A 112,940-nucleotide genomic window follows, 5' to 3' on the forward strand; every position below is an offset into this window, starting at 1 on the left:
AAGCTCCTCAGAGCCCGGAAGACAGCTAACATCTCTAGGCTATAGAATGCCAGGAACAATGATGGTCTTCCCACAGACCTTGAGATGAGCGACCCTCAGGATCGCTCCCCAACCCGTGAGGGAAGCATCCGTCGTTAGCAGTTTGCGACGACAAGGAGCTCCCAGCACTGGGCCCTGGGACAGGAACCAAGGTTTCTTCCACATAACCAAGGCACGTAGGCATCGCCGCGTGACCTTGATTGTGCGAAATGGGTTGCCCCTCGGGGAAAAACCCTCTGGTCCTGAGCCACCACTGCAGGGGTCTCATGTGCAGTAGTCCAAAAGGTATCACGTTGGAAGCTGCTGCCATGAGACCCAACAGTCTCTGGAACTGTTTGACAGTGAGTAGCTGGCCTAGCTTTACACTTTTCACAGCTGCAAGGATGGAATCTATGCGTGGCGGTGACAGGCGCGCCTGCATCGACACTGAATCCCAAACCACGCCTAAAAAAGTGGTCCTCTAAAATGGAGAAAGCACACTCTTCTCGGCGTTCAGCCGTAACCCCAACTCTTTCATATGGGCGAGAACAACATCTCGATGTTGAACCGCCATCTGATGCGACTGAGCTAAAATCAACCAATTGTCGATGTAGTTCATGATGCGAACACCCTGGAGGCGCAGAGGCGCCAGAGCTGCATCCACGCATTTGGTGAAAGTGCGGGGTGATAAAGCCAGGCCGAATGGAAGAACTCGATATTGGTATGCTTTGCCCCCGAAAGCAAACCTCAGGAACTTCCAATGACAAGGACGGATGGAAATATGGAAATATGCGTCCTTGAGGTCTATCGTGACAAACCAGTCCTCGGACCTGATCTGTGACACGATTTGTCTCAATGTTAACATTTTGAACTTGAGCTGAATGAAAGACTCGTTCAGAACTCGAAGATCTAAAATGGGACGCAATCCCCCGTTCTTCTTTGGAACTATGAAGTACCGGCTGTAAAACCCGGTTTCCCTGTCTGAGGGAGGTACATATTCTATGGCCCCTTTCTCTAACAGAGTGTTTACTTCCTGTTCCATAACCAGAACCTGCTCGGGGCCCACCACTGTGGGCAGGACCCCCATAAACCGAGTTGGGCGTTTCTAGAATTGTATCTGATACCCTTTTGCCACGGTCTGCAGGACCCAACGAGAAACATTTGACAGTAGCTTCCACGCTGTCAAAGATTCTACTAGAGGTACCAGCCTCTCGAGACTGGTTTCTGGATTGTGTTGCTGTTGAGTAGTCAGTTCGTCGCCCTGTAACGGCGCACCGGCAGGGAACGACCGAAGACTGCTCTAGCACCCTCCTCAGAGGGGGCGGGCATCCCGAGGCCACTACGTTTCCGGGTGGACCTTGAGATATGTGCTCGCCGGAGACCGCTGCGCCCTGTAACACCGGAGGCGGCAGGGTTGGCAGAACGGTCCCCTGAGGACACCGAAGAGAGACGGCACCGTATTTTTCTCCTGCTGTTGAGTAGTCGGTTCGTCGCCCTGTAACGGCGCACCAGCAGGGAACGACCGAACAGACTGCTCTAGCACCCTCCTCAGAGGGGGCGGGCACCCCGAGGCCACTACGTTTCCGGGTGGACCTTGAGATATGTGCTCGCCGGAGACCGCTGCGCCCTGTAACACCGGAGGCGGCAGGGTTGGCAGAACGGTCCCCTGAGGGCACCGAAGAGAGACGGGCACCGTGAAAAGAGGTGTTAACCGCTCTGCTTCGGGGGGGGGGGACTACCCTCATTTGTCCTGAGCCCTCAGACATCAGGACTTTTTCCCAGCAGCCTTCTTGGTGATAATAACGGTCCGCAGATCCGTTTTACCCCTCGAAGACTGCTGGGTTTGAGAGCGCCCTCCGTGTCCCCGAGATTTTTGTGGGGGAGCACGGGAGGAAACGCTCTGTTTCTGAGTGGCGCGCTGCTCAGCGCTCTTTTTAGAGGAGTGAGGCTGCTCCCGCTCAGCAGCCTCATAGAAAGAACGGCGGGGGAGAAGTTTCTGAAGTGCAGCTGCCTGTTTTGAAGCTTCTTGTGACTTCGCTACAGCACTATTAACTGCGTCTCCAAATAACCCTTGCGTGGATACTGGTGCATCTAAAAGAACATGTTTTTCTTTGTCCTTTATGTCACTTAAGTTGAGCCACAGATGCCTCTCAGTGGCCACCAGGGCTGCCATAGAGCGGCCGATGGATTTAGCCGTCTCCTTGGTGGCCCTGAGAGACAAATCTGTGGCTCTACGCAGTTCAGACACCGTATCAGCACTAATACCCCCGCCATCCTCAGAATCACCCAATAACTCAGCCTGGTAAGCCTGCATTATGGACATTGTATGTAAACACGCTGCAGCTTGACCGGCGGCGGCATAAGCTTTATGAACCAGGGAAGATGTAACTTTTACTGGCTTGGATGGAAGTGCAGGAGCCTTCAGAGAAGATGCCGTTGCTGGAGAGAGATAGCTCGCGAGCGTCTCTTCCACCTTCGGCATCTCCCCATAACCATGCTCTTTATAATTGTGAATGGATGAATAGTGTGATGTTTGTGCAGTATACACTCGATATGACACTGGTTTCCCCCACGATCTCGACACCTCGGTGTGGAGATCGGGGAAAAACGGAAGGCTTCTGCACTGAGGCTGTGCATGAGATGGCAGGAAACGTTCGTCGAGCTTGCTTTTCGAACGAGCGCCCTGCCTATCTTCTGGCCACTCAATAGATAATCGCTCGACAGCTCTAGTGATAACATCAAGCAATTCTTCAAACGCATGAGACTGAGGTGGCGAATCCTCAGACTCAGCGTCAATACTAACAACGTCCAACTCCTCAGAGCTGGACAATTGCAGTATTGGTGCCTCCATCGGGGGGGAAGAAACCGCAACGCGTGCTTCCACACCCTGATGAGAGGCACTGGATCTATCAGAAGGAGGCTGAGATAAGGCAGAGCCCGTCTCAACATCCACTGATAGATCCATTTGCGAACCCCAGGTCTGTGATTGCCGCCGTGCCTCGGCAGCGGCGGGACCAGAGCCCTGGGGAACGCGATCGGGATTGAACCGAGCCAAGCGGGATCGGAGCGAACGCAATGGAAGCGCGTCGCAATGCACACAGTCACCACCCTCGAGTGCTGACTGGGCATGCTCCTCACCCAAACAAACAACACAAAGAGCGTGAGTATCACCTCCCGTTAAATAACGCCGGCAGGGATGGACACACACTCTAAACTGCTGCTTGCTCGCCATACTGAATATATATATATATATGATATAGACAGACAACACCAAATATACAGACAGATTTCACACAGAGCGCAACTGAAGACTCATAAAGCTTTCGTTTTCTGTTTCGGGCCGGCTTTTATAGCTTCCTGGTACGTGACGTCACCCGCCTCTGACGTTCCGCCACACCATTGGACTGATTTTACATGTGCTTCAAGACGTCATCACGCAAAGCGTTCCCCATAGCGTCAATTCGACGCAACGCGAGTTCCCTTGAAAGGGAACTCAGTGAGTGAGAGAATCGTGCCAAAACTGGAAACGCAGGAAAAAGAAAGACGTAACTGTACAAATCGGGCTATTTCAGGAACTTTGTTGCCCCATGCACACATTTACACCTTTACAAATCTTCTCTTGCGCATGCAAATTTAATTTACGCTTGCAATCTTATGTACACTTTCACAAATCTTACCCTGTGCATGCAATACTTTATGGCATCATTTTACCTTCATAAAAATTACTCTGAGACTTCTTTAAAAATTTTATGAATCACCACAACATGATTTTGTAAAAAAAAAATAAAAAAAAAATCGGAATAATAATACAAAAACAAAAATTCCAAAGGCAAAAATAACATAAACACATAAAAGTCTTCACCCGAGATGCGGCCCGAAAAAAAATCACTCCAAGGCTTTTTATACTAATCCTGTTCTAGGTCTGGGCCACCCTATAACTATGGGATGTCATTCTAATACAGCTAATTCCATTATAAGGTCAAACTTTGTACATATCCTAGTCCTTCATTAACATAGGCTTGTGTAGCGCACGCGTTCCACGGTCTAAGCATAAACCACTTTTTAATGTATTGGACCAGATCAGAAGACGACGCTCGCTCTTGAGCCAGTGTTGCAGCAAGACAAAGGAAATAACCACAGAGACAGGTATAGTTGAAAAGGTAAGTATTTTTTATTTTATACTTCTTTGTATGAATTTGTTTCAGTAAAAAAAAAAAAAAGAAGTTAACAGCTTCAATGAAACAATTCACAAACCCATTTAAATTAACTTCTTGAAATAAACCAATTTGATTCAAATAATTGACCTCTTGTGCTCAATAGTTCTGCAGTTAACTCTTTGGTTTGTCTGTTAGGTTTGTTTACTTAGTTATGAGATTCCTTGTTTATTTGGTTTAACTAAATTAGTTTGTAGCTTGTTTTAGTTATAGCCTGTTTACTCTTAATTTCCTTAGTTTTTCTTTCCTTTTCATGTAAATGATATACCCAGTTCACATTCACAACCCAAATTACAATTATTTAACTCAATAACCTCTGTATTCACCCTTTTTCAGGAAAATTTCAATAAAAGATGGAAAATAAAATAAAAACAACAACAATGGGGACAATCAATTTCAGGCAAAATGTCCAATGACACACCAAATCGGAGTCAGGATCAGAAATGACCCAAGCGAGTTTAACCAGTGTTCAAATTGTGTCAAAGGAAATCATTAAAAGTAGGAATTTTTTTAAGAAACCTTTGCTTGTGAAAGTAAAATTTTGCCACAAGGATAAGGAAGTTAACAGTAGATTCTAAAGATTTGTTTGGGTTTTCAAAAAGACAAATTACATCCTTTATGCATAGATTACTGATCATATTAACTTTAGAAAAACAATAAGAACTTAAATCATTCCAGAAAATTGAAGAAACATTACAAGAAAAAAAGAAATGACAGACGTCTTCAACTTCATTATTACAGAAGGTGCATACCTCAGCTAAATCACAGTATTTGGACAAAAGTGCATTACAAGGGTATATATTATGCAAAATTTTAAAATGCACTTCTCTCATTTATACAAAATTGAAATGGTAGTAACCATGTTTTCTTCCACTGAATGTTATCTATTATAGAATTCCAAAAGAATTTTCCTTTTGGAGTACATAGATTTCTAGATTGAGAGAGTTGACGAATAAATGTATTATTACAATCTTTACTTAAAAGCGAAACACCATCCAAACATAACAAAGATAATTGTTTAGAACATGCCTCATGGGTAAGGGAAGCTTTCATCAGACATATTAAACCACTTGGAATAGCCTTTATAACAGAGTTAAATTCTTTAAACGGAACAGGATATTGGTAGATATTCATAAAACTCTCATAGGATAACAAATCACCATTAGAGTTGAATAGATCTGCAATAAAAATTATGTTTTTATTAAACCATTTCTCAAGAAAGAATGATCTATTTCTAATTTTAATATCTGAGTTATTCACTAAAAGATGGTTTTATGGGGGGAAAAGTTGTGGTTGTAAACCAATTTCCAGGCTAACAGAGCTTGTTGATGAAAACTAGCCAATTTAATGGGTAATTTACCAGTGGAGTAATTACATTTAATCAAAAAAGAAAGGCCACCTACCCTTTTAAATATGTTATTTGGGATAAAATACCACATAGTGTCTGACCCAAGCAAGCATCTCTTCAACCAATTCATTTTGAATGTGTTGTTGGTATCATCAAAGTTCAGGACTTCAAGACCACCCTCACTTCTTTTGTTTGCTAAAATATATTTCTTCAATTTGTGAGATTTATTATTCCAAATAAAATCAAGAAAAATCTTATCAATATTTTTGGAGGTGTGATTATCTACAGCTAAAGACAGGGAAGGGTACACAAATCTGGATAATCCCTCTGCTTTGGATAAGAAGACTCTGCCTAAAATTGACAGATCTCTTTGTAGCCAACTAGTAAAAATAAATTTTGTTTTGGATAGACGTGAAGAAAAATTTAGAAACTGTCTACTGTACTAATTACATTTTTCGTTATATGAATCCCCAAATATTTCACTTCATTTTTAACTGGTATATTTTCAATTTCAGATTCTACATTGTCAAATAAGAAAATAATTTCACACTTGGATAAATTAAGTTTGAGTCCAGAAGCATTAGAGAAGGCATTAATTGTAGTTAAGACTGGAGAAACTTGCTCTTTATCTTTTAAGAATAAAGTGGTATCATCTGCTAATTGTGAGATACGAATCTCTCTGTTAAAGACACTAAGACCAACAAAATTCTCATTACGCAATATATCAATGGATAATGTTTCTACAACCACTAAAAATAACAAAGGGCTTAAAGGGCAACCCTGTCTTATTCCTCGAAGAATAGGAAATCTTGGTGATGTTCGTGAATTTAAAATTTAAAATTATACAGCTATCAATATCTTTGTACAACATTTGGACAACATTAATGAAACTGGATGGGAATCCAAAAGCCCTTAAAGAGCTTATAAGGAACTGATGCTCTACAGTGTCGAAGGCCTTGTAAAAGTCAAGGAATAAGATGATAGCATCAGACTCAATTTCTTCTTTATAATCAATAAGATCCAGAACATGACGAGTATTACAGCTAATATGACATCCTTTCATAAAGCCGGTCTGTGTTTCATTAATGATATGATGTAAATGTTGTTTTAATCTCTTGGCAAATATAGAAGCAGATAATTTATAATCAAAATTTAGAGGTGTGATAGGGCGCCAATTATCAATTAAAGTTACATCATTGTCTGGTTTGGGAATAAGAGATATCACTCCTTGGTTCATAGTGGGAATCATCGTTCCAGTTTTTATACATTCTTGAAGCATTAATAAAAAGGGTTGCTCTAAAATTTCCCAGAAGTGTATAAAGAATTCTAAAGAGAGGCCATCGCATCCAGGCGACTTCCCTTTTTTCATCGATTTCATTGCATCCCTAATTTCAGTTAATGAAACAGGAGCCTCACATAATAACTTAAATTCATCACTAATTTGCGGTATATAGTTAATCTATATATATGTAGGTATGAATCACTTTGGTTTGCCTGAAAATCAGAGGAGTATAATTTCCTATAAAAAATTGTGACAAAATTCTCTATTTCTTCAGGGTGTTTTGAAACAGAATTGTTCATTTGCAAAGCAGAAATGCATTTCCTTTTAAAATTCCTTTTCTCAAGTAAAAAAAAAAAAAAAAAGTATTTTTCTCTCCCTCCTCAATCCATCTCGCCCTGGACCTAACAAAGGAACCTTTAACTATTTGAATATATAGCTGGTCTAATTCTAATTGCAAGGTTTTTAACTGACTAATTTCTGTAACAGAGAGATTCTCTTTTTTGATTAAGTTATTAATGTTGCTTAACAAGTTAGCTTCTCTGTCAGCATTAACTACTTTAAGGGCCTTAGCTCTATTGATAGCTAGTGATCAAGCTTTAAATTTAAAAAAATCCCAATTAGCATCATGTGACTCAAGCTAATTTTTTGAAAATATTTGTTTTGATCTGATCATTAAATATTTTATCTTTTAGCAGAGTATTGTTCATCTTCCAATAACCATGCAAGGTATTCTTCTTTTGTTTTGTCTGCAAATTCAACTTAATTACTAAGTGGTCCGAGAATGGAGCATACTGGTGCACTGTAAAAAAAAAAAAAAAAAAAGTTGAGAAAACTTAAAAGTTTAAGGCAACCATGCAGGACATTTTTTAGTTTTCTCAACTTTTCTCAACTTTTTTCATGTTAAATAGTTGAATAAACTTTAAAAACTGAATTTGTCATTCAAGTTGGATTTTTTACAGTGTGACTAACATCAAACACATATTGCAGTATCTGTTGAAAAAAATAAAAAAATAATCTATTTTAGATTTAGAACTTAGCAACTTATTACTCCATGTAAATTCCTTAACATCTGGATGATAGTAGCGCCATGCATCTGCAATATGGAGATGATCACACAAGGTACAAATCATGTTATGAGGCCCATTTTAGGAGGAAATCTGTCAGCTGAATTATCTAAAACAACATTAAAATCTCCAGCAATAATAATAAATGCCTGTTGATATTTATTTTTTTTTACTTCAATTTTACCCTGTAATGAAGAAATAAGACTCTTGTTGGCAGAACTTAAATTGTGGCCATAAATATTATAAAAGTAGCATTATTAAGTTTAGAGACAAGAATAACCCATCTTCCTTCCATAGAAACCAAAGACTCAACAATATCTCCATTAAACTTGTTAATCAAAATGAGAACACCAGCGGAATGGTTAGATCCAAGACTAAAGTAAACCTTATCCCCCCATTGTGATTTCCAGAATCGAACATCACTCTCACATGAATGAGTTTCTAAGGGTATTAAGACAGCATTTGTTCTTCTACAGTATAAGAAAAGAGCCTTTCTTTTAGTGAGATCTCTCAAGCCACGAGTGTTTAACGAAATAATACTCAAATAATTAAATTCCAAGTCTTGCATTTACATAAAAGAAAAAAAAGAAAAGAGATAGAAAAAGACAAGAAAGAATATTACTTGGATAATAAGAATAAAACCCAGAACAATAACAAGAACACAGAAAGGTTTTGCTTACCGCTGTGAACGCGAGCTAACACGGAGGTAGTTAAAGCTAACATATACCTTGAAACTTAGGCAAAAGTGCAACTGTAAGGGAGGAGAAAAACTTACTTATGCTGTAGGAACCACAGCAGAGTGCAAAAAACTTTAACGTTGCTCCCTAAAGGCAGACCGCAAATAACGAATGTCCATGCGCAAATCAAGAGTCAAGTTCGATTGCAGGTGCTTCATGTAGTCTGTGAATTAAAGAAATCAGTCCACACACAACTCAGGAGTTAAATTTGAATGCTGTTACACCTCGAAGTTGCATCTCAGGGGTTCATTTCAAGTCTTTTTCCAGCAACAAAAGCATGGGAACCCTTCCATGAAACCACCTTTCCATCCTCACGAGCCTTCTTGACAAGCGGACATAATTTGGCTCTAGCATCCACATCCTGCTTGATCAACGCCTCCTTGATGCGAAACTTGTTTTCCTTTAGAAAGCGAGAGTCTTTTGCTGCCCGCCATAGCAAGTCTCTGTAGGTTCGTATGGTAAAACGCATGATGATATTTCGGGGTGCTCCGTCGGATCTCCTTGGCCCCAGGCGGTGTACAACATCAATTACATCATCCATTTTGTTTTGGATACTAGGGATCATCTTTCTTAGGATGTCGATTGTCACGCTTCTCACATCTTCTCCATAGCGTTCAGGGACCCCCTGTAGTTTTGAGATTCCATCTACGCGAGTACCGTTGCATTTCATCCAGGTTTTCTTTTAGACAGACGTTTTCAGCTCGCAGATCCTTATTCTCCTTTTCAAGTTGAACGATCTTGATTTCGTGCCTCTTGACTTCTTCACTAATTTGGGAGACCTTTTCAGATAGTTTGTCGAGTTTTTCACAAGAAACGGCAACCTTACCGTGTGTTTCATCCACTTTAGTAGTTAGCTTCTGGATCGCGTCAAGGATTGTAGACAAAGAAACTTCATCCTTGCCTTTTGCATTCGCAAGATTCTTGGATGGAGTAGAGGAAACAGGCCTTGCAAAAACCTCTTCAAAGGCACCGACATCTGTCTCAATATTAATATTCTCCAGGTCGGCCGATTCCATGCAGCTGTCTTCCACGAGGTGTCCACCTAATATAGCGCTTTCTTGAAAGGACTGATTCTTCCTTTTTTTGCCCATTGCAACAAGTCAAAAGTAAAGTATTGCCAAAAATAATCGATGGAAATAATCATAAACTGATCATTACATACTCAAAACTCAAATCTCATCTTGTTAACTTTAAACTCCTCAAAACTACTTGGACGCTTAAATAACGTGACTATTCACACCGCTGCCATCTTGGCTCCCCCCGTGACGAGAGACTCTTCTCTAACCCGCGCTAGTAATGATGCAACCCACTGAGGGCGGAGCAAATCCGAATTGTTCAAATGATTTATTTTTCTAGTTTGTTACATTTACTGTTATTTCTTCAGCAATATTTAATATCTTAAACATTAAAATAAAGTAATGAAATATTTATATGTAAATCTTACTTTTGTCTTTTTTTTCCCCATAGGTTTGATATGAGCATTAGTAACCTTGGTTACACTTGCAGAAGCACATATTCAAAATATCTGTTTTCTTTTCACACCTATTTTATGCAGCACACACACAAAAGCTTTCCTTTTGACCTTTCTCTAGTTTCACACATTTTCTAAGTCTAGGGCGAACAATTCACAGTTCCCTTTAAAAATACATGTGGTCCTAACAACCTAAACATATTTGAGTCCACATACACCCTCACACATAACACCTCTAACAATGACCCTTAAGTGCGCAGGCCAAGCTCCAGTTATTAGGCTTTAAGTAATTTGAGCTTGTCCTGCAAATTCAACACATCCTCATTTGCTCCATCTATTTCATTTTCAATCATAAAACTGTTTGCTATAAGATCGTCCATAAAAATCTCAACCATGTCTGTTACATTGACATTTCTTATTTCCGGGTCATCTCCATCCTTTACATTCAAAGCATGCAGATGGTCATTAATATATACCATTTTCTCAGAAGAATATTTTTCAGGGAATTTATCAGAAGAAGATTTATCGGAAAAAATCACAATCAATTGCTCTCCAATATTTATTATAGTGTGGAAAATGAGGAAATATAAAGAGAAGAGCATGTGAAGGGGAATGCCGTAAATGCCACAAAAAGGGACATTTTGCAAAGCAGTGTTTTTCAGCTGGAACAGTTAATGGCATCACTCAGGATCGAGAAGAGCAGAGCATGAAAGACTTTGCTTTCCTGGGAGAAGTGAGTTCAAAGAGTGAGTGGATTGAACTAGTCAGATTGAATGGTCAAAATACTGAGTTCAAGCTGGACACTGGCGCAGCAGTTACTGCAATCCCAGAAAGCTTTTCAGCAGCCATTCATGGCAAACTCCAGCCACCCTGCAAAGCCCTGTATGGGCCCGGTAACCAGGCCCTCGATGTTCAGGGACTATTCACACACAACGTAATGATGAACGCGGTTGCCCAGCCCTGTTTATTTGAACCGCGAGAGGCGTCAATTGCCGTCATTATGTTGTGCATCAAGTTCAACTGTTACTCTTTTGTACACTTATAACTCGGAAACTAGTTATTTTAGTCTATAAAGTTTTAAAATATTGATATTTTTCTTACACGAACGCATCGCTTCACTTCAGAAGGCCTTTATTAACCCCCCAGAGACACGTGGAGCACTTTAATGATGGATGGATGCACTTTGGTGGATTTCCAAAAACAAACGGCCATTCACTGCCATTATCAAGCTTGGAAGAGCCAGGATATTTTTTATATAACTCCGATTGTATTCATCTGAAAGAAGAAAGTACACCTAGGATGGCTTCAGGGTGAGTAAATCATGGGATAATTTTCATTTTTGGGTGAACTATCCCTTTCAGTTTAGTTTTGCATATCATATTTCTCCATTCCCATCTAGAAAACCGTCAGGAATGCTCAGCAAGTGTGTTTTACGACATGAAAGTGTTTACGCTTCTAAAAATCAATCACTTTAATTCCCAATTCTACCCCATTCTGTACCTAAGCAAGCCTTCTAACTCCATGAGTTAAGGGTCATCACGTACGGTATTAATGCACATCAGACTTACGTGACTCACTCCAAACCTTAAAACTTAACCACATTACACATTACTTGCATCCTCTTTTGCTAACGCTAAAGATAACTTTGTTACTAACAAGCGTCAAGAAAGCTTCAGCATATCATAAACCTTGCATATTAAATCTCCTGAGGTAAGCATACTATCTATACAAACTTCTGGTTGTGGTGGCAGTTTCCCTTATTTATTAATTTATTTCCTAGCCAACCCAGCTTTTTCCATTCGGCCTATCGAGGCTAACTCACTAACTCAAGCGGTCTTCTCCTCTTACTTGGCATTACTCACTGTAGGCAACGGCCTAACGGTTAGCTCTGTTTAAAGATTATTACACCTATGTCAATGTCTGTATTTTTCAATAATATAATCTATTTTCTTTGCCTAAATATCTTAGGTTCTTCATTCAGGGAATCCTCCAACTGGTGGGTATCGATTTCCTTTCTCAGTTATTTTGGGGTTAGGCTCCGATCCTGCCTTCATCTTCAGGCGGGAACTGAGAGTGTCTTTACGGATTCGGATTACGGACGGAGCCTACGCCAAAGAATTTTAACATTGCATTTTGCATACAACTGTTAAATAAATCTTATTCAGACGTTATCTTGCCTCCTGAGTCTTTCTGGTAGAAATAAAGTCAGTCTGGTTAGTAATAAGTGAAGCTGGTAATGCTGTTTGTGGAGTTGTTTAATCCTTCTCTGCTGAGATCTTCACAGATTTAATGTCTTCTTTTCTCTTCAGTGGATTTCATCTATGGCTGTGGCTGAAGTCAGTTGTAGTTCTTGTGTTTCTCTTTTCTTCAGAAACCCACTTTAAGAAAGAAGAGAAACTGTTTTCTAAATGTGTGAGAATTCACACCGGTCCGCCTAAACTGGGTTCAGAGATGATCACAGTTGTGTGTGGGTTAAACCAGTGCGGTCAAACTAACTGAGTTCTCAACGCCAGCTGTGACATGCTTCTGAAAACACTAGAGCTCAAAGCCACAACACAAAGAGACTGTCACGCAGGTGTAGAAACACACACGAAGATGAAGATGAATATAACATGCATGAGTAACATGCAACACACCCACTAAAGACGACACTGACTGAACCAGAACTGAACACAAATACAGGTGATGATGATGGTGATTGATGAGTGTAAAGCTGAAAATCATTAGTGTCCATGACAACAAAAGAGTGATTAAGGCAGACGATGATGAAACACAACGAGTCCAAACAAACCTGACTGTGACCGACACAAAAGACAACCATTACTGTGGACAGCAAGTTCGGCCTGCCTACGGCATGATTGGTGTCATTGTTCTCGGTGTGACTCAAGAAATCTGTCAAGACCTGTTTCATTAAAAAAAAAAAGGAAAAAAAAAAGACATTATCTTTTTTATTTATTTTTATTATATTTTTACAAGGAAGAAATATCTTGAGTATCTTCAGAGCATGGTGCCGATGACACATACTGACTAATGACACACCAAGGTATTCATAAAATATATACACTAGCTCGTTGGAAAAAAACGTTGCAAAATGCAAAATACGTACCAATATGTACTTATTACTGCAGTTTCTAAAAGAAATGAAGACTAGAGGCAGTAAAACAGCAAGCACTTTTAATCGTTTTCACACACATTTATGATAACTTATTAAGCTTGCTCAGTAGTTCAGCTAGAAGACCTCGGGTTCGAATCCTGTGAAAGACGAGTCATGATATAAGAGCTCAAAGTTCATTAATAATCTTAAATACCATGGATACGATTACGTTTTCATGTCGCATTTACTATTGTTAACACTATCGGGTAGGTTTAGGGTATAGTGTAGGTGTACGTTATTTTAAAGCGTGATGGTTAATCTTTTAGCGGCACTCACCGGACATTTCAACTCAGAACTGCGATGATACGTACAAACTTCGACGTAATAAAACGTTGCCATATTCACGTTCATCTGTTCCGGAAAAAAGACTAAACACACTTTTAGCGCCACTCACTGGTCATTTCACTTTGAAACTGTTGTGAAACATGCACAACGCAACGTATTTTATTGTCTTGCAAAAATGTTGCCACAGGTTTGTTTTTCACAAGAGCCAGGTTTGTAACATCGCATTTTACAGAAAATTTTATTCAAAATAGACTTTAAAGCATCTCTGAATTGCTTTAAACAGCTCCGTCTGTGTCACAGCACATAAAACCAGCTGACCGAGAATTATCCCCATCGTCTCGTGCCACTGCCAAATCCACCGGCCAAATGGAAAATGTCTGGCATTTGGTGTTTGTAGTGTTAATAAAGGAGTCTGGATCTGATATATTTTCTCAGAGCTGGAGAGAGTAAAGCAGAACATTATAATCCATATGTAGAAACTCTTCCTGAAGACATTTAATAGGCTATCTGCTTTACAGATGCTCATGAAGTGTGTGCAAATACTTTCTGTTTCACCAAACTGGAGCTGACGTTAATCATTTCAAAATACTTTAAAAACTGTTTTAGAATTCCTTTTCTACAAGTGAGTCATGGATAGTGGAAACCTTTTCAGTAGTAAAACAATTTTATTACTAATAATGTAATAATCGTATTTCTAGATTTTAATGTCATGTGGGAAACTACTCAAATAAAGAAGTGAGACTAACAGTAATTCTCTCGTGTGCAATCTGTTCAGAGCAGATGTGTGAGACAGTGTGGTTCACAGTATGCACTTCTCACACGTTTAACACACACTTAAAGCAACACTTCACTGTGGCATCGTGTCACTAAACAGCTCTCTACAGCTCTCTCTCAACTCTAGCAGAATTTAAACACTCATTTGATCAGATGAGAGGAAGTTACACAACCAGAGGAGGAGATGATGATGTTTAAAGGAAGAGCTGTAACTATGAAGAGAAAGAGCTGTAACTATATATAATGAAGAGGAAGACTGACAGAAACAGAAGATGGCTGATAAGTGTGATCTGTGTCTGCTGGGACTGATCATTCTCTCTTCACTTCTCACAGGTAAAGAAATCTGTATTTGCTCTAAAGACATTTATTAGTCTGCTCAGTTTATTCTTGCACACATTCACATTGTGATCTCAGAGTTGTGTATTGATACACACAGATCATACTGTATTATTCCTGATACTGGACATAGTGTCACTCAAACATCTGATGATGAAGAATTATCTTCATATTAAGAGTGTGTCAGTGATTTGAACAGCTCTCTGATAAAGACTAATAGTTTATTCTGGAGAGTGTGTTGTTTGCTTTAAGTGAGGATAAAGATTATGATTTAAAACTTCTGCTTTTTATGCTGGTATGTTTTATGTTTCATTTATTAACATATATCATAATTATCACTGATAATTGTATACTGTGTTTCAGGAACCAGTGGAGTGTCTGTGTTCATCAGTTCTGGTGAAAATGTGCGTCTGCCCTGTAATAAAGCTCTTTCTGACAGCAAATTAACTACATGGACCAATAACAGACATTCAGGAACAGTTGAACTGATTGCTCGAGGGATAAAGAAGAACGACACAGAGAGACATGAGAGACTGAGTCTGGAGTCTGACTGCTTTCTGAACATCAAGAACGTCACAGTAGAAGATTATGGATTATACATCTGCCGACAATATGTGAATAACACACAACAAGGACCTGATGCACTTGTTTATCTGCATGTTCTTCATGGTAAGTTTATGATTATGTGGTCAATTTAAAAAGGGCAGATTATCTGATTCTCAACTCAGATGATGATTGAAGAGTCTGTGATTTGTGTCTTGTTTTCAGTTTCAGTGTCTCCATCATCTTCATCATCTTCATCATCATCATCATCTTCATCATCATCATCATCATCATCATCATCATCATCATCATATTCATCTTCATCCTCACAGACTGAGATCAGTCCAGGCCGCTCTGTGACTCTCTCCTGTCAGTTGTATTCATATACTGATTACTCCTGTGATTATTGGGTTCATTCTGTGGGAATTGAGCTGTTGTGGGTGAATCAGGCTGGTGTTGATCTGAAGACAGACTCCAGATATCAGATATCATCATCAGATCAATATCACTGTATCATCATCACTCTGACTACAACACTCCTGAATGAAGATAACAACAGAGAGTGGAGATGTCAGCTTACTCACAAAAATCAAGTCAAGACCTCAGTCAGATACACTGTCAAGTATTCAGGTGAGAAAACAGTGTTAGAAGACCCTCATAATGTCAGTAACAATAAGCTCTGTAGCAAAACAGCTTAAATGAGGGTAATGAATAATGAATAATTCATAATTCATAATAAATAATTAATCGTACTGGTCATAAGCCATTACCTAAATCGCCCAAAAAGGGAATACAAAGCCCACATATTTGTATCTCTATATATAAATAATTAACCACAACGAATTACAATTAATTATGAATATACAGAAAGGCCATATATCAAATTTGTGAATGCCAACAAAATTAATGTCACATCGAATTATTCGTTTGTCCGCCAAACGAATCATGAGATTTTCTTATCAACTCTCAAGGAGGATTCTTCTTATAAACTCTCAAGAAAGGATATTCCTCTGGCCATGAGGAATAACTTTCTTGTTTTATAAGATTATTCATTTGTAGGTTGATCACACTTTATAAAGCTTAGCTAAGATCACACATTTAAGAGGCTTTTGTTCTGTGAGCAGCAAACAGAGGCAATCAAGCATATAATGGGTTTTTAATAAATTAAACTATAAACATACTACATAACAAAGAATACATATATGAACAGTATAATTAAATTAAATAGAGAAAGACAGAAAGAGCAGATCACAGAATGGCAAACATATCACTAACAATGAACCGAGAACCAGCAAAGAAAATCAAAACCACCTTAAGCAGGGGTATATAACCTTAATGCATTTGAACCTTGAAAAAGGTAATACTTGCATTGATCTTTTGTTGCTGAGCAGGAATGCGTGTGTGTGAGTGTTCTCGGTGTGTCCGTTAGTTGGACGCGTTCTTTCAGTTTTTCCAGAGCTCGTGTAGTTTGCGGGAAGTTCAAACGGTCTACTTGTAAAAGTTGCCAGAAACTTAGTTTAAAGTCCGTTTCGCTGGTAGGTAGAGATGAGTGAACATGAGACTAAAACAAGGCAAGGACATAAAACAAAACGGAGAGAGAACAAACTTTAGATACACAAAACCAACTTGAAGAAAACAAAAGCTTGAAGAAGTAAAACGAAGAGCGACGAAAACATGAAGAGACAAAACAATAGAGAAGACAAAACGTGAAGAAGAGACGCTGATCTTGTGATCAGTAAGCTTTAAAGTGTGAAGAGGTCACACCCTCTAGGCGTATGTAAACCAATAAGAACCGTTTTCCTTTGGTGGGAACGTTTTTATGACCCATTGTTCGGGCAGGCCTCTGAGTCATGTAATTTGATTGGATGTTCAACACAAGAATCTTTTAGATGCTTATAATCCTAATGCGTCATAAAGTTAACAAAATGTGATGTAAATTAACAAATGGGGAACGAAGATTGGAGTTTATAGAGACTAAACATGCCACACATATGATTTGCAGAAACCATAGTATGTAAACAGGTCTGAAACATTAATCCCAAAAGTTTACAAGAACACAAAGACCAAACCACATAGAAGGAAAATCATTAGATGAGAAAATTAGATACATGTTTAGATATATTTCTCAAGTGGGTGTATATATATATATATACAGTGGTTAAATTGGGCCGGCACATAAGCCTGCTCGTTTGTGCCCTGATGTGCCTGTTTGCAGTCAGTTGCCTACTGAAAATTATGTCACATAAAATTTGATGAAAGTGATGCTTTTGAAAACATATTTCTGATTATAAATGAAAAATTTTTGAAATGGCATGTGTATTTTGTCTCGGCGGAGCTGAGATGAGAACAATCGGAACACGGCCGTCTTGTTCAGCTGAAAGTAAAAAAAAAAAATAAAAAAAATAAAAAAAACTTACAAGCTGCTGGCCGCAGCAGCAACAGATCAATTTTGTCAAGTTCAGCACAACGTTGGTTGTACAAAAAGTGCCCTGGCCTTGAAAGACAATTAAGGAAAATATGTTTTGCACATTGTATGGGTCACTATCATAACAAGGTAATACAATGTGTAATCAAGTGATGTCAATTCCAGCGTTATGGACGTGACATTTGCAGTAAAAACTTGAAATATAAATTCTCAGAATTCAGACATTAGAAAAATATCAGTCTACACATGCGTTTTATATTTAATATTATTGAAATAGGCTACACATGCCGTGGACGTGACACAAAAAGATCTTTAACTTTTAGGTGGCAAAATATTTTTTTGTAATTCTGTGAATTAGCCTACACTGCGCAAACCAAACGTAGGCTAAATGTTATTATGTGGCTCTCCACAGAACAGAACATAACATAACATATTCATTTTATTAAATTTTTCATGTTCGCATTAATGAGGATAAAACAATGTTACGGACGGGACAGTTCTCCGTTACGGACGTGACCGCTCTGAATGCGGCACTAAAAGACTGTTTAAAACTTTCACTGAGACCTCAGGCTCAAAAAGAAAGCAAGCCTTTCTTTAAAATGAATTTCGTTTTGTATTAATTATATCTTAAAGGTGCTCTAAGTGATTTTTTGTCAAACATTTTTTGTCACATACAGCAAACATCTCCTCACTATCCGCTAGCTGCCTGTCCCCTGAACACACTGTAAAAAAACGTGGTCTCTCTAGACACCACAGGCTCCACAAACGGCAACAAAAACAAACTGGGCTCACCCGCACCACGAAACACAACAAACAGTGCTCCAGCCAATGACCGACAAGAAGCATTGGAGGGTGGGGTTTGGAGGGTGGGGTTTGGGGGGTTAGTGCGCGTACACATGAAGGGGGTGTGTGGAGGAGAGAGAAGCATGAAGAGGGAAGTTTGAATTATGGCCGACACACGACCAAAGAGATGACATTTCGATGAACAAATTGCAAAGAAGAGGGACAAGGATAAGGAACACGTGAAGTCCCGAATTTACATCAGAAAAACTTTCGAAAGGTGGCGAGAACTCCGCCGGCAGAAGGGCTTCCAATCCGACATAGTTGCTCTGTTTTTGCAGAACAGGTAAATCCATTTTTCTTTCTAACTGACGTTCATGTTCGCCAAACCAACACAAGGATGTAATTAGCTAGAACTATGCAGTCAGTGTTAACTTTGGTGAATACAACATATATGTTTCAGCTAGCGATCAATCTCTATTGTAAATGATCAAGCAAATTCACAGTAGGGCGACAATTTGTGTGAATGACTGTTTTCACCCACGGTTTGTTATGAATTTGATTGTTCATTTATAGGCTATTGACAACTTTGACTAAATTTGTTTACGCCGCCACCGTTGTTTATGCTCACTGGGAAACGCGAAGCTAACGTTATCTTGCCATTATTGCGTCCTTTTATGGGAGCTATAGTTATAACCTCAGGTGGTGAAACGATTAAGATAATGTTTCTCTTTTTCTGCATTCTGTTCTGCAATATATAAAAGCATTTATCTAACTTGGCGACATTACACATTGAATGAAGTATCAGTAAAACTTAACTTTGTTTGTAGTGACTATTTTGACTTTCCTTTATGCCGGAAGGGAGGGGAGGAGGGAGGAGACGGGATGAGGAGGAGGGAGGGTCTAGCTAGCCTCCGTTTTGTTCGAATGTCAACAAGAAGTTACGACTCCCGGGATCGCTTAGAGCACCTTTAATTTTAATCAGTGTTTCATCAACCAATTGCCAGGATTTAATAAATATGAAGTAAATATAGCCTAGCAGACAATAGATAGTCTAATCATGACATGGAGGCGCCAGCGCGTGAACTGAAGCGCGTCTCATAAATGAACCGAAACTCAGCGTAAAAAGGAAGCTAGCCTACTTGCCTGACAGACCTGAGGAATATCTATAGAAAGCTTGAAATGTCTTCTTTCAAACAGAACAATTCAAAACAAAAGAAAGCAGACTGCTGCTTGTGTAATCCGTATGAAATGTGCATTTCTCTCTGGTGCGTTCACTACTGCATCGTCAACTTCATCTATGGAGGGCACTGACACAGAAAACAATTGTTTATTAATAAACAATTAAAATGTCTCCTTGATATATTTTACATATTTCATAATCATTACTTGTGCCGGTTCTTAGTGACAGCTTTTAGGTGCTTTATTGGCAGCGCCACCCTTAGCCTACATGTTACATGAACGCGTCAGCACCACATTAGCACAGAAAACAGGAGATTTTTTTCAATCCCTGTTTTGGCAGGGGAAAAACTGATCAGAAAATGTAACGAAATGTTGTAGAAATGTAGTGGAGTAGAAAGTATAATAATTGCTGCAAAATGTAACGAAGTAAAAGTCTAAAGTAGGCCTATGCACTATTGATTCTACTTAAGTTAAATACAGATAGGTTAGATTATGTGGAATTATGTATTATTATGTGGGCAGTATGTGGGGTACTTGCCCACATAATAAATCCCAATTTAACCCCTGTGTGTGTATATATATATATAGGATTCACATGGTTTATATAAAATCCTTAAAAAAGAAATCGAGTGAGCTGTCGCAGCTGTCTGCAGATTCCTTTTGGGGTCATAAAACTCTTATCAGTCTAAAAGGGGGTCCGGTCACAGGACCGCGTTCTGTTAGGGATACATTCTTTAAAATAAGCACTTAGAGTTCAACTAACACAACTTGGGAATCATAACTATGTCAATATAAGGGGGAAAACATTCATGCATACAGCAATATGTCATATACATTTCAGAATTATTTATATTCTGAGTTAGATACAAAGGACGTTTGTGTGTGTGTGTAATGGCATCTCAGAGGTCTTTTCTGGCCACCTGGATTTCTTGCTTGCAGAGAGAGGGGGTTTGAATAGATAATGATCTCCTTTGAAGCTCACAGCAGAGGAGTTTGGAGATGGTTCTGTTAAGCTTCCACTCGGTCACAAACGTGTCAAAGGGGCAATTTGATTCAGACTCATCGGCGCTAAGCTGTGATTTACCTTTATGAGGTTGATGGTTAAAAGCTTATCTTAAAAGGACATGCTTCATGGTGCAATGCATTCTGGGAGCTATGGATAAGTTTCGTATGATGCACTCAGAATGCATTGCACCATGAAGCATGTGACCATTGTTGAGATTCATATGCTGATTCTTGATGTCTGTGTGCGAGTAAAACTCACAGGAGGCCAAAATATGTAAATGGTGTGTTAAAAATCATTTGATGTTCTGATTATACTGTGCTGGATCTCTTGCTGTAGAATCACAACAATAAAACAAAATGAATGACATACTACCCGTACAAACCTCACACAAAATATCAGTGAGTTCAGCCACTACATGACAATGATTACATTCTTATCATCAATCAGTTTACAGCATCTGATTATATTTTCACTTGCTGTTCTCGCCATAACAAACAGATACAGCTGCCTGAGAAAAATGTATGTTAAAAAGTCAAGAGCCCGACTAAAGCACACACTGATCGCCACAATGGTAACATCAAATCAAACTATTACTTTCAAATAAGTAATCAACATCTAAACCTCTGTTAATTCTCAATAAGAACTTCTGTAGATGTCTGACAGAAATAAAGTCAGTCTGGTTAGTAATAAGTGAAGCTGGTAATGCTGTTTGTGGAGTTGTTTAATCAGATCTTGAGAGATGTAATGCATTTTATCTTCAGTTGATTTCATCCAAGGCAGTGGCTGGAAGTAGGCCTAGTTCTTGTGTTTCTCATTCCTTCAGTGATTCTGCTTGTTAACAGCAGGTGTTCATCAATAATGCACAATCATTATTCAATCACTTAATTATCTCATTACCTCCAACACTGATTAAGTGTTACATTAAACAGCCTGTAGTGCGCACACTAAGCAGTGTTCATTTTATCTGGGCAAACCCATGTGGGGCCTACATGGAAACTGAGGACAAAACTGGCTGGGTCCCAGTTAGATAGCCCAGGTCAAACCCATTTGGGCCCCACATGGCTGTGCTGGCTGGGCGTGAGATTGTCCATACGCTATAGGTCTATCAGTATCACTGAACCAGAACAAACTGAGGGAACAAAAGCTTCTTTGACTCTCAGAGAAGAGTAACTCAAAGAACTGCAGTGAAGTAACAGTCCAAAACGTGATGCTGGAAATAATAAAGGAATTGAAACTTGACAGCAAAAATATTACCTTTGTATGTAATATTATCAAAGTTAAAATATGGTTATCTTGAGTGTTAACTAATCAAAATATGACTGTCATATTCTACAGTATGATTGTCACATTGAGTTGTTGTTTTAGTTTCATTTCATGGACTTTTATGGTGTGTCCCAATTAGCATACTTATGCATATTCTATGACTTGTTTAGTATAAACAGTGAGAGTAGTGTGTTCATATAACACTCCGGTTCTTTCACTCGATTCTCCCAGAAAGTGTCACATGAAGACGATATTTTGAGCTCATCCATGCAGACACGTGTCCCATTTTCTCACAAATCTCTACGTTCATTTAAGACTTTATTTAAATCATTTAAGACGGCTCTTATGAGGACACTCGACAAGTCTTGTCGCGCTTGAATGGTTTAAAAGCATTCACAATAAGAGCGTGATCATACAACGCTAATTATATAATTATATATAATTAACCTTAAAGAAAAATAGTTATCTCTGCCTACGTTTTGTTTCTGTCTGACCGGAGAAAGTTTGTCCTGCCATTCACCTCAACAGCTCAGATGAAACTGAAGAGAAAATGGCCGACTTCACTTATTTCTTACTCTAATGCTCAATTCACCTTCTTATACTACGCCCAAAAAGTATGTACTCTTTTTGGGAAGAAATGATGCATACTTTTGAGTGTGTAGCAGAAGAGTAGACAAGCTTTGGGACAAACAATCACATCATACAATCGCGTCTTTAACGGTTGCTCTCTGTCGCTTAGTTGCGCACATCCTGACACTCAAACTGACCTGTCAATCATCTTGTCAAAGATAAAGTCCTCCACATTTAATTTAATTTCATTTCCTACCGTATCGGAGAGAAATGCAGAATCACGTTGATCTGCAGACACCGGTCTGTCATGACAAGACTCTCCTCATTTTAATGCAGAATGATGCATTTAAAAGTAAATGGCCAAACGGATCTTTATAAAAGTCCACATTGTTATTGCAGATGAAATAACACGGATAGCTAACATGAAATAAATATTTTCTATCAGGTTAAACTTTGATTAGTCACTCAAACCTTTATCTAAACCTCTCACCGTCGGTCGTGCATATCCGCCATGTTTTGTAGTTTTTTTTAACACTTTTTACTCGTGTTTGTAGTTCCTCCTCCAAAGCACAATGGGTTGTGGGTAATATTAGCCGTTATAGTGAGCACGGATCCACACTTCGAAAATCCACCGGAAATAGTAGACCATCCGGAGACTTCTGGCACACTCTTCAACATACTATGCTTTGGGACACTTATTCTAATCTCACACACTGTTTAGGAAGGATAGTATGGACATTGAGATGCAGGGCGAGGCTGTGTTTACGTCCACTTTTTATGCTCATCCCTCGCTAATGTTGCACGAGTGTCCACTACTGGTGAACTCTTGAAATGAGATTGAATGAAATGCTCTAAGCCCTTGATCACTTGGAATCCAATATGGAGCTGATTATAAATTATACATTTGTTTTACACACCATTATATAGGCCTGTATGTATGCTTGGGCTGTTGGAGAAAAATAAATAAATATATATATATATAAAAATAAATAAAAAATCGAAATAAAAGTCTTATATCATACTATATAGAGTTGTGTGGTGTGACATGCTTCATGCCGCAATGCATGCTGGGAGCCATGAGTTTTATACTATACCATGAAGCATGTCACCATTGTCAATGGCTTTTGTCTTTGTATATAATTGTCCCCATTCATCCTTTTCACAGAGTCTCAGGATCATTGGAATAAAAACACACAAGGTACATAATCACAGTGTTTTGTCTTTGTCTATAGTTGTCCCCAATCTGCCCTGTCTGTCTCTGACTCTGTGCTCGATCTCTTCTTCAGTCATAGTGATTTCTGTCGCTGCAGTCGCTGTTCTCCTTCTTGCTCTTCTCTGGCTGATCTGCAGAAAAAGAGCTGGTGAGTTCAGATTTACTCCTTTACAACAATTAAAAACAGTTCAGATGAGCAAACAAACACATCATGTTGAGACTGTTACGTATCATAGAAACATGTGGATTATATGAAATTCTCAAACAGAAGTTTATTCCTGCTGAGAAATCCTGTAATGTCAATCTCACAGAGTTATCACGTCAACAATCATTTTTATTATTCATTTTAATGCTTCAACAAAATCTGATTGTTGAAAAAGCGTAATGCTTAACATTGTGTTTTTCCATAAATACTCATATTTCATGAGGCTCTTGTTTTCAGACAATAAAAGAGGGACTGGCGACTCTGCGGTGAGTTCAGTAATGCAGTGATTTAGATTTGATTATTGTCTTTAAAGCTCAATAAAGTGTCATGCAGTTTAACTGTTTGTTCTGAAGGTCAAAGATGAGAATGATCATAACGGGGCGAATGAGACGATCAACATGTCCATTCCTCCCGCTGTAAGAGCCGATGTGAGTCCACTAAATCATCAAACATTACGTTCACTGTCTGTTCAATAATGTGATTTAAAAGCTTTTGTGTTATTCTACATATTATAGAGAGAGATATGTCTGTTCTGTGTGTTAAACTTGACTCTCTGCACGTTTGCATTGACGTTTAGGAGCAGACAGATGATGTGACTTATTCTGAGGTCACTTATTCCATTACAAAGCCAATAAAATCACTCAATGTGAGTAGATACCAGCACATGAGTTTGACTCAGATAAATGAAGCTCATGCTCTAATAATAATAATAATAATAATAATAATAATAATCGCTGTGGTTCAAACATTGATGGACAGAATCTGTTCTTTCAGGATCATGATGATACAGTGACTTATGCTGCCGTCAGAGGAAGAGAAGATCAACCGCAGGATCAACTTTACGCCTCTGTGAACAAGAACAAGACCTTCACAAATAAACATTAATGATCCAGATCATGAGCTCATCATATCAGGAGCAGACGGGAAGATTTCATCTCTCTGGGGTTTGGAGGAATGATGTGTGTGTGAATGAGCAGATATTTGTTGAATGTCCTGTGAATATGAGTGAGATTTATTGTGAATCATCATCTGGTCAGAGCATAGAATCTCATCTATATCATCACAGCTACAGTAAAGTTAGAGATTGAAGCCCTGATGTGTTTTCATACAGGCCAGACTCAATCTAGTGTCTCACAAGCCTCTTCCATGACTGGAGTCTGTTTATCCGCTGGATTTCTGTCTGAAAACCTTCATCTTCATGCAGATGAACATGCTGAAATTATCCTCTTGCTTGTATATCAGCTGTTTCTTCTACAGAGAGACGTCCGTCTGAGAATTACATCAGTGTCTGCTCACATTATATTGTCATAAAATATTCAAAAATTTGACTTTGCAGTGTGTATATGTCACACAATTAAATTTTTTCACATGTGACAATAAAGAGTATGAAAAATCATGAGTTAAAAGAAAAGTTTTTGTTCCTTTGCTTCTATTCCTGTAAAAACAGACATAACTAAACTTGCTCCTTTTAAAACCCTCTATTTTAAAACCCACCAGCCGCCACTGGAAAACCGAAGTACGTTTGGCAGGAACTACAAAGCTATTTGAGGAAAAAAATATCACTGATTTTTTTTTTTTATATATATAAAATAAAATAAAATAAAGAAATAGGGGGGACCTAGGATGATAACAGCACTAACCACTAGACAAGAGAGTCCATTACCACCCTCTGAGCTACAAGGAAACGCTGAACATTTGGACACCATGTTTCACTTCCTCAAATCTGCTTCACAGCTTTATCAGCGCTTTAACCTATTCTGAGAACAGAGCTATTCTCTGAACGTGTTCAAATGCATCCTGCAAAATCTCCATCATCTGGAAATCACACTGAATGCTACACTTGAAGTCCATTTCAGAGTCTTGCATATCTGAGCTTTCTCGATTTTCCTGAGTAACTCTCTCAGTTAAAGGATTTATAAGAGATCATTTGAGGGTTTGCATATGTGATAGTCCTATTTCTCTTTATTTTGCAGATTTTAAACACACTTAAACACTAACATTTAACATGAAGCATTGGCTTTATCTGTCAATGAATAAATCATGTTACTGCCATGATGGTGTTGTTCCAGCATCTACCAGCAGAGGGTTGATGAGATTATTCAGTCAATTCCTGACCCAATCCCAGAGGAAAACAGTGAGGATCAGGCACTCTTTTAAAAAGACACATTTCTGGCTATACTTTTGGACTCTGCTCATATACAGGTGCTGGTCATATAATTAGAATATCATGAAAAAGTTGATTTATTTCAGTAATTCCGTTCAAAAAGTGAAACTTGTATAATGTATACATTCATTACACACAGACTGATATATTTCAAGTATTTATTTCTTTTAATTTTGATGATTATAACTGACAACTAATGAAAACCCCAAATTCAGTATCTCAGTATCTAGAAAATTAGAATATGTGATGCGATCTGGGAAAACCCACCACATGGTGAAATTTTACCTATTACAGGTTTTGATATCATATGGAAGCTGGTATCAAGCCCTTTCCAAATCTGTTTTTATTTTTATCATAGCTTGTTGGTAGCAAAAGTTATGTTTATCTGAAGTCGGCCGATCGCTATGATTTTCTGGAACGGAATTTTGAGAAAAACAGGTTTAATTAACTGTCACCGTCGGGACGCTTGGCACTCTTTTTTTTAAACAGGATTGGCACGAAATGCACACTAATAAACATTCACTGTACATGTTATGTGGTTTATTTTATAGGTAAACTACCGGTATCTTTGTAGTGTTAAGAGACGGACAGGTGTATGGGATATACGGCGATTGTTTTTTGTTTTTTTTACCTCTGCCGGGCGTTAGAGAAAATGGTCGCATAGAATGCATTAGAGAAAGAGAGTATTTTCAGCTTGACACTATCGCTGTTTTTCTGCACTAAACAAGGGAATTTTGCCAAGATATTTTCAGAGATAAGAGAAAAGATGTTATAGAATAATAATTAGATAAAAAAAATAAAAAAAATGTGACAAAAAACTGACATTCAAACTATTTTGGAATTTACTGAAAACGGCCCAGCGCGACATCCGACGGGTTTTCCCAGATCGCATCACATATTGTGAAAAGGTTAAATATTGAAGACACCTGATGCCACACTCTAATCAGCTAATTAACGCAAAACACCTGCAAAGGCCTTTAAATGGTCTCTCAGTCTAGTTCTGCAGGCTACACAATCATGGGGAAGACTGCTGATTTGACAGTTGTCCAAAAGACGACCATTGACGCCTTGCACAAGGAGGGCAAGACACAAAAGGTCATTGCTAAAGAGGCTGGCTGTTCACAGAGCTCTGTGTAGTGATGGCCAAATGAAGCGTTTCGAAGCATTATTGCTTTCTGATACAATTGTGTCGAAAATGGTTCATTACTCGAAGCTTCATTCATATAGAAATTGCAGCACCATCTCCTGGTGAAGTAAATGTAATGCAACAAAGCTGACAACCATAAAATGCAAATAGGCTTATATGTTAACGCCCCGTTTATTACGTGTTTACCGAGGCGATCAAAGCTGAAACAGTGTTAGTGCTGTGAAACTCATTTATGTAGGTGAATTTTACAGATACTGATGAATTTCATGTGTTCACCTTGATAATAAAACATTAAGCATGATGTGTGTGTGTAATTATTTCTTTAGACAATGACAGAAGATCAGACCAGCTTAAAAAAATTTGGAAACCATCACAGAAATACTAATGGTTTCTATTATAATACCAATAGGAACCATTGGCTTTTACCATTTAAACCACTACAGAATTCTTTTTGTAGTGTGTTTGGGACATATTCCATTAGGATTTAATGCCCCCACCAATAGAACCCAACACATATCAGTAGAGACTCACAGAGACCACTATAATTCCCATTACAACCAATACAATTCTCATGAAACCATTAAATCCAATAGAATTTCGGTAATGGTTTCTATAGTTTTTATTTTTTATTTATTTTTTAGCAGGGCAGTGTCATGTGTGAAAGCTTTATCTTGTTTAGCTGTGGGAAGCAGAACTCTATAACTTGTTAACTGGTGGGACTGATATTTTTGTATGTTGAAAAGGATGTGCTTGTGTAACTGGTTGTACTTGTATAATGTAGCAGAGGGTTTTTGAAGAGTCTGTCTTTGATGCATGTTTTTATGTAACAATGTTCATATGTTCTCTAATTAATAATAAAATAATGTGGCAGAGGGTGTGCTTTGGGTACATGCAGAAGGCTTAGACAAAGTGTTCATTAAATGGTATGGTTTTTATTCAGAAATATTATTTTCTTTGTCTTTGGTGAAAGGTGATATCTTTTTTTTTTTAAACAATTTCACCAGCTTTAGAGACACCGACTACTGACACCGACTACTGTTGCCATGGTTTGGCTTCACTTTTATAAGAAATACAGCCGCCAGGTTTCAAACCTGTCAACACTGGATTGGGCTGTCAAAGGTGGTTCACTACAGGAGTGAACCAGTGTGTTTGCTTCAGAAGTCATTTTCACGTGACTAGTGACGTAATGATACAAGCTCCGAAGCAGTGGTTCATTGCAAGGACCGTTCGAGTTTGAAGCAAGCTGTCGGTGTCAGACGTAACATCACTAGCTCTGTGTCCAAGCACATTAATAGAGAGGTGAAGGGAAGGAAAAGATGTGGTAGAAAAAAGTGTACAAGCAATAGGGATAACTGCACCCTGGAGAGGATAGTGAAACAAAACCCATTAAAAAATGTGGGGGAGATTCACAAAGAGTGGACTGCAGCTGGTGTCAGTGCTTCAAGAACCACCATGCACAGACGTATGCAAGACAGCTGAAACCCATGTCGCATTCCTCGTGTCAAGCCACTCTTGAACAAGACACAGCGTCAGAAGCGTCTAAAGACAAAAAGGACTGGACTGCTGCTGAGTGGTCCAAAGTTATGTAAATTTTGCATTTCCTTTGGAAATCAAGGTCCCAGAGTCTGGAGGAAGAGAGGAGAGGCACAGAATCCACGTTGTTTGAAGTCCAGTGTAAAGTTTCCACAGTCAGTGATGGTTTGGGGTGCCATGTCATCTGCTGGTGTTGGTCACTGTGTTTTCTGAGGTCCAAGGTCAACGCAGCCATCTACCAGGAAGTTTTAGAGCACTTCATGCTTCCTGCTGCTGACCAACTTTATGGAGATGCAGATTTCATTTTCCAACAGGACTTGGCACCTGCACACAGTGCCAAAGCTACCAGTACCTGGTTTAAGGACCATGGTATCCCTGTTCTTAATTGGCCAGCAAACTCGCCTGACCTTAACCCTATAGAAAATCTATGGGGTATTGTGAAGAGGAAGATGTGATACGCCAGACCCAACAATGCAGAAGAGCTGAAGGCCACTATCAGAGCAACCTGAGCAGTGCCACAGACTGATCGACTCCATGCCACGCCGCATTGCTGCAGTAATTCAGGCAAAAGGAGCCCCAACTAAGTATTGAGTGCTGTACATGCTCACACTTTTCATGTTCATACTTTTCAGTTGGCCAGCATTTCATAATCATCAAAATTAAAAGAAATAAACATTTGAAATGTATCGGTCTGTGTGTAATGAATGAATATAATATACAAGTTTCACTTTTTGAATGGAATTACTGAAATAAATCAACTTTTTTTCATGATATTCTAATTATATGACCAGCACCTGTATGGTCCCAGCCCTACTATTTTTATGAAGCACAACAACAAAAAACTCCCATCACGGAGGGCCCCTCTCCGTATGGTAGATTCGGGCCAGTCGCTAATGAAGCCCTGCTTTTTACTTCAGAGAATATATATATATATATATATATATATATATATATATATATACCGTGAACTGCTCTCCTCACCTCAGAAGACTTCTTCCGTTTTTAGGCGCGTTGCATTCTTAGTGCATATCGCCACCTACCTTTGCTGTAATGCAGTCATGATTTCTTATAATCCTTTTCTTTTTTTCTCTCTCTTACCTCTTTCTCACATATCATCCATATATATATATATATATATATATATATATATATATATATATATATATATATAATTATTTGATGCTCCATCCCATTCCATCTCCTAAAGCCCCACCTGCTGCTGCGTGTTCAGCTCCTCCAGACTGGACCCTAAAATCTGGAATAGTCCAAAGCATCCTTATTCTATATTAAATCCTTTCACTTAATCCAGTATTATATATGTATTCTATTAGTATTCTGTATCCTACTCTTTCTCTATTAAAATCATAACCTAACAAGTAGCCTATGCCAAATCCTTATTAACCTTCCCTCTTTCGTTTAAATGATATCAGTTCCTTTCTTTCCTCATCATACCTTTTACAATCTTATATCACATGCTCCACTGTTTCTTTCTTCCCAGAATTCTCACATAAACCAGTCTCATGAACTCCAATTATAAACAGCGATGCGTTCAGTCCTGAGTGTCCCAAGTCTCATCCTAGTCATTATGACCTCTTCTTTCCTATTTCTACCGTTTATACTTTTCTTAGTATCTACCATTTTTTAAATATTATATAAATGCCGCCCCTTATTATCTGTATTCCATTTTTCCTGCCACTCTTTAATAATATTTTCCTTAATAATAGATTTAACTTCACTTTTACTTAATGGAACATTAACTTGTTATGTGTCTTCACAAATAAGTTAGAGACCAGTCAATGTCTCCATATTAATGTTAGTGGCATACGATGATATTGTGAAACAATAATTCAAACTTTAATTCAATAAACATTTATTCATTAAACTCTGCTATTTTTTGTCATGAATTTGTCTCCTGCTTTCTGTTCTCCCCCTTTGTTTGTCTATTATGTTGATGGAAGGCTTGATGAACACTGTTATTTATTTATTTATTTTTTACAGAGAAAATGCAGTATAATTTCACAAAATTTGTATTTTTTTACCAGAATAAAAATGCATGCATTTACACAAAATTTACATTTTCCAGTTAGCTGACGGCATGTGTGTTAAAGGGAAAAACCTTAACCTGATATGTCTATTACAAAACAATAATAAGTTAATAATTAAAATAAATGTTTTTTTTTTTTACAGTTTCATTTCAACTTTATTTTATTTTAATTTTCATAAAACTGCTAAATTCTTCTAGAAATAAAGATATTCAGACCACTGAAAAAACAGGCCTTCTTCCTTACAAGTGAACATCATGAAGTTTAACCTGAGATGTACATAAATATAATTAAGTGATAATGCTGTTAACAAGCAGAATCACTGAAGGAAAGAAGAGAACAGAAAAAGAGAGTCAAGCAGAAACACAAGTGGTATGTCCAGTGAAAGACGTCCTGTCCTTTTAGCTACTTCACTGAGGTTGGCAAATACAACATTACTGATGTTGCTATTGGTCAAGGCCACAAACTCATTTAACTTATCCAAAACTAAATGGCTTCTGAGTAAGAGGACATCTGTAGAGGATGTACTGTCATCATCAACTTGCTGCGCGAGCATCATAAGGTCCTCCACAATTTCACCAACTACCTCCATTGTTTAAAATAAATCGGCGTCTGTTCAGGGCATCACCTCTTGACCGGCGACTGTGAGTGACGTCACGTCCCAACACAAACACGCCCCATAGCATAATCCCACCCTTGACTGACAGGTTTCCGTGTAAGGCATCGGAAATGGGAATACTAAGGGAATTGCGATTCCATTTGAGTTTTGGCTAAGCTACATACGTCGCGACGCTGAGAAAGTGTAAGAGCAGACGTGGTAATTTCCCTGTCAATTACCACGTCTGCTCTTTCACTTTCTCAGCGTAAGACTCAGCGTCAAGACTCGTAAGATATGGGAAACACATTGCAAGGCAAGGCAAATTTTATTTGTATAGCGCATTTCATACACAGCAGCAATGCAATGCGTTTCATACAAAAATATAAAAATAAAAATAATAGATATGGAACTACATACAATTTTGGCAATAGTAAAAATAATATAAATTCTATATATAAAACACCAACAAAGAATCTGTAAAAAAAAAAAAAAAGTAAATATATTTATTTATTACGCATTAACTGCAGAAAGCATCTGAAAAAAGCTTGGTCTTTAGTCTAGTTTTAAAAACTGTGATAGTTGGAGCGTTTTTAATGTTTTCTGGAAGCTGGTTCCAGAGATGGACGCCAAAGTAGTTAAAAGCAGCTTCCCCTTGTTTTGTTCTGACAATAGGTTTTAGTAGAAGCTGTTTATGTTGTGATCTAAGGGGTCTTGGTTGAGTATACTGTTGAAACATATCATTAAGGTATGTAGGTCCCATCCCATTTATTGACTTAAAAACTAATAAGAGTGCCTTAAAATTAATCCTGTATCTAATTGGGAGCCAGTGCTGGCTTACATGTAAGGACTGCTACTTCCTGCTCAGCTACCGTTCGGACGCTCTTGCTTACTGCTCCGCGCTTTGCTCTATCGCTTTTATATTTTATCTTCTATATTTTTATATTTTAGCTCCTTTTATCACCTAATTTTAACTTCAGCAAATCAGCACAGTGCTCAAACGACAAAGTTTGGATTACCACAAAAACGCATAATTCTTCTACCCGACCAGCTTACATTCCGGGGAAAGGAAAACACAACTGCCTACAAGGATAAGAGAGAAAATGCCTCTTCTGGAATCTACTTGCTGCACTAACTGCCACAGACGTTTACAAAGGATTGCAGTTCTTGAAACAAAGTTACTTACGGGGCCACCAAACCAGAAGGAACACACAACAGAGCTTCGTCATGGACACCCTCAGCATATAGCCGGTGAGTCCCATGAAACTAGTGCTCCTCGAACAAGCCGATCAACTTACAAATCGATGGCACAAACAGGGAGCGAGACCCAAAGGCACTCGAGATATCAGATTGTCACGAGCCCCACATATTGCCGCAGTAGCATCCTCTACCCCTGATACAGCTCTGACAAGGATTGCAAACACTGGTCTCCTACCAACACCTGTACATCTTGAGAACAGATTTGAAGTAGGGGAGAGCGGGGCACAACCTAACGCGGGGCTAGTTGTAACACGCTTGTTTTAAATACTTCCGCACATGCTTGGATGACGAAACTTTGTGTATTTACTAGTTGCCATATCAACACTATATATAAAAAAAATTCCGCCAAAATTATTATTTTTTTTGGAAGATATCCATAGACATTTATTAAACCATAGCAAAAGTAAATTTCTTACTTAAGTTAATTTTTCATCTCTATTTTTTGTGTTTATTTAAAATAAGACAAATCTGATATTATTTTAATCTCCAAGATGTTATTTAACAGTTGAGATAGTTCTTTAGTGCTTCGCTAACTAGCAGAAGACACTAGCAGGGTTTAAACCCCAGTTGTGCAGGCGGGGGCATGTTGTAACACTGCGTTACAATGTGCCCCTATTAGAAATATGCTATTATATTCTATACTTTTATTAATTTTATTGGGAAAACGTGAGAAAAAGGTGAATAAAGACTGAGAGTCAATGTTCAGAAATGACTAATTATTTATTTGTTTTGAACTATGTTGTATAGCTGTGTTTTCATGTGTTCGTAGTCAAAACTCAAAAATTTGTTTATATTTAATTATTAAAAATTGCCATTATTTTATATGAAAAAGTTTTTTAATTGTATTTTATTTAGAAAATATTTTTGTTATTTAGTATTTAGTTTATAACATTTTAAGCTGTCATATGTTATGTTACAATGTGCCCCTGCACATGTTACAATGTACCCCACCTATGGGGCATGTTGTCACATTTCACTTCCATTCTTTCGGGGTATGTCAAGAAAAAAGTATATACTGTATTAATAAAACAAAACCACATAATTGTACTAGACATGTGGGAAATTAATGTGGGAAAAAATAAATACTCTGAACCATAAGTAGATTTACACAAACTGAGAAAGTCAAAAAGCGTTAGGTTGTGCCCCGCTCTCCCCTACTAATGAATGTAAATGAGGAATCCCCAAATGTGATGAATGTGATCGAACACAGACTGAATCAGCCTGTAGCTAACACTGATGCTAACTGGCGCTCAAGGTCGAGCAGAAAGCGGCACTCAGCTCAGAGCGCAGCCGAGCCCAGGACTCTGATAGTGGGGGACTCCATAATCAGAAACATTAGCAGCAGGGATACAACTACATGCCGCCTTCCACAAGCAACAACTTCTGATATAAACAGGGAACTTCAGAACATTTTAATGAAACATAAGACTGCAAATCGACTCATCATTCATGTGGGGAAGAATGATATTCATAAAGAGCAGTCAGAACTCCTTAAGAAGGATTTCAATGAACTTTTTGAAACACTTAAAAGACTGAAAGTTCAAACATTCATCAGTGGACCACTCCCAGCAAGAGGAACAAATAGGTTTTCACGGCTGCTTGGGCTTAATACATGGCTGCAAAAAACCTGCAATATAAAAGGAGTAAACTTCGTTGACAACTTCAATCTTTTCTGGAGTCAGAGACAACTATTTCATCGGGATGGCCATCACCCAAACAAACTTGGTTCAAGAGTGTTAAAGGACAATATCTACTTCTCCCTCAATCATCCTTCTGCAGTGTGTGCCAATCCACTCAATCTGAACGACACACACACACACCTGGAAACAGTATGAATGACCACGGGACTTCACTTGAGCAGAAAAATGGACATGCGGTTGACATATCACACAAGGACAATGATAACACCACTGAGCCACAACAACCTCTGCTCACGGACACAATCTCAGCTGAGCCATGCCCACAGAGCTCACCACAGACAGACATATTAGAACTGCTCCAAGATTCAGCACCCAAGGACGACTTCCTGGAAAACAGCCAGGGAAGCCAGGACAGCATATTACAGCCTCCGATAACACCTGAGCAACAGCCCCTCTCACCAGACACGTTATCCCTCTCTCCAACATCCCCACTTCTGTGTTTCTCACAGAAAATGGAAGAACTGGTGTATGCTGGAACCAGAATATCCCACTCTTTTGCTGCAAGCCCCCAGATACCAACCAAACAACGGCAAGCACCTCAAACACCGAAGCCTGCGCGCCGAGCTTGCCCGCCCCCTCCTGTGAGAGCTCTTCGGCCTCTTCGGCCAAAACGCCAGGGCCCACACCCTCCTCCATCTGCTCGAGGTGAACCAAAAACAACTGATACCAGCTCTCAGTGATATGTTTTGGGTCCCTGCTATGATAACAGTAACTTTCTCAAATGTTTACAGAACAAGCGGGAACCCAGTGTGCCTGTATCTTTCTCTATTGCTGTTCTATTACAAGATAGAAAGTGTAAGGCCTTCAATAGCCGTACAGCAAACCCAACTAATCTGGTGCCTATTACACGTCAAACTAAGATTGCTGTGGGGACAAAAAGTAAGACTGTTAAGTTAGCACTTTTGAACATTCGCTCACTTAAAAATAAATCACTTCTAGTCAACGACTTAATAACCACAAACAACCTGGACTTTATGTTTCTAAATGAAACCTGGCTAGAAGACAGCTGCAGTGCAACAATCCTCAATGAAACAGCCCCTCCTAACTTTACTTTTATGAGTGTCTGCAGAGCTGTTAAGAGAGGTGGGGGTCTAGCTGCGCTTTTTAAAGATATCTATCAATGTAAGCAAATATCATTTGGGAATTACACGTCTTTTGAATATCTGGGTATTGTGGTAAAAGGTGCTCCATGCATTTTACTTATCATTATTTACAGGCCTCCAAAATACTCTCCAGGCTTTGCTGAGGACTTTACAGAACTGTTATCAACAATTACCTCAGAGTTTGACTGTTTTGCCATTGCTGGAGATTTTAACATTCACATAGATAATGCAGAAAACAATATGGCAAAAGAAATCAAAACTGTTTTAAAAACTTTTGATCTGACTCAGCATGTACATGGACCCACACACAATCGCGGACACACTCTAGATTTACTTATCAGTAAGGGTCTAAACATTTCATCGATTGTTATTAAGGATGTAGCACTGTCTGATCATTTCTGTATTTTCTTTGATATATTGATCTCTCCTGCCATTGAAGCTAGATCTGTGTCTGTCAAGAAGAGATGCTTAAATGAGAACACTAGTGTACTATTTATGAAGGCTATATCCTTAACACCAAGCATATCTGCTGAATCTGTTGATTTTCTCCTTGATTCTTTTAACTCAAAAGTTAAAAATGTAATTGATGATATTGCTCCTGTGAAAGTCAGGAAGAAGAGTGGCAGACAAAAAGCACCTTGGAGAAACTCAACAGCAGTGCAAATTATGAAAAGACAATGCAGAAAATCAGAGCGCATGTGGCGGAAGACAAAACTTGTAGTCCATTATAACATCTACAAAGACAGCCTGCATGCTTTCAATATGGAACTAGGCAAAGCTAGACAGACTTTTTTCTCAAATATTATAAACTGCAATTTAAACAACACACGCACTCTTTTTGCCACTGTAGAGAGACTGACAAACCCTCCAAGCCAGATTCCCAGTGAAATGCTCTCAGACAACAAGTGCAGTGAGTTTGCTTCTTTTTTCTCTGAGAAAATCAATAATATCAGAAACGTGATCAGCACATCCCGTCAGACAGATCAGACCACCTGAGAAAGTAGTTACTATGTCTGACTTCAAAGAAATTGATGGCAAAATTTTGGAAGAAACCGTACAGCACCTTAAAACATCAACATGCGCCCTTGACACACTTCCCACATATTTTTTTCAAAAGTGTGCTAAACAGTTTAGAAGCAGATCTTCTAGAAGTGGTAAATGCCTCACTTCTCTCTGGTACCCCTTTTCCACCAAGGCAGAGCTGGTGCTGGTTCGGAGCCAGAGCCTAGTTTCAAATCGGTTCTTTGTTTTTCCACCGCCAAAGCACCAGCTCCGAACCAGTAAAACTGGTTCTTAAGTAGCACCAAATCATTGCAGGGTCTAGAACGGAGCCAAGAAAGAACCGCTTGCGTCAGGAGCTGGGGGCGGGGTTACCGTAGACTGAAGAGAAACTTGTGACCGCCATTTTTAAATAGCAGCTAGTCGAGCTTATAGCAGCTCGATTATAATATCCGTCTATGTAAGTTACGGCGAGCTGCACGAACGCGTTGGATTCGCCGGGTTTGGATGCCGATTTATTTTCGCAAACCCATGAGCATCCATAGTAACGCAACTTCTATTATTGTTGATGCCTTGTTCGAGATGCATCGGAGCAGCGTGGACCGATCAGAGCTGCGGGAGTGTTTGGAGATCATACGACTCCTTGTGCTTTTTGATCGCTTTCGCAATGCTTTGATTTCATGTGCTGATCGTTCTGCGAGAAGCCGATGCATCTCGAACAAGTCTGGTGTGTTTGTGTTTGGCGCTGCCGCACTAGCGTTGCTGGGCAACATGATACGTATGCAGTGACGTAAGATATAGCTCTGTTGTGGCTCTCTGGCCGGTGGAAACGCAAACCGGTTCTTAGTAAGCTCGTCAGTCGAACCAACTCCGAACTGGCAATAGCTCTAGCTCTGAACCAGCACCCGGTTCTTGTTGGTGGAAAAGGGGTATGGGAGTTTTCCAAACTCCCTGAAAACTGCAGTTGTCAAGCCCCTCCTGAAAAAGAGCAATCTGGATAAGACCATATTAAGCAACTATAGACCGATCTCGAATCTTCCTTTCATAGGCAAGATCATTGAAAAAGTTGTCTTCAACCAGCTGAACAAATTCTTAAGCTCGAATGGATATTTTGACAATTTTCTATCTGGTTTCCGACCGCACAGAGACAGCGCTCATAAAGATAATAAACGATATTCGCTTAAATACTGATTCAGGCAAATTATCAGTGCTGGTACTACTCGACCTCAGTGCTGCATTTGACACTGTCGATCATAACATACTTCTTGACAGGCTGGAAAACTGGGTGGGGCTTTCTGGGATAGTCCTAAAATGGTTCAGGTCATACTTAGATGGGAGAGGTTATTATGTGAGTATAGGAGACCATAAGTCTGAGTGGACATCCATGACATGCGGAGTCCCTCAAGGCTCAATTCTTGCGCCACTCCTGTTCAACCTGTATATGCTCCCAATGAGCCAAATAATGAGAAATAACCAAATTGCTTACCACAGCTATGCCGACGACACACAGATCTACTTAGCCCTATCGCCTAATGATTACAGCCCCATTGACTCCCTGTGCCGATGTATTGACGAAGTCAACAGTTGGATGTGTCAAAACTTTCTTCAATTAAACAAAGACAAAACTGAAGTTATTGCGTTTGGAAACAAAGATGAAATTCTCAAGGTGAACGCATACCTTCACTCTAGGGGTCAAACAACTAAAAATCAAGTCAGGAATCTTGGCGTGACACTAGAGTCAGACCTTAGTTTCAGTAGTCATGTCAAAGCAATAACTAAATCAGCATACTATCATCTGAAAAATATTGCAAGAATTAGATGCTTTGTTTCCAGACAAGACTTAGAGAAACTTGTTCATGCTTTCATCACCAGCAGGGTGGATTATTGTAATGGACTCCTCACTGGCCTTCCCAAAAAGACCATAAGACAGTTGCAGCTCATACAGAACGCTGCCGCTAGGATTCTGAGCAGAACCAGGAAATATGAACATATCACACCAGTCCTCAGGTCTTTACACTGGCTTCCAGTTACATTTAGGATTGATTTTAAAGTATTATTACTGGTATATAAATCATTCAATGGCCTAGGACCTCAATACATTGCAGATATGCTCACTGAATATAAACCCAACAGATCACTCAGATCATTAGGATCATATCAGCTAGAAATACCAAGGGTTCACTCTAAACATGGCGAGTCTGCTTTTAGCTATTATGCCAGCCGCAGCTGGAACCAGCTTCCAGAAGAGATCAGATGTGCTCCTACAGTGGTCACATTCAAATCCAGACTCAAAACACATCTGTTTAGCTATGCATTTACTGAATGAGCACTGTGCCGCTGTTCGTCCGACTGTTTGTACTCTACTGTATTTTATTTTATTTTATTTTATTTTTCTAAACTGTTTTAATTATTCTTATTTCTTTTCTTTTTTTTTTATTTCTCCTATGTAAAGCACTTTGAATTGCCATTGTGTATGAAATGTGCTATATAAATAAACTTGCCTTGCCTTTAAAATTGGAGTAATACGATCTATTCTTTTGGTTTTTGTAAGGATCCTGGCTGCACTATTCTGTACCATTTGGAGCGGTTTTAAAGTATTTTTAGGGAGTCCTGTTAAAAGCACATTACAATAATCAATCCTACTAGAAATAAAAGCATGTATGATCTTTTCAAGATCCTCCTTAGACATGAATCTTTTAAGTTTATTCATATTTTTAAGAAGAAAATATGCTGATTTTGTGATTGTTTTTATGTGACTATTAAAATTTAGATTATTATTTATTAGGACACCAAGGTTTCTTACCACTTCCTTTACTATTAAGCCCTTTGTTTCGAGCAGGGTAGAGATTTTACATCTTTCCTCATTTCTTCCAAAAACGATAACCTCAGTTTTATTTTTATTGAGCTGGAGAAAGTTCTGTGACATCCAAGTATATATTTCTTCAATGCACTGACAGAGAGTTGCAATGGGGGTATAGTCATTAGGCATTATCTGCTGATAAATAGAAGAAGAAAAAAATCATAATGTTTTAACTATTTTTTTGTACTACATACTGCAATATGTCAAAAACATCATACAGCTCAGATAGTCCTGTGTCATATGTCATTTGAAAGGTCTCAATGAGTAGAATACAACAAGCATAATTGTTTCAGGCTTTTTACTAAACTTGAGCAAGGTTTTTGTAAAATAACCCCCTCAAGAGACCCATGGGTAAACCATATTCCCCTGCTGACTGGAAACGACCTTTCAATGAAAAGTGGTCTTCAGAGTGTGAAGAGGCCTTTCAGACCTTAATACAGAAGCTGACATCTGCACCTGTCTTGGGATTTGCAAACCTGTGGAAGCCTTATATTGCACACTGACGCCAGTCTGCATGGACTCGGAGCGGCTCTATATCAGGAACAGAATGGCCAACATAGAGTAATCGCTTATGCAAGCCGCGGACTGTCTAACTGTGAAAGGCGGTATCCTGTTCATAAACTTGAATTTCTTGCCCTCAAGTGGGCAGTGACAGACAAATTCTTTGACTTCCTTTATGGGGCCAAATTTGTCGTCATGACTGACAACAACCCCTTAACCTATGTGTTGACTTCAGCTAAGCTCGATGCTGCAGGACACAGATGGTTAGCTGCCCTCTCAAGTTTTGATTTCAGTATAGAGTACAGAGCCGGGAAAAGGAACCAAGATGCAGACGGTTTATCCCGAAGACCACACACACAGAACGAGTACGATTATAGTTCCAAGGAAGAGGACGATCGGATTGTAGCAACACTGAGTTGTTTTGGGGAATTATTAACTCAAATGATGGTAATATTCATAAGAAGATGAATATGTATATATTTGCATATACAAGTTCGGTATTTTACACTTAAAGCCCTGTTTACAGATCGTATCTGATGAAATAGAACGGTTAAGATTAAAATTTGGACACATGCTGCTGTCCCGAGAATTTTAGGTTTATTTCGCTTCACCCCCCCACCCCCACAATGGTTGTCTATATGCACTGGAAGATTCCGTCCTAAAAACACATTAAACTTTCGTTTACAAAGACGTGAAACTCACCGAGTGGTCAGGGGTGTTCACTGATATGTTCACTCAAAAATCGCTGAAAAAGATGCATTCCAACAGGTTTTATCATAGTTTTTGTCCAACTCCATTGACTTGTAAGACGTGCTGTGAGACCGCAGCACCTTTACGGTATTACTCCGATGCTTCTTCTTCTGCTTCTTACCCGTTTATGTTGTTGCACCTGTGGACTCAGAAGGTCCAGAGAGAACCCTACACAGGGATCTAACTTTTACCCTGTGGATTTCTGTCTACCTGCATAGATGGATCTACAAGTGCAGAATCTAAACCAAGAATGGAGAGTTTCAGTGTACCCCAGGATGCTCCCACAGATAAGATTGATGACATTCCTGAGGATCATGTAGTAGAGTAGTACTCACCCCAGTCATTGTCTTGGATCGAAACAATTGACCTCCCGCTTCCAAGCCAACAAGTGGTTGAACCTGAGCGAGAAGTATGTAGTTCAGAAGAACAGACTACTGAACTAGAAAACATGTGTCCTGTGCAGTCTCAGGAAAGAGCTAGGACATCTGAACATGAGGATTATGCAGAGTCAACCTTAAGCCCAGAGGCTCAACCATTCTATCCGCAGACAACATCACTGTTGACTGAATTGACTGACACCCCGTCAGTTGGTGCAGAAACAGATTTGACTGCTCCAGAAGAATTAATCAAAGGCCAAGAAGAGGAAGATGAAGTTAAAGCTGATGTCTCTAAAGAGTCTGACACTTCTGAAACTGAAGGAATACCTCAATCAAGTGATGAACTGGTGCAGGAACATTTCACACCAAGAAGATCCACTAGACAAAGAGTTCCACCACACAAACTGACTTTATTCTTAAACTGAATCCTTTAGTCCTCATTATGCAATCTCTATTTAGGGGACTTGACAAAGCATTCTCCCAAGCCCTTGACTATGACATGAGTCCTAGAGTTAGTTCCCTATTACCTCATGAAATTGTATGAATTTACTACATGCAGGGACGCATGCAGATTTAGGGGGGGGAGGATGTAACCCCTTTAAATGTAGCCAGTAAACAGACTCTTAATTTGAAAAAAAAAAGTGTAGTGACTGCTGTTCTCCACTAGAGGGCGCTTCTCTGTGATGAGTTAAAATAGCTGAAAAGAAACGCCATTTTTTGCAAAACGAGAGAGAGAGCAGAGAAAAAAAGACGATTCGGAGAGTAATTATTATAAAAGAGAGTAATAGAATGTGAAGACAAAGTTTTAAGTTCTTTTCAAGTGAAATCCGGGGGAAGAAATATCTTTTCATACTTTTATTTCGAAGAACTCCGGTTACTGTTTTTTTTCTTCCTTTTTGTTTCCGGTTGATGTGTACTTCTTGAGTTGACCGTGGACGAGCGAACGGCGAGCCAACAGTGCCTAGTTGATGTCACAAAGCATCTTTCTCTGGAGCGAGCTCAGTATCCTTAATCTGTCATCAAACAGATAAGAGAATACAACACACCATACATCTTGGATATTTTGAGTGAAACTGAGTTTAAAACTACCCGGGTAGTAAATTCTTCTTTTTTTTTTTTTTTTTTTTTTTTTTTGTCACATGACCACTTCTGCTTCTATTTTTTCTACTTCAATATTTCTTTCCTGGAAGGATCAGACTTTAAAGGAAAAAAAAAAAGACAAATAACAACACAAGGAAAATACTTTCTGAACTGTGTTTGGGGACCTATTTATTTTATTTGTTATACTCAACAGGCCTGATTGTATTTTTTTTTTAATTATTATTCTTTTTATTAACTGTATGTTCACAAACTGGTACCAATACAGTACATTTTCTTTAATTTCTCAAGTTGTGTTGAAATTGCTGTCTCAATCCTCCTTTCCGAACTTAGATGTTAACTATACTGTGCCCATTCAACCGGGAGTGCGTTTCCCGAAAGCATCGTTGGCCAACTATGGTCGCAAGTTCCGTCGTTACCAATAGAGTTCAATGGACATTGCGATGAACTTGCGACCATAGTTGGCCAATGATGCTTTCGGGAAACGCACCCCTGATCAGTTTATTTAGAACCCTACAATAGAGTGATACAACAGGTTACATATGCATAAATGACAAAGTCCTTTTAGGAGACTATAGGGAACATTGTTCACTATTGTTTAATCCACTATTGTTCATTACTGGCAGGCAGTATAATAGCCTTTTTGCCTGTGTTTTAGGTTTATGTTAGTAAGATTTTATGGAAGACAGAGAGGAAAAGCTGTACCTTTTCCAGAAAGTATTGATGATAGTGAAGGGAGTGCATCAGAAAACAAGGCCGTATAAGAAAGGAAGAAGTTGAAGATCAAGGAGGATAGAAGCAGTGAGGGTGATGGCAAAGATGAAGAATATAAGTCATAGTTTCTTGTGGAAGTCAAGCAGATCCTTTGCCAGTTTGGAAGATGTGATCCATAATACAATCAGAGGTCAGGAAATATGACACTGCCTATTGCCTCACTACACTGACAAGAAAATGCTCCAAAAAGTATGACTTCATGAAATGAAATTACTTATGTTGACCCATTAACATCGATTTAACATTTTTTCGATGGTTGCTTGCTATCTTGGATGTGAAAATGTCAAAAACTTGACAATGAATGAATGAATGGAGACATTTATATAGCACTTTCATATGTACTACTGTACACCCAAAGCGCTTTACAATCATATCAGGGGATCTCTCCTCAACACCACCAGTGTGCAGCATACACTTGGATAATGCGATGGCAGCCACAGAAAAACGGTGCCGGTGCGCTCACCACACACCAGCTATAGGTGGAGAGGAGAGAGAGTGATAGAGCCAATTCAGTGGATGGGGATTATTAGGAGGCCATGATTGGTAAGGGCCAATGGAGGGAATGTGGCCAGGACACCGGCGTTACACCCCTACTCTTTACGAGAAGTGCCATGGGATTTTTAATGACCGGTTTTCCGTCTCATCTGAAGGATGGTGCTCTTTGACAGTATAGTGTCCCTGTCACTACACTGGGGCGTTAGGACCCACACAGGCCACAGGGTGAGCGCCCCCTGCGGGCCTCACTGACATCTCTTCCAGCAGCAACCTGGTTTTCCCAGGACTCCCCCCATCCAGGTACTGACCAGGCTCAACCCTGCTTAGCTTCAGTGGGCAACTAGTCTTGGGCTACAGGGTGATATGGTTGCTGGCAGTTAGACAGAAAAATTCAGATGCAACTTTGCTGCCTGGAAAGTAGGGAAAACATGTCTCAATCTTTCAAAAAAACATTAAAAACCTCTTTAACATTGTTTCTTTCTTGGAATTCCAAATTCCAATGATTGTAGCACAAGTGAAAATCAACAATGCTCTTCTTTTTCAGTGTGTATATATTGTTTTGTTTCATTTTCAGAGAGTGCAAGCCTGATGTTGAACAAAAATCACATTGTAACATTGATTCAATGCCATTACCATTGATTTTTGGAGGAAATTGCAAAAAAAAATCCAAATTAATTGTAGGTTCGAAATGAAATATAGTAGCACAAGATGAAATGGAATGTTAATAAAGCTTTTTAATATTTTGTTTAAACTATGTTACGGCCTGAGCCTTATGTTTATTTGTGTGTACTTCTATTTCTTTGGTTGATCTGGTTCTCTCTCTTTCGGACTAGGCTCCGCCCCACGCCCCTGCAGCCTGTTCAGTGATGTTCTGGGCCGGATGTATAATGAGAGAGCGGACGTTGACCAATTACGATTTGTTTCCACAGCGGCGTGATCGCTGTTTCAGCTCTGTCAGAGGGAGAAGGACTTGAGAGGAGTGATGAGAGAGCCCTGTGTGCGTCATGATGTTTCTGCCAAACACTAATAAGCTGTGTTTCAATGTTTTGTTGGTCTATGTTTGTTTATTTCTGTCAACATTATCGGTTGCCTGCTGATACGCGAGTCTTGTTCCAAGAAAAAAAAAAAAAAAGTTAAAACTGTTAAATTTTGCATCGTGTGACTTTGTTGCTTATCCCCCTCCTTTAACGAGCACTTTAATAGTGGGGTTTGTAACAACTATAAGACCTTTTCACTAATTTTCAGATAGTGAAAATGCATTTGATTATTGAAATTTCAGACAATTTTGCCAAAAATGAATAGGCTACCCTAATAGGACAGTCACTTATAAACGGTGGCACCCTAAAAAAAAAGGGTCAAAGTTCAGATATGGTAAATACTTTTGGAAAAGGAGTTTTGCCTTAAATGTTAAATATATTTTTAATATAATACAATATTTTATGATGATATCAGTTTCACGCCATTTTTTATTGGCTTTACTAATGCCTTAGAATCCAGATTCTTCAACATCCAGCATGACATTAAAGACTTGTATAAGCTAAGTTTGTTTCAACCACTTTATTTTTAAGTCAGATATATTTAATAAAGATCATTGGCCTTAACAAAACAATTTTTGTACATGTCTCTAAATATGATTTCAATATAAATGTAAACTTGGTTATTTTATGTGAAAGGTTAGTTGATTCAGGCGTTTTTTTTTCAGTCCACACTAATACTGTGTTTTGAGAGTCTGTCTTTTAGGTTTGATCCAGGAAACAGGCATAACTACAATGTGTTTGTCTCAATTTGTTCTTTTAGGATGACATACGGTAACGTGGTTTTAACATCTCTTAATTTAACAAATTTAAATATTTGTTCAGCTTAAATGTCACTTACAAAAGTTTCATGCATAATATCTTATATACACACAATACATAATTATGATCATGTTACAGGTCTAAGTAGCCAGTTGCCTAGGAGCGATAAACTTAACAGTAAATGAGAGATGAGGTTGTTACTATAGTGGTCCTGTGTTGTCTTAATGACACTGACATTTATTAGAAGACAAGTATTCATAAATACACCCACATGGCAAGCTTGGCCTGAATGTGTCCAAGCTGGAACCCCATCAGCAATGACATGTATCAACCAGAACTGGGCCATGTGGCAATGGCACAGCAAACATGAGGGCTGTCCAATTAAGTGCACTTACCTGAGGTCAAACATTGACACCATATCAACTACTAATATACATTTATAGTCAAATTAAAACTGCACTGAGAGACTCCTTGAAGAATGACTACATTTTTCTGGTACTGTCCATTTATTGCTTTTTGGTTTGTTACAGTAAAACTGGCTATATGTCTAAGTAAATGCCTTCATAAATGATAACAAAAAAAGTTGATTACCATGGTTAGAAAGTTTAAACAGTCCAAAAAAAAAAGCTTAGTTGCAGTCTAAAGTTAAACTTTCAACAACAAAAGTTAACAGCCACTGCCCAAGTAAAGACTTGGTCACAGGACAAATAGAAACATGAACACTGAAAATAAACCTGCTTCAAAGAAACACAGATGAGGAACAAAAGCAGGCAACAAAAGAACTGGTTGTATAAAAGCAGTTTTAATTAAGTCACGTGTCCTACAGCCAGTACTGAATCAAATCATGGACAGGGAGACATGTAGGTGGTCTCAAACGAATCACCTGAAAAAAGAACATTAACCTAGTGGGATCATGTTCAATAGTGAATTCAGCTAGAGCAGTGAATGATTAGGATGAAAGCATACTTGTCTGATAGTAGTCATAAACGTTGATGACTGCTGGCTTGAGATTTTTTACTGCAAGAACCCGTTTCAGCTGCAGAGTGAAACTCTTGGGGACGCCTTTGGGAACCTACGAGAAAGGATGAACAGCAGCATATGAGAAAGATGGCAGCTAGTAATATACTTAGTGTCTCAATCTCACCTCTTTCAGATACACTAGGACATGATCATCTTCAGCATCAACCCTCTCCACTAGCGGGGCAAACGATTGGGGTGGAGATCCAAGCTAAGGAAAAGACCATCATTTACAGACACAATTACATCTGAAGGAGCTTCAAGCATCTTGGGATTTTCTAAATCTTAAACCTACGAACCGGTGACGTATCTGCTGTGAAGCCCGACAGGAGCTTAATGTCCACTAGAACCATGTTAGTGCTTGTTTTTACACCGTCGTATCTGAATGATAGTGATGGGGAATAAAGAGGTTTAGGTCAACAGAATCAAGAATGCAGGATCCTTTTGAAGGAGTCAAACAAGAGCTGGTTTCAGGACACCAAGCCAAAGCTGTTCTTACTTTACTGTGAAGTTCAAAATAAGATTGGCCCCAAGCGGTCGGCAGTCTCCAGTCACCTTTGTGTCAACACTCAGTGTCCTGGAGACTTTAATGGGTGTCGGGATGTTGTAGAAACATGCAATCTACGGTATGTGGGCAGGGCAGACAAGACTAATCAGATTTGGATGTGCACAAAAGAAACAGAAATAGAGGGTTAAGATGCATACCTGCACAGACACACAAGTGGATCCTGACACTTTAACACTATATTTGCCAGGAACGTTCTTCAGCAGCTTCTCCTGATACAGCAGCCTGTTATCCCGATTCACTTTGAAGCTATAAGAGTCTCCTACTACTGAGGACTGTACGGTAACAGTGCTGGAGCCATCCAAGCTGAACACTTGAGCAGCGTACACAGACAGGGCATGAAGAGCCACCACAGTGTCCTAAAAACAAGCACCAGATTAAAAACTCCTCATAAATGATTGCACTCATGTTTGGTAGTCAGAGGCACCTGGGTGGAGGAAAACCCTCCATAGGGATTCTGCTGGGTCACAAGCCAGTTGACAATGCGGTTAGCATAACCCAGATTAGCTGTCGTGAGAGGCTGAACAGCGAGAACCGCTAGCAGCACGTAAGAGCTGATCTCCACCGCCAGAGTATCACCAGATGTTGTCTGAGACCAATGGAGCTTAGTGCCTTAGGATGAGATGAAGGAGAGAAAGTCGATGACAAAGAACTTGAACTTCTCAACAAAAAAAAAAGCGGGTAAATCTTACCTTCAGAAATGGCAACATTGTTCAAGGTTGTTAGAAGCTGTGATCGAGTGGTGGTCTCTCCAGCCAGACTGAAGGTGTAGGTCAGCAGAGCTGTGGTGTAAGTGTTTCCCAGGTTCCCGGCGACAGGCCTCAAGCATGACAGAGCGTTGGTAATGACGGGATCCTGAAAGCAAAGCAGATATCAGACAACAGCGAGAAAAGGAAGGCCATCTGCAAGGAGCTCATACAACTACTGGAGATGTTTTTACTGTGGCGGGGATGCCTAGTTCAAGCAGCGATCCAACAATGTAGGCAGTCATGGTCACGTTATCACCAACTCCACCCTAAAACACAAACAGATTAAAAACAATCTTGGAAAAATGGTTAAGGTCCATTTGATAACACATGTACCTTCATGTCGTTGTGGTACAAAGTTCCCTGTTGCATGAGACAACCATTTGCACCCTGTTGGCTTATCAGCCAGTCCTTTGCACTCTGAAGGACATTCGGATCAATGAAGATGAAACGCTTCGCTAGACCAAAAGACCTCATGACAAAAGCGGTCAACCTGGCCGTGGAGAAAGTTTAAACTGAACAAACCGCTTGTGACAAAGGTTACACAACTAGAATAACGGCATGAAACTCACCATGTATTGGATGCATCATAACCAAATGTGCTGTATGAGCCGTCACTGTGCCTGTAGTTTAGTTGTCCTTGGTATCCTGTTCAAAAGAAAGAAAAAAATATGGGGCAGGGGATGAGATGAGAGCTTATTAAGGAGTCTTGACCGCTTTGATGGGAATCACAGACTAAGTCATGAAGATTGTCTCCCCAACACTGAAAATGGATCTGCTCGCCCATACCACTCCGAAGGTATCCTGTGGCGGTCTCTCGGATGGCTGCGGTGAGTTGCCCCGTGACTTCCAGGTACAGCAGGATGTAAATATTCGGAGCAAGAATGATCATATTCTGTTCTCCACAGCCAGATGGCATCTGTAATAATCCATCTAGATTCTTCAGTGCACGACCCATTATGTCCCCTACACGAGGTCAAGCATTAAACCCACATCAGAAACAGTTATTCTGCTAAATATTACCTGTCAGTTTCTACTCAATGAAATGCTTTACCAAGGACTGAAACTGAGCATCTGGCTGATCCCTGAACCACATTTGTTGGAAACGTCAGAGTCGCATCTTCAGAAAGATCTTTTCCTGCAGACCGAACAGAATGGATCAGCATTGAGTGCTAGGCTAATGTTTGGCTATACAGGGAGAATGTATTTGGGAATCATTGAGTGCAAACAAACCCTTTGGACACAGTAACCAACTCTGGGTGTTTGTCCTTTCAACTCCTTCAGGCTATAAACAATAACACCACATCAGTAAATCAGCATGAGATCATGATCAAACTCCAGAAGGCTGGTAACACTCACCAGGACAAGTAGACTTTGAGTGACTACGTCAATGCGTCCTCTTGTCGGCACAGTCACGACTTCAGTGCCACATTGAGTCTGGGATGCTTCAGCTGAAGCACTGACAGTCACATTGACAGCTCCTGCAGTGCAAGACAGGAAGTGAGCAACACCACTAACTTTAAATTTGGAAACAGACGGTCCAAAACTGACCGAGAACCGAAGCTGAGAGAACCCATTTGAAGGTCTTTCTCCCATTGGCACAAATACAGGATGAATACGGATCAGTATATGGTTTAAGAGTGAAGGCCGTGGATGAAGCTGGAGTTAATTTAACCTGCCAATGAAACAGCACATGGAGCAAATACACATGACCTTCTCTATACAGATCCATTACAGTATATAAAGAAACCATGACAGACCATGATGCACTTGGACAGATAGCTGAAGACCGTGGCCTTCAGATCAAAAGACTCCCCACGGACGATGGAGTATGGCAGGGAGAGCTCCAGGAAGAAGGGCTGGAAGACAGTCAGCAGAGCAGGAGGAGCAAGACCTAAACCTTTTGAGGACAGACAGAACGCCTCCGTCTCCCATGTGGTGATGGTGTCAGGAACAGTGAGGGGAACTCGTGTGGATCCAGTCGCTCTGAAGACAAGGACTCAAAACTATAAATGAGGGGGACAGGAGAAGTAAAAACTGTGGGAAAGTAGCTTTAGATGGAACAAAAGGTTTTACTAACCCCACTTGAGCAAGCTGCCAGATCCAGGTTTCTGGAAAGTAAGTCCTGACGGTCACATCAAAAGAGGAAGTGTCACCTCCAGCCCTTTCTGCTTCTGGAGGAGCCATTCCAGCCATCGCCATGGCTACAGGCTTACGATAATACATTACTGAAAGAGACCAGCAATTTTACTACAAACTGTCCTAGTGTCTGCAGATAAAACAGGGTTCATACAAATTCAAATATGCATGTTTGGGCAGTTGTAAAAAAAAAAAAAAAAAAAAACTGATTAGTTGTGACTTTACATAGCACATTAATAATAAAATTGAATATACACTGTTACTATGTAAGAGACTTTGAGTTTTTCCAAATGACTTGCAGTTTCAGATCACAGAAGCTACCAACTATAATAAACTTAAGGAATCTTTCAAGTCATGAGTCTATGAGAGCAACAAACAAACTGACATACCATCACGGAAGTTGCGATAATAATTCAGGCCTCTGTACATCACACACTCAGGTACTCTGATAGGCAAATTTGTGGCAACCTTCATCCCCATGCTCTGTCAGAGCAAGAGAAAAACATTTGAAGATTAAGGTGAGTTTAGTAAACAGGATAATGAACAGTTTTATACCTTGAAGGTTTCGGAGGCTTGGTCTGTAGGAACAGCCCGACGGGGTCGAACATTTAGGCACTCCTGTTCATCCTCAACTTCATATGGATAATCAGATAGTGACCGCACTGGGAGCAAGTTGAACACCTGAGAACAGAGAAAGTTGTCTTCTAGTAGTAAGTCACATATGTACTGTAGGTTTGTAAGATGTACTGTAGGTTTTCAAAAAGCAAAGTCATAGTGATAACACATTTTAAAAAGGACAAGTGTCTGTCCTTTTTAAGGTTTAATCAAGTTTAAGTTTAATCAAATTGAAAAGTAGTTCAGTGATGGCATGTCAGGGTTTTCCCCATCTCTGATCTGCAGTAAACGGAATATTTTAATGTGGCACACATCTGATTAGAATGCCACTTAAGTTTAGGTCTAAAAATGTGTAGCATCTGGACCAATCAGACAAATTATTATATTTAATGAATAATCCAGCAAACTCACTAACAAAGGTCTATGAAACTTCCCCAAAACTAACATCCCAAACGAATCCCTAAAATACTGTTACAGGACACATTAAGACTGACAAGACTTATGACCCAGAAAGAATTTGCAGAGATGTGTTCTTGCTGAGAATGAGAAATAAACCTTTTTTATCCTATAATACATACAACATGAGAAATGTATAAACATGTATCCAATTTTCCCCCATCTCATGATTTCCCTTTTATGGGGTTTGGCATATGTATTCATTCTCTTTTAGATTGTTTCAGACATACATACTATGGTTAACCAAAAATCATGTGTAGCATGTTTGGACTCTTAACAAATGGGGACAAAGATTGGAGTTTATTTACATTTTGCTAACTTTGTGACACATTGTATAAGAATCTTGAAAATTCTTTTAAACACCCAATCAAATTACATTCAACAGCCTGCGAGAACAAAGGGCCGTCAAGAAATTCCCTCCAAAGGGAACTTATTGGCTCACACCTCCAAAGGGTGTGACATCTTCATGCTTTAAAAAATAAATGATCAAAAGATAATGTCTTAGCATCTCCACATCAGGATTTCTCAGAAAGGGACTGAACTAGAAGTTTAAGGACCCCCATGCTTGTGCCAGGCTGTGGCCTTTTCTTTCCATTCACCAAAGTCTCTGACTCCCATTTGTGCCAGGCTGTGGCCTTTTCTTTCCATTCACCAAAGTCTCTGACTCTTGATATCTTAGGGGTATTGAGCTAAAACTTACACACTCTGGGGACATCAAAGACTTATTTTACATCTTATGAAAAGGGCGTTATACCACCCCTTTAATATTTAAGCTAATTTGCTACAATGGAAATCTGATTGAGGCACATGATACCATTTCAGCACTCAGACGTCTTCCTGGCTCCATGATCCGGATGCTCTGATCTACAGCACTGATGCCACAAAGAGATCCTGCTTGAGCAGAGACAGTCAGAACATTTCCCTCAGCAGGAACAGCCGTAGCAGGAGAGAACTGTAGAGACACCTGGAACAAGAATCAACAGGCTGTAGAACACATCACCATTCCCCACTTAAAGACAAAAGATGCTAGTGCACATCATACCTTGTTTTGGAAACACGTTTCTGTGTCAAATGATGCACTACCAACAACAACAATCTCACTGGGCAGAACACAGTAGACCAGAATCTGCACTACTGGAGCCATATCAACACTGACAGACAGCTGGAAAGACACAGAGCCGCTCGTGACTGTATTAGAAGCTCTTGCTGTGACTGTCTGAAATCCATGGAGGACGATCAATCCTCTGGACATGACCTGACAAATGGGTGCATAAAAGGTACTGAAACTGACCAGTGCAGAAAAAAAAAAAAAAAAAAAAAACCTACAACACTAATGTTCACTCACCATGTAGATGATGTCAGTGCTGTAGCCACCAGTCTCTCCAACAAAAGAATACTTGACCATCACTGGAAACGCAGCACCACATTTGAGTGGCTGCTCGAGCTTCACTATAGTCAGTTCACTAAGTGATGGGTTGTCAGGAGAAGCAGGTTGGAGAATCTGAACAACCCTTGTATCTGTAGTGAAGTATGGTGATTTGTAACCATAAACAACCTCTGGAGTCGCACTTGCCTGGGGAACAACGAACGGCATTGTTTCATGCGAGAGATAGGGAGAAGTCTACATGTCACAAAACGGAGCAAATCGTACCACGAGATTGAGAGCAGCTTTAGGAAGATTAGCAGTGCTGAGGGAGAAGGTGGCCAGTCCTCTCTGGTTTGTGGTCAGATTCAGCAGCAGTTTGTTGGGCCAGCTGTTACCATCCAGGAGATAAACCGCTTTGTTTGCAATTGGAGCACCATCGAAACGAGACACCGAGATCTGTTGGGAATGATCAAGGTTAGGAAAGGGAACTAATGTGAAGGCTTCTGTGACAAAGATTAAACTTACCTTTCCATTAATCAGTGATCCAGTTTCAAAATAATCTGGGAGGTCCACAAACGTGACTTTGCCGACTTCAAACGTAATGGACACTGTTGCAGATTTTGACATCAATACATCTGGGGAATGCAATAGAAAAAAGGTGAACTGCAAACAAACTTTAAGCAAGTACCATTGGTTCAGATCAGCCAATAGCTCACCTGTTCCCACCTCAGTGACATTCACATTTACAAGGAAAGTATCTTGCATATCATTTTCAAATTTGGTGTTGAAAAACACTGATGTATCGACGGTAAGGGAGGCACAGCCAGTGTCGTTCATCTGGTAGCAGAACAAATAGTCACATTTAAGTCAAGCACAAGCAGAAGAAAACCCTCCACTGTAAGGCAGGAGTCACACCTTTGCAGTTTTAGTCAGGCAACGACGGGTCACATCAGGAACCACAACATATGGAAATGGCTCACGGCAGACTTCCACCAATGCTTGACCAAGCACAGGTTGGCCATATGTGTATCTGAGAAACATCACAAGGAACAAGATCAAGAACTGACCAACCACAAGACAAGAAAATAGAGGTGTTACTCACTTGGCACAAGCCTCAACTTTCAGTCCCACATTTGCAACGCTGTACGTCTGTGGTGTGTTTACGGTCACGTCAAACTTGGGCAAAACTTAACCAGAAACCAGATGACTTGGATCAAGACCTCAGATGTGTCATTGAACTGCTACACAATTTATACACAATGACTTACCATATTTTTTCACCTCAAAAACATGGGAGATTGTTCGGTCACCAATAAAAGCCTTTAGTGTGTACATCCCTATCTGAGCCTCTGGGTTTAACTCATGAGAAAGCTGCAATATCCATCCCGTTGAGGAAACATTTGTCCACTGACCAATCCGGTTATTATTATTGTCCTAAAAACCAAACAATTAACAACTCAGAGGAAAAACAGCAAACAAAGCAGAAGTACAAAAAGCTGCATTGGCTCCATTCAAAGACTTCCAACAGAACACTCACCTCTACTACCACCAGATTGTACTGCAAGACAAAGACAGGAATATTAAACATTTAAAAAGCACAAACACACAGATGCTGCAAAAATCACTGAAAGTGCAAAACAGTGCACGTAAAAATAACCTGCATTAAATTTGCAGGTTTCTTTGTGGCTAGAACACTCAATATGGTGAAACATCTGATCTTACCATTTGATCAAAAGGCACAAATCTGGTATCCATAGTGACAACTCTGAAATTCACTGCAGAAACACCAATAAACTCACATCAATGCACTTGAAGATTATCAATACTTGTAGCGTATTGGACTTTCTACACCTCTAATATTAAACCAAGGGACATTCACAGCTCACCCGTTTGTCCTGGATTGTAGATGGGTTTGTCTGTTTGGATGAAGGTCAAAGGCTGGTAACGTCTGAACATGACTTTTCTCTCTTCAGTCGCTCTGAAGACCTTCCCTTGAACATCCACCTTCAGCTTCTGCACCACTTCTCCATCTACTCGAGGAGCCTGTGGAGAAACTAAGTTAACAACAAACCCCCCGCCCCCCCAAAAAAAGGCACATGCGTCTCATGACAGACCTGGAAACTGAAAAAGCGGTGAAACGACGTTGAAGAAACCTGCTGCACAAGTTGAGTTGTCCTGTTTTTCTCATCAAGCAGAGAAACTGTCATTGTGAGGCTCTCTTGGGGTTTCAGAAGAGTTATGCATAATTTGGCATCAGATCCAGACTCAATCACTGCAGGGAACGTCACCATGAATAACCTGTGGAAAAATACAGAGAGGTTTAGTTTCAGAAACCACATGACATCTATTTTATCACTGGTTTACAACAAATGAAGAGTGGTGATCTTTAACAATGGTATTGAAAGAAGGCTTCAATCAGTTCACAAAACTCATTTTCACCATCTATAAAGTTTAGTTAATCCAACATAAAACAGACAACAGAATGCTTGTTCACTTCAAAGCACATTTAACAGTACTTACGGCCCTAGTTTCTGTCCATCAACAGCAAAGAGAAAAAGGGCTAAAATGAGTCCTTTCCAAAAACTAGTCTCCCTCACAGCCATGAGGGAAAATCATCCAAACCTAAATCAAGAGTCTTTTTCAAAATTATCAGAGAGCTTCTCTGAAGACACTCTACCACTGTTTATTGCTGCTTCTCTCAATCATTTGTACTGAAGGCAGGGATATTTAAATACACTTAATTGTCAGTGAATGCATTAATTTAGTTAATTTAATTGATTAACCACCACCTGGAATTAATTTAGTCTGTTAATTAGGATTTCTATCTGGTATTGATTTAAAACACATCTAAATACTGCCAGTGATGTAGGCCCAGTTTCACAGAGAGCCTGTACTGAACCTGTGAGACTCATTTCAACAGTAAACACTCCTGTGAGCGAAGCATAGTAGAGCAAGCTTTAGTCAATAAGGGCCTGTGGAGTGATGGATGATTCCATCTAGGGCTGGGCGATTTAAATCGCGATATTGTTATGCGCATCTCGTCAGTAAAGCCGGTTCCTTGATTAGTAGTAAATCGCCATCACCTGCTTTCAGATGGAGCAGAATTTACTACAAAGAGCCGTAGTTAACTGACAAGCTGAGCCATATCGCATTAATATCGCGGACGTATCGCCAGCGATAATTAATGCGATATGGCTCAGCTTGTCAGTTAACTACGGCTCTTTGTACACAGCAAAAACTCCAGTGTTAAATTAACACTCCTGGGAGTGTATGAGTCCACACTCAAGAGTGTTGAAGTTAATGAGATAATTAAGTGATTAATTTAGTGATGATTGAACATTATTGAAGACACCTGATGTTAACAAGCAGAATCACTGAAGGAGAAAATCTCAAATTGTAAGTTACCATTATGACGATCAATGGTTGCTTTAGTTGGACTCTTGACCTATATATTATTAACTTTAGATTTTGTTTGTTTGCTGTATCTGAGTTAGAACTGCCAGTTGAACAAAGAAAAAAAAGTGATCTGATGGTGTTGGTTATATTATGACAATCATCATTTGAACTTGATCACTGAACTCATTAAAATCCTTCTTTCTGACTTCGATTTATGTTGTTGGTTACAGCATAACTGTGAACCTGCATAAATGGCCAGAATTTTTGATATAATATAAAGGATTTCTTAAGAGTTGTTTAAAAAAAAAATCATACTTTTAGGCACACACAGATGTCAAGATTCAGTCTATGCATCTCAACAATGGTGACGAGCAGAATATTCAATTAGGAAAAGTAAATTACATAGACAATTCAGATCATAATTTATTCATACCGCAATGCATGATGGGAGCCATTAATGAGTTGTGATTGGTGGCAGCCACTGCAACATGCTTTATTATTGTCACCATTGTTGAGATTCACAGGCTGATTATTGATGTCTGTGTTTTAAATGATTTTATCTGAATGTCTTTTGATCAGAACAATGTTTATTAAATGTTTTGAATTATAAGTAAAGTACTGATAATCATAGGCTGAAGAATCTAAAAAAATACTGCTAACAAGTTAAACCAAACTATCTCGATAAGTTTCCTTTTTCAGATCACAGCATGATTATGGCAAAACATAACCAACACTATAAGATAACATTTTACTTTGTTCATTTAACTGTTATAAATCAATAACAGCAGACAAACAACAGTAAATATTGAAGTAAACATATAATGGTCTAGAGCCCAACTAAAGCAAACACCCATCGCCTTAATGGTAACTTACAATTTGTGATTTTCTCCTTCAGTGATTCTGCTTGTTAACATCAGGTGTCTTCAATAATGCTCAATCATCACTAAATTAATCACTTAATTATCTCATCAGCCCTAAATGTCGCTCCATCTGAAAGCAGGTGATGGTGATTTACTACTAATCAAGGAACCGGCTTTACTGACGAGATGCGCATAACAATATCGCGATTTAAATCGCCCAGCCCTAATTCCATCCATGGCATCGTTTCCAGGATTCAGCTCTGGGCTCTCCATCCTCACTGCTCACATCAGTCTAAAGACATTTCAGATCCTACAATAATGCACAAAACATAATACAGAAGCACTTATTTTAACAGCACAATGTCATTTGTTTTCTGTATTACAAGTTAAAAAATGTTTTATCTTACTCTATATTTTTGTTTCAGGTCCCCCAGATTTTTTTAAAATTCATTTCTTTAGTATACTCACTCAAACTAGTATACTCGTCGCTGATCTCCACGATGTTCGATTATGATGTATCCTCTCCTGTGGCCTCCTTGGATAGAAAAGTATCCATCGTTGAGTGCTTCAGAAGCTGGGCGGAAGCAGTAGGCCATCTGGGAACTTCTCGCCTACTCTTTTATGAATACTAAGGATTCATACATACTTTTTCGCTGGCCTACTGTTTTTCCCTACTATATAGTAGGGAAGTATGAGGTTTCGGACGCAGCCTGAACACACGCTCTTACTCTGTCCAATAAAATGTCTGTCCAAATACGAGACTCTATCCCAGGGGGTCCTGGAGTGCCACTGTCTTGCGGAGTTTAGCTCCATCCCTAATAAAACACACCTGAATAAGCTAATCAATATCTTCAGGATTACTAAAGGTATGTTTACACGACAACGGCTGAATCCAAAATCGCCCTGATAATATTATCCTCAAATAGGGCAGTATTTGGGTCGACAGCCATTTGTAGTGGTAGAAACCATAGTGGACGTTATTGAGTGCACTTATTCAATCATTGAATCCTTAAAACTGAGAAGTTTTTTTCTTTGTACTGCAGCGTTTATACGCCCACGTATAAATCTAATTAATTATTATTCATAACGAATTATGATCAATAATTAATAATTCAATTATTTTTAATTATCTTCAGAATTTACCGTAGCAGAATCAATAGTATGATAATTTTATCAGTTCATCCAATGAACAGAAAGCATAAACAAGTATTAACTCTAGGAAATATAATATCTTCCTGGCCAAGAAAGAATTAATCCCCAGCTAACAATAAATTAAGAAATAATCACGGGTACAAGCATCGGTAACTTAAATCGAAGTTCAAGACAATAAGATGTATAAACAGATTAACACAAGTAATCTCTCTGTTAAAATACGAACAATACTTTATTGATACTAACACATAAAAACTAATATCTAACACAAACACACAGGTTACTTTTGATATGAATTTTTTTTTCCATTTTATTACGAAATTCAGACAATAAATACAGTTTTGGCGCTTGTAAATATGACGTGACCGATCGCTGTAGCGCCTCAGTTCAAGTAAACCGATCATCTGTTACTTTTTATTTAAAGATACAGTACAACTTACTGAAAGGTATTTATTTATGCCTCATAAATAATATCGATCAATCAGTGTTTTTCAACCACGGAAAAAGCAATAAAACTGCAGGTGAACAATTATGTCACAGAACGTTACATTTACCTCAGGAAAGCCATTAATGACCAACACCTTAGTTGACTAGAAAAAATAGCTATAGTCAGAGAGGAGTATTTTGCTAAATATGTGCACTATATTACATTTGTATTATATTTTTACTTGTGTCATAATTGTTATTATAATGAAAACCAAGTTATATTTAACTTAATTTGTTCATTTTTAACCTTTAATAATACCAGCTGACTGTATGCATTATGTGATATGTATTTTTTCTTGAGAAAAATTAACATGTAGGCTATCTACTGTAGCCAGGGACGGACTGACAATCTGTGCGTTCTGGAAAAGTCCAGAACGGCCGTCCAACCGAGGGCCGTCGGCACAAAAAAATAAAAAGTATAATAAAGCAATATGAACAGCCAACAGCAGTGGCACTAATACGATCACTTATATGCTACGTGTAAAAAAAAGTTGATAAAAATTAAATGGCTAGTAGAGTTGGCCTACTAGCCACTTAATAGTTTTATAAGGCTTACCTAGCTATTGCACTTTTAAATTTGCTTGCATTATATTTGAATAGTTATAAGTTATAGTAGGCTATATAGCAGTTGTGTCTGATAAACATCAAATGGGAAACGCTCAAAAAGCGGAACGAAACTTGTTTGATCTGTGCGCGGCCAAAGCAAGCAGGGCTGATCTCGATAACGCGAAAATTATTACACAGAGCTGCGCGATCCACTGAGAAGCATTTCAATTCAGCGCAGAATTCTCTATTATAAACCCACAGATGACTATGTGATTTAAGTTAGTTAAAAGACGAAACAGAGCAAAAAACAGGCGAAACATTGTTCCAAGAACAAACCAGTTAGAAAACATTTCACTCCACAACTTTATTGTAGTAAAACTGTAGTAAAACAAACTTTTATATATATAGTCATGTTATTAAAGTTATTAAGTTGTTATTAAACGTAATGTTATTAAATGTAATGCAGTAATGTTTTTTGTTTAGAAGTTGGCAATTTATTTATTTTGCATTTATATTTATACTAAATATTTGTTTTTGATAACACATAGCCTACACTGTTAGACCTTACCGGTTTTTTTTACAGTAAAATACTGGCAACACTGTTGCCAGTAATTTACTGTTAATTGTGCAGTTCTTTACTGTAATCTACAGTATGTTACTGTAAAATGCACTAAAACTCGAGTTAACTAATTTCACTTGCAGAAACCTTAAATTGACCAACTGTCATTTACATGTATTAAACTAAAATGTATAATGCATTAATAACGTGAGCAAAGTATTACTGTGAACTTATTTCATTTGAAACCACAACAAAACTTTTGTAAATAAAGAGATTTCCACTGGACCAGCAACTACACAGTCACCGCCTGTTAAATAAAGCAACATGCAGCATTTCATCAATATTTGTAGATCTTCTCCTGGACTGAAGCACAGGCTCTACTCTTCTGCACAATGGTGACCCAAAAAACGAAATTTTACAGTAAACTACTGGCAACAGTGTTGCCAGTATAAACCTGTTTCATAACTTACAGTTTATTACTGTTAAAATACATTTTGTGGGTGTGTCTTTTTATCTTACACTGTTAACCCTTTAAACACCACAGGGAAATCCACACTACAAAGAGTAAAAAGTAACACTGAGACAGTGTTGCAGTGAGATAATTAAGAGAATATGTAAGTGATTGTTGAGCATTAGTGATGAACACCTGCTGTTAATAAGCAGAATCACTGAAGAAAAGAGAAACACAAGAACAGAAAATAGAGAAACACAATAACTACGACTGACTTCCAGCCATTACACATTATTACACTTATTATTAACCAGTATGACTTTGTTTCTGTCATACAGAAATTGTTATTGAAAATGTTTGTTTGAAGTTACCATTATAGAGATCAGTGCTTGCTTTAGTTGGGATGCTGATGCTAAAACATTCATTTTTCTTTTGCTGCTTGAGCTGTGTTTTTGCAAGTCACATTTGTGCGCACACACAGTTTATGAATGATTGTGGTTGTAATGCTTATGATGACAAAATCATCATATTGCCTGTTCATTCACTAAGGAATTAATTCTTATTCATTCAGAGTTTTATCCTCGATCAAAAGTGTTACATTAGCACCACTGTGAAACTACAGCAATAAATTACTATGACTCATTTTTTTAACACATCATGCATAAACCAAAAAAAAACAGAGCTACACTATATTTTAGAAACACAGAGATATCACAATTTAGCACATTAATCTCAACAATGGTGGCAATATTTCTTTTTTTTATTATTATTCATGCAGCAGTGCATGCTGGGAGTTTTATATTATCCTGGATCCCAGCATGCATTGCGACATGACACTTTTCACCATTGTTGAGATTCATATGCTGATTGTGGATATCTGTGTGTCTGAACCAATTAGGAGTAAAATAAAATTGAATGAACTATATGATTGTTATTTTTCAGAAGACCTGATTATAGAAATATTGATTTCATTTTGTAGATACACAGATTTATGCTAAAAATGACATACCCATAATTTCAATTAATATATACAGGAAAAATCTGAAAATCAGATAGTCCAAGATGATTGTGACATCATCACAAAAGAACAAAAACACCTGATCAACTATCTCTTGACTTTTTCTTGCCATATCAAATGTGTTTTATAAACTCACTGTTACAGCAGTCAGAGAGAGATGAAAGGTAAGAAGTCAAGGGACAAGAGACCAACTAAAGCAAATACTGATCTCCATTATGGTGACAACAAATTGTATTATTAACTAAATCTCTGTTAATTCTCAACAATAACTTTTGTACATGTATGAAAGAAATAATCATAAACTGGTTTGTAAACTGGTTTCACACTCAGTGTTACTGGAAGTCAGTTGTAGTTCTTGTGTTTCTCTTTTTTCTGTTCTTTTTTCTCTGTCCTTCAGTGATTCTGCTTATCATGTGTTCATCAGTTTCTCAATTCACTCTCTTCTTTTCATTCACTCTGTCAAGTGGACTATATTAGTGAACTAATGTAGGGAATAGTGAATGAGGGTATAGGGTGTGATTGGGAAAACAGCCTCTGAGTGTCGATTTGGAGCACTGTTCATTTACAGTATATTCCTGTAGGCTATTTTTGTTTTCTAGGGTATATTACTGTTTTAATGGAAAATGGTATGATACTGTCTGAATTACGGCTTTTTTTACAGCAAGGGTTAACAGTGTACTATAGGTTTATAGAGAAAAAAAAAAGTCAATATATATTTTCATAATTTTTCAGGAATTGTTTAAAACTGTCTGAACCAGAACCAGATCTCAAGATATTTTATTATTTCGCATATTATGGTAAAAAAAAAAAAAAAAAAAAAAGGTAAAGGTAAAGGTAAAGCTAAAAAGCACCATGTTATATGTATAATAAATATTTTTGAGTATAACAAACTCAAAAAGATTATTGTATCCCTTGAGGTAGCCCACAAAAAGGTTGGAGAGGATTCTGAATTTTAGACACATTTCTGCTTGTAACTTTATGAAACATGCTCCGATTGTGGAAAATGACACATCATTATTTACAGCATTTTACAGTCCAAACTCAACATAATCCATCACTCAGAACTAAAGATATTCCTCATGGAGTTCTAACACACAAAAAATCCACAGACTCACACAGCCTAGCAAGGTAGCTTAGACTTGGCCTTTTTACTCGTATCTTCATGAAACATACATCGATCATGAAAAATGACACATCGTTATTTACAGCAGGAGCTCACGATTAAAAAGAGCCCAAACTCAATATATTCCATCAATCAGATCTAAAGATATTTCCTCACGGCTTTCTAACACAAAAAATACCTCAGACGCACCTATCCTAGTACTCATGAAGCACTCGCGTTTGGTTTTCACTTATAACTTCACGAAGCATGCACAGATCGTAGAAAAATGCACATCATTATTTTCAGCAGACTCGCGCGATTAAAAAGAGCCCAAACTCAGCAAAATCAATCACTCAGATCTAAAGATATTCCTCGTGGAGTTGGAACACACGAACTCCCAAAGGCGCACATAGGTCATTTATTAAAGATGTAGCACTTGTCGCGTTTTAACTCATAACTCAATGAAGCATGCATCAATTGTGGAAAATGGCACATCATTATTTACAGCAGATTGTTAAGATTAAGAAGAGCCCAAACACACCATAATCCATCACTCAGATCTAAAGATATTCCTCATGGCGTTCTAACACAAAAAATACCAGAGACGCACCTATGATGTAGCAATAGCAGTGATGCTATGTTGTTTTGATGTGACGTTTCAGCTCATTACTCAATGAAACATGCCTGGATTGTGAAAAATCTTTATTGACAGCAGATTATCACGATTACAAAGAGCCCAAACACAACACAATCCATTGCTTTGATCACGAGATATTCCTCACGAAGTGATGCATACTTGGCAGAACAAGTCTCTCATCCTTTCGGGGTGCAAAGTGTTTTCCAATTTTCCCGGAACCATCCGTGCTCGTTTTCAAACGTGGAATAACACAAAATATATATCATCTTAAAGCTTAGAATATCAGCTTTTTAAAGCATCCAACCACTTCTATCAACTCTGAATGAGAGCCGACTAGTCTCTCTAAACCAGAGTGTACCGCCCGTGGGCGCCACCTAGCTGCGAAAATATTAATTATCATATTTTTCAAAAATATTGCCTTGATTCAAACAAAATTGGTGTCATTTGAAAGCTTAGAGTCCGAACTTTACAGTGAATGTAGCCAATTTGAAAAACTCCTAAGTATTGCTGAGTTATTTGCTGATAAATAGAATAATTTTTTTCATAATCTATAAAACACTTTTTTTGTACTATCATACTGCAATGTGTCAAAAACATCATACATATCATGAAACATTCAAAAATCTTTGAAAATGGCACTTCATTTTTTACAGCATATTAATACAATTAAAATCTATTGCTTTTATGACAAGATTTTCTTCATGGTGAAACAATTTTAAAAATGCCCATGCGTCAAGGTCTCAACAAAAAGGCTATCTTGGTTCCAAATGCTATAACTTTTGATTGCACTGTTAACCCTTGCTGTAAAATTCTGACAATATTATACCATTTTCCATTAAAACAGTAATATACCGTAGAAAATAAAAGTAGCCTACAGGAATATACTGTGAATTAACAGTGCTCAAAGTCGACACTCAGAGGCTGTTTTCCCAATCACACCCTATACCCTCATTCACTATTCTCTACATTAGTTCACTAATATAGTCCACTTGAATGAAAAGAAGTGAGTGAATTGAGACACTGATGAACACCTGATAAGCAGAATCACTGAAGGACAGAGAAAAAAGAACAGAAAAAAGAGAAACACAAAAACTACAACTGACTTCCAGCCACACTGAGTGTGAAACCAGTTTACGATTATTTCTTTCATACATGTACAAAAGTTCTTGTTGAGAATTAACAGAGATTTAGTTATTAATAAAATTTGTTGTCACCATGATTGAGATCAGTATTTGCTTTAGTTGGTCTCTTGTCCCTTGACTTTTTACCATTCATCTCTCTCTGACTGCTGTAACGGTGATTTTATAAAATGCATTTGTTATGGCACGAAAAAGTCAAGAGGAAGACGATCAGGTGTTTTTTTTTTTTTTTATGATGATGTCACAATCATCCTGGACATGCCTGGTTTTCAGATTTTTCCTGTATATAGTCATTGAAATTATAGTTATCTCATATTTAGCATATATCTGTGAATCTACAAAATGAAATCAATATTTCTGTAATCAGGTCTTCTGAAGAATATTGTAATCATATAGTGCATTCAATTTTATTTTACTCCTGCTTGACTAGGACACACACAGATATCAACAATCAGCGTATGAATCTCAACAATGGTGAAAAGTTTCATGTCGCAATGCATGCTGGGTTCCAGGATAATATAAAACTCCCAGCATGCACTGCTGCATGAATAATAATAATAATAATAATAAAGAAATATTGCCACCATTGTTGAGATTCATGTGCTAAATTGTGATATCTCAGTGTTTCTAAAACACAGTGTAGCTCTGTTTCTCTGGCTATGCATCATGTGTTAAAAAAAAGTCATTGTATCTTATTGCTGCGTTTTCACAGTGGTGGTAATGCAACACTTTTGATTGAGGATTAAACTCTGAATAAGTGAGAATGAATTCCTTAGTGAATGAACAGGCAATATGATGATTTTGTCATCACAATCATTATAACTGCAGTCATTCATAAACTGTGTGTGCGCAAGTGTGACTTGCAAAAACACAGCTCAAGCAGCAAAAGAAAAACTAACGTTTTAGCATCAGCATCCCAACTAAAGCAAGCACTGATCTCTATAATGGTAACTTCAAAGCAAACATTTTCAATTAAACATCTCAATAACAACTTCTGTATGACAGAAATAAAGTCATACTGGTTAATAAAAAGTGTAATAATGTGTAATGGCTGGAAGTCAGTCGTAGTTATTGTGTTCCTCTATTTTCTGTTCTTGTGTTTCTCTTTTCTTCAGTGATTCTGCTTACAATCACTTACATATTCCCTTAATTATCTCACTGCATCGCTACTTTTTACTCGTAGTGTGGATTTCCCTGAGGGGTTGAAAGGGTTAACTGTGTAAGATAAAAAAGACACACCCACAAAATGTATTTTAACAGTAATAAACTGTAAGTTATAAAACAGGTTTATACTGGCAACACTGTTGCCAGTAGTTTACTGTAAAATTAATTTTTTGGGTCACCATTGTGCTGAAGAGTAGAGCCTGTGCTTCAGTCCAGGAGAAGATCTACAAACATTGATGATATGCTGCATGTTGCTTTATTTAACAGACGGTGACTGTGTAGTTGCTGATCCAGTGAAAATCTTTTTATGTACAATAGTTTTTTAGTGGTCTCAAATGAAAGAAGTTCACAGTAATACTTTGCTCACATTATTAATGCATTATACATTTTAGTTAATACATTTAAATGACAGTTGGTCAATTTAAGGCAGTCGGTTTCTGCAAGTGTAATTAGTTAACTATAATTTAGTGCATTTTTACAGAAACAAACTAGATTACAGTAAAGAACTGTACAATTAACAGTATTTTACTGGCAACAGTGTTGCCAGTATTTTACTGTAAAAAAACCCGGTAAGGTCTAACAGTGTGCTTTATCCAATCACCACAGAATGTTATCCAGATGCAGCTCATATGTAGAGGGACTTCCCCAAAAAAGATTTTTTCCACCACCGTATTTCCTTCCCGAGTTAATTGCATGTCAAACAAGAGAGATATGCAAAATCATAATAAAAATTATACTTTAGTTTTTTGTGTGTCACTCAGACAAAACAACTCTAAAAATGCCTTCAGGGGTTAAGGGGTTAAAGGTAAATAAATGTGCGTGTCATCAGCATAACTATGGTAAGAGATTAATTTTTTTCTTTATGAGTTTACCAAGTGGTAGCATATAAAGATTAAATAACAGTGGACCCAAAATTGAGCCCTGGGGAACTCCACAGGTCAAAGATGTTAGTGTTGAGGAACAATTTCCAATAAAACAATAAACAATAAAACTCCTATCACTAAGATACGATTTTAGCCAGCTGATCACAACACCGGTGAAAAATTGCAAACGGACTTTGCATTTCCATTTTAAATTTGGCAGGCACTGTGCGTTCGCTTAAATGAAAAGGGGAGAAACGGTGATCACAAGGTTAAGAATTGGACATACAGGTCTCAATCATAATCTCAGTCATTTAGGGAAACAAGCAACAGGACTATGCATTAACTGTGACAAGAGAGAAACTGTAGAGCATGTATTACTAAAGTGTGAAGCATACAGCACAGAGATAACCATACTGTTAGAACAAGTCAAATAATTATACACAACTATCAGTAGAGGGTTTACTTTCTATTTCTACATCAAAACAAACCATCTCTCATGAGATACTTAAAAGAAACAGGTTTATTTGATCGAATTTAAGAACAACCAAGAATACACAATATATATATTGTGTATTCTTGGTTGTTCTTAAATTCGATCAAATAAACATTATGTTAGCATATGAATCTGCATTGAAGCTCCACACCCCAAACAGTTGGTGGCGGTAATGCACCAAATTGGTATGCCAACCGCCAATAAATGTAAAGAAGAAGAAAAAGATGTGCTCCGGTGTATTATAAACAGAGGCGTCAATATTGCCTTACCAATTTGAGCCCGAATCAGACTCAGAGAATATTAGTGGAGAGAAATCGAGCAGAACTTGTGCACGACGTTTCAGAACGGTATGTTTTTTTGTTTTGTTTTTGAAGATGTCTCATACTTTTTATACGCGGTTTGTATGCGGGCTGCTGTTTATGTTAAAACACGCAAAAAAGTTAATGCATTTCATACAATCGTTCTACCTCATAATATTACAATCCTCGAAGGGATTATTTGATAGCACTCACACACACACACACACACACACACACACACACACACACACACACACACACACACACACTCTCTCTCACTCTCTCTCTCTCTCTCTCTCTCTCTCTCTCTCTCTCTCTCTCTCTCTCTCTCTCTCTCCAAAACTGTAGACAAATATCTGTCCAGAACTAAATAACCATGGGTTTACCACAGTAAAGAAAATGTTTACATTATAGAATGTTTAACGTTCCTGTAGTCAAGCGAGCATACAGAGTAAACTCTGAATGTTGGTGTTTATTAGAGCTTTTATGTAAAGTTCGCTGGTGGGATTTGTGTTTGAAACAGCGTTGCTACAAATTAAACGATAAACTAGTGATGGAAAACACATCAACCCCAGCTAACAATTTAACGTTCTGGGAACGTTAGTTTTTGGTTCCCAGAATGTTCCCAAGAACGTTCCCTATTGGTTAGCCAGGAAAGTTTTCTTTACGTTAATAGAACGCTCCCTATAGGTTAGGAGAACGTTCCCGAAAGGTTCCCGCAAGGTTCTCGGAACGTTCCCAGAATGTTGCCAAGAACGTTCCCTATTGGTTAGCCAGGAAAGTTTTCTTTACGTTAATAGAACGTTCCCTATAGGTTAGGGGAACGTTCCCGTAACGTTGCCGAAAGGTTCCCAGAACGTTCCCAAAAGGTTCTCGGAACGTTCTCCTAACGTCTACACATCCTGATATGCCTGTACACAAATTATAGGTCTACAAACAACATATTCTACATTGTTTATTGTTCGAACACTTAAGAATCCTATGAATATATTATTACAATAAATTTAATTTACAGAAACTATCATTAATAAGTAAATCAATCAGTTTGTATTAAATAAATAAATCAGCACACAATCCATGTTTTTGTTGATTCATTGTTTATCAACCTAAAATAAGTCATTAAAAACAGCGTTAGCAAAATGTATTCAGGAACAGTAATTTACATTTAATATTTCAAACATGAAAATATTTCAATAAATAAAACTGCACAAACATTTTAATTAAAACTATCTTTTTGCAAACTGTAGCCTATAACTTAGAACAAAATTGAAAAAGTCTTCATTTATATACAATATACATGAATGTGCCAATCTTCACTCCGCTCAAAACATTTAAACTCCCAACACCATCTGCAAATTTAACAAGAAAATAAAAAGACAACGCGTTACATGTACACACAATCCCATGCCAAAATTCAAGCCCTGTAATGGCATTAATATTCATCCCGAGCAAATGAAAAGAGTGAGGTGGGATTGTGTGTCACAAGCTGTAGGAGATATGAGAGCACGAGCACTACTGGTATCGTGTATTTATTCAGATATTTCAGCATCAATGTGTATAGAAAAATGTATATATTTGAAAACACTACATTGCATTTATTTATATTGCACTATTTATTATTTCAGACTACAAATCAAAAAAGGAATGTTTTATATAGGGGTAAGGATACCCATTAAGCCTATGTACCCTTTAAGCCCACTTTCAACTCTGAAGTCAAATAAAAAACAGAGAAAATTATATTTAAGTCTAGTGAACTCTGACCTGCGAATTCGCTCTACATATAACGTATAAGTCTCACCTCCAATGAAGAATTTGAAAACATGTAACTGCTGTGTTGTTTATGAGAGAGAAAGTGAAAAAAAGTTTGAAACTGCTATCAATTTATTTATTTTTTATCTCTGTGACTTTACACCTACAAATTCCACTGTCACAGGTGCTCAGTTTTGCTATAATGATGCCCTCACAGAACATGGTAATAATCAGCCATCCATGCAAAAGCAAAGGTCGGTGTAGTTTACAGGAACATCTGTCCAGGCCAACATCTGATGCCTTGATGCCTTCCGCTGGGATCCCAGAAAACCTGAAATAAAAAAAATAGTACAGTTCAAAATCTATCATACATACATCTCATCTGGTATCACAAATTATCATTCCAGGTTCACTTTAAGATATGCTCAATATTAGTGCTGCACGATATTGAAAAATTTAGAGATATCAGCCGTATGGTTTAGTGCATGCGCGGCTCCAGGTTTGTATCTCGTAAATTACCACACTAATAATGCCCAGAATGGCACCAAACTTCTACAGTAGTACAAATAGGTTCTGTACTCATTAACCCTTTCACACGTAAGTTTAAAATATTCTGGCTGACCCCCCAGCGTGAGTTTTTCAAGGCGACCGTTATTTAGAATGTGTCACTTTATGGTTTCCGTGGTGACGCGTCATTGATTGTCACGTGACACACCGCAGCAACAACAGAGCTGAATGAATGATGATCTGCTTTTATGTCATTTTTCCTTTTTTATTCAAAATATTCACAAATTTGTTAGATATGGCATGAAATATCTGATATTCCGGTTGTCAAATATATGCAAGTGGAAGTGTTTTGTTGTTTAAACACATTTATAACGATCGCGTTAGTTCAGCTGTATTCGCGATGGGCGCCGCCATCTTAGTTTGTGCCGCAGACGCGCAGTTCAGAGAATCGGATCTGTTGGATTTACAACACGTTAATTCATCCACTTCTCCCGAAATACATACAAGTAAGTGGCAGATCAACTGGGAGAAGAATAGAGTAAACTTTAAAGTTACTTACACAATGTGTATCTGATATGAATAAAACGAATTATAATGGAAAGGATTATTATTGCCTCTTCCTTTGACATCAGTGTGTATTTTACGAACTGTAATGTATTGTTTTTTTAGTACTTATATGTCTGGAACCTAAAATAAACATTATGTGGTTGAAAACACTGAAAAGTTGTGATATATGACAGCTCTGAGCGCGCCTGTCTCTGGCTCAGCGCCAGCCAACGCGCGAAAGCACATTTGAATTTAGCAGTTGATCACGTCATGCACTGACCGTTCTAATCACACCGGTGTGATCGTACGCTCCAGGTACCAGCTTAGACTGATCACACCGGTGTGATCGTACGTGCGAAAGGGTTAAACGAGGCATTGGAAAGTTTGTAAGTACATCAGGAGTTTATTTAAATAACACTTGCCTGACGGCGAATGCTACTGCTGATGTTGATGTCACTTTATGAGTACAGAACCCATTTGTACTTCTGTACTACTCATTTTCCCCGACATAGAGCAGACCGGCACACAACAAAAACTGCTGTTCGGATGTTCCCTTTTCTGATATTTTAGCATTCGTGACATTTTAATTAAAACAGAAATAAGAATTTTAGTGTAATAAGCGAAAATTAACAGTAAACTGAGATCACCTACCGCTGCAGATGTGTACGGAAGTGAAAAGCAGAAATGCTTAGACCTCTTTCCGGTTCGACCGCTGGGCGCTCCGCATAATTAACCCCTATTGGGGGGATTTTGTAGAGGAGTGAACCTGAAAATTACAATAGATAACAAGCATTGATAAATACAATAGAAGAAAGACACAGTTGAAATAAGCAGTGCATTATGTTTTTCAATTAAATCTGAAAACATCAGGTACAGAAATTGAATTATCAAAATGTAAAATAAGTCTTCACTGTAAAAATAAAATAACTATAAATTAATTAAATGTATCTTTGCTAAAGCTACAAGTCATTTTCTCTTTTGATGTTTGATCACCATTGGCGACAGTTAGGCTGCTGTCCCTTTAAGACGAATGCGCAGACCTAATATAAATGACACGCATCCGTTTTCTTTCTGTTTAAAACACAAGACTGTTTACGAGGAAAATCGCCAAGATGGGCATTTTGCCTTCATTTTGCGTGCACGTGTCCGTTTAAGCTCAAAAGAAAGGGAAAGAGAACTGAATTCGGCTAAACTCACCTTCTTCATCTACTGACTATGGATGGCATCAAGGTCTTGTCCTGAAGAATCACAGGGCCAAACAAATAGGGATTATATCTCATCTGGTAACAAGAGCAAAGCCATAACTTTAAGAACTCTAATGATATATTTACCCCCTGATATTGCATTGGGGATATCAATTCAAACATTTTTAAAGGCTAAGAGTATGAGCCACAGCTGCCCAAGATATCTGTGAAAAATAACTGACTAAAGTTGTCGACCCCCTGAACCACATTCAGCATTTAAAAGTACAAAGAATTCCAGTATTGATCAATAAAAAAAACATACAAATACATAAATACCTTTGAGTTGGACAGTATGGTGTCAGTCTCATTGGCCAACATAATTCAAAAGAGACCTAAAGAAATAAAATAAAATATACTAATGATCAGGATATCATGTTATCATAATAGTTAAGTAAGGAATAATTGACGACAGGCCGTTGAATTATTAGAAAAATAATGCACACCCGAGGTGGTAATGCGGTCACGACGCGAAGCGGAGTGGCCGTTACACCTCGGGTGTGCATTATTTTTCTAATAATTCAACGGCCTGAAGTCAATTATTCCGCTTATACTACAGTTACCACACCTCGAAACATTTGTTCAGATTTTGTATTTCAAGACGTTTGTAAAGTTTTTGTCATTAAAACGCTCTTGTATGTAGGACTAATTTCTTACGCATCTAATCCCATGCCTCCGTTGCTAATTCCAAAACGTCATTTCAGAGTTAGTAACGGAGGTTTGAGCCGCTGATAGCAGACTAATGCTGAGTTAGGGTTAGGTAGAGTTAGTAACGGAGGTTTGAGCCACTGATAGCAGACTAATGCTGGGGACACACGACTAGCTGACACATTCTCTGACTGTTTTCATCGACTGCAGCAGATTTTAAACACCGACTTTGAACACAGACTGAACGCGCTGAACACGCGTTTGGGCATGATCAGTCATAAGTATCAAATTACATTCATAACCGGCCTTAAAGTGTGTTCCCGGCTTTATGCAGTTATTAATGCAGTTATTAGAGAGAGATGTTGCAATAATGAGACAGAAAAGCATGTGCGTCAATATTATTTATTAATTAATTCAATTCGTTTTAATTAATTCGTTAATTATTTTTTTTATTTTTTATTATTGACAGATGACAGTAGACTATAGCCAAATAAATGAAACCCAAAGCCCTTTTAACAAGTAGGCCTATCAATAATTATTTATTTGTTAAATTATCTGCAATAAAAACGACGTTGAAAATTGCAGATCAAGCGCATGGGGCGAAATGCTTTTTCTTGTTATGAATTGTATCCTATTTTCCGTTATTACAGTTGACTACGCGAAGTGATATGGAACTGTAATGCGGTCGAGACCTGCCTGGAACTACTTTAGCCGTGCGTTTCCCTGAAAATAATGCACACCTTAGAACGTTCGTCAACCAATCAGATTCAAGCATTCAACGGCCCTGTAGTATAAATGAATTATAATTATATTGTAACGACAATGGGTAGAAAGCAACCACCAACTAATCTTCTTTTTGAATATTAATTCAAATTCTCTACTTCTCGATGACTGAGGGGGGAAGATTTGTTCAGAACGTCTCATGATCATCACCGGTCTGACTAATTGAAGGAGCCCCCGGCACTATCACATAACTGGTCAATGGCTAGCTTTGTGGCCTAATACGGACTGGTTAAGATAAAGACAGTGTCCGCACAGACCAGAGCCATAAGTCACCCATCCCGGTGCCAGAGAGTCTGCAAAAGACCCTTTAGAAGAAGAATCGACACCAGCAGATGTTACTGAAACCCCCGACTACATTCCTGAACACCTCCTCATTAAGACCTCTGAACAAACAGAGTTCTGTCTCTTCACCAGATAACTGATTCTTATCAATAACTATACATAAAATCATTCAAGAACAATTTTCAATGGACTCATGATCAAACAATCATGCAACTACCTAATCCTGGGTTGTTTCCACCACTTATATGTATATTTTAATAAGATAATATGTTTTGATCCCATTTAATTCAGGTAATAGTTATTATATTAACTATTAGAAGGAGTGAATGAATGAAAGTGTGTACTGTTTCATATCAATGCTATCTTACGAACACAACTAGCAAGATGGCTTGAATGATATCGGTGTAATATGTTTTGATCTTCTTTTAATTAGAAATCATGTCTAAACAGTGGCCCCTGTTCTCTCTGTTAGTAAGGAGAGCACAGATAAGCATGATTTACGATCAGAACTGAAAAGAACGTCACCTCCTAGATTCAGCCAGTGTCTAATTGGCCAGAACTCATCCTGGAGGTTGGACAAAATTTTAGTTTAAAACCTTAGACCCAAAAACAAAGCTCTCTCTCTCGCTGCTCTCTCTCGCTCTCTCTCTCGCTGCTCTCGAAGCTCTCTCTCTCTCTATAGGAACCATGTAAACGCGCAAACGAAATAACCCAAATCAAGATCTGAAGAACATGGGTTAAATAGCTTCATTCAAGCCATCATCATCTACTCTCAATTTCCTTTCTTTTCTTAGTTTCATTTCTTTTCCGTTGTGAGTGTCGGTTCTAAGTTAAGTTTTGCGACAAGATTTCGAGCCACGTTTCTTCTGCAAAGCCAGCTTCAAACAAAGACTCTCATTCCGCCAGCACACCACGTGACTGACCCCGTGATCCAGACATCAGGCACGAGGAGACCGAACGGACCGGGAAAACCCCTTTCACGCAACAAAAAGGGAATCCCCAAAAGCAAATACGCAAGTACCTCCATGCAGGCTAAAATCTTAACTGGTGTATTTATATAACTTTAATAACCTGCCTAAAACGATAGAAGGGTTAAATTAATGATTGATGGTTTGTTCAGGTCATGTCTAGTGTATATGAAATCGTGAGATTTCATCCTTTCACTCTTAAACCCACTCTTTCCTCACTCTATCCCTTTCTGCAACGCGTATGAATGTGTATGTGTGTGTGTGCGTGTGTTTGTGTTAGATATTAGCTTTATGTGTTAGTAGTCTATATAATCAATAAAGTATTGTTTGTATTTAAAAGAGATTACTCGTGTGTGCTTATCAGATTTATTGTCTTGAACTTCGATTTAAGCTACCTATGCTGTTACCCTTAATTTACTTCGTAATTTATTGTTAGCTGGGGATTAATTCTTTCTTGACCAGGAAGATATTATATTTCCTAGAGTTAATACTTGTTTATGCTTTCTGTTCATTGGATGAACTGATAAAATGATCATACTATTGATTCTGCTACAGTAAATTCTGAAGATAATTAAAAATAATTAAAATATTAATTATTGGTCATATTCCGTTATGAATAATAATTAATAATATTTATACGTGGGCGTATAAACGCTACATTAAATTGGTGGAGACAAATGCGGGAAGTTTAACCTAAATTGTAAGCATATACGAAGTAATTATATTTTCATAGTTTGCGGAGAGATCCGAACCTCCGAGTCTGTGTGTATGACGTATGCAGCGAGCGCCGCGCGCCCTGTTTGAATGAATGTGAATACACAGAGAGAGCTGTTACTCTAGTCTAGGCTGCCTGCCTATTTTTATTTTATTTTAAACTGCAGTAAAATAACCCAAGATATAAGATCTCACACAATGATAAGGTAAGGATTGAGCGTGTCCCTCAATCTCTGAAATACTTTAATTATAGCTTACTGACGTCTGCGTGTTCCAGAGTCTTTCAAAGCTGTAACTTATGTGTGTTTGTATCAGCCAGAGAGCTTAACGAAATTATACTGCAGTAATTAAAATAACCATGTAAAGGACGGATGAGCGTGTCCCTCGTCTAACGTTCCTTATTTATCTGATTGTCACTCAGTGCGTGTTCCACTGCAAGGACGAATATTCTCCTCACAGATTAGTCTTTATTTCTCAGGTTGTCCGTGCGTGTCCCACGGCAATCCCCGTGATAAACTATAAGCTTATCTGTGTCAGTTCAATTAATTCTCGCGTAAACACTGCGTATGTCCGAGTGTAGTTGAATAGGAATTATTTAAAGTTGTGTTCAAGTAAAGCTTGACGTTGAAACTTAACCAACAGTTAGGAACCCTGTTGTTTTTGTGTGCTCAGATAACATTGCACAGAGACGATCCGCCGAGATCGCTATTGTTCCATCTATTACAGCGCAAAGCTGCCCTTTAAAGTTAATCTCACTCTTAAACAACTGAGTGAAGCCCCACGTCGTAAAAACTACGAGTGGTGTCCTTTATTTGTATTTTTGAAATGCGCCGACATTTCACGTAATATGATCGACGTGCATATTCTTTGAACATTGTTGAAATGTGCCGACATTTCATGTAACATGCATTACTGTTTACAAACTGCAATTCACATGTTTGCCCACTAGCGTTGTTTTGTCGCCATAGTTACAATCGTGACACGGAAGTCTTAACCAACGCTTCCGGGGGAACTCTGACCCTCGCATGATCAGAGCCACAGCAAAGCCCTGACCACAGTGTAAACAAACCCTTTGGTGGCTAAGCTAGCTGCTAACCCTTGGCTAAGCTAACCTAACCTAGGCAGTTGTTCACAGTGAGGCCTATATGCTAAAGCCTTAAGCATTATTTACGTTTGTCATTTGTATTAACATCAGTGGTTAAATACAGTGTCTGTTTGAACAACGTTAAAGTGATTTAACCATTTAAACACCTTGATTTTTACACCTGTTGGTCTTTTCTTCTTTCTTATTTTACCTGTCTAATATTTTAATTACCCATATTTTCTGTGAAAAGGAAATTTCGTTTGCAATTATTAATTTCGTTTACCTGCATTTTACTTGAAAAAGAAAATACTGGTTTATGATTATTAATTGTCAAATTCTAATTTGATTTAAAAAAGGAAATTAAAATTGAAAATCTATTTTTCTAAACAGGTAATTTCTAATGATTTCTAGATTTATTTTTAATAAATCTAATTTCATAATTTTCATAATTTCTAAATTACTCTTTTAGATTTAATCACTTAAGGTGAATACGTTTTGAACTTTGAAAGTTAAGTAAACTTATTCAACCCACATTTCCCTATTTCAAATATTGTTAGACTCCTACTTGCTCATTTATTGTTATTGCGTTGTAACCTCCTTCTCAAGTTGTGGTTATAAACTTAACCATTCTATTTTACCCATTTACCTCTTTTTGTCGCTGTGGAGCGACACACCTGAGTCTCAATAGGAGACATTGGTATCTCACTACAAGTTTCAAATAAATCAGAGATAACCCTCTCTTTACCAAGCTTTATTTTTGAATGTTTAGTTGGTTGGCAACTATCAATTCTATACTTGTAGTTCGACAAAGGCTCCAGAGCCATTTGTGGATCCAATCTCCTTCCCTCCTTTCCTTCTTACATCCTTCCTGTTCTGTCCTGATTTCCCATCCTTCACATTTGTAGGAAACAAACCTGGAAGAACCATCAATCGAGTCTAAAGAAAGAGAAAAAGAATTTTTCCAAAGAAAACAATTATTAGGTATTTGATTTGTAATCAAACCCTCTCTTGTTCTCCATACTCTCTCTGTCTTTGTAAACGCAATTTACAATTTAACATCTTATCCAAGATCAATTAACAGAGACCAGTGTTGAGCAACCGTCGCCTTCATAGCATCCCAGCTGTAAGCGGTCCAACTGACGGTGTGTGGTGTCAATCCTGTAAAACTCGGAAAAAGGTATCAGCATTATTATTGTATTATTTTTCCTTGTAAACATAAGCAATAATATTGTTTACCTTTCTGGAAACAGATTCTCACCGATAGGAAGCATTTACGAGAAAAATAATATTTCTCCTACTTAAGAATTTTCTTTCTTGTTTTATTGAAATTGGTTTTAACCTCTCTCTCTTTTTTTCCCCTTACTCAGTTGAGTGACACATCACGAGTTTAAACCAGCTTTTCAAAAAAAAAAAAAATCCTTTCAATTGAGATTTGTTTTAACCTTTTTCTCTCTTTCCCTCACTTAGTTGAGTGACAAAGTTTCCACATCACTAACCTACCTGTCTACACTGAGACCAACACTTAGACATTACAACACTTCACTATTGTTGTACAGTCACTGAAACGACACTTAGCTGTTCAACCACATATAGGCTTACACCCCACACAGATCTGTGTCAGTCTCTTCACCCCAGCGTGCCAACATGTCGTGGACAACAAACCCCACTGACGTGGACGCCTGGCTCGGAGGCATTGCAGACTGCCTCACACCAAAGACATTTGAACTGTTATTATTTTTAATAATAATCATAACGCTGAGAAGATTCCTGACACATGATTCAAGCCAGAATCAGAACCACAACCACACGGAACTAACCAAGATTATCTGTTCCCTAAGCAATGCCTTCACAGCCCAGCTGACACTAAGCGACAAGCACATCACCCACCTTCAGGAGGAGCTGACACGTGCCCAGAGCCGCATAGACAAGCTGGAAGTGAAAGTCCAGGACGACTTCAAGCTTCAGACCACTGAGTTCCTGAGAGAGCTGATGCACACTCAACTCTGCACTGACCAGCTCAAAGTGAAAGCTCAAGTCGAACTCGAAGTGCCCGACAAAGTGAAGCAAGAAACAAAGAAGCAAGTTTACAAGCTCCAAGAAGCCCTTGCAGTCACTGAACGTGACAAACAAGAATTAAAGACTGTCCAGAAGCACCTGGTAAACCAACTCCAGTCTGCTGAACACCAGCTAGAGAAAGCTAAAGCTGACATTAAAGTCAAGAACTCTAAGATCATTGCTCTGAAAGACCACCTGGAAAGGTGCAGTGCTGAAATCGACCATCTGACCCAACAGCGAGATGACGTCAACGACGAGCTCTACGCGGTCAGAGATGAACTCCAGCACATTTTCAAACAGAAACCAGAGCCAAGAAGGGAGAGACCTCCCTCAGCATCACCACTGCTGAGCAGAACAGAGTCCTCCATCCAAGAACTGGCATACAGTGAAAGAAGTGAATGGCCACAACCCGAAAGGTCACCAGCCTTCACCACAGAACTGTTCACTGCCAACAAACAAAGAGAGCTCATTCAGGCAGACTCCAAAGCTGCACAGGGGATGACCTGTAAAGATCTCAACCAGCTGGTTAAGAGTATCACTCAGTTCAACCTGAACTCCACGGAGGGCCCAGACATCCAGGCCCACATCCGAGATATCAACTTCCACCTAGAGGTGAGACCACATGTGACTGACAGAGACAGGTTTTACATCCTCAGATCGACATCCACTCCAAAGGTACGAAGCTTCCTAGACCGACAACCTGCTCATGTCAAGTCAAACTACCAGCTGCTATGTGAGACACTGATTAAAGAATTCACAGGCCCAGAGTCGGAACATGGTGTGTTAATCGCTTTGGAAACTAAGCAAGGTCGGCAAGAGACTCCTCAAGCCTACTACCACCGTTTTCGACAAGCCTTCTTTGGTGCACATAACTCACCTGAACATGAAGAGGATGTGAATTTCAAAAACCTCTTCCTGAGAAATCTGCACCCCGGATTGAGTTATTATCTTGGTCTCGAGGCCTGCGCAGACACAATGACAATTCAACAGCTGCGTGACCTGACACACAAGGCCCACATCAAACAGAAGATGTCCTCAAAGAAAGGTTTGAAAACATCCACAATTTCAAACTCCTTCAGCCAAGACACAAGCCTTGCACTGGAAGACAACCAGTGGCATGACAACACCACAGTTCTTCGTAAGAAGCACAGAGAACGTGACTCCCATGCCGATGACAGCTACCACACCAACCGCATGGAAAAGACATGGAACCACTAATGAGGCAACGGGAAGTGTTCCTAGAAAGCAGGCTGAACACGGATGACCAACAAGATGAGTCAAATTTGCTATGACTAGCGATGGAACGGAAGACCCACGACTCATCTGATACACCTTCATAATGAAGATGACAACCACTTGTTCTACAACAACACAGAACAAAGTGGTCTCTCACAGTCAACCACTGACAAACACCCAGAGGTACCAGAAAACACCATCCTGGTTACCCATCACTCATAAAGAAACCACCAAACGAGCTCCAACTCAAGAACCATGTGTGTGCTACAGCAACAACAGTAAGCACAGAAGATCAGAAAGGTTGTCACAACCAGAAGGCATCATCGGAGGAATGCAACAACGGAGACCAAGTTTCGCACTACAGCTTCACGCAGCCATGCCAAACTACCTCCCCATGTCTGCCAGAGAACTTCCTGCCTTACTGGTTTGACCCCCAGCAGATCACAGAAGATCCTTTCTCCAAGGCAAAGAGGCAACAAGCTCATCAAAGCTAAGCCATCAAGCAAAGGGGGGAGCAAAACAGACTGAAACAGATCTGACCATACATACATACATACATACATGCATGCATACATGCATACACTACACAACACCCCTAACATACTCACTAACATATAGAAGTTAACCACCTCTACCGTGCAAAACACGCAACAAACATGTTTTCTCCCACAGGTAAAAACTAACTTCAGAAACTAGCTTAACAACGTAGCTACACTTACCATAGGAAACATGGTAACTACCCATCCAACAAGTACACCTGAGAACACCTCTCATTACATCGTGATACCTGACACCTTAGCTGCGCAACAGTAGTTATAAGTCATACCAGGAACACTCAACTGCTTTGTTTTGTTTTACCTCCTTCCTTTCCTTCTTCTTTTATGAGGTAAAATGCCTGTCCACCCTATAAGGGTCAAGGTCGCAATAATAGGATTGACACACCACGCCTAATATTTGTAAGTCACCTTAAAACGAATGTGAGCCAGAGAACTCCCTGCATCATTCGTATCACAAATTGAAAGGTAAATTGGGCCAAACCTAGAACAATTTAGAAGAGAATAAAACAAACAAATCAAATTTAATCACAAAATTGATTAATCACCGTCCCAAAACGAACTAGGATAACGGTCCTAAGATTGAACTAAACTTTATTCAACGTGATTAACTACATTGAGAGAGTGAACCTGTTTATGCCTAGGTAATCTAATGTCCTGCACCAGTAAAGTGACCAGTCATGGAGGTGTTGTCTTGTTGTTTGCCGTGTGTGTTTGCTTCCTCTACCCATTTCTCCAGCGTTCACCGATGTCTTCTACTCAACACATCGTCGAACGGAGGGGGGATATGTAACGACAATGGGTAGAAAGCAACCACCAACTAATCTTCTTTTTGAATATTAATTCAAATTCTCTACTTCTCGATGACTGAGGGGGGAAGATTTGTTCAGAACGTCTCATGATCATCACCGGTCTGACTAATTGAAGGAGCCCCCGGCACTATCACATAACTGGTCAATGGCTAGCTTTGTGGCCTAATACGGACTGGTTAAGATAAAGACAGTGTCCGCACAGACCAGAGCCATAAGTCACCCATCCCGGTGCCAGAGAGTCTGCAAAAGACCCTTTAGAAGAAGAATCGACACCAGCAGATGTTACTGAAACCCCCGACTACATTCCTGAACACCTCCTCATTAAGACCTCTGAACAAACAGAGTTCTGTCTCTTCACCAGATAACTGATTCTTATCAATAACTATACATAAAATCATTCAAGAACAATTTTCAATGGACTCATGATCAAACAATCATGCAACTACCTAATCCTGGGTTGTTTCCACCACTTATATGTATATTTTAATAAGATAATATGTTTTGATCCCATTTAATTCAGGTAATAGTTATTATATTAACTATTAGAAGGAGTGAATGAATGAAAGTGTGTACTGTTTCATATCAATGCTATCTTACGAACACAACTAGCAAGATGGCTTGAATGATATCGGTGTAATATGTTTTGATCTTCTTTTAATTAGAAATCATGTCTAAACAGTGGCCCCTGTTCTCTCTGTTAGTAAGGAGAGCACAGATAAGCATGATTTACGATCAGAACTGAAAAGAACGTCACCTCCTAGATTCAGCCAGTGTCTAATTGGCCAGAACTCATCCTGGAGGTTGGACAAAATTTTAGTTTAAAACCTTAGACCCAAAAACAAAGCTCTCTCTCTCGCTGCTCTCTCTCGCTCTCTCTCTCGCTGCTCTCGAAGCTCTCTCTCTCTCTATAGGAACCATGTAAACGCGCAAACGAAATAACCCAAATCAAGATCTGAAGAACATGGGTTAAATAGCTTCATTCAAGCCATCATCATCTACTCTCAATTTCCTTTCTTTTCTTAGTTTCATTTCTTTTCCGTTGTGAGTGTCGGTTCTAAGTTAAGTTTTGCGACAAGATTTCGAGCCACGTTTCTTCTGCAAAGCCAGCTTCAAACAAAGACTCTCATTCCGCCAGCACACCACGTGACTGACCCCGTGATCCAGACATCAGGCACGAGGAGACCGAACGGACCGGGAAAACCCCTTTCACGCAACAAAAAGGGAATCCCCAAAAGCAAATACGCAAGTACCTCCATGCAGGCTAAAATCTTAACTGGTGTATTTATATAACTTTAATAACCTGCCTAAAACGATAGAAGGGTTAAATTAATGATTGATGGTTTGTTCAGGTCATGTCTAGTGTATATGAAATCGTGAGATTTCATCCTTTCACTCTTAAACCCACTCTTTCCTCACTCTATCCCTTTCTGCAACGCGTATGAATGTGTATGTGTGTGTGTGCGTGTGTTTGTGTTAGATATTAGCTTTATGTGTTAGTAGTCTATATAATCAATAAAGTATTGTTTGTATTTAAAAGAGATTACTCGTGTGTGCTTATCAGATTTATTGTCTTGAACTTCGATTTAAGCTACCTATGCTGTTACCCTTAATTTACTTCGTAATTTATTGTTAGCTGGGGATTAATTCTTTCTTGACCAGGAAGATATTATATTTCCTAGAGTTAATACTTGTTTATGCTTTCTGTTCATTGGATGAACTGATAAAATGATCATACTATTGATTCTGCTACAGTAAATTCTGAAGATAATTAAAAATAATTAAAATATTAATTATTGGTCATATTCCGTTATGAATAATAATTAATAATATTTATACGTGGGCGTATAAACGCTACAATATCTATGACCATTATAATACTGTATTAGTCGCCTATTATTTAGCTGATTATTTAGCCTACAGGCTTCTCAAGGACAATCTCACTGAAAAACCCTGGGGTTAATGATTTTAAAATGTGAGACTTATTTCAAAAGCATAAATCTTACAGACCCCAAACCTTTGAACAGTAGTGCACTGTATGTTTGAGGTGGTTTTGCTTACTAGTCATATGGTTCATAGCCATGGAGATTGTCTTGGACAGGGGGTGCAGCAGGCCATCACAGCATGATGATCTAGGAACATAACAAGCTATTTGTCACAGAGCCAACAATATTACATGGGATTGGTTTAATAAAAGGAACCAAGCTAGAACAGAGGTGAAATGCAGAAAAGATAAATATATAAAAATCTTAAGATAATATATTGTGAAATAAATGCATATGGAATTATTATCATGATTAAACAATAACTCACCCCTTGTTGTAGAGGATTTTTTTTCTCTCTCGCTATTCTGAAATCACATTTGAGCAATATTGGTAAGTGACGTCACTGATTAAGTTAACAATACAGTGCATTCTTTTAGGTTAAATAAATCACCCATTGACAAATTACCAGCAAAACTATAAAAAACTGTTATCTACACTAAATATGTGTTTAAAAACCCAAACTTTCATAAATAAGACCTTAACTTAACGTAACGTAGGCCTAACGTTCTCTTCTGAAACCGGTTAGCTTAGATGCTAACGGACTTTTTCAAAGACACAAAACCATTTCTTTAAAGTAAATATTCAACAGAAGCGTGTCAATTACACGTAAGAAATGTGTCAGGGACGTTTGTGTGTATTATTTGTGAGATTTTGTTGACTAAACTGAAAGCAGTGAAACCAACAGCGACAGACGGGAGTTTTGTTGTTTGTCAGTTGTTGATGACGTTTCTGGTTTCCATCTGCTCTCGCGCAGCGCACGTGCGCGCTCCAGTGTTTGATTACGCGCATGTGCATTAAAACTAGAGGTGGGCATAGATTAATTTTTTTAATCTAGATTCATCTAGATTAATTTTGAAATTAATCTAGATTAATCTAGATTAAAATGGCTCATTTGAATTCTGCCGAAGGCATTCAGAATATGTGTGCTACCCAAATAATGACTATAAAAGTAAGTCTTTGAGAACGGGTTTCTCAAGCCAGGTGGCGCATTAGACCAGGGGCTCATCTCCTGTTTCCAAAATGCATCACAAACTGCTTGAGAAAGCTGTTCTACTCATAGACTGTAAAAGGTTACTACTGTACTGTTACCGTCCGTAGGCAACATTAGGTAGGCCTATGTTATTATCAACTACTATAGGCTATCAATTAGGGATGGGCGATATGGCCTAAAATCTATATTGTGATATACATTGCAGCCTCTTGCGATAACGATATACAGTATATTATAATAAAACCATTTCAGAACAGATTACACAGACTAGGGCTGGATGATTAATCGAAAAGTAATCGAAACTGAAATTCAGAGCCTGTAACCGACGTAATTTTACCAAGTCGGTTATTTCGGTTTTTTAATCCTATTAATATTTCCGCCTACTGTGTGTGTACTTTCCCCTTAAAACATATTACCGCGTGTGTAGTCACTTGACTCCGCCCCGTCCCTGAACGCGCGTCTATTTCGCTTCAAACGCTCGCTTACGCGCGTCCTATTCGCTTTGGACGCGCGAATGGATTCAAAATGTTTAAGCGTAGAACTAGACGCGATAGACGCGAATTTGACGCTCTATTCGCGTTTGCTGTGAACGCAGCATAATGAACAGGCTGCGATGTCAAGATTGCAATGCTGGAATGTGTGTGTCAGAGAGAGAGAGGCACGGGCGCGATCGAACAGTGGAAACATAAAAACATCATTCGTCATTATAACATCAACGTCAATTTGTTCATACAGGACATCATTAAAACTGCAAAGTGTTCAGCCTACTTATATTTGTGTAAAACATTGTGCTTTTGTCAAACTGTAAACTCTTGTCAAACTGTAACCTACAACTGTCACCCAACCAAAATCACACACACACACTGTGTACATTTTTTAAAATCAAATTATCAAAAAGCAAAAATGATCTCATCTTTTGGACATTCATCATATTGCATTGGTTTTCATTTCTTGTCCTAAAACAGAGCACTAATCTTTTTATTTTTAAGTTACACATTCTACATTGATTAAAAAATTTAATCAAATGTTTTTAATGGTAGTATTATTTTATACAGAAATAAATTATTTATAATTCAGATGAGAAGTTAAAGTTAATTTAAATTTTAAGGAAACAAATATATTGATCTGAAATATAGCAAATTAATTTTAAATTCATTCAGGTTACCAAACATATCTCAAGGCCTTTTGAATAAAGGGTGGCAGTCTTTCATTATCAACTGTTGTTGTGGACTATATACTGGAGAAGTATTTGTTCTCCATTTGAGTGAGATGTTTTTATGTGGCTAATTGAGGAAAGTGCTTCCATATATTTTATTATTAGTTAGTATTAGTTCAAGAATAAAATAAAGATATCGGCAAATAGCCAAAGCTGCGGCATCGGTATCGTATCGGAAGTGAAAAAGTGGTATCAGGACATCCCTAACTCTTTCATTAGAAAAAATAACCGTGAACGTATTTACAGTATAAGCCTTGCCAGTGACATAGGAATTTAAAAAAAAAATAATCGTTCAATAATCGTAATCGAGGTAACTTGTTTGATTAATTGCGATTATGATTTTAGCCAAAATCGTCCACCAGCCCTAACACAGACCCATGCTAAACAACTGCTAAATGTATTTTTTTTTAAAGGGTGTATGTAGTTTTGAGAACATATATTGTGCAAAACTGTAAGTATACAACATAATTTTGCAGATAAATAAAATTTAAGTACACTAGCTGCAGAGACTTAAGTAGGTCTAATGTTTATTATGGCTTGGAGCTTATGAAACCCCAAATTTAAAATTAGAATATTGTCTAAATGATGTCTTTTCAGTTAAAAAGAAACACAACAACGATTCTTAAAATCGAGATTATGTGCTACACCACTAAGATATATTGGAATGGGAATAATACGCGCGCGCTGGTATTCAGTGATATCATGTTTCGTTTTGAATTTGAGGTGGTCGAACGGATTAGTCGTGTGTTAACTTACCGAACTGTTACCCCACACACTCTGTATATAGTTTGCTGCTGCTCGTCTGACGGCTTAAACCCGAACCAAGTCCAAATAATGGATGTTGCACCGATCTTTTTCACCAGCTTTCACTTTCAGCCGTGTTTACTTAAGATGACGACGAATATGCGTTGCAGCCGGGTTTACCTCGCGAGTCGCGGCCGCGGGTAGATTGCGTCATCATAGCTTGTGGAGCCATCTCCCAACCCAACTTGGAGAATAGATTAACGGCGATATTTTTTTTATCGCGCGATAGAGTCTCGCGTTAACGCAGCACGTTAACGCCGATAACGGCCCACCACTAATTAAAACACTTCAAAGTCACGCAGCATTTAAATAAACATATAGAATTAAAATGTATAACATCATTTAAAATATCATTAATAAAAAGTTTTTGCGAATAGATCTGAACGTTGTTGGTTATCTTATAACCTTAGGGGACCGTACTGACGACGTTGTCAGTTGGTAATCTGCCTGTTAAGTGATATTAAAATAATGACCTGCAGAGAACGTTCCCAGAACGTTCTCTTTAGGTTATAAAAATAAAACCTAAAAATAGCCTGCAAGGAAATGTTCTGTGAAGGTTCTCTTTAGGTTATAAAAATAAAACTTAAAAATAACCTGCAGGAAACGTTCTGGGAAAGTTCTCTTTAGGTTATTAAATAACAACCTGCAGGGAACCTTCCCAGAATGTTCTCTTTAGGTTATAAAATTAAACCTAAAAATAACCTGCAGGGAACGTTCTGGGAAGGTTCTCTTTAGGTTATAAAATGAAACCTAAAAATAACCTGCAGGGAACGTTCTGGGAAGGTTCTCTTTAGGTTATAAAATGAAACCTAAAAATAACCTGCAGGGAACGTTCTGGGAAGGTTCTCTTTAGGTTATAAAAATAAAACCTAAAAATAACCTGCAGGGAACGTTCTGTGAAGGTTCTCTTTAGGTTATAAAAATAAAAGCTAAAAATAACCTACAGAGAACGTTCCTAGAACGTTCTTATTTGGTTCCCAAAAAAATAACAAAATGGGAACCATATGGGAACGTTAGGGGAACGTTCTGTGTTTGCTGGGACAAAGGCAAAGCATAAAGCGTACTTACATGTTGTGGTCCATAAAAAATAGATTCTGCTTTTAAAGTGGGAACTGCTCCATCTTTCAGGACAAACTTTTTTTGTGAATCCGGTGTGAATCGCTTAGATCCACGTTATGACTCTAATGCAGCAACTCTTCCTCTTCTCAACATGAGTGGGAAGTTCGGATCATTTTACTGACTCGGATCTTTGAGTCTCGTTCAGCAAAATGAACGAATCTTTTTTCGAGTCATTTTGTTCATTTCAGCATAATATAATTCAGGGTTTCCGCGGAGTCATAAAAAGTCATAAAACGTCTTAAATTTAATAATCAGAATTTTAGGCCATAAAAAGTCATAAAAACGTCCGGATTTTCCATACAAGGTCATAAATTTCATTTAGCCACGTCTTAAATTGATATGCTCGTTCATTCGTTGGTTCTACAATTGCTTTTTCCCCCTGAAAATGCGCTGGCGGCATAATGTTAAATGCACAGGTTAAATGCGCCAAAAGCGGAACGCTCATTTGAAACGCGCGCCACACGAACCATTTACCCGCTCGGCTCCAAGTCCAAACGGCAGCGCAGCGCGAGCTCAATAGAACTGATGCGTTTACTCTGATCGGTCTCGGTCACAAGATCCAGTGAGAAGTGCTTGAATTCAGCGAAGAACACACTGTCTCAGTGATTTAAACCAGTTTAAAGGCAGATTAAACAGCGCTGACCAACAGGAGAAACTCTGCACAACGATACAGTCTGAAGGCTTTTCCGTCTACAATCTCCCATCATTTATCATGGATTTACTGTAATGTTAGCCTAGTAATATTAACTGCACCATGTGGGATATACATATTGAATTGTATTATATTATTAGTGCTGATAATGTATTAAAGGACTAATGGAATATTTACAGTATTTAATAATGTATTTAGGCTACTGTTTTTCATACATTTCCTGAAGATACGTGCCATCAAAGTTAGGCAACACAAACCTGTTTCAAGACTTGGCCCCTATTAGCACATGCAGAAACTAAGTAATTATTTTCCCAAAAAAGATTTTTATTTTGTTAAGGACAAATGACAAATGTTTGAATGTCCTACCTCAGATTTGTGAAATGTTCACCTGTTTTAGCAAGTGTTTGTCATTATATTTTCTGACAATAAAGAGTAAAGTTAGTTTAAAACCACAATTAAAGCTCTGGTTTCTACAACTTTCACTTAGAAGCAACAGTCTGCCTTTAAACTTGAAAGAAATAAAGATTTGACATTTATCGTGATAATTATCGATATTGAGTCTTATTGACTAATATAAAACAATTATCGTGATAATTGTTTTTGGCCATATTGCCCAGCCCTAACTGAAATCTCCCGGTCTATCACAATGGGAAAGTGTACATTTAACGAGCCATGGCTCAAAGATGGTGTGTTTAGTAGTTGGCTCAAGCCTGTTGCAAATAATCAGTATCAAGCATATTGCACACTGGGTAAGAAGGCGTTGGAGCTGTCTTTAGGTATTTAAATAATACATCTTGTTACTTTCAATGAAAGTCAATAAAAAAAATAAACTTTTGAAAGGAATTTTAATGATTTTTCGTAATTCGTGTAGGTCATAAATTTCAATCATAATGGTCATAAAAAGGTCTTAAAAAGTCTTAAATTTGACTGACCAAACCCTGCAGAAACCCTGTAATTAAAATGGCATGTTAAATAGCCCAACACATCTAGTACTTACGAAAATGTTGATTACATTTGTAAAAAGAATAAAAATAAACTATAGGGTAATGCAGCCAAAGCCAAATTATAAGAAACCGAAATGTTTTATTAATTGATTAGTTGTTGGGTCTTAAATTCAGGCTATTTCAGTCTGACTCTGTTAGTTCACCTCAACTCCTGATCCGAGACGTTCTTTCCTTTGCAACTTCATATTTATCACATTTGTTCTCCTCCTCTCGTGTCTCGAGACGTTAGTTGTCGACTCGTCAGTGTCTGACTCTGATCTGTCTGCTGGGCCGTGCCGTGTGTGATAGGCTACAGCAGGGCCGGAAACAGAAACGATTAGTTCATCTTTCGAGTCTCGAGTTCGGGTTCGGGTCCGAGTCTTTCGTTCTTCCTGTCAGTCCCATAGAGGCTATGCTGTCATTAGGTGAGTTTCTGGAGGAAAATTAACATTCTGTACCCAATATTTATCCAAATGATTCGATATTGAATCAAGATCACAAGAATTGAATTGTGAAATTTGTCAAGCAATAATAAAAATGAAAACTCATAGATACAGACGGTTGGTCTGGGAACGCCCCCGGGAACGCCCCGTCACGTGATGTGAATTTAGCCCGTGGGGGAAAACATTGCCTTGGCGCTCATTGAAATACACGGGGCAATCATGCCGAAGAGTTGCCTGTACCGTTTTCTGTACCGCCAATAAACAAACAAATTATGAATTGATGTTCTACATCCTTCCTAATAAACACACAGAACCGGAAATGAGGACAAAATGGCTTTTGAACTTTCTTTTTTGAGATTACTGTGTGAGTAGATCCCTGAGTGATATAGTAGTGGGTGTTAAACTCGTATTAGGCAGTGGTGGGCTAGTTTTGTCTACATTAGTGTTGTCACGATACCAAAATTATTGTTTCGATACCGATACCAAGTCAAGTATTGCGATTTCGATACTTTTTCGATACTTTTCCTGAAAAGGGAGAAACACTCTCAAATATCATTGCTGTGCTTTATTTTAAAACCGGGACAACATTCTAATCATATAACACACTAATAAATGAGCATATGAACAGCAGGTATATTAAACATTTGAACAAAATATGAAATATAAAAATATAAAAAATAAATTAGAGCAATGACATTCAAGGTAAATTTTTTTTATAAATTTAGCAGCATTATCTCATTTATCATAAGAAACATAAGAGCTTTATCTTGATTCTGAACTTTGAATAAAAATATGAACAGCGATTATATTAAACAATGTTTAATATTGGTAACCAAGGCCGCCTTAAAGCACGGGCTTACCTGGGCTGAAGCCCAGGGGCCTCCCAAGTTCAGGGGCCTCCCATGTTCAGGTTCATGATGAGCTGAAAAGGTCATATTGTTTTAACTTGTCAGATTTTGTCGCTGTATGTCGCTAGTCGCTTGTGGGCGTTGGTAGTGCTGTCGCTCTAATGTTATTGTTAAGGTGCGTTCACACCAAACGCGAATAGAGCGTCTGGCGCGAGTGATTTCAGTGTTGTATAGACGCGTTTACGCGCGTCTAGAGGTCCCGCGGCGCGAATGAGGCGAGACTGCTCGTCTGGCCACATCTATACAAAACACCACCACAAGTGATATTATACAACTATATCATTTTAATTTGACTAGGAATTAGGCTCAAAAGAAACAGTATGCTGTTGGGAGAGTGTTTTTATATTACACACAGCAGTGTTCAGGGATTAAATCATTTACTAGATTAACGATCGATCAATCTACAAATTAAACTCATTCATACTGTCATCAATTACTAAAACGTCATCCGAATTTGACAAATAGGCTAATACATTTTCTTGTCCCTAATAGTCAACATAATGCACTGTAAAATGAACTGCAGCAGTGCTAAACTTGCATCATAAAACTACAACACTCGAACTATAAATGTATGAATTAAACTCACTGAGACTGTCGACAGTTTCTTTTCCATGCATTATTTTATTATATCCATGTTTGTGGTTAGTTACAGTCAAATCATATAAAACAGTGAAATCGCCCTTGAACTCTTCTGTCTTGCCTGCACTGCACTCGAGACGGTGACGGGAGCTGAGCTCCTCTGAAAGGCTTCTTTCCTATTGGTCGTCACTCGCGAAAATCGCTTCTCATTTGCATAAAGTTGAAATTTAGTTGCTGTGTGTGGTTGTTAAATAAAGTGTCTTGTGTTTATGTGCTCAGTGATTTGTTAATAACAATATTAAAATGAAAAACAATATTTAAAAAAATCACTGTTGTAGGTCTCGAAAGAAACTAATGCATTTTGTGATGTAGATTACCTATAGATAGGCTATTACACTTTTTTTAAATGAGACTCTTTAAATTGAGGGGATGGGGGGCCTACAAAACCTCTCAGCCCCGGGGCCTAACATTAGGTTAAGGCGGCTCTGTTGGTAACATATGATAAGCCTCATTGGTGATATATTTGACATGTGGGGAGAGAGTTGTGGAAGGCCTATACTTCATGTTAAACATAAATATATAGCAATAGCAGCAAAGACAACGTCGGCAGTGTTGACGGCAAAATAGGCTACGTACATTTATATTGTATTTATGTCAAAACTTTCAAACATCAAAATGTCATTTATTAATATGTATTCGTGTCAAAATGACATAGAAACATCTTTTCCTATTCTATTTTGCCTGGAAACGCTTCCAACAGGCTTGCGTGTCGCGTGAAAAATAGGCGTCGGTTCTATTTCTAGCATGCACACGTTTTCCGCGCGTCTCGAGCTGCGCCCAGACGCGTGTGTCACGCAGGCAGTTAACATGGGAGCCGAAATAAAAACGGACACGACACGCAGTCAGTGTGTCGCCGGCATTACAAATCTGGAAGGCGTATCGATACTAATAAATTAAGGAATCGTGACGTTTTTCATTTCCGATTTACTTTTGAAGTATCGGTTCACCGTGCAACAGAGAAAGGTAGGCAACGTACTTCCATATGTCACTCCTCGCGTCATCTATTTCTACGAGTCGTGGACCACTTGTGCTCGCACATGCAGCCATCTCGCTGTAGTGTTTTGTCACATGACACTGACAGCGGCAGGTTCTTTGCTGCGTGCGTCAGGAAAAAAACACAGACGTCCATATGGGAGGCGTTTTTTTTTTTTTTTTAAGTATCGATACTGATAAATTTAGGTATCGTGACGTTTTTAATTTCCGAGTATCGCGATACTTTTGAAGTATCGGTACACCGTGCAACACTAGTCTACATCCCTTACGAAAAAGAACTATAGTAATCCTATAAGATTTCTATAGTAGTGTATAATACTTATGTGATGTTCTGTAATACCTCTAGTACTTCTATTTGTCCCAAAATACTATAGTATTCCTATAGGATTACTATAATATTTTGTCCCAAAATACTTCAAGATTCCTATAGTTGTTTTTCATAAGGGATCTCTCATTCACATTAGCGTTATCAGCTGAAGGCTCATGACGCGAGCCGTGAACCTATGGAGTAGACTGCAGTCTGTGAGTTACTAGAGGACTTTAGGGATAACTGTCAGGTCAGCAAAGTCCCTCTGCAACTTTGTACTACTGATCACCGTTTTACAAAAGGATTAATAGTTTGGAGTGAAGCATACGTACAATTGGTAAGTGACAAGGTTTTATGGAGTTATAGTATGCAACATAAGTTGATTGAGTTATAGGCTAATGTTACCGCTACAGCTGCCGCGATGTCTTGGAGATTCAACCAGATAACAAAATATGTCTGGAAACGACACCTCCAGCCATTTGGTAGTTTTTTATTAAATAAGGGCTATCATAACCTATTGCTGTTAATTTGACAATGTACCGTTGCCGGTCGGCAGGCGTCAACACTGTAAAAATAAAAGGTGCCTGGAGGAACCTTTTGGGGTTCTTCACTTTGCCACACCGGCGGAACCGTCTGTAGATCCTCTAGGCACCCTTTAAAAAGGGCCGGTTCTCTGAGGAACCACACAGGTTTCCTGAGGAACTCTTATATAAGGCACTGTGTGGAACCACTGTGGGTGCCTCCAGGAACCAAATTTCAATTTTATTTTATTTGTATTAAATTAATTTCATGTTGTTACTATGGTTACCACCATTAACTTCTATTATAATAAACAAACTGAACCAAATACAAAATAAGAATGGTTTATTACATATTTTAGATCCATTTTAATACATACACTTCCATGCACTTGGAAAAAAAAGCTAGTAATAGATTAATATCAATGAATACACACACAAAAATTGTATAATACATAAGTAACATGAATAATCAACCATGTGTACAATAAGCTACACAAGAAAAGACATCTCAACAAAATGCATGGAAAAAACATGTTCCAAGTAATAAATAAATGTAAATTATAACAATTTTGACTAATTAAAAATGTCCATCTTCACTTAATTTTAAAACATGTTTCAGTCCACTTGTTAAGTCTGACGTCACTGTTTCCAAGTCCAAAAGCTCTATCGGATGCCAAAAACAAACAACAAACAGTGCTAATATACACTCATTGTGCTGTTATATTCCTGAAAATTATGATCCTAACCTTTATCTCTATTCCGAATCTTAGATGGTTTAGTTATTCAGCTATTTTGAATCATAAAATGTTGAAGTCTGGGATGCCGTGAGACTGGAGACTGTAATGTACACTATGGCTTTTGAAAAGCTTAAATGTGTGACTTGAATCAACAGTTCCCATAAATGGTTGTTGAGTATTCTCAATATCTAGAAACAAGAGAGGAAGTAGAAGTAGAGGCTTCGACCCGGAAACAGTATTCCTTATGTCACAACAAGCAGAAAACATTTTCCATTTTAACAGAGTTAAGGTGCAGTAAAATGATCTGTTGTTCTGTGAATGTTCACTGGTGAATTCACTCATTTCAATAAGAATCCACACGATCAGCAATTTTGTGTGGTGCTTCATACATTACATCGCTACACTGCTGACAATGGTCAATGGACATTTTTGCCTGTGTCATTTCACGAAATTCACAAATGTGATGCACCTTTACTCACTGCAACATAAAATGCAATCAATTATAAAATCTTCACAAGGGACACGTGAGGTACTTAACGAGTTAGAAAAGTGAAAAGGTGCATCAGCTTCATTTTCTGTTTGTTTTTCCTCTTTTCTGGTGGATGGTCCAGGCACTTCAGTGATTTTCAGGTCTACAGGAGGATTTTTATTCTTGATCAAACTTGTATTTCAGCTTACCGAGATCCCTGCAAAGTACAAAATGTACTGTTAGTAAGGTTATTAAAGTGATAGTTGTGAAATTTAAATAATTTCCTCAGCCTTGTGACGTTCCAAACCTGTTTGACTTTCTGTCTGTGGAACCCGAAACCAGATCTCAGGCATAATGCAACCCGTCACCATTCAATATCACTGCATGAAACACAAGCAGAAAAAAATTGTGTAATTCATTCATGAAACTATTCTTATGTACACTTGTCTAGTTCAATTCAATGCAACAATTTATGTAAAAATGGTTAAGCTCCAAAAATGTCCCAGAAAAGATCCTAAAAATAATCAATGAGTTCACAACTCATGTGTTATGGGTTGTGTTGTAAGTCTTATGAAGCCATATAATAGCTTTTTCCTTTTTTTTTTTTTGTCGAAAAAGACTAAACTTGAAGTTATAATTCAGGGTTCAAATGTCTTATATTCAAATGCATATGATTAAGGTATAGCCTATAAAAATGCATAGCATTATTGGCTCCAAACCTGTGATATTATTTTTCTGAGTAACATGAATGAGATTTGAGAGCATGAGGGAAGATTCAGAGAATAACTGATTAAAAAACACAAGTACACAGTCAAACAATACAATTTCACACAGAGAAAGTTCATAGTAATAAAGTACTTGCATGTGGTGTATAGGTAACTTACTGTAATTCAATGTTGCCTCTGAAATGTTCAGATTATTTTAGAAATGTACTGGTTGTTCTGGGGAAACAAAAGAACAAAGCTGATTATTCACAACATAATATTTATTGACCAGTAAATGGCTTTAAAATGGTATTTGAGAGAATGACGGCACATGTCAAGTCAAGTCAAGTCAAGTCATCTTCATTTATATAGCGCTTTTAACAACGTAGATTGTTTCAAAGCAGCTTCACAGAGATAAGCGTATAATTTAAGGTAACAGAGATTGTTTTGGCTTTATAGCAGAGTTAAGTTATTTTCCATCTAAAGTTAGTTTTGATTGATTTGCTTCCGTCGCAACGATCATTTGTTTTTAAATTAGGGGCCGCTAAGACGACACCATTCCCTCTACACAGACTTTAAACGCGAACCTGTGAGAAACGCTGATGGCGTTCACATGCGCATTTAGAATGGGTTCTATAGTTATGTGCATTTGAAATTACGCAGGTTTGGATTTTCCCTACAAGCCAAGCCTAAAAGCCAAAGTAAAAGTACTTGTCTTTCCTTATAAATTTTGATAAAGAATTTTATTTTATTTTGTCGCTTAGGGGTAGGAACGCGAAACGAATTTTCCCGACAACGCCTTATCTGTAGAGTGGTAGAGGGATCCTCCATAGGGACAGACTAGTTGAAACTTCAGCACTGCGTTGTCATCGGGTCCAGGCGAAGGTCCATCGTCAGATCTGGATACGGCCCGGATCCGGCAGGCTGCAGGAAAACCTCGGGATAAACACAGACACTAAAATTAGCGTAGATGCCATTCTTCTCATGATGTAACGAGTACATCAGGATTTATGGGAAGTGTTCCCGGTTCCGGCTGACCTAATCTATGCAGCCTAACATTAAATTATAGAAGTCTATAATGTATTATGTGAATGCTAGGTCAAAGAGATGTGTCTTTAATCTGGCTTTGAACTGACAGAGTGTGTCTGCTTCCCTGACAATGGTAGGAAGACTGTTCCAGAGTTTTGGTGCTAAATAGGAAAAGGATCTACCGCCAGCAGTCGATTTTGATATTCTAGGTATTATCAACTGGCCGGAATTTTGAGATCGCAATAGACGTGAAGGACTATAATGCGTTAAGAGCTCGCTCAAGTACTGCGGAGCTAAACCATTTAGTGCTTTGTAAGTAATCAGCAATATTTTAAAATTTATGCGATGTTTAATAGGGAGCCAATGCAGTTTTGACAGAACTGGGCTAATATGGTCATACTTCCTGGTTCTGGTAAGAACTCGAGCTGCTGCGTTTTGAACCAGCTGTAGTTTGTTTATTAAACGTGCAGGGCAACCACCCAGTAGAGCATTACAATAATCTAGCCTTGAGGTCATGAACGCATGAACTAATTGTTCCGCATTTGTCAATGAGAGCATATAGCGTAATTTAGATATATTTTTAAGATGGAAAAATGCAGTTTTACAGATACTAGACACGTGACTTTCAAATGAAAGATTGGTATCAAAGAGCACACCCAGGTTCCTAACCGACGACGAAGACTTAACAGAGCAGCCATCGAGTGTTAGACAGTATTCTAGGTTATTACGTGAGGACGTTTTTTGTCCAATAATTAGAAACTCTGTTTTTTCAGAATTTAGAAGTAGGAAATTACGAGTCATCCAATTTTTTATATCTGCTATGCATTCCGTTAATTTTGTGAATTGATTAGTTTCGTTAGGTTTTGAAGAAATATACAGCTGAGTATCATCAGCATAACAGTGAAAACTAATTCCATGTTTCCTAATGATATCTCCTAAGGGTAGCATGTACAGAGTGAACAGCAGCGGTCCTAGTACTGAGCCTTGTGGTACGCCATACTGAACTTGTGATCGATGAGACATCTCATCATTTACTGCTACAAACTGATAACGGTCAGATAAGTATGATTTAAACCATGCTAGTGCATTTCCCGTAATGCCAACATAATGTTCTAATCTATTTAAAAGAACGTTGTGGTCAATGGTGTCAAATGCAGCACTAAGATCGAGTAACACTAATAGCGAGATACAACCACGATCGGATGATAAGAGCAAATCATTTGTGACTCTAACGAGAGCAGTCTCGGTACTATGGTAAGGTCTAAATCCTGACTGGAAATCCTCGCAGATATCATTTCTTTCAAGAAAGGAACACAGTTGTGAGGATACTGCCTTTTCTAATATCTTTGACAGAAAAGGTAGATTAGAGATCGGCCTGTAATTGACTAATTCTGTAGGATCAAGTTGCGTTTTTTTAACAAGCGGTTTAATCATAGCCAGCTTAAAGTTTTTTGGTACGTATCCTAGAGACAAAGATGAATTAATGATATTAAGAAGAGGATCTATGACCTCTGGAAGCATCTCTTTCAGTAGCTTAGTCGGTATAGGGTCTAACATACATGTTGTCGATTTAGATGATTTAATGAGTTTAGTAAATTCTTCCTCTCCTATAGCAACGAACGAATCAAATTTTTCCTCAGGGAGGCTACAATGCACTGCCTGATGCGATACTGTAGTAGACGGTTGCATAGTTATAATTTTGTCCCTGATATTATCAATCTTATAAGTGAAGAAGTTCATAAAGTCATTACTGCTGTGTTGCTTGGAAACTTCTGGGCTTGAAGATTTATTTTTCGTTAGTTTAGCCACCGTTTCAAATAAATACCTAGGATTATGTTTATTTTCTTCTAATAGGGTTGAAAAATAAGCAGATCTAGCAGCTTTTAAAGCCTCTCTGTAAGTAATCGAGCTCTCTTTCCATGAAATGCGAAATACCTCTAGTTTCGTTTTCTTCCAGTTGCGCTCCATTTTTCTGGCTGCTCTCTTAAGGGCCCGAGTGTGCTCGTTGTACCACGGCGTTGGACTATTTTCTTTAATCTTCTTTAAGCGCAACGGAGCAACTGTGTCTAAAGTGCTGGAAAAGAGAGAGTTAAAAGTTTCTGTTGCAATATCAAGTTCTTCTAAGCTATCCGGGATGCTGAGATGATGAAACTGATCAGGAAGATTATTAATAAAGCAATCTTTAGTAGCAGAAGTGATAGGTCTCACATATTTGAAACACGGAGTCGGCTTTGAAGCCTTGGCTAAATGTAATTTACACGAGACTAGATAATGATCTGAGATGTCATCGCTCTGCTGCAGAATTTCAACGGCATCAACATTTATTCCGTGTGATAATATTAGATCTAGAGTATGATTACGACGATGAGTAGGTCCTGACACGTGTTGTCTAACTCCAATTGAATTTACAATGTCTTTAAATGCCAATCCCAATGCATCTTTTTCATTATCGATGTGTATATTAAAATCACCAACAATTAGTACTTTATCTGCAGTCAATATTAATTCTGATAGAAAGTCAGCAAATTCTTTGATAAAGTCTGTATGGTGCCCTGGTGGCCTGTATACAGTAGCCAGCACAAATCTCAAACGTGATTTATCGTTTACACTATATATTTTTACATTAAGCACCAATGCTTCAAAAGAATTATATTTAAAACTTGATTTCTTAGTGGTTTTGAAGCTATTACTATAAATTACAGCAACACCTCCTCCTTTGCATTTCAGACGAGGCTCATGTTTATAACAGTAATCTTGCGGGGTTGATTCATTTAAAGTAATGTAATCGTTTGGTTTTAGCCAGGTTTCTGTCAAACACAGCACATCTAGGTTATTATCTGAAATCATATCATTAACAATGAGTGCTTTTGAAGTAAGCGATCGAATATTCAGCAACCCAAGCTTTAGCATTTGCTCATCTGTATTATAGCTGTTTTTTATTTGTTGAACATCAATTAAATTTTTAACCTTAGATGGGTTAAAACGTTTTTTGGATTTCCAAATTCGGGGAACAGACACAGTCTCTATATGATGATAGCTAGGTGAAAGAGGCTCTATGTGATGTGATTTATCTGACCTGGGTGACGCGAGGCCGCTAGCAGACGGTCGGTTTAGCCAGTCTGTCTGCTTCCTGACCTGAGCCCCAGATTGTCATGTTTGAGCTCTAAGACTATGAGCCATATTACTAGAGAGAAGAGCAGCACCATCCCAGGAGGGATGAATACCATCTCTTTTCAACAGGTCAGGTTTGCCCCAAAAGCTTTTCCAATTGTCTATGAATTCTATATTATGTTGCGGACACCACCGAGACAACCAACCGTTAAGCGAACACAATCTACTAACTATCTCATCACTCCTGCGAACAGGAAGGGGGCCAGAGCAAATTACAGTCCTTGACATCGTACTTGCAAGTTCACACACCTCTTTAATATTAATTTTGGTGATCTCCGACTGGCGGAGTCGAACATCATTAGTGCCGACATGAATAATGATCTTAGAGAATTTACGATTAGCATTAGCCAGCACTTTTAAATTTGCTTTGATGTCAGGCGCTCTGGCTCCCGGCAAACATGTGACTATGGTGGTTGGTGTCTCTATTTTCACGTTCCGTGTAATAGAATCGCCAATAACTAGGGCACAATCATTCTCAGTGGGTGTTTCACTGAGCGGGGCAAATCGATTTGTTATGGTAATCGGAACGGAAGAGTGGTTTTTAGATCCGCGACTAGAGCGATCCCTCACTGTCACCCATTTGCCCGGCTGCACAGGCTCTACTTCAGCCGGAACCGACTCATGTAAAGTGTTCACTATGCTATGCACATCCAAAACATCTGAAGCTCTAGCACTCTTACTATCCTCAATTAAAGTTTGGATGCGTGTTTCTAATTCTGAAATCTTCTCTGTCAACCTAACTGTCTCCTTACATTTATCACATATAAATCCTATATTGTCGACAGAGAAGGCTATGCTAAACATGTGACATGAAGTGCAGGTGACAATAACAGGACAAGACATTACTCACCGTGTTTGTTGAGTGATTCTTACTCACCTGAGCTTTTATGAACTCAAAGGCGCGGGCGCGCGAGAGAAAAATAAATAAATAAAAATACCTGAGCGCACGGGTGGCGCGTTAACAGGCTAGCGAATTACTAGCGTTTTGTGCTAGTAGTACTAATAACAAAAGCTAGCGATGTCAGTTTAATCTGAGATGTTGGGTAAAATGTAGTAGTATAAACAACTAGAAATGGTAGTAAATGATGGTTCAAAACAAAGAAATACAAGGCTAAGACGGAGCTTACAGCACCGAAGCAAACAAACACACTCACAGCAGGCAAGGCAACGAGGCAGACAGGAGCAATCGATCAGCGAAATCAACCAGTATCTTAGTAAGTAATCAACATGTAACTTAGTAAGTAAAGTTAGGCTAATGTTAAACAAAAACAGACCAAACTATATTAACCTGCTTTTGTTATTCATAACAAACGCCAATGACGACAGCAGGAATCAGCTACATTAGTTAGGCTATCTCAGCAATTTGAAGACACAGTTTTACAGAATATGTTGAATTGAATGACTAAATCAATCTAAGACAATAAGTCAATAATTTCCATTTAACGTTAGTTAGCATCGCGGCTAAAACCTTCATACCAGATACTGTGCAATAAACGAGTGGTAAACACTGTAAAAAAGTAGTAATGTATAATAAATTTAGTATATATGTGTGTGTTTGAATATATAGTGAGTAGACTCTGTATTTATATTTATTTGGCGAGTTTACAAACCTTGTAATGGAGAGCCTCGAACGGCGGAAGCTTTGATGAGAGGACGGAGCCGTTACCCGATGACGTCGATCAGCTGAGCTTTGTTGCGCGCGAGCAGCGCGAGGATCACTGAAGTGACGACAGCAGAGGAATAGCAGCAGTTTCGTGACAGAATAAAACTTTTCTCCTCCTGGTTCTTCAAATAATAATAATTTATGAAGAAGTAGGTAAAATTATTATTTTATTACTATTATTTATTCAATAATAATTAATTAATTCTTATTATTAATATTATTATAATTTAGTGTTATTGTTTAAGGTTTAAATTAATCAATAAAATAGGTCTATAGATACTAAATAAATGTAAGCTACCCAGGTGATAAAAACGTAGGCCACTGTTAAATGTATTAAAGTATATTTGTATTGTAGGCCTACTAAAAACACACTCAAGTACATTTTTAATAGTAGGCCTACGTCTTTTTCACCTGGGTATGTATACTGAATCAAACTTAAGTAGCCTATAATAATAATAATAGGATAATAATAATCTTATTCTGGCCTCACTGAACCATTGGGTTCCTCCAGATGCTGGCTTTAACATAAGAGATCTTCCAGGAACCACTTAAATGTTAAAAGATCTTCCAATAACCCTTTTATCGCATTCAAGTTCCTCTATTTTCCCCCAAAGCACTTCGAGGTCTCATAGTAATGAAAAGGTGACTCCAGAACCTCTGAACTAAATACAAAGTGCTTAAAGGATCCCATAAGTTCCAGCAAGAACCTCAAAGATTGTCAATGCTCCTCCAGTAACCCTACTATAGGAGAAAGAGCTTTGAGGCACTTAAATTACATTTTGAAGTTCCTTGAGTATCCGACAGGATATTTGAGGCTCCTTTATGTACTAAAAATTTAACTTGTTCTTTCTTCACATTTCATTTCAGACCTGATGGAAGTGAAGGGGGAGAGTGAAGAACTGAGTGAAGTGGAGGAGGAGAGGGAAGAACTGAGTGAAGTGAAGGAGGAGAGTGAAGAACTGAGTGAAGTGGACGAGGAACATCATGTCAAATCTGGAGAAAAACCTTTGAGTTGCTCAAAGACTAAACAGACATTTTTAAAGAAAAGAAGAGCCAAGAAATCTACAACCTGCACTCAGTGTGGAAAGAGTTTCACAACCAAACAAAGTCTTGAGATTCACATGAGAATCCACACTGGAGAGAAGCCGTTCTCATGTGATCAGTGTGAGAAGAGTTTCACAACCAAACAAAGTCTTGAGATTCACATGAGAATCCACACTGGAGAGAAGCCGTTCACTTGTGATCAGTGCGGGAAAAGCTTCAAACAAAAATCTAATCTTAAGGAACACATGAAGATCCACACTGGAGAGAAGCCGTATGCATGTGATCAGTGTGGAAAGAGTTTCACAACCAAACAAAGGCTTGAGAATCACATGAAGATCCACACCGGAGAGAAGCCGTTCACATGTGATCAGTGTGGAAAAACATTTCTTGGGTCATTAAACCTGAAGGCACACCTGACAGTTCATACGAAGGAGAAGCCTCATTCATGTTCTGTGTGTGGAATGAGTTTTTCACTGCGGCAACATTTACATAGGCATCAGAAAAAACATACTGGTGTGAGAGAGTACATGTGCTTTGAGTGTGAAAAGACGTTTATTACAGCGAACTGTTTAAAACTGCATCAGAGAATTCACACTGGAGAAAAACCTTACAAGTGTTCACACTGTGACAAGAGATTCAGTCAGTCATCAACTCTGAAAGTGCATGAGAAGATCCACACTGGAGAAAAAACGTACAAGTGTTCACGCTGTGACAAGAGATTCAGTCATTCAACAAATCTGAAAGTGCATGAGAGGATCCACAGTGGAGAAAAACCTTACAAGTGTTCACACTGCGACAAGAGATTCAGTCAGTCATCAAATCTGAAAACACATGAGAGGATCCACAGAAGAGAAGCCGCACACGTGTGATCAGTGTGGAAAGAGTTTCTCTTTTAAAAGTCACCTGAAGATACACATGAAGATCCATGCAGTGGAGAAACCACATCACCACAGTCTGAGATCATCGTTCATCTTTATGTGCTGAGAAACAAAAGCTGTGTCCCAATTCAGGGGCTGCATCCTCCAAAGGCTGCATTTGAAGGCCGATTGCTTCACAGCGGTGCGAACGAGACTGAGAGGATGAGCTGATGGAGCAAGTTCGGGAGGACATGATATTTCAGAGAGAGACAGAGGCGATCACAGGAGAACAGGGAGAGAATGAACAGATTGTTTTCTCTTCTTGACAGTTTAAATAAACTTTTGCTGATGTGAATTAAAATGAGTAAATTTAACAATCGTATACACTTTTTATGCGAGTTATAGTTTATAAATGAAACACAAAATAATTTCTGTGAATTGTTTATGTTGTGTATTGCATTCTAAGAGTTGCATGTTTTGTCCTTACGACCAGAGATGTATAGTAACGAAGTAGAACTACTTCACTACTGTACTTAAGTACTAAAAGGCTGTATCTGTACTTTACTAGAGTATTATTTTTTTCTCCTACTTCCACTTTTACTTCAGTACATATTTTCGACGAGTGTAATGCTTTTACTCCGATACATTTTTTATGTGCTGCATCATTACTCGTTACAATTATAAAAATTTTACGAATGATTCCAAACCCACATTATCACTGCCAGAGCGGTAGATGGCTCTGTCACCAGGTTTGAAGAAGCTCTCCCAGCAAATCAAGCGATCAAGAAGACCGCGCGTGCTCCCGTTCTGCCTTTCGCTCTGCTGCCTGCCTCCACTGAGAACACTTGAGCTTTGGTAATTTGTTTCGAGATGGAAGAACCAGAACTTCGAGTGATCGTGGCGGTGAGGAAGGAGACCACCCCTGGCCCTACTTAGAGTCCATGTTTTCATTTGTCGGAGTGAAAGACAATTCATATAGATTGAAGTGCATAACTGTTAGCCGTCATGAGGACGCCGACGCACTGAATCGTTCGTTCTTTGTTTAAATACAGTTTAAAGTAGTTTACATAGTTTAAAGTTAGGCTACTATTAGATGTAATGTTATTACCTTGACAAACTATACATCATTAAAATGATATAAGACTCAAGTTTCAGTATTTGAGCACTATTTTATTCTGAGAAACTTATAGGGACAGTTATGTCTTAATTTGTGTCAGTTATATATCAGGAAAAAATTGTCGATACCTTTAATATGAATTATGAGCGTCAGCCGCTCCCATACAGAAAAAAAAAACGAAAAAAAACTCATGTGCGGTCGTCATGAAATTGCTTCACCAAACAACGTCCCTCAGGGCTTTTAGCTCAAAAATGTGCAGATTTTGATAGATTGATAGATTTCATAGGTTTACGTTAGATTTCTATAGAGAGGAATAATATTTATTTAAATTATTATAACCAAAATGGGCCGATGTAATCATTATGAGCGCTGGATCTCTGATGTACTGTGTTTTCAGTCCATACCAGCAGCCTGAGGGCGCCCTATGCGCATTAGACCATATATGGAACACATGAAGAAGAGCCATTCCAGGAACTCCCTGACATAAACAAAACTTCCAGAGATCGCTGTTACATGCTGATAAATACCAAATAAGCTGTAGAGAAAAAAGGCACAAGCAGGGAAGAGAAGAGAGGGATGGTTTAAAGGGGGAAGGGACATATTTGATCTGTTTTTGTTGTTGTTAAGCTCAGTGTTTTAAGGTGTTCTTGAACATTCCTGTCCTTGTACTGCTGCTTCAGGCAAATTAATTGTGAGTGTCCTAAACATTTGAAATAATATAAACAATATGATGTTCAAACTTTTGACTGTTTTCTTTAATAACTTCATAACACAATACTTGTACTTTTACTTTCAGTACTTGAGTAGTAAATTTTTAAATAAATTACTTGCAATACTTAAGTACAAAAAATGTTGAATACTTTAGTACTTCTACTTAAGTGTTTTGCTTAAAGAGCACTTCAACTTCTACTCAAGTCACTTTTTTGATAGAGCACTTGTACTTTTACTCAAGTCTGGGTCTCTAGTACTTTATACATCTCTGCTTACGACACTCCGTACTGGTTTCCTGTTGTATTGTACATGCGCAGAACAACGCAGCGTGTGTGTCACCTGTATAGTGAACGAGTCAGTAAAAGCTGCCATGCGAAAATGCTTGTGTCAGTGTCATCACTCAAGCCGTGCGCTCATCGTTTAACGATGTAACAAAACTGGCGACGAGGATAAACACTCTCTTCTCTCTCCGCGATACTTGTAAAAGTACGTGCTATTCAGAGGACATTGGCTCGTTAACCGCGACGCCGTCCGTCATTGGAAGCTAACAGACAAAACGCATGTTTTGTCAGTGCGAAGCTCATCGTGTGGGGGAAATTGCGCAATCAGAAAAAGAAACGACAGCTGCACATCACGAAGACGACGCAAAACGGCACGGGAGGGAAAAGAGACAGCTACAAAAGAAGAGTGAGTGGTAAAGTACACTGACAAACAGACCAAAATGGCGGGTCTAGTGGGGCAAATCGGACCATATGATGAAACTGTCGAGCAGTGGAGCTCGTATACAGAGCGGTTTGATTATTTTGTCAAAGCTAATGGGATAAAAGATGAAGTTCTAGTACCAACTTTTCTCAGTGTAATGGGCAGTAAGACATATAATCTACTGCGTAGCCTGGTCCAGCCTAATAAGCCTGGTGATAGCTCATTCAAGGACATTGTAACAATGCTCCAGGAACATTATGCTCCAAAACCCCTCATCATTGCTGAAAGATTCCGCTTTCATAAACGCAATCAGCTAGAGGGAGAATCGGTTGTACAATTTGTTGCTGTACTGAAGCATCTGTCAGAACACTGAGTTCGGCACAACACTGAGTGACACCATAAGAGACAGATTTGTGTGCGGATTGCGTAGTGAGACCATTCAAAAGCGACTCCTATGCGAAAGTAATCTAACTCTAGAGTGAGCGATGGAAATCAGTGTATCCATGGAAATGGCTGCAAAAGATGCACTAGAGTTAAGCACATCCAGTCAAGTCCACAAAGTGTACAGTGAAAGAATGAAACATGATGGTAAGAAAGCATGTCACCGCTGTGGAAAGAGTGGTCATCTGGCACAGGAATGCTGGTTCAAAGACAAAGACTGTAGAAACTGTGGAAAAAAGGGCATATTGAACGTGTATGCCAAAACAAAAAGCAAAATGAGAAAGTAAATCCAGCTAAACCTGTGGAGTTTAAGAAAAGCTATGTCAGAAAATTCAAAAAGAAAAACATAAATCAAGTGGAATATACAGGGAAACAACAAGAGGATGAATCTGATGAAAATGAATACTCACATGTAATGTCTGTGTCTTCAAATTCTGATGGCTACTGGGTGACGCCACTGCTAGATGGAAAGTCTGTTCCCATGCAAGTGGACACAGGAGCCGCTGTATCACTCATGGCGGAGTCAACTTACCAAGAGAAGTGCCCATACCTCTGTCTCAAGGAAGCGAAGCTGACCTTGAAAACATACACAGGTGAGCTTGTTCCTCTTTCGGGAGTTGTGGATGTGACTAGAGCTAAACAAACAGAAGGTAAACTTACCACTGTATATTGTGAAAGGCAGTAGTCACACAGCTCTGATGGGCCGATCATGGCTAGAGAAAATAAAGCTAAAGTGGCAGGAAGTACATTTACTTCCGAACTTACTTTACTACGGCGAATTTACTACGGCGAAAGAGTCTACCAGCCTACAACACATCCTGAGGAAGCATGCAGAGGTGTTTGGAGATGAATTGGGAAACATGCAAGACATCACTGTAAAGCTGGCCATTAAGGCTGATAGTAAACCTAAGTGTTTAAAAGCTCACCCCGTGCCTTACGCGATAAAGCCTAAGGTAGAAACTGAACTAGACCATCTGGAGGAAACTGGCGTACTGAAGAAAGTGAGTGTTAGCGAGTGGGCCACGCCTAGGGGTGGGCGATATCTCGATATTTAAAATATATCGAGATATTTTTTAAACACGATATGGATTTTGACATATCGTATATATCGATATATTGTTTATATTTAATTCTGATTTCGCCACTTTGCTTGTTTGCCTTCTCTGTGCTGTGTGTGCTCGCCCCCGCTCGCCCCCGCCTCCTTACTTTTGTTCCCCCTCCCTTCGCGTGTTGTCTCATTCAACATCATGTAGGCGCGTTGCGTAGAGCAAGCGCGCTCAGCCTCATAATGTAAGAGACGCCGGCGCGACCACAACATCGCCCAACATCAAATGTCAAACGTAATGCAAGCGGAACGAAACTGCTCGTGATTGTGTGGTTGAAGGACCGTTTATCAGTTTGGACCAGTGCAGCGCGAGCCGATCGTGATCATTACTACACAGCGCTAATAAGAGATCCAGTAAGGAAAGCATTCGAATTCGCCACAGAAGTAATAGCTAACATCGCTGCGAGATCTAGTGAGAAACATTCACATTTCTCCGTTATTAACGGATCAAACAGCGCTGACGTGGAAACCAGGAAGAAACATTGTGCCATGAATGAACTATCCAGTGTCCACAGATCAGCAACATTCACCATGGATTTACTGTAGTAACACTAACTGCAACCATGGAAGTTTGGCAGGAATAGTAGGCTATAATGCCTTCAAGTAACAATACGTCGGTTTTATTTTGACATTATGAATACAATTGCTGCCCTCAAATGTTAATCTGAACTAAAATAAACCTTTGTTTATAACTACTACAATATTACATTTAATTTTTTCCAAGGAGCTGTTTTGTTTTAATATGCTCCTAAGAAGAGTCAATTATAGCTCCAGAATTGCTCAAAGTAAAAAAAAATCATACTTTATGATGTTAGTTTTAATTAAAAAAAAGAATTGAAAAAATTAAATCAAGGAAATTTCTCTGGCATTTCTTTCTTTTTGCTGTATCGAAAACGTACCGAACCGAACCGTGACACAAGTGTATCGTATCGAACCGAACCGTGAATTTTGTGAACCGTTACACCCCTAATAGAGATACTTCGGTTTTAAGGTGTCGGACGAACAGCAGACAGTGCCGTGAATTGCCGAAAGTTGGTGCCAACCAAAGCTTCTAGCAAAAGAGTTACACAAACTTGTTTTTTGGCTATTTGTTGATGGCTACAACAGAGTTAATGCAAAGATGAGCTTGAGTTGAGTTGAGTTGTTTTATTTTTTAATGAAAAGAAGGCAATATGCATTATTTCTTCTTTTATTTTACAGTTAAATTATTATTTTTGTTTACAGGGATTTCTTTTTTTAAATGTCGCAGAAGCACTTTGTTCCTACATGAACTGCCTACCTCTTTGCACTTCAATAAAAAAGACTTTGTGGAATTTGGCATATTTGTTTTTGCAGTAGTTTTTGGGCGGTTATTTTTCCTGTAAAGATATCGAGATATATATCGTATATCGAGATATAGCAAAATATATCGAGATATATTTTTTGCTCCATATCGCCCAGCCCTAGCCACGCCAATTGTTCCTGTATTGAAAAAGGATGGATCAGTCAGAATTTGTGGCGATTTCAAGGTTACTGTGAACCCTGTTTTAACGGTAGAACAATACCCCTTGCCGCTAATTGAAGGTCTTTTTGCTGGATTAGCAGGCGGCCAGAAGTTCAGCAAGATAGACTTATGTCAAGCTTACCTCCAAATGCAGGTCGATCCTGCTTCCCAAGAGCTGCTGACCATCGTGACACACAAGGGCCTGTACAGATATCAGAGGCTTCCTTTCGGCATAACTTCGGCTCCAGCGTTGTTCCAGCGTGCCATGGACCAGATTCTGAGTGGATTGAATGGAGTACAATGTTATCTCGATGATCTGTTAATCACAGGAAAAGATGATGAGGATCATCTCGGGAACCTGAATGCAACACTACAAAGACTAAAAGAGTATGGCCTTCGGGTGAAGAAAGACAAATGTGACTTCTTCCAGCGAGTATCTTGGACACGTCATTGACAGCGCTGGTCTTCACAAAGCACCATCAAAGGTAAAAGCTATCGTGGATGCGCCAGCTCCAAATAACGTAAGCTAGCTGCGATCATTCCTAGGATTGTTAACATACTATGCAAAGTTCATGCCAAACCTTTCCAGTAGACTTCGTCCACTACATGAATTGTTAAACAAGTCCAAACAATGGAAATGGTCTGATAAATGTGAAAAGGCATTCAGGGATGTGAAATGCACATTAACACAATCGGAGGTCCTCACACATTACAACCCTGCACTACCACTCCAGTTGGCATGTGTGCGGTACTTTCACATGTACTGCCATCCGGTGAAGAAAGGCCAGTCGCCTTTGCATCAAGGACTCTGAACTCAGCAGAGAGTAATTACGCTCAAATTGAGCGAGAAGCTTTAGCAATTGTATTTGGTGTAAAGAAATTTCACCAGTACCTGTTTGGACCCTGCTCACAGACCACAGACCACTTACCTCTATCTTTGGTCCCCAAACCGGCATTCCCTCTCTGGAAGCGAATCGCATGCAGCGTTGGGCTCTGTTGCTGTCGGCTCATCAATACGACATCAAATATAGGAGGTCTGAGCAGCATTGCAATGCAGATGGACTATCCAGGCTGCCTCTGCCAGACACAAAACCAGAATGCCCTCAAGTCGACATCTTTTACTTCAAAGAAGTGCAAAGTGCTCCTGTAACTGGTGCCCAAGTGAAACGATTCACAAGAACGGACCCAGTTTTGTCAGAAGTTCTGGCCTGGATATCTCATGGTGGAAGAGGCAAGATGGAAGACAAATTCAAACCTTATCTGATTCGACGGAATGAGTTGACATTTCAGTCTTGTTGCTTACTTTGGGGTTATCGTGTCATTATACCCCCGCCTCTGAGGAGCCTTTTGCTGAAAGAACTTCACGCTGGTCATTCGGGGATAGTGAGGATGAAAGAGATGGCACGCAGCTACTTCTGGTGGCCTGGCTTAGATTCAGAAATTGAAGAGGAAGCAAAGCATTTTTCAGAGTGCCAGAATGTAAGGAACATGCCACAGACAGCCCCCTTACATCCATGGGATTTTCCAGAGGTGCCATGGCAAAGAATACATACCCTATAGACTTTGCAGGACCACTGGAAAACCACATGTTTCTAGTGATTGTGGACGCTCACAGCAAATGGCCTGAGGTTGCAGTCATGCATAACACATCCTCTGAGAAAACCATTGAGGAGCTTAGAACTGTTTTGAACCTGTTTTGAACCTTAGAACCACAACAGCTTGTGAGTGATAATGGCCCCCAGCTGGTGTCTGAAGAGTTCCAGTCCTTTCTGAGCGTAAATGGAATTCAGCACATCAGGTCTGCTCCTTATCATCCATCCACAAATGGCCTGGCGGAACGATTCGTTCAGACCCTGAAGAAGGCTTTAAAGACATCTCAGGGTAAGGGCTCCCTAAACCAAAGGCTGAACACATTTCTATTGTCGTATAGAAACACACCTCATGCAGCCACAAAAGTCTTCCCAGCTATAAGTCAAGTCAAGTCAAGTCAAGTTTATTTGTATAGCGCTTTTCACAATACAGATTGTATCAAAGCAGCTTCACAGTATTAAATTAAAATAATACAACAAAGTTTGTTTCAAGAGGAATTTATTGATTGATAAAATTAAATTAAATATCCCCAAAATATCCCCAACTGAGCAAGCCAAAGGCAACAGTGGCAAGGAACCGAAAAACTTCATCAAGTGACCTAATGGTGTCCTAAAACTCCATCAGGTGACCTAATGGAGAAAAAAAAAAACCTTGGGAGAACCCAGGCTCAGTCGGGGGCCAGTTCTCCTCTGGCATTTATGAGCTAGAGGCCGGATTGTAGTTTGAACTGTAGGATTATATGAATGCCTGGCTGAAGAGATGCGACTTTAATCTAGTTTTAAACTGGGAGAGCGAGTCTGAGCAACGAACAGTATCAGGAAGACTATTCCAGAGTTTTGGAGCCAAATGTGAGAATGCTCTCCCTCCTTTGGTGGTTCTGGATATCCTAGGTATGACCAAAAGCCTTGAATTTAGTGATCTTAAAGAGCGCGATGGATTATAGGGTGATAAAAGATCCGTTAAATAGACTGGAGCTAAGCCGTTTAGGGCTTTATAAGTCAGTAGCAATACCTTATAATTAATACGGAACTTTATAGGTAACCAATGCAGTGATGATAAAATCGGTGTTATATGATCATATTTTCTTGATCTAGTAAGAACTCTAGCGGCGGCATTTTGGACTAACTGTAGCTTGTTTATTGAGGATGCAGGACAACCAGCTAGTAAAGCATTACAGTAATCCAGTCTCGAGGTCATGAATGCATGAACTAACTTTTCTCCATCAGAAACTGATAGCATATTACGTAGCTTAGCAATGTTTCTAAGGTGGAAAAATGCTGTTTTTGTAACATATGAAATATGATTTTCAAAAGACAGGTTGCAATCGAGTATAACACCCAGGTCTTTTACTGTAGAGGATAAAGTAACAGGACATCCTATGATGTTAAAGTTGTATTGTGCGAGGTTTTGTGGGCGGTTTTTTTAACCGATAAGTATTACCTCTGTCTTGTCTGGATTTAATAAAAGAAAATTACGGGTCATCCAATCTTTTATATCTTTAACACACTCTGTCAATTTGGAAAATTTTGCGTTTTCATCCGGCCGTGATGAAATATATATTTGAGTGTCATCAGCATAACAATGGAAACTAATTCCATGTTTCCTTATAATATTTCCAAGTGGCATCATATATATTGAAAATAACAGAGGGCCTAATACAGATCCCTGCGGCACTCCATAGTTTACTGGAGTTATGATCGATTTTTCTCCATTTAAATAGACAAAATGGTAGCGGTCAGATAGGTATGATTTGAACCAGCTTAGTGCTTGTCCTTGAACACCAGTATAATTTTGTAGTCGATCTAAGAGTAATGTATGATCTATAGTATCGAACGCAGCACTAAGATCAAGTAAAACTAGTATTGAGATACAGCCTTGGTCAGAAGCTAAAAGTAAATCATTTGTGATTTTAACGAGCGCAGTTTCAGTGCTATGATGCGGTCTGAATCCAGACTGAAACTTTTCATAGATCTCATTTTGTTGCAAGAAAGAGCCCAGTTGAGCGGACACCACTTTTTCTAATATTTTAGACATAAATGGAAGATTTGAAATGGGTCTATAATTTGCTAGATTATTATGATCTAATTGTGGTTTCTTAATGAGAGGTTTTATAACTGCCAGTTTAAATGTTCTTGGAACATGACCTAAAGATAAAGACGAGTTAATAATATTGAGGAGAGGATCTTCCACTACAGGTAACACTTCTTTCAGTAGTTTAGTTGGTATAGGATCTAATAAACATGTTGTTGTTTTAGATGAAGTGATAAGTTTATTTAACTCTTTTTGTTCTATAGTTGTAAAGCACTGTAATTGTTCTTTCGGGGTGATAATTGAAGCTGAATTATAAGGCGCGATTGAAGATTGAACGTTTACAATTGTGGTTCTGATGCTTTCTATTTTCTCAGTGAAGAAGTTCATGAAATCATTACTACTGAACTGTAACGGGATATTTTGTTCGGGTGACGTCTGTTTATTTGTTAGTCTAGCCACGGTGTTAAATAAAAACCTTGGATTGTTTTGGTTGTTTTCTATTAGTTTGCGGAGGTGCTCAGCCCTGGCCGCTTTTAGGGCCTTTTTATAACGTGACATACTGTCTTTCCACGCGATTCTAAAGACCTCTAAATTAGTTTGTTTCCATTTACGCTCTAAAATACGCGTTTCTCTCTTTAAAACATGCGTAGTATTGTTATACCATGGTGCTTTATTTTTCTCTCTGACCTTTTTTAATTTAATAGGTGCAACCTCATCCAATGTTCTAGAGAGAATGGTGCTCATAGTGCTAGTTAGTTCTTCTAGTTCATCTGTTTGTTTGGGTTCAGGCAGCAGCTGAGACAGATTAGATAAGCAATTTGAGAAATTATCTATGGTGGATGGGAGGATTGTTCTGCCTGGTTGATAACGCGACGCCGCATGACATATTACAGCAGTACGTAATATGCAAGTTACCATGTAGTGATCAGTGACTTCATCACTTTGTGGAATGATATCTATATCGGTTGGATCGGTTCCATGTGATATAATTAAATCGAGTGTATGATTAAGACGATGTGTTGGTCCGGTGACGTTTTGCTTGACCCCAAATGAATTTAATAAATCTGTAAACGCAGCTCCTAACGCATCATTTGGATTATCTACGTGTATGTTAAAATCTCCAACAATTAGTGCTTTATCGACATTGACTAATAGGTCTGAGAGAAAATCTGCAAACTCTTTTAGGAAATCAGCGTAAGGCCCTGGCGGTCTATATACGGTAGCCAAGGCTAGAGATAATAGGGATGTTTTTCTAACATCTAAGAGCGTAACATTTAGTACAAGTACAAAATGAAATAAACTTATAACCCGTTTTCTGGGTAACATTTAGAATATCTTTATAAATGGTTGCAACACCTCCGCCACGACCAATCAGACGGGGCTCATGCTTATAACAGTATCCAGGAGGAGTAGACTCATTAATACCGAAATAATCATTTGGTTTAAGCCAGGTTTCAGTAAGGCAAAGTATATCGAAGCTATTATCTGTGACTATTTCATTTACAATAACTGCCTTAGGTGTGAGTGATCTAATGTTTAGAAGACCTAGCTTTAGAAATAGTTTTTGTTTACTAATAGCAACATTTTCTGTTTTAATAACAATTAGATTTTTCCTAGATCCTGCATTAGATTTATTATTTGATCTCACTAAACGAGGAATAGACACGGTTTCTATGCAATGTTCTACACTAGTATTTATATCAGTTGAATTGGTGCAGCAGAGACTATGATTTGGACTTTTGGTTACTAGTCAAAGGGTATTTAACATTTTGGAGATGTTATCTGACAGAAGATCCGCTCCGAATCTGCTTGGGTGTAAGCCATCAGCACGGAAAAGCCTAGGACGCTCCCAAAACAGATTCCAATTATTTACAAAGAGCAGTTTCTGCTCATTGCACCATGACATTAACCATTCATTTAGCGCAAATAATCTGCTGAACTTTTCATGCCCTAGTCGGTACGTGGGAAGCGGTCCTGACACAATGATCGTTGTTTCAGGCGATGTGCTGCGTACCGTATCGATTAGATTCCTGAAGTCTTTCTTCAGAATCTCCGTCTGGCGCAGCCTGATGTCGTTCACTCCCGCGTGCAGGACCACAGTTCCGACGCGCTCGTCACCGTTCAGGATCTCGGGAACGCGAGCAGCGATTTCAGAAACACGAGCACCAGGAAAGCAGTGACTTTGCACCTTACTTTTACCTAACGTAGCGTGTACATGCCGAACGATGGAATCGCCGATGATCACAGCATCGCGTTCTGTTTCGCGTAGAGGGGAGAAGCGGTTTTGTGTCGATAACTCGAAAACCGGGAGGGTCGGAGAAAGTCTTGGTCTAAACCTGACTCGCGTCTTCCGCTGCGGAACCACCCAGGCTTCGTGGTGGCGTGTTGGAGCCGGAGTGAACGAGACCATGGCTGATTTCGACCGATGCTGAGGAACGCACGGAGTAGACGCGGTCGGAGTCAGCGGGTTAGTAACGTTAAACACTGATTTGTGTGCATCGGCGCGTGATGTTTCAAGAGCCAAACACCGGTCTCTCAGCTCGGCCTGTCTCAATAAAAGGTTGTGGATCTGTTTCTCAACAGCTTCCAGCTCAGACTGCAGTGCGTGAAGCTCAAATGTGTCCTCACCTGCACCAAGCGGTAGACTACTTACATCTGATATATTCGCCATTTTAACAGATGGACAGTGAGTTAGCAACGAAGCTACCAGTGATGCTATCAATATTAATACTAATTTATATTATAAGTTTGTTTGTAAGTGAGTGTGGAGAAGACGCGTTCAGGCGTGATCCATGGACGTAACCTTTAAGAGTATGCAGCGTTGGATCACTAATAGGCTTGAGACGTGTCTGCTCAACAGTCCGCGTTGTAACTATGAGGTTTTTTAGGTTTTTTAGTGGTAGGGGTGTAGAGTAGACGCACGATAGGCGAAAAAAAAATGTTTGTTTATAAGTGAGTGTGGAGAAGACGCGTTCAGCCGTGATCCACGGACGTAACCTTTAAGAGTATGCAGCGTTGGATCACTAATAGGCTTGAGACGCGTCTGCTCAACAGTCCGCGTTGTAACAATGAGGTTTGAGCAGTAACATTAGTGCTTCTCAGTGAGGAAAAGTAGAAAATGTTCGTTGTAAGCGAGTTTAAAGAGAAAAATCAAGA

At 38.7% G+C, this 112,940-nt stretch overlaps 3 protein-coding genes and 1 long non-coding RNA gene across 5 annotated transcripts; 2 read left to right on the forward strand and 2 right to left on the reverse strand.

The window, feature by feature from the left end:
* The first annotated feature begins 14,456 nt into the window (after nucleotides 1-14,456).
* On the forward strand, nucleotides 14,457-25,407 carry LOC309501385 (uncharacterized protein). The gene is made up of 9 exons (XM_082173448.1): nucleotides 14,457-14,680; nucleotides 15,047-15,352; nucleotides 15,452-15,856; nucleotides 23,618-23,650; nucleotides 23,739-23,813; nucleotides 24,108-24,136; nucleotides 24,224-24,298; nucleotides 24,448-24,516; nucleotides 24,645-25,407. Exons 1-9 carry the CDS (start codon nucleotides 14,620-14,622, stop codon nucleotides 24,753-24,755), a joined length of 1,164 nt encoding a protein of 387 aa, XP_082029574.1. The 5' UTR covers nucleotides 14,457-14,619; the 3' UTR covers nucleotides 24,756-25,407.
* Nucleotides 25,408-45,847: 20,440 nt separating this feature from the next.
* LOC309498009 (alpha-2-macroglobulin-like) lies at nucleotides 45,848-54,704 on the reverse strand. Its single transcript, XM_082168482.1, has 34 exons — nucleotides 54,489-54,704; nucleotides 54,083-54,266; nucleotides 53,855-54,011; nucleotides 53,691-53,743; nucleotides 53,506-53,526; nucleotides 53,237-53,402; nucleotides 53,071-53,155; nucleotides 52,884-52,998; nucleotides 52,685-52,805; nucleotides 52,494-52,603; nucleotides 52,254-52,424; nucleotides 51,948-52,175; nucleotides 51,645-51,857; nucleotides 51,417-51,566; nucleotides 50,087-50,212; nucleotides 49,921-50,014; nucleotides 49,473-49,620; nucleotides 49,153-49,378; nucleotides 48,944-49,067; nucleotides 48,752-48,873; nucleotides 48,626-48,677; nucleotides 48,447-48,530; nucleotides 48,182-48,358; nucleotides 47,965-48,040; nucleotides 47,729-47,885; nucleotides 47,587-47,661; nucleotides 47,339-47,501; nucleotides 47,074-47,258; nucleotides 46,787-47,005; nucleotides 46,581-46,702; nucleotides 46,381-46,462; nucleotides 46,209-46,292; nucleotides 46,031-46,136; nucleotides 45,848-45,947 (listed from the first exon to the last, which is right to left on the reverse strand). The coding sequence occupies exons 1-34, from the start codon at nucleotides 54,569-54,571 to the stop codon at nucleotides 45,907-45,909; spliced, it is 4,320 nt and encodes a 1,439-aa protein (XP_082024608.1). The 5' UTR covers nucleotides 54,572-54,704; the 3' UTR covers nucleotides 45,848-45,906.
* Nucleotides 54,705-66,051: 11,347 nt separating this feature from the next.
* LOC309501768 (uncharacterized protein) lies at nucleotides 66,052-101,163 on the forward strand. Its single transcript, XM_082174019.1, has 2 exons — nucleotides 66,052-66,181; nucleotides 99,571-101,163. Exon 2 carries the CDS (start codon nucleotides 99,576-99,578, stop codon nucleotides 100,614-100,616), a length of 1,041 nt encoding a protein of 346 aa, XP_082030145.1. The 5' UTR covers nucleotides 66,052-66,181; nucleotides 99,571-99,575; the 3' UTR covers nucleotides 100,617-101,163.
* Nucleotides 91,681-98,814, reverse strand: LOC309503244. 2 transcript variants are annotated; one of them, XR_014207579.1, is made up of 4 exons: nucleotides 98,651-98,814; nucleotides 93,021-93,077; nucleotides 92,444-92,516; nucleotides 91,681-92,353 (listed from the first exon to the last, which is right to left on the reverse strand). It is a non-coding gene; the product is annotated as an uncharacterized lncRNA (long non-coding RNA). The 2 variants fall into 2 exon arrangements; XR_014207580.1 differs by lacking the exon at nucleotides 98,651-98,814 and having other exon boundaries at nucleotides 93,021-93,163.
* Nucleotides 101,164-112,940: the final 11,777 nt, after the last annotated feature.

The sequence above is a fragment of the Leuciscus leuciscus genome, assembly GCF_965113295.1.
Source record: "Leuciscus leuciscus genome assembly, chromosome: 1".
In the NCBI taxonomy this organism is placed as follows: domain Eukaryota; kingdom Metazoa; phylum Chordata; class Actinopteri; order Cypriniformes; family Leuciscidae; genus Leuciscus; species Leuciscus leuciscus.

Excerpts from the sequence above, each read along its gene's own strand:
- LOC309501385 (XM_082173448.1), top strand. The coding sequence starts at position 14,620 with ATGGCTGATAAGTGTGATCTGTGTCTGCTGGGACTGATCATTCTCTCT. Across the intron at positions 14,681-15,046 it reads TCTCTCTTCACTTCTCACAG|GAACCAGTGGAGTGTCTGTG; the intron begins GTAAAGAAATCT and ends ACTGTGTTTCAG. Across the intron at positions 15,353-15,451 it reads TTATCTGCATGTTCTTCATG|TTTCAGTGTCTCCATCATCT; the intron begins GTAAGTTTATGA and ends TCTTGTTTTCAG.
- LOC309498009 (XM_082168482.1), bottom strand. The coding sequence starts at position 54,571 with ATGGCTGTGAGGGAGACTAGTTTTTGGAAAGGACTCATTTTAGCCCTT. Across the intron at positions 50,015-50,086 it reads AAGCCTCCGAAACCTTCAAG|AGCATGGGGATGAAGGTTGC; the intron begins GTATAAAACTGT and ends TTGCTCTGACAG. Across the intron at positions 47,259-47,338 it reads CAATGTTGCCATTTCTGAAG|GCACTAAGCTCCATTGGTCT; the intron begins GTAAGATTTACC and ends TCTCATCCTAAG.
- LOC309501768 (XM_082174019.1), top strand. The coding sequence starts at position 99,576 with ATGGAAGTGAAGGGGGAGAGTGAAGAACTGAGTGAAGTGGAGGAGGAG.